The following is a 144,179-nucleotide window of genomic DNA, read 5'->3' on the forward strand; positions in this document are numbered from 1 at the left end:
GCGAGAGTTTGTTGGCACACCCACACGAAACGGTGATAATAATAAAGCCCTTGGCCATTCCTAACAGGAGGGCCTTTACCACACTATATATCAACTCAATTAGTGTGTTCTGTGATTTCGATTGCATCCAATACACTGTCATCTTGGATAATTATGGAAAAATATATAGTAAAAATTAACTAAGAATAAACAAACTATGGAGCAGCTAGGGAATTTGCCTGCAAGTTGACCACAGTGTAAAATACAGGCCTTAATCCTTTAACCAAATCATAATGCGTGCCTCGATAAACTTGTGTTCTTTCAGCTGCAACGGCTAAGCTATCAACCTTAATGCTGGAAGGTCTGAATTGTGCCTGCAATTCTAACATTGATCAAACATATTTCCTTCTTAAAGTCGTCTCTTAAAACGCAATGCATTTAGTGAAAGTGATTTGTAGACACTCCCTAAATCTGCTAGTTTTCTGTGGTTTCTGTATCAGACACATTGTAGAGTTGATGTCAGGGGAAGTGTAGAACATGGAATTTCTGAATCCTTGAAGAAAATGATGTCTGTGCAGATGGTTTTACTCCTGGATCTACTCATTATGACAAACGTATACAAAGGTAAGGACAAAAGGGAAAGCATTGTTCTGGTGATGTGACGAAGCTCCTTTTCATACACTATAGCACACACAAGGGCAGACTTGTAAGCACACTACAGGAAGTCGCGAGAAGAATAATAAGCATTTCCGAGAAAGATGATTAACAGCAGATGTGCTCAGAAAAGCGCATACCTGTATTTTGTTGTTGTCGTCAATAATAATAATAATAATAATAATAATAATAATAATAATAATAATAATTCGATGTTCACTCCATTATTATGCTAAGCATTTTTAAATCTCGCTGATCGAGGGACACTAGGTACAAATGAGAGACATCCGGAGTTTCAAAATTGAAAATTTATTTGACTTTGTTTCTTGTACCTTTTACTTTACGGTAGAATAAATTACACCAATGAAAGTACAGCTTGAAACAAACGCCACTGACGTATTGACTTTTATTACATTTTATTACTCTTCACAATTGTTGTTCATAACAGAATCTTTCTCACATATTATTTGAGGAAATGTGTTTTTACAGATGTTTTTATGACGTTGGAGCGAATAAGAATACACACAACCTATGTTGTTATCTGATTAGTATATTTGACTATCAGTAATTTTTATATAGCACATCAAAGCTCAACAGTAACAACAATTCCAACTTTTCAAAACTACAGGTTTAGATTAAACAGAAAACCACTCTTAATGTAAAGAAAACCTTGGAAATCTTGCTTTCATGTTAAACATGGTTCCCATCAGAAGTAAGAGTTAAATACAGAAAGTAGTTATTTGGGAAGTTCTGTGGTGGTGAGCCAAAAGCTTATTCTAATTCTCTGGGCTCTATTCTCAGGACTCGATGCACCTTTCATTTTCCCCACATTCAGCTACAGTACAAATGTCATAAATTACATATCTGGAGAAATATACCAATCAAATATATTTATCTTACATGATAATCCACTTTGACATGTGTTACTATAGTGTTACACATCTGGGTGACTGCTTACTGTGTGTAGTATTTAAAGCATTAGTGCAAATTCAAAGCACCAAAAAAAAAAACTAGATTTTTAGAGCACTTGTTTTAAGAATCCAACACTATGTTTAGAGGACCAGTGCAATATGTATCTTATCCTTATTTTTTAGTAACAGGAGAGCTGCCATTTCCACAGAACATAAGAGTCAAGGCTGTGAACACTCAGTACATCTTGGAATGGGACTGGGACCCACAACAATATGACGAGAGTGTCAGGTTTACTGCGGAGTATATTTAGTAAGGCATTTTGCTTTCTTTGTTTTTACTGAGAAGCTGGTTTACTTTCTGCTGATGTTCTGAATGTTTTTCTCTCTCTTTTTTTACAGTGAATATAATAGACATTCAAAAGAGTATTCCTTTAATCGTGTGTGCTACAGGATCCCACAGACCCAGTGTGACTTCACTTACCAGGATATTCATTATTTTGGAGGTCAATACCTGCGCCTGAGAGCGGAAAGCAAAAATATAACTTCCAAGTGGAAAGAGTTAAAGTTCTGTCCTGAGGAACATTGTAAGAGTTACCTTTAAACTTTTATATGGTAATCAGAGTCATAACCAGAGCTGACATTCTACCCAGGTCAAACTTAGGTTTCAAGCTGTAGCTGGCAGTATTTATATGACTGCTTGGTGTTTACTATTCAACCTCCAAATCTATGTTACAACCAACAGAGAAAATTAAGGAGTCTTTTGTACTTTACCAAAGCTTTTACATGAGCATCAGCATTGATGAGGCAAAAAAACAACCGAGGACACGACCTCGGTGTCCTCATAGCTAGTTACGGCCATATTGTTATTTAAAGATAAGGACTGTTTTAGGAAAATAACACATGCTGTAGCAGACATGTATGTGTTAAAGAAAGTTCTAATTTAGATGCCTTTTTTTTGTGAAGTATGTTATACTTGCACTTCCTTGGTATTTTATTCTGGTTCTTAGCATGTCAGTCAATCAATCGGGAAAGCAGCTGATAGGTTATTGACAGAAAAAAAGCCATTGGTGGGGTGGGGACAAAGCAAGTGCAACGCTATCTGAAATATTTCTTAAATCAATTCCATATAATGAATGAAAGTGCACAGCAGCTACAATCACTTTAACCAAAGAACAATAGTCCATAATAATAATTCCTTAAAACATTTTTGTGAAGAGAGCCCACGGTAATCAAATATTACTGGAAACTACACATGCAAACGAAACTCCAGTCTTCACACATATCAAACAGGGTGTTTGTTCTGCTGTTGGGAGAACCCCTAATGAACTACTGTACCCTTACCAAATGGTCTTCGTTTCGCATGCTAAAATATTAGTCATTGTTCCACAGTAGGAACTAAGGGAAGAAAGAAATCTGAAATAGACACTGTAAATTTAACCCAAGTTACTAAAATGTGACACAGTGAGTCAGCCTAGGTGGGAGAAATGGAAGCACAGTATTTTTTAGATTAATAGATGCATACAGTAGAATAGTTTACTGTAGATGTATTAGATCAAACTGTAAAATTACAATGGGGCAAAAGGTTTGCTTACAGGTCTTGGTAGGCCATACTGTATGAGCACTTATACCTAAAATGGCTACTATTAGATGTTGGGCAGCACAGTAGTTCAGAGCAATTTGTGTGGGTTGCAGGTTAAAATGCAGAGATTAGACACAAACAACAGCTCTTATGCTTCCAAAGCCATCATCTTTACAACTGTCCAATACCCAGATGGATGAGTGCTTTTAAACTTATATCCCAGGGGTCAGCATGAACTGTAATGGGGGTGCATCCCACAACACAACCCATTACCCTGGATGGGACCTTGAAATGCCTTTATACCGCTTGGTGGGCATTGAGGAACATTACAATAGGTTATGGAGATAAAACAATAATACAATTAGGAGCGTTCATGAGGAAATTATGTGGAGTATGATTATAACATATGTGTGTGTTAAATGTGTTACAAACAGATGCTTTGTTTATTTGAAATGGAATAATGCTGTATGTTCATACATAAATATATTTTAATTATTGACAGTTATCAATATAGATTAAACAATACATTGAAATATGTATTATTATTATTATTATTATTATTATTATTATTATTATTATTATTATTATTATTAACTTTTTACATTTCAGCTGCCTTGGGGCCTCCTTCTAAAGTCAATGTTGAATCCAGGAATGGCCTTCTGAAAGTGAACATAACTGATCCATTGACCCATAAGAATGAGTCGATGCAAACTCTAATTAAAATTTCCTTCTTGATAGTTTACTGGAAAAACACATCCACGGCTGAGGTAGGTCCTAATAGTGCATTGCTGTTTAGCCATCGCTTCTTGTAATTCTCTTTTGCTTTGTGCAGTCTACTGTGCTTTTCTCATAATTCTACCAGCTTGCCATGGTTTACTTTTATACGTGCTATACATGTATATTTTTAAAATGGATGGACTCTGTCTCTCAGTGCTTTATTTGTACAGAAGAGGTGTCATGGTGCAAGCAGTGACAATAATACCATTCTCAGCACATTCAAAATCATAACAAGTTTATTTGAAGGAGTACTGTATTAGTGATCCAAGTTTACAATCACCTATTCCAGATCATATATTATGCCTGACTTAAAATACTAAATTCTGAGACAGCATGCATTAGAGAGCAAAACATAGTATGATGTGTTTAACTTAATAATGTAAGAGGTGCCCTGCTGTACTGCCAAGATTTGCCACCTTGCCAGAAATTGCCACCCTTGTATGTTTTTTATAGGAAAGAAAGGTAGTAAATGATGGTAAATCATACTGTAGTGTCATAAAATACCACCCTTCTATATTCTGTCGGAAAAAATAGGTATTCAATTGTGGCAAGTTGTATTTTGGGGTTAGAAAATGCCAATATTGTATATTCTGTAGGATAAAGAAGGTAGTTAATTGTGGCGTTGTATTTTTATTTTCATTATGTGATAGTTAATTATGGCAAGTAACCAGCGTACTGCTAGATCAAACACCTTCATTTTACAATAACCTAAATGGTTATTCAAAAAGGATGTGTATAAGCCTGCCTACTTTTTATTATCCTGTTATGAAATAAGTTTAGTTATGAACTATATTAAACAATTTCTTCTATCTAAAGAACAGACACAAAGAAGTTGTAAAACTTAAAATTTATTGACGTAACTCTTGACAATAGCAATTTTAATAAGTGGAGTCTTACAGGGTTCGGTATTGGTGTCATTATCTAATATACACAAACATAAAATATATGGCCTGTTCTCATTTTTAATTTCTAATGTTCTAATAGGATCATAAAACAATGTTGAGGCTACATTTAGCACACTTCGCACATATAAACACATCAGTGTTTTTAAGGTCCTTGGCTGACACAGCTGACATGGGCCCATCTTGCAACCTGAAACACTGCACCTGAAAAATACAAAAAAGTAAACTTTTATATAAGTTTTATATACTTTATATAAGTGCCATGTAAGTGAGTCCCACTACAAAATTACAAATGTTTGTGAAGAGGTGAAGACAATTATGGTAGCATTCCTAATTGAAAAAAAAAGCTGTTTAAATATTATATGTATTTAAGGTACCAAATCGCTCTAGAACTACTACTTCAGACCCACAGCGCACCACAAAGCAGATTAAAATTACTATTTAGACTGTCATGGAAGAAAACGATCCCAAGTAAACTTTAAAAATAAGATACCAATTTAGAACAATACTGCCCAGCACCCGGTGTTGGGTAGCTATTTGTGGCACCGTAAATGTGTTGAGCATGCGCAATGTGCAAAGGTAGCAAAGAAGGTAGCAAAGGTATCAAAGAGCAAAGAGCATGCGCAGTTCCCGAAGGAACCAAAAAAGAGGTAGTATTGAATTTATGTAATGTGTATTACTGCTATGTACTGTACAATCACATGGCTGTGTTAATCAAAACACAATAGGAACTTAATTAAAAAGGCTAACTTGGTTGGTGATACTTCAAAGATAAAATAATTAAAATTAAAATAACCTAGCCATGTTCCAGGTAGTTAAACAGAATATTAATTATTAAACACATAAACAGAACTACTATTAAGAACTATTGAACTATTAAGTAATCCATAAGTTTATTTATTTTATTTTTGATAAACTGTGCTGTCAACTTGTTGAGCACACAACTACAGTTTTGAACTTCTATAAAATGTGAATACAAACTAGCAAAACTGGGACAATTTACAATTTTAATGTTTCTGACTAAGACAAAAAATGAAGGGTGAAAACTGGGAAGATGCCAGCTTTCCCAGAATGGCTGGTAAACCTGCTCAGGGTATGCTACCCCAAATAACTATTGTCAAGCAATACAGTGAAGTGAAATCCACCTAATGTCAGTCCTGTTAATGTCAATAATCAGTGAATAGGGACAAGTTCCTGTTAATACCACTTCTGTTATTATCACTCTGCTTCATAACAATCACATTTATCAGTCATTATATTCACTGTTAAGGATTTTTGAAACTTTTTTGTGACCTTTTTTTTTTTTACAAATAAAAACAAAAACTGCGAGAAATGAAACAGGAAGATTGGACAGTTTAAAAATCAAACATCGGTATTGAGGGTTTGACTGTATTATCACTGCCATTAATGGGCCATTGACAGTATATTTAAGTCTGTCTTTATGCATAAAGTACAGTTTGCAATTCAGTATTTTTATTTTTATTTTTTTTTACAGAATCTGACCCTTGCAATCAACAATGCAGAAACGGCCTTGCTTAACGGCCTTGAACCCTGGACTCTGTACTGTTTGCGGGTCCAGGCCTTCAATATACAATTTAGAAAGAGAAGTCAATTCACTGAACCTGTGTGCCAGCTAACAACCTGCAAAGACAATGGTAGGAATTCTGTCAAGATGTTCGGAGAGAGAGAGAGAGAGAATGAGAGAGAGAGAGAGAGAGACTTTGACTTTTAAGATTCTTTATTTAACATTCCAAATAAAATCCATTAAAACTCAATAAAGGTAAAACATAACAAAATTAAGATTTAGCAATATTAAAAAATCCTAAAATACATCATGTTCTCCTTAAAAATAGATTTTACCAAAATAAAAGGATCATAAAAAATCAATTAAAAAAACACAGTGTTTTCTTTCTGTTAAAAACAGATTAAAGCCAAAATTAATAAAAACACTGTAAAACAATAAAAAATAAAATTAAAACTAGAACAAAAACTGGAGCTCCCCCTCCTCACTCACAGCACACAAGGTGTCTCCCACACACCACCTCTCCTGGAAGTCCTCCGGGTTATTATTTAGTTTAAAAAATTCAAAATCCACTCTTATCCGGCTGACCACCAAAACCCTGAAATGCAACACAACATCAGTCAGCCCGGCGCCAGAGATACTGTTCTTTCTGGATTTTAAAATGGCCAATTTTGCCTGACCCATTATAAAATTAATTAAAACACACCTGTTTCTCTTTTTAAAACTGTAGGGAACCCCAAAGATAAAAAGCTCTTTTGTGAACTCCTCGCCTAGGCCCTGCAGGAGCTCCTGTAGGAGATGGAAGAGTGGTCCTAGCCTGACACACTCACTATACATGTGAAACACTGTTTCCTCTGCAGAGCAGAAACAGCACTCTGAGCTAATGCTAGCATCAACTCTGTGGAGAAACCTGCCGGTGGACACAATACAGTGCAGGATCCTCCACTGCAGGTCCCCCGCTCTCTTGGTGAGGGGCAGTTTATACAGCACCCTCCATACTGGCCTGCACCCCTCCTTTACCTCCAGACATGCCCTCCATCTTGAATCCACCAACCCCCTCAACTGGTGGGAATGTGATGCCTTCACACAAATTTGGTAGATCTTCTTACCCTCTGCTGTATGAAGAGTTAGATCTTTAACTGTGTCTAGGTTTAATAACATTCCCTCGTTTCCTACACCCTCCTCTCCTTCACCTACTGCTGGACACACTAGCAGCCCTGGAAAGATGAAGTCTTGTCTCTGCCCTGTGCCGCTGGACATCTCCTCTCTCACAGCCTCCCTGAGCTCGGGGGAAAGACAACTTCTCAGTTCACTGACCATTTTCTCTGCCAGTCTCTCAGAGTGCCAGCCCAGCCGCCCAGCCAGCTGTGTAGCAGTCAGCCAGCAGGAGAGCTCAAAGTTGATAAGATGTCTCAGCCTGGTCACTCCTGCCCTCACAAAGCTGGCACAGAGCGTCATTGACTGAAAGAAACGTACAGGGAAGAGCGGATTGAAAAATAGGGGCTCCTCCAACAGGACCCTGCCTGTCAGGGACCCCTCATCTCTTGCCACACTCACTGCCCTCCAGGCATCTAAAACACTCAAGTAAAAAGAAGAGAGACCTACTTTAGCTAGTCTGGCACTCTCAATTAAAAACAGGTGTTTGTCTATCCCCAGCCCCCCTACTCTGCTGAGGAAAAAACAAGCTAGCCTTTTCCAATGAGCCTCCTCCCCAGCGTACAGGAGCCTCTGAACCGCCTGCAGTCTGAAGGCTGCCACCCTGCTGGCAATGCAGACCAACCCCTGCCCCCCTTCATCAGTGGGGAGATACAGGACCGCTGGCCTCAGCCAATGTCTCCCTCTCCAGAAAAACTCCAGCAGTATTCTTTGGATCTCCTGCACCATGCCCCGGGGAGGGTCCAGACACACCAGCCTGTGCCACAGCATGGAGGCCACCAGATTATTAATCACCAGGACCCTTCCCCTAAAGGACAGCTGGGCCAGCAGTCCCCTCCATCTCTGCAGCCGCCCCCTCACCCTGTCCACTAGGCCCTCCCAATTTTTCTGCATATATATCTCCACTCCAAAAAACACCCCCAGCACTTTTATACCTGTCCTATCCCATCTCAGCGCCTCAGGCAGGACAGGGGGGGTACAATCATGCCAACTGCCTGACAGGAAGGTGTCACACTTTGCCCAGTTAACTCTTGCTGTAGAGGCTCCTTGGAATGTGTGCAGGCTCTGCTGTAGTGCCTTGATGTCTCCGTCACTGCACACAAACACGTTCACATCGTCTGCATAAGCGGACACCTTCACTGTGACAGAGGAGGGTGAGGAGGGCACTGCCCAGCCAACCAGCCGGCCCCTCAGCAGGTGCAGCAGGGGCTCTATGGCCAGTGAATAAAGCATTCCAGACAGGGAGCAGCCCTGCCTAATACCCCTGCACACTGGGAAGGGCTGACTCAGCCCATTGTTAATCTTTAAAATGCTAAAAACATTCCAATATAAAAGCTGGATATAAGAAATAAAAACAGGGCCAAACCCGAAGGCTTCCAGGGTTTTAAAAAGGTATGTGTGGTCGACCCTGTCAAACGCTTTCTCCTGATCTAAAGAAACCAGCCCAACATTCAAATCACATGTCTTAGCCATTGATAAAAAGTCTCGAATTAAAAACAAATTATCAAAAATGGAACGTCCCGGTATGCAGTAAGTTTGGTCCGTGTGTATTACAGCTCCTATACACATTTTTAGTCTATTGGCCAGACATTTTGAAATAATTTTAAAATCAGAACATAAAAGCGAAACAGGTCTCCAGTTTTTGAGTAAACACAGGTCTCCTTTCTTGGGCAGTAGTGTGATTACTGCCCTCCTGCAGCTGAGGGGCAGTTCTTTATCTCGGAGGCTCTCTCCCAGCACCTGCAAAAAGTCCTCACCAATCACAGTCCAGAAATTTTTAAAAAATTCAGTGGGCAGTCCATCAATGCCAGGAGCTTTTCCATTTGAAAGCTGTGTAACAGCAGTGGTCAGCTCCTGATATGTTAGTGGCTTGTCTAATTGGTTCTGTTCTTCCTCGCTCAGGGTGGGCAAATCCTGGAGCAGCAGGTCTGTATCCTTCTGCTCACAAGGCTCTTTGCTGTATAGTTCAGAATAGAATTTTACTGCCTCCCTGCTGATCTCCTCCCGGCTGAACAGCTCCCTGCCGCAAGGCGTCCGGACGCAGTGCATCTTCCGGCTGTCTGCTCTCCTCCTCTCCAAGCCAAAAAAGAAACTGGAGGGGGTGTCCATGTCTTTAAGCTCCATGAAGCGAGAGCGCACCAGCGCCCACTTCACTTTTTCCTTCAGCAGGCTGCCCAGCATGTGTTTCTGCTCCCTCAGCGTTTGCAGGGTCTGCTCCTGGTGGTCTGTGTCCAGGCTGCTCTCTAACTGGAGAATTTTCAACTCCAGCTCTCTCACTGCTGCTTTCAGTGACCCGGTTGAATTGAGTGTGTACTGCTGGCAAAAGATTTTAATCTGCGTTTTGCCAATGTCCCACCACTGCCTAATATTTTTATAATTTGTTTTTTCTTTTTTCCAAATGTTCCAAAAATCATTAAATTGTTTTACAAAAAGTGTGTCCTGTAATAGCTTTAAATTAAAATGCCAGTAGGAGGTGCTGTGAGAGTCAGTGGTGAGTATTACTGTAACTAACAGGCAGTGGTGGTCAGAGAGGCTACTGGGGGATGATATTGGCTTTAATGAATTTATTCAAATGTGTGTGTGATGTGTAGAAGCGGTCTAACCTGGCTCTATATATTTGTTGTGCGCGACAATGAGACCAGGTGTACTGTCTTGCATTGGGGTGCAGACACCTCCAGACATCAACCAGGCCACTGAACTGAAAAACTGCAGCTAATTCACTTGAGGATTGGGGATTGGGTTCCTCATTATTTCTATCCATTGTAAAATCAATAGTGCAGTTAAAATCTCCTCCCACCACCACCACATCATCATTATCAATATTTAAAAGAGCTTGCTTTAATTTATTAAAAATTAAAATGCGTTCCCTTCCTTTATTTGGTGCATAAATATTAATAAAAACAAATACAGTACCACCCAACCTTGCTCTCACTTTTAATAACCTCCCCTTTTCAATTTCTTCAATATCTAAAATTGTTGCTCCTAGGCTGGGCTTAAATAAAATTGCCACTCCTGCACTGGTGCTTGAGCCGTGGCTCAGCACACACGGCCCCCTCCACTCTGCCAGCCATGCCGCCTCATTCTCCCTGTCTGAGTGCGTCTCCTGCAGCAGCGCGACCCCCGCCCGCTTCTGCTCTAAAAACTCACACAGCTGCGCTCTTTTAAAAGACCTGCAGCCATTCACGTTAAAAGAAATAAAAACGCACTTTTCCATAGCGGCTAAAAAAAATAAAACTGACAGAGTAAAACAAGCAACAATAAAAAAATTCTTAAAAGAAGTATCCATTTTTAAAATTATTGTTTGGCAACATTAGCGATCTTTTTCTTAATTATTTGAACATATTTTTTAAGACGGTACCTTTTTTGCTGGTCAAACTCCTCTAATGTTGCCTTTCGTGTGACGATGTGTGCTGAGTGGAGGAATAATCTCAGATCTTTCCCTTTTGTACTCTCCATAAACTGTTTAAATTCATCTAGGGTATAGATTTTTTCCCCCCTGTTAACGGGTTGGCTATCGGGGATGTCAGAGATAAGCGAGGAGTCAGAGAGCTCCCCCTCCATTTCCTCTGCTCCGTCCTCGCTGTCTGCTCCGCCGTCCACGGCTGCCAGCTCCCCCGCGGCTCTCTCCACCTCTACAGCGCCGCTCTCCTCTCCTCCTCCCAGCACAGCCACAGCCGTCACCGCTGCCTCTGCCTCCGCTTGCTGGGGTTCAGAGAGAGAAGAGCGCTGCACCGCGCCGGGTTGTAAGCCCGTCGCCGTGCCGCTCCCCTCTCCCTCCATATCAGGAGGGACAGACCCCCCTGCCTGAGACTGCAGGCTCCCCTCCAGCACAGGCTCGGGGCTCTGCTCCGTCCCCCGCTCGCTGTTAGGCAGATCTGCAACTTCTTTGTTTTTTTGTTTTTTAAGTCTTTTTTTAGCTACCATCACAAAACCCTCATCATTTTCGGTAGTTTTATTTTGTGCCGGACCGTGGCTGAGTCTCTTCAGCCTCGGCTGTGGTGTGGGCGGCTTCATCCCGATCGGCGGCTCTCTGGTCTCTGCAGACTCCGGCTGGCGCTGCGATGGGGGAACAGCCTCATCCTCCCGCTCACCCCCAACATCCCCAGCCTCCTCCCTGCCATCAGTACCCTGCTCCTGCCTTTCCTCATTTTTGTTTTTTCTCGGGCAGGCTCTCCTCTGGTGTCCCTGTTCCCCACAGTTAAAGCACCGCATTGTATCCGAGCTGACAAACACTACGCAGCCCGTCCCTTCCACACTGAAGCTCCAAGCAACATCAATCACCTCCCCCGGGTTATTCAGCAGCAAAAACGCCTGTCTCCGAAAAGACAGGACGTGCTTAACACTTGTATTTCTGCACCCTAATGGTATATTTTTAATTGGGGACACCAGTTTGCCATATCGGGCAAGTTCATTTGCCAAGGTCTCGTTTTTTAAAAATGGCGGCACATTAGACATGATTACCTTGGTAACAGGGGTTACTAAGGGGGATACTTGAATAAAATCTCCTTTCACTGAAAAACCTTCCTCCACTAGTTGATTGACCAGCGATACCTCTTTTAAAAACACGACAAACCTTTTATTCATACGGGATGCCGATATTATATTGTCACACCCGACCACCTCTCCCACTGCCAGCAGGCACTCCTCCACCGACACGCCGGCATCGGGCAAGCAGCTGACCCCGTGTCGGCGGCTGAGAGCCCCCAGCCCTCCAGAGTGAGATCCCATAACGGGACCTACACACACACACACACACTACTCTATAAACGGGAAAGTACAAACAAAGCAACGAAACAAAGATATATAAACGAACTAAACAATTAACAATTAAATATATAAATTTGCAAAAAAAATAGTAGCGAAAACACTCTCCTAGCACCAGCGTTCAAACGCTACCGCCTCTCCGCAAGCTCCTCCCACAATCCCACAATCCTCCGCGAGAGAGAGAGAGAGAGAGAGAGAGAGAATGAGAGAGAGAGAGAGAGAGAGAATGAGAGAGAGAGAGAGAGAATGAGAGAGAGAATGAGAGAGTGAGAGAGAGAATGAGAGAGAGAGAGAGAGAGAGAGAGAGAGAGAGAGAGAGAGAGAGAGAGGCCTTATTTTTGTTCTGTATGCAGGAAAATCCCAGAGCGACAGGGCCACATTTGTGGCATGATGAAAGTGATATAAAGTACACTACAGTAGTTGAAGTTTAAGCCTTTTTGTATCGTGAAATGTAGTTGTCAATGTGCTTTACTGTTTGTACTAATAGAGGATTTTTTTCCAATAACAGGCCTAACTCCAGTCAGGATGGCCCTGCTTATCTTCTTCTCTTCAGTAGGACTGCTTCTCTTCTGTTCCTATGGTGTATATGTGATCTACAAAGTCAACAAATATTGCTTCTTCTCACAGCTTCCAGACAGCATGCAGGTATATCCTCCAACATACAGTAGCACCGCTCCACACAACTGCTGCTGTTTTTTTGTTTGTTTGTTTGGTTTTCAGAAGTCAGTATTTCCCCAAAATCATCCTGTTTACTGGCCTCAGTTCACAGTTGCTAACAAGCCTGTTCTTAGAAACATATAGACAGAATGTTACAGAAGGAACATTGGGCTATTTGTTTAATAAACTCAGCTAGACTGGTTTATTTCTGCAATTCTTTAATTAAAAAACACAAGGAAACAATTATTGTGGAAAGCCTAAAAAAGATTTCTGAAAATGAGAAAGAGAAAAAACACAGTTCATTGTATCTTTTTAGATGACAGTGGATAGGCTACCTGGGCGAAGCATACAGAGCCTTGGCTTAATTATTTAAAATCAAAATGCAAATGTAGAAATGTAAAACACGAATCCACCAATACTTCAACAGTTTGCAAAAAATGAAGAAATAGAAGAAATACAATTAGGTAATGTACAATACAGAAGAATAAAGGAAAATAAATGTATAAATTGACTCCATGCTATGAAGCCCAAATAGAAAGGAATAATAGATTGTTACATCATTAACTATGTAGTACATTATATTACAAACACATTAATAGATTTAAATAGAAATAAGTGAGTGTAGCTACCATTGCACCAAAAACCTATAAGTACCTGGTCCTCTGCTATTTGTTTTCAAATACACTTTCCCTTGACAAAGGTATGTTAAACACCAAAACGTTGGGAAGTTGACTCTTTTGAGCAAAAACTGTTTTACATGTATGCAATAAGGCCCGACAGGGTGTCCATATACAGACCTTCGGGGCATTGTGCAACCCCCGAGAAATCTGTGTATTCAACATATACGGACACCCTGAAGGGCCCTATTGCATTTATAATCCAGGTCAAACAGTGGATCTGAAAAAAACAACATAATTTTTAGGGCAAAAAATGTAGTCTTTTATTAAATATCCTTACTTTAAGGTCTGTGTTGGAGAGGGGTGGATAATGTGCAGAAGTGTCTTTTTGTGTTTTTCTGTAGCATTTACAAACTGCTAAAAATACATTATTTGAAGTGAGAAATTATTATTATTTGTTTATTTATTTTTTGTATTCTTTTCTGTTTTGGATGAATTGTTCTTCATCCAAATCTGCATGTGTACTTACTACTTTAGGGATTTTTTTTGCTGGTAATTGGTCACTCAGTTTTATAGTTAATATAAATCTGTAACTGTAAACAAGATGGCTACATTAAATTATGTGAGGCAGCGCAGTGATTTTGAATATGTGACAAGTCTCCAACTGTCTGTATTCATCCAATATACGGACAGCTGGAACCTTGCTCAACCAATCACATTACTTGTTTCACATTCCATTGCCTGCCCTGGATTATATATATATATATATATATATATATATATATATATATATATATATATATATATATATATATATATACTGTATATACAATACAGAAAAATATAAGCTTGGTGCTAAAGGTCAAAAACACTGCAGTCCTAGCACAGCACTGACAGCATGGAACAAAACAATGATATTGTATCCCAAGCTACACCACTGGTTTCTACTGTAGGCATTAAAAATGCTGCTGTTCTGGTAATGGTTTTTTTTACATTTATTTTCCCTCTTCTCGTTCCAGCTGTATGAGTACAATCTCCAGTACACTGAGCTGCTCTTGAAGGAGGTCGAGAGAGAGCTGTGCTGTGAGATGGTGAATGTCGAGCTCATTGAACCTTCACCCCCTATCGAGCCAGCATCAGCCAGTGTCAAGCACGACCGCCAAAATAGTGCGGACTCAGGGGTCTACTCAAGTGAGGAGGCCTCCGGGGGAGCTCAGGCTACAGAGTCACCACCTGAAGCAACTGCAGAAAACTGGATTTTAGCAGGTCAGCTGCTACAGGAGGCATTGGAGAAGGAGACCCTTCTTCAGGACAACATACTTGTACCATGCTGCCTGCAGACAACCACACATTGGTATGATAGTTAGCAAAGTTAGTTACAATGCATCGACTGCTACTTATTCAACAAATAATCACTTAGTAACTGCTATGTAATAATGACCAAACAGTGTCTTTTTCCTTATGTGTTTTTTTTTTGGTTTTGTTTTTTTTAATCAAACTGTTATACTTAATATAAGTGTGGTACCACCCCTGTAGAAAAGGGTATAACTTACTGTAAACAGAAGGAGCAACTAAACCTGTTATTTTGTGCATCAGAAAGTCTACCTGAACTAACATCTGCATACTTATTAATGAACTTTTGTTAAGGACTTTTTTAAAGAACAAACTGTTTGGACAATTAATATCTACTTTACAAACCCTGAACAAAAAATGCCCATATACGTATGATCTTAAGGTACAGTGTAAAGATACAACCTAATTTCTGGGTGGATATGCACAATCTGAGATGGTCAAGCATATGGTACGCAATGAGTGGCCATGGAATGACCCTATGATATTACATTCCAGATGTTGCCCTGGCATTTACCATGTGCCTAGTACTTACATAATAAAAGGCTCAATCACTTTATAAAAATTACTGAGACTCTGACATAAGTTTTCAACTGAGGCCAGTGTAGTTGGATAAGACAGGTGGCACCAGCCGTGTAAGCCTATAGAGATGGCCATGTAGCTCTGATCTGGGAATACAGTCAAAGTGTAGTTCAGCTGTCAAGCAGAGACTGGAATAGTAAATGCAGGAATCAGTGACTTTATGTGTGGAGCGTACTCACATAAACCAAACAGAAAGTACTGGCTCTTTAACTGTGTCAGGAGTTCACTAGCTTTGCCTAAGCAGACAGTTGTCACAGTACCCATGCCAGATAACATAGCCGCCTACTTTCCTTGATTCCTAAGATGACCTGAGGAACTGTCTCATTTATACATGTGGCCAGGCTAAATTGGAAATCTGTTACCCAATTTAGCATGATCACATTCTCACCTGTTTTGTATAAGGAAAGGAAGATTTTTTGATAGGTGTTTGTTTCTAATAAAGTTTGAACTAGCTTGTTAATGGTTATACTGTGAGAGATTACTTTCAGTTGTATGAGTAAACCAGCGCCATCTACTGGATGCATGTAGCCAGGAGATTTAACATGGACATCACAGTGAACTTTCAGTGTTGTTATACACTTTTTTTATTTTTTTAAGTTAATTTGTCAAAGAATTGTACTCGTTTCATTTTACTTCTTCAAGACATGGGTGGACAGGTGTTCCTATCTTGTACTTAAAAAAATTCTTAAGGAAGCTGTGATTTCCTGCTTCCCTATTTCATGTGCAAAAAGTGCAGCTGTGAATTTTTAGTGTTTTTGTCAGCTGGTTTCAGTTCCAAAATCTGATCTTTGTATGGGATGTCTATCTATTACAGTTCAGTTTTAGATACATATAAAAAGACACTCTTCAAGACATATTGCATTGTATGTAGTCCGTACAAAGTGATGCCCAAAATAATTAATCAAACTGTTGCTTGGTAGTACAGATTTATAGCTGGTAATCAATGAATGTAATGAACCCATATCAGTCTTTGGGCTGATAAACAAAATCATATTTAAGCAGCATTGGAGGAATGAGAATCTTTACTACAGTGTGGACTAGTGTACACATCCCTATACTCTCTAATCAAGTCATTATTAGTGTACTGCCAGTGCAAGTAGTCCATTAGAATTAGTTGAATTTGTTTAAACATCTAATCCCCTTTCTTTGTTTAAACTTTTGAGTAAAGGTTCTCGAACTCCCAGAGGTCTATCTGGATTTGCCCTAAAACCCACTATAGCTTTCTGGCTTAATAAATAATAAAATAAATAAAAATGAGGAACAAGCTTAAGAAATACCCAAGTAGAATTCCCATCCCTACTTGAGCTAGCAGAAGACTTGCATCATAGTGACTTTATCAGGATTAAGAAAAATATATATTTCAACTACCCTCATTAACACGTTAACAAATGCTGTTCATGATTTATTAATTAGCAGTTACTTATTTATCACTATCATGCATAATAAACTTTTAAAATATCCTCCATTGCAAAATATTATCACAGCAAATCAGCAAAATACCTTTTTAGTTTTTATTAGTTTATAAATAGGTTGCTATTTATGAAATAACCAGTTAATTACTTCATATTACGCTCCAGAATGGTTAAATATTTTTTGCGCTTTTGTTAAAACTGAACAATTTGTATGTACTACTGTTTGAAGTAGTGCATTAGGAGGCTGTGTAGTCCAGTGGTTAAAGAAAAGGGCTTGTAACTACGAAGTCCCTAGTTCAAATCCCACCTCAGCCACTGACCCATTGTGTGACCCTGAGCAAGTCACTTAACCTCCTTGTGCTCTGTCTTTCGGGTGAGACGTAGTTGTAAGTGACTCTGCAGTTGATGCATAGTTCACACATCCTAGTCTGTAAGTCGCCTGCTAAATAAACAATAATACCTTTTCAATAATATCTTTCCTGTTGAAACATACAGCACTCTAATGAACTATTTTAACCACAGAAAATACTGAATACTACACACAGTATTAACAGCACAGAACTGCAGTAAAATGTTTTCTAACTGGGGTGTTTGCATTATTATGACAGCGATCTGTACAAACACATACTCTATTCTGTGTATTGATGTCAGCAGTTCCAAGAACTCACCTGTGGTCACATGCCCTGTGTGTAGGTTTGTAGGTTATGTAACTTTCACTGTCTTCCCGGTAACCACACCTCATTTCAGATCGTAACAAGCCCAGACATATCTGGTTAATTAAATGTGTTCTAAGCTCTTGTGAGTAGGTAGTTACTGTAAACTGAAGTCGTGAAAAGTCTGTTAAATATGCCTCCGAGAGGGGGAATGGTGGCATGATTCATGTTGTGGTTATGTATGCATGGAGTCTGCCTATGTCACGCTAACATTATTTTCCTTTATTCGAAGAATGAAATCTGCCAAGGACATTCTTTAGCACAGGTCATGTAGTGTACATCTGAATGTCACGCTTACATTTTTACATGAGCAAACATAAGATGTAGGTCATGGTGTTACTGATAGCTCTGATTTTGTCACAGATATGCTTGATTAAGCTGCAGTGTGTAACACCCAGATAACCAGATTTGCATGTATAGTTTACTCTTACACAGTTTGGCATTCTGTGCACTCTACATTCAGAAAGCATAGGAGTAGTTGATTTACATTCCTGTGTAAATGTGTTGATAATGAAATTACCTGGCTGTACAGACACATGGCTCCCCCCCTTTGAAACCAGCTTTCCATTATGTCAATTCTGAGCCAAGTCAGGTATGTTTCTCCAGCTACAGACTGTATGAGGATATAAACAGAAACATGCTGGTGTTTCATATAATAATACTACAACCGTTCTATATATTAACCTACCTGTATGTCCCGCTCCCTTGTGCTGCATGCCTCTCCTCACCTCCCAGCCTCTCATGGAGCTTTCTCTTCTCCTTTCCTTCGAGGGCAGGAGGCTGGAGCCTAATCGTTAGCTGACAGCTACAGAGACGCGGGAACGAATTTCAAACCGGGGGTGCTGAAAATGAAAGGGGGGGGGGTCACCTTCGGGCAATATTTAAATATATCTAAAATCGTCATTTTGTGTGCATTTCATCATCAAAATATGCACAGACCAAGTGAGTTTCATAAGGAAAAAGATACAGTGGCACAAAGTCTACAGATATTTATGTAAGATTCAAAGCAACAACACAATGTATTAACTGCGTTGCAAATCACATGTACTGTCCTTAGATGTCTTTTTAAAATAAATGCAAATAAAATACATTAATCTTCGGCACTAAAATGCTTTCATTCTATTCGACACGTTTAATAGGCCTATTCACACATTATAAATTGTGCTGGTCTCTAACGTAACACAGATCAGATTTGAAAACATGTTACAGACACTCATGATAATTCGTTTTGTAGACGCATTGGGAAACAAAGTTTTAAAGGCAGCTGTAAGACCGAGTGTTTAACTTTAAAACACTTATTTGTAACACTTTTCAAACACGTCACTGCGTTTATAATTCTACCTTCTGGTGTTTATTTTGTAAACTCTTGGACGTGTTTATGATTTGTAACACTTTTTAAACATTTGTACGCTTTTATAACAGGGCTGGTGTTTAAAATCTAAACATTAAACTTAGAAAAAACGGAACACATTAAACACAAAACATTAATGACATATAAACACTGCTGTTTAGGAATAGAACGTTTCTATTTTACTACACAAACATGCCATATAAATATTAAACGCGTCACACGTTCTTTGGTTTTACAGTGAGTGCACTACTGCTTGGCATTTGGTAGCAACTGTTACTTATTAATATAGGGTTGGCAGATTTTTACATTTATTTATGTTTGTGCACAGTCACAGCGCTGCATGGTACACGGTGCACATAGTGCTCTCGGTACTCGTGGTGCTTGGTACGCACACCGTGCTTGATACCCACTGCTAAAACTCTAGTGCGGGAACGCATGGTGCTCCACGGTACTCGGTGCACAAAGTGCCACGGTACTCGGTGTGCACGAGGCTCAGCATGCATGGTGGACATGGTGCAAGAGGACACATTCTCCATAGCGGCGTCTGGGGAGGGGGCTTCCTTCTTCTCTGACATGCAAGTAGGTAAGACCCCTGCTGAAGAAGAACCTGGCTTCGAGGTAGCCTCAGAAGCCAGTGCCCCCCTGTTTTCCAGCTCAGTTTCGGCATTTATGGGATGTGCTGCAGCTTTCTTGCAGGTCCCCTGAACACCAGCGGCGGAACCATGCCGGTCCGTGTTCCGGACGCAGGCGATGGCTCCTCGTCATCAGAAGTTCTGTGACTGTGGCTGTCACAAGCCAGAGTTCCTGATGCGGATAAGGCCAAGCTGCTTGATGCGCCTATATCCCGGCAGGTGGCCGCGTTGCTCCCTCCCCGTGCCTCCCCCTGGGGTAGGTTGAGCCACTGGTAAGTCCTCAGACGCGGACTGTCACACACCAGCGTCACAGGAGGCATTTTCAGGGCCAGCGCCCTAAACAGCCATCCCAAACTGCCCCACCTCAGCCTTGGCAGCCCGAGCAGGGCCCCTGAAGGCTGGCAGCCTCAGACCCCCTTTTCAGCACAACAGCTACAGTACTGGCGTGCTTGCACCTCAGACTCCTGGGTGCTCGCCACCGTGCAAAATGGGTACATGCTTCAGTTCCGCTTTGGACCTCCTCCCTTTTAAGCTTCCGTGACAGACCCTCTCCAAGCCTCAGTACTTCAGAAGGAAGTGGCCGTCTTGCTGTGCAAGTGAGCCATTTGTCTCGTAGACCCACCTAACACAGAGAGGGGTACTACTCGAGGTATTTTCTGGTACCCAAAAAGGACGTCTGCTTTCGCCCCATCTTAGACCTGTGTGTAGGTTTGTAGGTTATGTAACTTTCACTGTCTTCCCGGTAACCACACCTCATTTCAGATCGTAACAAGCCCAGACATATCTGGTTAATTAAATGTGTTCTAAGCTCTTGTGAGTAGGTAGTTACTGTAAACTGAAGTCGTGAAAAGTCTGTTAAATATGCCTCCGAGAGGGGGAATGGTGGCATGATTCATGTTGTGGTTATGTATGCATGGAGTCTGCCTATGTCACGCTAACATTATTTTCCTTTATTCGAAGAATGAAATCTGCCAAGGACATTCTTTAGCACAGGTCATGTAGTGTACATCTGAATGTCACGCTTACATTTTTACATGTGCAAACATAAGATGTAAGTCATGGTGTTACTGATAGCTCTGATTTTGTCACAGATATGCTTGATTAAGCTGCAGTGTGTAACACCCAAATAACCAGATTTGCATGTATAGTTTACTCTTACACAGTTTGGCATTCTGTGCACTCTACATTCAGAAAGCATAGGAGTAGTTGATTTACATTCCTGTGTAAATTTGTTGATAATGAAATTACCTGGCTGTACAGACACATGGCTCCCCCCCTTTGAAACCAGCTTTCCATTATGTCAACTCTGAGCCAAGTCAGGTATGTTTCTCCAGCTACAGACTGTATGAGGATATAAACAGAAACATGCTGGTGTTTCATATAATAATACTACAACCGTTCTATATATTAACCTACCTGTATGTCCCGCTCCCTTGTGCTGCATGCCTCTCCTCACCTCCCAGCCTCTCATGGAGCTTTCTCTTCTCCTTTCCTTCGAGGGCAGGAGGCTGGAGCCTAATCGTTAGCTGACAGCTACAGAGACGCGGGAACGAATTTCAAACCGGGGGTGCTGAAAATGAAAGGGGGGGGGGGGGGGGGGGGGGGTCACCTTCGGGCAATATTTAAATATATCTAAAATCGTCATTTTGTGTGCATTTCATCATCAAAATATGCACAGACCAAGTGAGTTTCATAAGGAATAAGATACAGTGGCACAAAGTCTACAGATATTTATGTAAGATTCAAAGCAACAACACAATGTATTAACTGCGTTGCAAATCACATGTACTGTCCTTAGATGTCTTTTTAAAATAAATGCAAATAAAATACATTAATCTTCGGCACTAAAATGCTTTCATTCTATTCGACACGTTTAATAGGCCTATTCACACATTATAAATTGTGCTGGTCTCTAACGTAACACAGATCAGACTTGAAAACATGTTACAGACACCCATGATAATTGGGAAACACTCATGATAATTCGTTTTGTAGACGCATTGGGAAACAAAGTTACAGTTTTAAAGGCAGCTGTAAGACCGAGTGTTTAACTTTAAAACACTTATTTGTAACACTTTTCAAACACGTCACTGCGTTTATAATTCTACCTTCTGGTGTTTATTTTGTAAACTCTTGGACGTGTTTATGATTTGTAACACTTTTTAAACATTTGTACGCTTTTATAACAGGGCTGGTGTTTAAAATCTAAACATTAAACTTAGCAAAAACTGAACACATTAAACACAAAACATTAATGACATATAAACACTGCTGTTTAGGAATAGAACGTTTCTATTTTACTACACAAACATGCCATATAAATATTAAACGCGTCACACGTTCTTTGGTTTTACAGTGAGTGCACTACTGCTTGGCATTTGGTAGCAACTGTTACTTATTAATATAGGGTTGGCAGATTTTTACATTTATTTATGTTCGTGCACATTCACAGCGCTGCATGGTACACGTTGCACATATTGCTCTCAGTACTCGTGGTGCTTGGTACGCACACCGTGCTTGATACCCACTGCTAAAACTCTAGTGTGGGAACGCATGGTGCTCCACGGTACTCGGTGCACAAAGTGCCACGGTACTCGGTGTGCACGAGGCTCAGCATGCATGGTGGACATGGTGCAAGAGGACACATTCTCCATAGCGGCGTCTGGGGAGGGGGCTTCCTTCTTCTCTGACATGCAAGTAGGTAAGACCCCTGCTGAAGAAGAACCTGGCTTCGAGGTAGCCTCAGAAGCCAGTGCCCCCCTGTTTTCCAGCTCAGTTTCGGCATTTATGGGATGTGCTGCAGCTTTCTTGCAGGTCCCCTGAACACCAGCGGCGGAACCATGCCGGTCCGTGTTCCGGACGCAGGCGATGGCTCCTTGTCCTCAGAAGTTCTGTGGCTGTGGCTGTCACAAGCCAGAGTTCCTGATGCGGATAAGGCCACGCTGCTTCCCGGCAGGTGGCCGCGTTGCTCCCTCCCCGTGCCTCCCCCTGGGGTAGGTTGAGCCACTGGTAAGTCCTCAGACGCGGACTGTCACTAGAAGAGTTCCAGTCCACACACCAGCGTCACAGGAGGCATTTTCAGGGCCAGCGCCCTAAACAGCCATCCCAAACTGCCCCACCTCAGCCTTGGCAGCCCGAGCAGGGCCCCTGAAGGCTGGCGGCCTCAGACCCCCTTTTCAGCACAGTACTGGCGTGCTTGCACCTCAGACTCCTGGGTGCTCGCCACCGTGCAAAATGGGTACATGCTTCAGTTCCGCTTTGGACCTCCTCCCTTTTAAGCTTCCGTGACAGACCCTCTCCAAGCCTCAGTACTTCAGAAGGAAGTGGCCGTCTTGCTGTGCAAGTGAGCCATTTGTCTCGTAGACCCACCTAACACAGAGAGGGGTACTACTCGAGGTATTTTCTGGTACCCAAAAAGGACGTCTGCTTTCGCCCCATCTGTCGGACGACAGAGTTGCAGCTATCCAGGGTTGCCTCTCCCTGTTTCAACAGGGATCGCAGGTCACCCTCCTATTGTGCCAGAAACTATTGGGTCTGATGGCCACAGCCATATTGGCCATTCAGCAAAGGTCTGCTTCGCATGCGCCCACTACAAGCGTGGCTCAGTGTGTTCCACCTCAATGCCAAACATGACAGACACCGTCAGCTGACTGTGTCTCATGTGTGCTCGGCAGCCCTACGCTCTCACCTGCGCAAAGGTGTACGAATGGGAGTAGTGTTGAACTGCCAAGTGATGATGACAGACGCCTCCAACATGGGTTGGGGAGTGGTCTGGGAAGGCAGAGGAGTACGCAGATCCTGGCCAGACCGCTGGACATCCCTGCACATAAATATGCTGGAGTTGCAAGTGGTATCCCTTGCTCTCCACTACTTTCTCTCAGTGCTGAGCGATACGCATGTGATGATCCGGACGGACAACACGACAGTGGTGGTGGATGTCAACCACCAGGGTGGCCTACGGTCCCTGGGGTTGCTTCGCATGGCCTACAGGCTATTGACATGAGCTCAGAGGAACTTACTGTCCCTACGGGCGACGCACATTCTCAGAGTGGTGAACTAGGCAGCAGACCAGCGACTTGGTCCGCATCCGTCAGAGTGGCGACTCCAACCTCAGATAGTGGAGCGCAATTGGGAATGGTTCTGGAAGGCGCAGGTCGATCACTTCGCCTCGGCAGAGATGACGCATTGCCCCCTATGGTACTCCCTCCACCACTTAGGCGGTCCACTTGGTGTAGACGCCCTAATGCACGAATGGCCCAAAGCGTTTTTGTATGCTTTTTTCGAAAAAGTCCGGTTAGAGAAAGTGTCAGTTCTCCTAATGGCGACCAAGTGGCCCAGGAGATTCTGGTTTTTGACCCTGTGCCAGCTGTTGCACGGTCAGCGCTGGGAGATTCCACTTCGCATGGATCTCCTCAGTCAGACAAAAGGCTCTCTTTGGCACCCGGAACCGGATAGGTTCCAGCTATGGGTCTGGCCCCTGAAAGGGACCGCTGGTTAGCCCTAGGGCTATCAGATGTGGTTGTGGGTACGTTGCAGAGCGCAAGGGCAGACTTCACTAGGTTTTTCTATATCTATAAGCTAGAAGCCATGACCCCATATCTTGCCCTATGCCAGTCATCTTACAGTTTCTGCAAGAACTGTTTGATGCTGGTAGGTCACCTTCCACCTTGAAGGTGTATTTAGCAGCTCTCTCTGCTTGCCATGCCCCAGTAGATTCAATGTCTCTGGGTGCGCATTTTTGGCTACCCATTTTCTTAAAGACGCATGGCTATTACGCCCTCCTAGGAGGACTATTCTCCCTGAATGGAGCCAATAATGTTGTACTGGAGGCTCTCACGAAGGCCCCGTTTGAGCCCATACACTCCATATAGCTGAAGTGCCTGTCTATGAAGACAGCCTTCCTCTTGGCTATCACCTCCACTAAGCGGGTCAGTGAGCTGCAGGCGCTGTCGGTGTACAGCTCCTGTATGCGTATTTGGGATGATGGCAGCAGGGTATCACCAACCCTGCTTTCCTCCCCCAAGGTGATCACAGCCTTCCACGTTAATCAGTGGAACTGGAGTCCTTCCATCCACCTCCGTTTGCTTCAACAGAGGATGAGAGATGATTTCCTCTGCCCAGTGTGAGCATTGAGATGCTACGTGCATCGGACAAGAGCTCTGCGTCAATCTGACCAGCTCTTCGTCTATCACGGGACACAGACTCTAGGACAGCCCCTCTCTAAGCAGCATCTGTCACATTGGATTGTGCATACTGTCTCGACTGCATATAATAGTACTGGCTTGCCCCAACCTGGTAGGGTAACCCGCACATCTTGGCTACATCTTGGGCTCTCTTCAGAGGTGCCTCAATGTCTGATATTTGTACTGCAGCTAGCTGGGCTACGCCGTATACTTTCTCCAGGTTCTACCGTCTTAATGTGGTAGACCCTGCCCTGCCTTCTGTAGGCACAAGGGTCCTTGAGGGTGTAAGCTCACACCACTAACCCTGGGGTTATGCGGTCCTGATGCGTCCCTCATATGCTGCCGTTCCTTCTCCCTCGCGACGGCTCTGGTATACAGTATCCCATGCGTAATGTCATTGATGGTCATCTTCGAATTGAAAGGGAACATTAGGTTACTTACCGTAACCCTGGTTCCCTGAAAAAGAAGACGACCACCAACCACGAGGTTGCATCGGTCACCCTCACGGGTTCGATGGAAAAAGAGAAATGGCTTCCTTTGGATGAGAGTTTTATCCCCTCGGTGGGTGGGACCGAGTGCATCATCCCAGGAAGGGGCCTACGGTCAGCTCTGGTATAGAGAGCTCAGCGATACTTACCCAATGGGCAAGCATATCCCATATGTAATGTCATTGGTGGTCGTCTTCTCTTTCAGGGAACCAGGGTTATGGTAAGTAACCTAACGTTTGTCATGCCGTGGTAAGAAACGCAGTTATACATCCATTAAAACAGACGCTTACCTTGTTAATCTACCTTCCTTAACGATTGAATGGCTCTTCTGAGTTCTTACTGAAAACATAAAATGTCACTTTCTACTTGAATCCATACTAAAAAAATCTCAAATTCCAAATACAGTACTAGTATGAGCCTACTAATGGAAATTATTGTGCCTCACTGGCCTTGGCTGTTGCAGTAACAGTTATAAAAGGGCATAGCGAATAAAAAAACAGAACACGACAGAGAAGACGGCACCACTAAAAAGACAGTTTAGAGTACGATTTCTTTGGTTTAATTAAATTAAAATAAGTGTCATACAGAATGTGGACTGGTTCTTACCACTAGAAAAAAGAAACACAGAAAGGTTAGGATTTGTTTATTGAGAAATATATTGACACATGTTAACAGTTAAATATCCTTTATTCTCGACTGTTTAAATGTGGTTCTGTAAGTTACAGAGATTCATTTTTAATGTTTTGCACACAGTTATCATAGCGAAACCAGCTGCTAGGTCAGGACACATTTGTAAATAAACGCTGTCTCTCGCATGACCGTTCTTGGTGCTGATACTATCAGTGATAGGCTGGAACAATGAACCATGCCCTCACATAGCAATGCTTAGTGCTAATTTGTTGAAACACTAAATGACAGCACATACACAGCAATACTAATTTCTTGCAGGCAGTGCAAATTGCTCATTCATAAACTAAAGTTAACGAGAAAAGTTGCCAGTGCGGCCGCACCGCCATCACACCCCTCCCTTGGCATGTGGGGGTGCAGCCGCACTTCCACTTCCCGCGTCCTTGGACAGCTATGCTATCAGGTGTACGTGATAGTCTAACAGTCTCACAGGCATTAGCTGCTGAGACTTCACTTCAAACCCCAGAGAGATGAACCTGCTTTAGATAGACTGCTTGATGCATTATACTTTATTGAGTTCTTTACTACAGGCCTAACTGTTTTCTATTACGTGTTGCTTACTTGCTAAATGTTTATTTACATTTAAAAGAGAGGTATTTGTTTAAAATGTGTTGCCCGGACACTGCCATGTCTGTATTTCAGACAAATGAATACACCACTGTGGCAAAGTGGCTAGTAAGGGGAACAGGTGTAGCGGTGATGCGATGCAGGAGTGACAGGCAGACAACGGTAATCCAGTGAAATGAAGTGCTTTATTTATAATCCCGGTCTGGTGACCGTAAAATAATAAATCCCCGGCTATAAACAACAATGTGTAAAGCGCGGGGATAACAAAACAGGGGACAGTCCCGAACCAAATGCAAAACACAGTCACCAGTCCGGGGTGAGTGCAGACGTGCAGGTGCTTGGTGCAGACACAGTGGGGTGGTGTGTAGTGGTGCTCCGGATAGTGCTGACCCGATTTCGACAGCTCCGGAGGTGCTTTAACTGTCTAAGTGAAAAACACAGAACGTTAACACACAAACACAACATGTAATCTCTTTTTCAATACGAGAGTTCCTCTCTCGCTCCTTCTCTCTCCAGCGTTTACCCAAACGAAGGAAAAGATCAGCATTACCCTGGCCCCTATATGTAATCCTGCATGATATCTAGGTAAACGGTTGCAGCTGCTTTATTACTTGCAGCTGCCCCTCGTTTACCTTTCAAGTCAATACGGTCTTACAACAGAGTCTCGCTTCTTTCCAGGCTGACCCACTTCCCGGTCCCGGAAACGAACTGTCAGGCCAGCCCTTCCAGATACTTCTCCTCCCGTTCTTTAGCGCCCTCACAGGTCGGGAGGAAGATTTATCACCAGAACTCATTGTATTTCTGTCACAACCACAAATAAAAGTTCATTAACAAGTGCTATTTTCATGATCTCTATAGACATCAAAAATGGATTTCAACAAAATAATATCTGTTGGTTCATATATAAATGTAACAGGCAGTGCTGTGTGATGCACTGCTGTTATGGATGCTGTCCCCTATCAGGGAGGGGAGATACATACATATAAACACTAATGCAGATGCGTGCCAGTTTGTGCCTCCCCACCCTCCCTTTCTTTAAATAGGACGGTTTTTCATTAATGCACATTTTACCACATTTTTTCTTTGTGGGAGGATGTTACATCTCCTAGTTAACAAGAAACGAACAAAATAGACATATTTAGAAAACCAGCTGCTGTGCACAGTACACTGTTCTCTCTCAAGCACACGGTGTCTGAAACACTTTCATGGAGAAAACAACCCTGTTTCATTATAATAAAACCACACCTCATACAGCTTGTAGCGCCTACACTTTCTCACGTACTTATTACTCACCCAGCACCACAAACCAATGTGTCATGTAGTGGCCAACCAGCATGTGACCTGAAAGTAGGCTACAGGGGAGAAGAAAAAAAAAACAATCCAACTGACTGAAATTACTCACTTCCTTTTTTCTTTGTTTGTTTGTTTTTGGCTGCTGAATGAAGACTGAAGAATACAACTCAAATCAAAAACTTCATTTCTTTATTTATTCTTTTGTATATGTTTTTCATGAAAATATTTTCTGTCTTTATGCCTCAGCTGTTTTTCAACCCTGACATGTAAGCTGCAATACTTGCATTTTTCGTTTGCATGTATATTGTGAAGTTACAAATGTGCAAAGTCTATTGTAAACCTTCTGTATCGTATTCGTAAATCACAGTAAGAAAATTAGCTCAAAATTTCAAGCTATTTGGCTTTTAAAACTGGGGCAAAACAAACTGGTCTGCTGGGTGGAGTTTTTTTCTTAGTCTTGTGTCTGTAGTATTGAAAAAAAGTTAAAAGTTAATAATCTCTGACACCACACAATCCTTTGCTGGTGATGTGCAGACCCACTTCATACTATGAACACAAGGTAGATATATAGAACATACCAATGTCTAAAACACTGTTGTTAACTATTTTAATATGGTGCACTATACTGTAGTTTTACAAACATGAAATTGCATTTGCTATAAAAGCTTTTATTTTTCAATATAGAATGGTGGATGGCTAACCATGTACAACAGGGGGGTGTTTCCAGCACGAGATTCTGATGATAACAGTTTCCTGTTAAGTCAAGTTGTTACATGTTGCTGCTCTTTTATTTTATTAGATGGCTATAATTTGCTCAAAACAACGTGGTGCAGCAGTTTGTTAGAAAAATTGTATTGTGTAAAATAAATAAAGTACTTCATCTGGTGGTAAACACACTTAGAGAATGATCGGTTATATTGCTTAAAATACAAATATATTTACCAATACAGGCTATTAGTTAAGAGCAGAGATGAGTGTTTTAATTTTGGCACGGGATAAATGAAAGAGTTTATAGCAACACCATTATGTAGTTTATGCTAAAAACGTATGTTATTTGATGTTAAGTAAGCTTCCGATTAGTGACTTACACGTGGAGTTTGTACAAAAAAAAAATTTATTCACTTACCTAAAAAGCAAGAGTGGCAGCGGGACATACCGATTTTTCCCCGGGGCCCATGAAGGCTCTCGGCGGCCCTGTTGATGTGAGAAGATAAGGCTAAGCAGTCTGGCAGCCAGAACTGCTAACCCAGTGATATGCACACTTTATATATAGTAGTGCAGGCTATAGTGGACCTTTTTACATCTACAGGACAGGCTATCCAGGTAACACACCAGACATTGTTTTGCACACATTTTTGAGAGTATCAGAATCTGGGGATATAAAAAGCACCTATCAATTCATCTGAAAACAAGTATGTCCCACTTTTGCATACTATGAAGAGAAGGCCTTGGTGATCTGTTTTTCATGATAGTGAAATAATGCATAAGAATGCTTATGCATAATCAAGCTCATTTTGCAATCTAAACGGCTTAAAATGTATAATTGAACTGAGCTTAATGATCTTCATTCAAGTTTTCTAGTTTACTTTTAAACACAATTTTACCAAACAGACGAAAAACTAACAACACCACTGAGTTGCCTTGGTAAACCAAGAAAGTAGGTTAAAGTGTGCTAAGCTTACAGGAACACTGCTGTTTGATCATACAGATTATTAATATAGGTCAGCTTCTCTCTGTACCTCACAGTCACTTGATGTACTTTCATTTGCATTGCATTGACACGCAAGCAAAGACATTATTTTAAAACAAGACTAGGATGAAGCTGTGCTGGTCCCCACACAAAAATTAAGCTGAAAGCAAATTTTTTAGCCCATTAAATATATGGTGTGAATATACTTTTTTTTTAAATTAAAAACACTTTCTCTCTCTCTGTTTTCTACTCTGTTGTCTCGTTCTCACACTTTCTCCACTGAGAAAGCCACTAACACATTGGCTACGAGACGCCCACAATGTGAACTGATTTTGTTTAGAGTCAAATCAAGACATGCAATGTTTGTTGCTACAACATTAAACAAATCCTGATACTGTATCACCAGGATAGCCCTGTTTTACACCAAGTTATTGAATAACACCCTTGCTTGTAAAGACAGAGGTCTAAGAAATTGATTTTTAAAATGGTGTCATTTAAATTATGACGGAAACCACATGCAATTACTGGCAGGTCCTTGCCTTTTTTGACAGCTATGGATAGATATTTTATTCAGGATTATAATACTTAAAAAAAAAAAAAAAAAAGATTCTTTTTACTGTACTGTGAAAAATCCCCGAATGCTAAAACTACAAGTGTGAGTAAAGATAAGATGTGTGACGGGTGTACGCCCCCACACTTACTTCACTTTTAATCTGATAGGGATTTCCGCATGAGGCAATACAGACTTTAGCTCAGACATAAATATATAACACTAGTTCTGTTACATGAACACCACAGTTCCTGAAGCTGTGGGTAAAGAATACCCAGACGGGCTGGTGTTGATTTGCTGTTGGGTGTCCTGGCTTGAGACACTGGTTAAAGCAGGTGTCAGATTTCATATGAGAAGGCGTACTGGCAAGGTGGGTAGGATGTTACTGTTAGTAGTATTGCAATGGTTAGACTGCCCCACATGGGAAACTGAAGCGGTTATGATCCAGTTTGAAATGGTCTAAACTGTGATCAGACACATTCATTTAACACAGATTTGAATTATACTACAGGGGTTATCGAAATGTAGCATGCTGATATAGCTTCCACTTCATTCTCGATTTGATGGGATAATGATTATTTACAGTACATGGCTGCTTTTTGCTTGTAGAATATGGTGGCAGATACTGTGTACTGTACTTCACCACTAATGCGGCTACATGTATCACACTTTACAGTATCAGTGGCAATATACATTGTCAGATAACATTTTCTGATACCGAATAATCCCTGCTTTAAACTATGTATTGACGAATTCACTCAACTTGCTGTCAAGTAATCTGCCTTTCTTCTAAAACTGGTTGGTCAAAGTTGGCAATTGCAGGGTTTTTATGCTGGAAGCTGGTTCAAAAGATAGATTCAAGGAAAAAAAAATCTTATTTTGACTATAAACATACTCTCTGATGATTAGTTTGAGATTAAATAAAAAATACAGAAAAACAGTTTTGGTAACTGCTGTAATAATTTATAATTGTGTGTTCCTATGTCCAGTATTACTGGTCAGAAACAAACCAAAGATGCTTTTAACATGTATTTTTTTATTTATTTTTTAAAGCTGGTGATTTTGATTTCACACTATAACCTTATATTCACCTTAATGGTATCTGCATAACATTTCAAATTACATTAATTACCTTTTTATGCAGAAAAAACGGGGGGGGGTCTAACTTTAAAATGTCTTTCTAAGATCTAGCCCATGCACCTCAATTTCAATAACTAGGTATGAGCTGTGCCAAACACATGTCATTAGCAAAAAAAAAAAAAAAGATTCTAGCCAGTCCTCCAATAAGTCACAAAATAGAAAAAAATCCTTCCATCTGCCTGGATCTTTAACCATATTTTACCAAACACGTACTGTAGCCTACTGTATGCAGACATCGCGTGTTTCACATGCTACATTAAAAAAAAAAAAAAAAAAAAAAAAAGTGTCTTTAGTCTTTGTTTAAAAGCATCAACCTTCTCTGCACACTCCATATAATGTCTGATAGATTTCACTTTAAAATGAAATATGATACTTTACTGGTAAAGATATAAGACCTGGAGTGATAAGGTGAAATGCTGTTTTGTTTTAACTGAAGCCTATTCATGCACCCTGACTGGAAGACAATTTGGACTAATATTTATGTTTTGTAGTATTATTTTGATTTTCATATCACAGAAACAGGTGCAGATTGCGTTTTAGTGTTAAAATATTATAGGATCCATTGCCTCCTGTATATATTTCGTACTTTTATATTTTTTGTAAATAAATACAAAATTGGTCACACACATAAAAAGTGTTTATCTGCTCAAAATAAATGTGATTTTTAAAGAAGAAATATATTTTGAGTAAACTACCGTATAGCACTACTAAGACTATATACACTACAACAAATGAAATATGGGAGTTAATAATTGGAAGCTGCCTTTTCGCGATTTCTTTTTCCCAGTAAAGATTCTACACACGCGCGCGCGTTGGGCAATGTACAATGCTTTAGTGTTTGAATAATCATTTTAAATAATAATAATAATTAAGATTTATAATGTACAAGCCACTGTTTTAACACTATCATTGTTCGTTTATTTGCCTTAAACAGGGTTCAAAGAAACAGGCCTGGCAAGCTACCAGTGGAAAATCCTGAACTGAGGTGTCAATTGACTGGAAAATAGGAGGAGACAGATCTGGTTGGGACTGCCAAAACAAGATGGAGAACGAAGCAGCAAAGGGAGGCAACTGACAGAACCAAGAATGACTTTAAACATAATTTGCACCTTGGTGTTGATATTAACAGCAACAACACGAGGTAAGGGAATTGTCATGTTTCTATTTTGACGTTTTCTGCTAGTGTCCGGATCGGAAAAAGTCGTTCACAGTCTTTATAGTGCGTACAGTGCTGGTCTGGTTCAAGTCCTTGTAATTTTATGTCATGTCGACTTCCTGTTTTTCTGAAATCACACTTGGTGTACTTGTTGCTAACTATGTATTTACGTAATGGTTTATTATGGACTTAGATACATGGCCAGATATAAATGCCTTTGCAACGTTGAATAGTCAACCACCGTTGTGGTTTGTGGTGCTAGGTGTAGGACATGATTTACATTTTCCAAGAGAGTCAAAATGATATCCCCTGAGGCTCGGCCATTTACAGCACAAGGCGTTCTTACCAGACGATAAAGCCTTCCTCTTTCCATCTCTTGATTAATTATTAAAAGCCATTTGTTATCGCATTCTCTGTCTAATATTAATCTCTGGCTAATATGTGTGCTATTTAATTGTTGTCAGTGGTGTAATGAGTACATTACAGCTGATTGAGATTAGACAAAGTTATGAGGATAAATCCTATACCCTTACAAAAATAATAATGTTTGCCAGAACACACAACTGTTTGCCGTATGATTGCCAGAACATCACACGTTTTCAGTAAACTTGCCACAACAGATTGTTTGCCAGAACGATATACTGTGTATGTTGGTTATGGTATCTAAAACGGGAAAGGAATATTTTAATGTTCAGGTAAATAAATAAATTAAATACTTATTTTAAAAGATGACCATTATTATCCATTAGATCAGTGTCAAACCATTTGGATTAGTATACCACTGAACAAAGTTATTTAGAGCTTGGGCCTCAGAGGAGTGGGGCTTAATGCATGTTCATGGGTGACTAGAATGTGTGTGGGAGTAAAGAGTTTGCAATTGGTTGCCGATATTTCCTGGAAAATAAATGTTTATGATTAAATTTCTTCTACATGGATCATTCATGTTGTACTTTATTTGGCTGATTGGTTGGTGGGATCTGAAACAAAATAACCAAACTGGAAACAAAGGATAAATCGGTCCAGGCACTTAGTAGACCTACTGTAACAAACAATAGTCATTTTAATTTCATACAATATGTATTACTGTGATTTAACCATGTAAATGCATAATGTGACCTAAAGTAGACCACAGTGTGATTTTAGTTTATTATATAAAAGAAAGATTTACTCAGGAAATGTGGGTAAAGGTGTGAAAATGAGATCACTCAATAGGGCAATCTCGATGCAGTAACTGCCCGTCCCTCAGAAGAACAAAATAAAACGTACTGCTATGTGCTAGGCTTCAGAGTCATGTAACAACCACATCACCGCAATGCCCTATAAAGAAACATTTTAAATAAACAATATGTATTTGATGTTTTATAGGGGAAACCAACACCTCTATGTACAGTACTGGCAATTTCTAACACCTACTCAGTTGAATAGAGTAATCATAAGCATGTCTGCAATCAAATGTTTCAATTAAATCAAATCATTTCTAATTACATGGGTCACTAATTCATTTGGATGAATATGTAATCACTGTTGATACTCTCTAAATCTACATTTAGATGTATCAAAGTATAATGCTCCATTGTGTGTGGTTGTTTTGGCTTCGGCAGCCTTTATGTAAAGTTTATTCATAACTATAAAACACTTAATGGTGATACTGTAAGTGTAGTACTACTGAGAGAAAGTTATAGAGTTCAGTGGACGACATTTTGACAAGTCTGTCGACACGTAGTACTTCTGTAAAGTTACTGTGTTCCAAAAGTGTTGCAGGGTGTCTCTGCTTGAAAAAACACATGGATGACGTGGCATTCATTTAATACCAGTACTGTACATACATATTTTCACCTGACACACTTGAAGAAGAACAACTGAAGGATAGTACAGTAACTAAGATCTTCTCACTCTGCTGATTTGTTAGTTTTGCTGAATCAGACAAGTGAAGTGATATAAGAACATTAGAAAGTTTACAAACGAGAGGAGGCCATTCAGCCCATCGTGCTCGTTTGGTTGTTAGTAGCTTATTAATCTCAGAATCTCATCAAGCAGCTTCTTGAAGGATCCCAGGGTGTCAGCTTCAACAACATTACCTCCATAAGTTTACATATCATAGAAGTCAGGCTTATTGGTCTGTAGTTACCTGGTTCAGTATTGTCTCCCTTTTTGTGGATCGATATTACGTTTGCAATTTTCCAGTCTGTCGGTACAACCCCTGTGTCAAGAGACTGTTGCATGATCTTGGTTAGCGGTTTGTAAATAACTTCTTTAATTTCTTTTAGTACTATTGGGATGATCTGATCTGGCCCAGGGGATTTGTTTATTTTAAGAACTCCTAGTCCCTTTAACACTTCTGCCTCTGTTATGCTAAAGTTATTTAAACCTGGATAGGAACAGGTGGAATGTACTGGCCTTTTTTTAACCTTTTTTTTTTTTTTTTTGCACATGCAGGTATTGCGGGGTTGCCAAAACCTCAGAATGTGAAAATTAATTCGATGAATTTGAGAAGTGTGCTGCTTTGGGATCCTGTTAGCAGCAAAGCTACATCTTATGATGTGGAATACAAAGAGTAAGTTTATCAGTATGTGTTGTTTATTAGTCAGTGTAAATGTCACACCCAATCAACCTCTTTATATGTCCAGGGAATCTAAATATATCCTATATAAATATAGTAAAAATTAGGTGCTTGAATCACGAAGCGACTTTCAGGCAACGGTATTGGAAATGGAACATTTAGATTTGAGCAACTTGATAGTAATTGCTTGAAATAGCCAGTGAAGTTTGAAATCTTTTGATATCATTGCTGAACTCTTCACATGTGGCAAAATGCTGGGAATGCCCCTACAACTAAGTGGTTGAAAAGTTTAAGCATCGATCCATCAATACATTGTATCATTTGAACACTATTGATAGTCAAGTCTGTGCATTGTTTATGTGTAAAGGTTTTAAGCAAAGGGATTTTTTGTTTATTATTATTTTCTTTTAATTTGGAATCAGCAATCATTTATTGGTCTACCAAATGTGTTGCCGAAATACTAGTTTCAACTTTTACTAGCAATGTTGCACAGTAATCCACAGCTTCACATTGTATTACTTCTGTTTATTTTTTTGCCGTTTGATAGCGTTGATTTAATTTGCTTTTTTATAGCCTTAGAAAAGTTGTCTGAAAAAAGTTGCATGAAAGTTGCTAGGTGTTTCACTGTTTTTTGGCTGTACAAAAAAGAAATATAATACTGACTTGCTCAAAAACATACAATTTGTGCTGCAGGTTTTGTTCCTCTAGCTCAAAATATTGTAAAAAGGCATCTTTTGTGTATGTTTCTGATATGATTTCTGCACTGTTAATGACAATGTGAGAACTTGATAAAATGTCACCATATGCGTTTGAACAGTGATACCAGGAATAAGGAAGAACCACTACTTAACTTAACTGCTGAAAATACTAATGTACAAAACATGAAGCGAATATATTGTGTTTGTGGACAAAACGTTCACCATATAACAGTATACTCAACATACTACAGATATGGATCAAATTGAACAGGGTTTTTTCATTTGACAATTTTTGCTAATTCAGGTGAAGACAAAATTTAAAGGGTAAATAAAAGGAAGGTCAGGATACTCCCTAAAGTAGGATGCTCAAAACAAGCATGCCCTTTAGAACCTGACACCCCATTCTGAGATGTAACGAAACTCCTGTCATCCATTCTAATACCACTTTCTTTCTAGCATCAGTGTGGATCAGTGGAGCATCATTAAAGAATGTGAATCCACTGACAAGACAGAGTGTGACTTCACTGACAGTATCCGTCACTACGATAGAGTGACCCTGCGAGTGAGAGCACGGAGTGGGAGCAACACCTCTGCATGGGTGGAGACTAAACAATTTTATCCCCTAAGAGATAGTATGAAGCTTTTATATTATTTGCTCACAATAGCTACATCTTTCCACTAGAAACTGGGCTGAGACAGTAAGGTCCATATTGTCCAAAGTGCAATTTGTACCGTTCCTTGTTAAAGGAAAATAAAACAAAAAATTGGTTCAGAACTAGGCCCATTGTCTATTTAGTGCCTTCAATATTAGGTGTCTACTGTACAGTATATTAGAATTTCATGAGGATTCCAAATATTATTTTACTTTTGGCTGAAAATCCTCATAGTCCAGTGCAATGTGCTTTTGTGTTAGTCTTTGCTAATTAAGCACTGCTAATTGTAATTTTGGATGGTTGCAAGGTGCAAAGGTCAATCTTACTGTCTTACAATCTTACTGTGGTGAAGACATATTTGTATTAAGTATGACCCAACCCAACATATAACAACCAGGTTGATTTCAACAGTTTCAACAAATTTGAAAAATTCTCATCAAGATCAATTCACTATTCATTTGTAACAATGCATCACGTACTATGTCTGAGATGACAGCTGTCTTGCCTGTTGACAAAGGTCATGTGAACAAATAAAGAAGGATCTGATTCAACTCTCTTGTGTTTATTTTGTCTGTCAGCTGACTTAGGACCACCAATCGTGAAGTTGGAAGTAGAGGCCGGTGTGCTGTATGTTTCCATCTCTGACCCCCTGGAAAACAGCACAAACCAATCACTGAAGTTCTACTATAGACAGCTCAAGTACCAGGTTACCTACTGGAAGAAACATGAAAAAGTAAACTTTCAGAGTGTATTTATTTAATTACATTTATTTTATTTTGACCATTTGCTGTAGGTTTCTTGCCAAACTGAGTTATTAAAACAAACACCTCAATTACAACTAGGGATGCTAATAGTTTAGAGTTTAAACATTGAAACGATTTCCAGATGTTTAACCATTGTCTTTTGCATGTCCGATATAGAGACCAGCTCTAATGTGTATTGAGTAGATGTGAACAGTGTAAGGTTATTTATTCACATAGCTTTTTTTTCTAGGTACGCATAAATGTTGTGCGCATGTAGTCCCTCACACAGTGATGTTGCAGTGCTCGAATGGAGGGCTTTCAGTTAAAATGTTTAGTAATTAAACACAATCTAACTTCCCTAATCAGAAATTACAGCATTAGCAACTTTAACTACTCTATCATGAGATGAGACTAGTACTAGAAAGGAAACTTGATTTTAGTCAAACAAAGCAAACAGAAAAATCTTTGACTGTTGTGTTACAATGTCTCTCTGTTCCTTTGTTTTATTTTGATGACAGAGGACAGAGTTGGATCCTAGTCCAAATACATCAGTCAAACTGGAAGAGCTAGAACCCGGTGCGATGTACTGCGTGGAGGTGAAAACTGTTGAGGACTATTACCATAACAATAAAAAAGTCGGCAAACCAAGCAAAGTTGACTGCAAATACATTTATGATAATGGTATGAATTTAGACATATCTCTGTATCTATTGTTTTAGGTAAAACTTAATGTAAATATTTACCGGTACCTTGTTAAAGAGCAAGTAGCGGGGTTCCAAAATATATAGCGTTATACATCCCCATGTGTTGCTACAACTGTTTAAATAATGTACCTGTCATTTTTTCTTTTCATTAACATTGTGACAACTTTTTACACAGTATGTTTTCAAAGCTCTTTTGAGACTGTCCACTCTAGTGCACTGATAGTGTAAGGGTTATTGCCTACATTGTCAAAACAGGTAACACAGCAATAACGATCCATGATGAGGTACGAAAGAGAAATGCCGTAGCATTTTTTTGTGTGTGTGTGTGTTGTGGCTTGTTAACAACAAAAATAAAAATTACAGGTGTGTTATTTAAACAGCTATAGCAACATGTGGGAGGTGTAACGCTATATTTTTCAGAACCCCGCTACTTACTCTTTATGCTAAGGGAAGCTTGTACTGCATACATTTGCAAATCCACCACAGCCAGTACAACAGGTACTATCTCATAAACCATTAAACAGCAATATTTTCAAAATCTAACTGCACCCTTAACTTTGAACTGCGACAATATTAGGGGTCACTTTTTGGTTTCCACATAATATAGACTTGGTACACAACTGTATTCTGTGATTCTATTGGTCATTGTGGTCACATGTTTTTTTAATACCGATAGCTGGGGCATGTATAATAACACTGTATCCACCTGGCAGCTGATGGCTTAGGAATCATTTGTCTGTCAATTGTGCTTCTTTTTTCTCTCTAGATCCAACAAAAGTGGTTGTCTTTGTGGTGCTGAGTGCAGTCGTTATCTCTCTTTTTGTAATTGGATGCTTCTTCCTCGTGCGCTACACCCCTGGATACATCAAGGATTTGCTGCATCCAGCCTGGAATGTCCCCGAACACATAGCAGAGGTAAAGGACACTGTTTTATTAATATTTATGTGTTTATTTTCCCTCTGGGGAGGCTGTTTGACAGTCTGTCCATAAAATTGTGCATTTCTAGAGCGCATGCAAATATGATAAAACTTGTTTAGGAAATTCTGTTACACCCATTTTAGACCAGTAACTTTTCTGATATAGTAAACACGTTATCATGAATGCATATATTTTGAGCAAGCCACCTAATACTGTGCATTATTAACTCGTCCTCAAGGAGGTGTAGTGAAAATTACAACTCGAAACGACAGACTGCTAGTGCAGTCTAGGAGAAATAATGCAACTCAGTACAACATCCTTGGGTATGCCCCTATAGAGTTTTTACATAACTTATTTCTGTATTATACAATGAAACTAAGGTAAGAAATGAGCTATAGTAAGGTTGTGTTTTTGCGGAGTTGCTTAATGCTGAAAAATAAACTGCATGAACTACTGCATGAAGTAAAATTAAAGGAGACTGAAATAGTCTGTCATTCTGAGGCTGGAAAGCCCCTATGGAAACACAGTCTTGGCTTTTGACAGGGGAATCCCTTCTGGTCTGTTTTTTTTTTTTTTGTAAATTATTATAGTCCAGAATAATGTAGGACTGAAGCATTGTACATGGGTTAAAAAAAAAAAAAACACCACTCACTGTGCATGTTTTATGTTAATTACATGTTATTGCATAGGACATGAAATGGCGATGTTTCGGTTATTTTAAAAGCCAATCGAACCCACCGAGGATGCCTCTTTATTGTGTATGCTGTGCAACTGTCACAAAATAAAACCTGATCAACACACTATTTGTAGTAAATCTACTGCTAATAATAATCTATATTCCATGTGTTTAAACTAGCCTGAAAGGTGGTGTTGATATAGATGGATACTCAGTAATACAGTGCAGTCCGTTTAAGATTCACACCTGTCCCAGGTGTTTTGATTCTTATAAGCGGATGATTCTTAAAAGCAGACCGATATGATTACTGTAGTGCAGAATCAAACTTGGTATGAGAATGATAAGAGCTTGTTCCCTGGCTGCAGTGTAATGGGTTGAACACTAGATGTTATGAGTTCCCGCATGTATGCACGCCCACGAAAAATCCACAGCTGCTTTCCATAACGAATTATGGATAATAGTCAATTGGTTAACTGCTTGTTAAAGTTAATGACACGTCGATTAGAAATGGCTTAGCCGATAGCTTTGTGATGGGGGAACAGAGGCGTAAGAAAGCAGAAGCAACAAAAAGAAACGAAAACTCGAGTAAAAGATCTAGTGCTTGTTCCACACAAAGTACTGTTAGTTAGTGCTCCAGCTGAGAGCTAAGTTTATTTTGTGTGTTTTATTAGCGGTTGTTTCGCCACTGCAGGGTAAGAAAAATAAAACCAACACCGGTTTAAAACTGTAAATCAAGACTCCAGCCTGCCACTCTGTCGCATTACAATTAGCAAAAGCATGCCATCAGCAGTTTAAATACAGTATACAGATGTCAATGGTGCTCAGTCATTGAGAACAATACATCAAAACAAGTCCTCGTGGGTAAGCAGCTTATTCTATGACCACGGTTATGTTTACTCAAGACTGCAGAATCCTATTTTACAACAGTATGCTTGAGAAGCGATCGTCTCGTGATGGTACCTAGTTTAACTGCCGTACAGTGTTACGTGTAATGGCCTTTTAATTAAAATGACATCACAGTACAGTATTTTACTGTCAGGACTACCCCTGCATTTAAGCATCTATGGCTTACTTATTTTCTGTTGCAATGCAAATCTTAGTTTTTCATTAAGCAGAGATGCAAAGCTCTGCATCCAAATTAAGGTTTTGGTAGTTTCAAATGTGTCATCATAACAACGATGTCCCAAGTTCCATATGCAAGTTCATAACCCCTCAGCTCCAAGCTAGTGCCATTGGAAGCCAACATTGTTACTTTTTCCTTTAGATCAATCCTCAGAGAATGCACAATTGAAGAAATAGCCAGTTTGAATAGAACTATCTGGCACTTTAGCCTCACCAAAGTGACCATAAGCAATGCTTGAATGCATGACAAATCCAAAATCCCCGGATACCATAATATTTTGCTTGATGCTTGTAGATCTCATCAACATCTATCCAAACATATCTTTGGGTGATTTTTTGGAGTCCCCCACGCAAGTTATTACAGCCTAAACTTGGTACAAATAGCAAAAATTCAAATTTCAAGGGGGTTTAATAAGTGGTGGGACTTGAAACCAAATGTTTTTCACAGAATTTGGAAGACTGGTACCTAAGGGTCTTATAGCTATACTTACACTGTAGGACCCACATCCCCTACATGGTAAAGGGTTAGGCTGAAGTTCGAATAAAACTCGTCAGTTACCTCTCGTCTGGCAATTTGCCAGAAGTAAGTAGGGTGCTCCTAGTATTTTTTTTCTGAAAAGCCCTATTCAATATGAGTAGAACGAGGTGCTACACATGATGGTAGCATCTAAATTGCACCCAGGGTGATTTTTCTGGTCAAGGTCCCTTTCTCACTTTAGGTCAAAGGGGACATTTAAAAAAAATAATGGCTATCATTTCTGAACTCCGCGTGTTTGAAAACCCCAGGTGAATTTTTCTAAGACGGACAGGCAACGGCACTGGTTAAGTTGGCATGGAATGACCCATTGGTTGGTATAGGAATTATTTTGTCCCAGTGGATCACTATATGCGGTTGATTCTTATAAACTGACTGCACTGTATCTGGTTGATTTTTAAAATATAGAAACCTGTTTATCTTAAGATGCAGAAAGAATCTGCTTGAAACTCTTCTATATTAACACATTTAGATTACCCTCAACCTCACTGACTTTAACTTTTATTTTTTTCCCCATCCTAGTTCCTCAGCAGATCCTCTGAGGGGCTGAATGTCAGATGTATCTCTGAAGAAAAGTTTGACACTGTGTCTGTCCTTTTGGATGACAGCAGCAGAAATACATCTTCAGTCCAAAGTTATGAACAAAGCAACATTAATGATCTAAATAGCCTCAGATGCTGAAGAAACTGACATTTGGGTCACCACAATAACTGGGGGGGGGGAGGTCTTTTAAGTCTGGTGGTGTTTTGATATCAGCCATGTTCGTTTCCATTGGCCACAGGCTGACGTCAACCCGATTTCAATGGAGAGTTCCTTCAGCTAATTAGGATTACAGGCTGCCAGAAATCCTTCCAACTTCCTCTGAAGGAGAGGAAAGGCCTTCAGAATCAGACCCAGGCCTCTCTAAGAGTTTTTTTTATATATATTTTTACCCCAAATAATGCACTAAAATGTTGGGTTTTTTTTGTTAATTTCTTTATGGCTATTGAAAATGCGTCTTGCATGAGTTGTGTGCGGATGGATTTGAGAATGTCTAACGCTGCACATTAAGAACAGTTTTACTTGCACCTCATCCTACTTTTAAAAGACTTGGTATTGGCTGGGTTGGACTTGGTGCTGGGCCTAATGGTATTGGCTGGGTTGGACTTGGTGCTGGGCCTAATGGTATTGGCTGGGTTGGACATGCTACTGGACCTAATGGTATTGGTTGGGTTGCCTTAAAATCTGTAGAAAAGAACAGGATCTCACAGCAACCTACTGTCAAGCAAAATCATGACATAACTTGTTCTTGGAAAATCTATATTGAAAATGACTTGTTCCATCAGAATAGGCATGTAAGCTGCGAAAAGAAAAGTCACCACCAGATGTGTGTCAATAAAGCGCCCAAAATACTGAATATTGCCAAGAGAGACTACTTGTGGATTTCACAACTATTCATACGCCTTTTAAAAAAATTGAGATACATATATTTTTTAAGTTGTACTATTTCTATTTAGGAATCCACACACACAATTTTTATTACTCCATTCATTCACCCTCTATATGACATGCATGACAAAGCCACCCGACTGTTTTCCAGCATGACCGGCTTAGTAAGGACCTCTTTGTCAAACTAGTTAGATTTTCCCACTCGAGAATAATTGAGACTTGATTTCGGGTTTTTTTTCTTACTGCAGCAGACGATTGTAATTCCATTGCCAGAAAGGGCTTGAAGGCTGTGTTTGCCTTTGTTCCCCTTTGTTTACCACTTATTTTCAAGTTAACAAATGGCTTACCTAGGTTAAATGTCTTCACCATACATTGAGCTGTGGCCTTTCGGTAATCTTAGTTTATAGAAATTAAATAGCTCTATATCCAATGTATGCTGATTGTCCTTTGGTTTTCATTTTCACACTACTGTCAGTTGTCTACCAGATGTTCAGACTAATTTACGATTTAGACTGTTAACTCAATCTACCAATTTAGCATATCGTAGCACATGTAAGGGATGCTTTTTGCTGTAGGGACTATCCTCTTATTACAGTAGAACTTGTCCTATCCGATTTAACTGATTCCAGGGTCCATAAAAATAACCTCTCTCAGAGGGAGTCATTATACTACATTGTTGTGGCGTTATTGACAGCAGGGCATTCTAAATTAACAATGTCAGGTACATCAGTGTATCTAAAACACCAAAGTATAGTTCTGCACTAATACTATACAAAGAAAATCAATGAAAATGAATGCAAAACCAAGCACTGTAATACAGTAGTTGGCAGTTCACAAAACAACACTCTTGCTGTGCTTTCTCCGCCCATATCAAGCTGATCTGACAGGTTTGTTTTTTGCATCGTGCTTGTTAATCCGAGACAGAAACAACAACTTGAAAGCATGCATACAAACACAAACTGGCTTTGGAGGTTGGCAAAATAGATCTTGTTTACGAGTTTTAACTCTACAGTAACTATATTAATCCCTGGGCAGCTGCGTGAAGTGACAGCAAGTAAAAAGTGAAACTAAATTCCCAAACGTAAGTCTTTTCTTTATCTGCAGCTGTCCAATCTTTCCTGCTAAACTGCACTCCATTGATTAATAAGGAGGCTGTGTGGTCCAGTGGTTAAAGAAAAGGGCTTGTAACCAGGAGGTCCCCGGTTTCAAATCCCACCTCAGCCACTGACTCATTGTGTGACCCTGAGCAAGTCACTTAACCTCCTTGTGCTCCGTCTTTCGGGTAAGACGTAATTGTAAGTGACTCTGCAGCTGATGCATAGTTCACACACCCTAGTCTCTAAGTCGCCTTGGATAAAGGCGTCTGCTAAATAAACAAATAATAATAATAAGGGTATCATATCTTAAAGGACTGGATATGACAGGTTCTACTGTATTACGTTTGTAAGATTTGTTATGTTCTGTATATAGCTACATTTGTACAATCATTACTATTAAATGTATTAAACCATTTTATACTTTATACGTATTCCTTGTGTTGTGGAAAAAATATGTAAAAACTGCTACCACCTTTGACACATTTACTTTGTTTTCAACACGATAACCAACAAAGGTTTCTTGGTTGGTAGAGGTTTAAATCATCTGTTTAAAAAGCATTTGTGCTGTTGTCTTTCATTGGAAGGATATCATTGAGCCTTTAAACTAAAATCAGAACTTCATGCACAACACCTCGAGACCACAAGACATGTATTGTACATAAGTCTTGAAAATTGGCCATAGGAGAAAATTCCCTTTACTGTGTTTTTAGGTAAAGTAACAAGAAGCTTAGCCCCAACCCTTGTTTGATTACCTACTACCAATATGATCTCTCTGACCCTAACTTTTTCAGCATGTCTTTCACAATACAATTCTCTTGCGTCGTAACAACCCAAACTTACTTTATTTTATTTATTCTCTTTAATCTACACAGGAGTACAATATATTTGTTAATAAATGTACACAATAATCACAAACCCTTTTTTTCCCCCTGTTCATGGCGTCCTATTTACAGCTGATCCTTGTGGTGCAATTCAACATAAAGGATGATAGATGATACATATTTCAGATATTTAAAAAAAAAAAAGCAGCTGAAGGGAGGTGGTAACTTTAACTACAGTGTCAAAAACAATACTACATAAGTCAAGACAATATGGCAATTTGTTCCCTCTTAAAAATAAAAAAGAAAAAAAAAATACAACCTGTAAAATGATCTGTTGGCCGAATATAAAACACTGGCTAAGGGATTGAGCTGTACAAGATAATATTATTCTCAGTTTGACAGTATTAATATTAGCTGCCTTTCTTCAGTGTTCTCACCAGGGCTCTGAAGCACGGGGGTCATTACCTTTAATACCTCTATCCAAACTACAGTACAGCGCTGTCACCAAGATCCTAAAAGCACAGGGAGGTCCCAATAATTTTACCTGTTCACTGCTATATTTTGCTATAATCTTGTACCCCTGCATCCACTAAATTAGAAAGAAAACATTGTTTCTAACCTCTCAGTGTCTCTGTTGCTTTCAAATGGCACCATCAATAATCTGATGGTATCACGCCACAGTGGAGTGGTTCAGTGCACAAAAGGGTAAATAAAACAGGTCTTGCAGCAATGCTAACTGCTGTTATTATTTTGTTCATTGAATGGCCCTCTAAGGATGGTGAAAAACGTGCTCACGGGCTTGCTTTCAATTAGTTCCATTTTGCTTTCTGCAAGGGATTGCAGGACCTGGTAGCATTTTGCTGGGAGTAATTCAGTAAGTCATTACATTGAATCTGGTTACCCTCTAGAGTTTTTTTTAGGATCTTGGTGAGAACAGTGAAGGAAGGATATCTTGGTGCTGACAGATATGGAGGGGCTATCCCCACAGATCTTCTGTTCTTCCAAACTTGTAGATCAGTGTACTGTAAAACAGACAAAACACAATGTAAACAGGTTTCATTATTTTCATACAGCCAACCCTTAAAAAAAATTATAAAAAGGGAGCTGAAGATGTGAACAGACCCGTAGAGACACAACACAATAAGAAGGGAACAGTGACACCTCTGATGATGTACAGGAGATAATGCAGGTTCTGATTCTGTGAGCAAATTCCAAACCATAAAATAAAGGTGTAGCTTTTGTGACTAATGGACTATAACAATGTATGTGCTCTTGAATGTATTTTACAAGAGTACATGTTGTCTCACTGTAAGTAGTCTACAAAGCAAGTGTATGTATATAATATATATATATATATATATACAGTGCCTTGCGAAAGTATTCGGCCCCCTTGAACTTTGCGACCTTTTGCCACATTTCAGGCTTCAAACATAAAGATATGAAACTGTAATTTTTTGTGAAGAATCAACAACAAGTGGGACACAATCATGAAGTGGAACGAAATTTATTGGATATTTCAAACTTTTTTAACAAATAAAAAACTGAAAAATTGGGCGTGCAAAATTATTCAGCCCCTTTACTTTCAGTGCAGCAAACTCTCTCCAGAAGTTCAGTGAGGATCTCTGAATGATCCAATGTTGACCTAAATGACTAATGATGATAAATAGAATCCACCTGTGTGTAATCAAGTCTCCGTATAAATGCACCTGCACTGTGATAGTCTCAGAGGTCCGTTTAAAGCGCAGAGAGCATCATGAAGAACAAGGAACACACCAGGCAGGTCCGAGATACTGTTGTGGAGAAGTTTAAAGCCGGATTTGGATACAAAAAGATTTCCCAAGCTTTAAACATCCCAAGGAGCACTGTGCAAGCGATAATGTTGAAATGGAAGGAGTATCAGACCACTGCAAATCTACCAAGACCTGGCCGTCCCTCTAAACTTTCAGCTCATACAAGGAGAAGACTGATCAGAGATGCAGCCAAGAGGCCCATGATCACTCTGGATGAACTGCAGAGATCTACAGCTGAGGTGGGAGACTCTGTCCATAGGACAACAATCAGTCGTATACTGCACAAATCTGGCCTTTATGGAAGAGTGGCAAGAAGAAAGCCATTTCTTAAAGATATCCATAAAAAGTGTCGTTTACAGTTTGCCACAAGCCACCTGGGAGACACACCAAACATGTGGAAGAAGGTGCTCTGGTCAGATGAAACCAAAATCAAACTTTTTGGCAACAATGCAAAACGTTATGTTTGGCGTAAAAGCAACACAGCTCATCACCCTGAACACACCATCCCCACTGTCAAACATGGTGGTGGCAGCATCATGGTTTGGGCCTGCTTTTCTTCAGCAGGGACAGGGAAGATGGTTAAAATTGATGGGAAGATGGATGGAGCCAAATACAGGACCATTCTGGAAGAAAACCTGATGGAGTCTGCAAAAGACCTGAGACTGGGACAGAGATTTGTCTTCCAACAAGACAATGATCCAAAACATAAAGCAAAATCTACAATGGAATGGTTCACAAATAAACATATCCAGGTGTTAGAATGGCCAAGTCAAAGTCCAGACCTGAATCCAATCGAGAATCTGTGGAAAGAACTGAAAACTGCTGTTCACAAATGCTCTCCATCCAACCTCACTGAGCTCGAGCTGTTTTGCAAGGAGGAATGGGCAAAAATTCTCGATGTGCAAAACTGATAGAGACATACCCCAAGCGACTTACAGCTGTAATCGCAGCAAAAGGTGGCGCTACAAAGTATTAACTTAAGGGGGCTGAATAATTTTGCACGCCCAATTTTTCAGTTTTTTATTTGTTAAAAAAGTTTGAAATATCCAATAAATTTCGTTCCACTTCATGATTGTGTCCCACTTGTTGTTGATTCTTCACAAAAAATTACAGTTTCATATCTTTATGTTTGAAGCCTGAAATGTGGCAAAAGGTCGCAAAGTTCAAGGGGGCCGAATACTTTCGCAAGGCACTGTATATATATATATATATATATATATATATATATATATATATATATATATATACACACACACACACACACATTCTAATTTGAGTAAATCTCTGCTCCCTCAGTGTTGAGACCAAACCCAAAGGGGGTACTATATGCAGATTAACACTGAGAAGTGTTATACTGATGTGAGGTGGAAGAAAGTGTAAACCAAATCAACAAGCTACTTACCTAAAAAATATTAATGCATTTTGGAAAAACACAGCAAGCCCAGGGTACACATCCTTCTCTGCAATAAAGATCAAATCATTATTCTTAACAGGCATCTAACCCAACTACAACCACAAGAACAAGTCCTGGATCATTACCTTCATGATTTAAATCTGGGGTCAAAAGAAACAACAGCTTGATTTTGTTTTTATTTTACCAGCAGTAACTTATAAACAGGAGGCTCAAGATAATATAGTATTAGAAATCTAGGAATCTATTTTATGATACAAACAGAGATGCAACTGTTAATTTCTAACTAATGCTGCTACTGCTTTCCCCCCAGGGGTAATGTATAGACTTGCTTATTAAAATAATTCAATTACATTTAAAACAAAGTGGAAAGGGGTTTGTAAAACAGCAGGTTTATACATATTAGGGTGCCGGTATCAACATCATTATGTGAATTAGAGCCTTGCGAAAGAAAATAATGCATTCGTAACTACAGTATAAAACACTCTATGGTTGTATATGTAGTAGTAACAAAATAAAATCAATTGGCAAACATTTTGAACATGTATTCAACATTAGTATCTGTTTTGGGGCCAAAACAAACATAGGAATTTAAGAATGTGAACAAAAACTAATTTTAAAATGAATACTTGTAGTCTAAACGTTTGTCCTTTTAGTGTTACTAAACATAAAAAATTACAGAAACAACAACTACGATGAACACCTACTTGGAACAACATAGGCTCCGAACAGAATCCACATGGAAGCAATGAGGGATCCGAACATTATCATAAAGCCAACAAACAGCCAGATTCTTGCACCTGTGGACAAACAGCAAATATTAGTAATTGCTGCATGGGGTGGGGTCTCCAGTAATAGCTAATTTTAAATGACTACAATCATCTCCACTCATACAAATCAGCAACAGCCCGGATTATGCACCCACAGCGGGGATAATAATGCTTTTCAACCACACCCTGAGGCAGTGTTTTTTTTTTTTTTTTTCTCTCAACTGTTTTTCCACTGTTTGGCATTACAAGAATTTAAGGAGTGACGTTACAGACTGAAAGCACGTCAGTTAATTGAGGAGTGGAAAAAACCCTAGGTGAAATGACCACGGAAATGAAACACTATCTGAAAGCATGTGCTGCACACTGATGTCTTAACCTGATGTACTACTAGATTTAAAATAATCATAGTAAATACAAAAAGCTGTAACAGGTGTTTCTTTCACAACAGCACATTTCATACCTATATAACAAATAGGAGTGCACAACAGGTAACAGTATTCACTACTTTGTCAGCTACTTTAATGTATGTGTTTTGATAGTCTGTTGAGGACAACAGAAGGGAACAGCAACATAATTCTGTACACCTCATTACTGGTGGTGGAAATAGACAGAACCGTAGTAGAGTGGAGGAGTATCCAACAAAGTTTTGACACCAGTATTGACAAGTCCTGACACTTTTTGGATCCGAGGCATAAGTGCATTCTTACCTATCCTTCCAAAGCAGCCTTCCCCGTAAATGTCCCCTCTCACCTGGCCGTTAGACACGGCATTTATCCTGAAACACAGAATACACAGTGATCTGAAATGTAGAACACTGCATATCAAGTAGTAGGACCATAAACTCGTTACTGTATATTGTGCACGAACACAACTACATTTAGTAAAACAAAAAGGGGAATATGTATACAGGGGTGCCGATTGTATGTGCATCCAGGTTTTCCTGTACTTCATCCTGTGACCTCGTGGTCTATATACTGTAGAAACCAGTACCAGCAATGATTCTAGCAAACCTGTATCTCTGGTAGTTTCTCTGAAAATAGGCACCCCATCCTATCCAGTTTCCTCGTCACACAACACCATTTATACAGAGGGAATGGAAAAAGCAGTATGTAGCAATTTTGGTATTGGGGAGTTTCAAATAAGACACAGATCCAAAGTACTCCCTCCCCTCCAGAATCCCCTATAAATAGCTGTTATGCTACAGTGTGAAAGCATGCAAGAAAAGACTCACATGAAGAAGGCGATTGTGGAAAAGACACCACAGGTGTGGAAGGCATGATTCAGCTGCTCCTGGCTCGGGTAAACCACAGCAGCATCGATCATTATCCACCAGCCAGTGAAGAACTGCAGGGGGCACAAAGACAATGCACGGGTTGCAACACGGTTTGGAAAATGTTACGGTTCATCACTTTCAATTGTTATCAGCACTTCATGAGCAGCTAAGCCGCTTCTGGCAGGACAGCACTGTGGCCCAAGATGTTACTGGCAGTAAAGGGGACTCAATCAGGGAAGCTGCAGTGAAGCGCTGTTTGTGCACGTTTATTAAACAAAAACTAATAAACAAAAGGCACAAGGGCCAAAATAAAAGGTTAAAACAAAACAAAACAAATACATACATTTCAAAATAAATGTTTGCTATTGTCCAGGCTGGGCAGAGTCTTCACTGCACTTTTTCAAAACACAGGTCAAATACTCACCCCAAAATCCCTCAAACATAGGGGTTTTCTCTCCTTTTATGTATAATGTGGCCATTCCCCAATTAGCACTCAGTTAAGAACATAAGAAAGTTTACAAACGAGAGGAGGCCATTCGGCCCATCTTGCTCGTTTGGTTGTTAGTAGCTTATTGATCCTAGAATCTCATCAAGCTGCTTCTTGAAGGATCCCAGGGTGTCAGTTGGTTCCAGACCCTCACAATTCTCTGTGTTTAAAAGTGTCTCCTATTTTCTGTTCTGAATGCCCCTTTATCTAATCTCCATTTGTGACCCCTGGGCTTCCACCCTGCCACACCATTATTTACCAATTTAGTTAAATGATCTGATGAGATGGCGACAATAATGGGGACCAAAATACAAAAAAAATGCCATATTTAGCACCTAAATCCAGCAGTACAGAATGTGGAATAAAAGTGACGTGATTTGCAATCACAGTGCAAGTGATAAATTAATGTAACAAATCAAATGTCCCAGTTTTATCAAATACAACAATTCACAGGATATTGCCTTTATAAACTGTTCAATGAATGTATTATTTTACTTTGCAGATGAAATGTACATCTTTTAAAAAATGGTAAGTTAATAATTTAGGGGTCCGTTCAAAGCAGTCTAAAAAGTGGCAGATATAAATACAAACAGCGTTAAAATACTAAATTAAGACCTAAACCTTTCATTTCACAAAATACACTTTCAAACTCACACACACCGTTAGATATGCTGACGCAAATCCCCTTCTCTAATGATTTTAACAACAGTTGTATTTAGATCTGGCACTGTTTCGATCCACTGAACAGACCTCTTAGTGTTTTAATTGTTGTAATGTTAGTGCTCTCGGACAGACAATGAAACCTCTTCATCGAGTCGCTGGCTTTCTGTTTTACTCTTGGCGAACGCTGCATCCTTCAGCAACAGAACTTGGTGCCAATGGAAAAGGAGAAATCACCTTCTTTTTAGATTGTTTGTTAGAATAATAGCCTGTCAACATTTTAATTAAATGATAACATTTAAATTGTATCTAAATAGATCACTGGTTGCTGCCGTCTGTCATTTTCGTGTCATGAATTGAAGCAACTGAGGCTAGTAAATCTGGATCTTCATTTCTCCATAAACGTAAAAATTATGAAAGCAAAAACAGGATGCATTTGGTGTCAAGATAAGAATTATTTGCTTTAACTATTGTGCATCAGCCTCAGTTACTGTAACTTTGCATTGCCAAATAAAAACACCCAACTTCCTCTTTCATTTGAATTTGCAGCACTGCTGTCATGCAAGTATGATTCAGAAAAAGATAGCATTAGCAGGAAGTCTGTATGAATACCTTGGATTCCCATCCAGCCCATATCTGCTTCAAGATAAAAGCCTTATACTACTTTTCAGTGCAGACAGATAATAAAAATAAATTGTATGGAAGGTAGATGAAGACTAATAAACCTTCAGCAGCAAACCTGTGTACATGGTTATCTGTATTATAAACAGTAGAATTGCCATTTTTGTGTATTGAGTCTCATTTCTCAATAAAATAGTTTCAAAGTCTTATACTGTTGGGACTAACAGATGGTCTAAGTTTGACCCACGTAGAAAATTGCGATCCAACTTCTTTTCAATAGGATTCTTGACCTAGGTTCTAACAGACTTTACACCAAGATTATTAATGTACTCCAATATTGACTGAAGAATATCCGGTATGTGCTATTTAAATAGAAATATTATTTTTAAAAAGAACATTAAGCTTGCACACCCTAGTTCCCAGAACTCTGGATAGCATCTATGTAACTCCACAGGTTAATTCCCTTTATGAATTTGTCCCAGATTACAGTGTCTTTTGAGAGAGGGATGATGAAGCTATGGTCTTAGCCCTAGCAAGACTAAATGATCTTCCAGGCTTTAACTGGCTGCGCAGCAAATAAGACATATACTTTTTGTTGTTCCCCACACTTTCCAGAACAAAGTACGACAATACTGAGTGAAGGAGCAGACTTACCAAGACTCCAGCCACTATGGAAGCACCAGCATTCCTCCTCTCTCCCCAGTCAATGCATTCACACTCGGACCAGCGAAAGTTATCCAGGAACCCGGCCATCCCGAATTCAGGGTGTGATCTCCTTGCTCTTTACCCGTAAGTTTTCATGCACTCATCCACTGCTGAAAATGGCTCTGTATTTCTGATCCAGACAAATGAAAAAATATATATATATTTTGTATTATTATTTTGGTTCAGACATATTGTCAATCCTGGCAGATGGATTTTACAGATTCCTAAACTATAGTGAAATACAAAACACATCAGCACGGGTGATTTCAAATGGCCAGAAAATGTAAATAAATAAATAAATAAAATAAAAAATAATTGTATTATATCATCTATGGACAAACGGTTTGTATCACCTTATAAAATTAAATAATTTTGCTTCATAAATTCAAATTAAAACTGTTGAATAATGTTATGTTAACATATTGATTTTACTGTAAAGCTACGTCTTAGTTGGTGCTTATCTTGGCAAGAGCCGAGTTCAAATCAGCATGAAGTTTCAACATCTACTCTCGTGTAATGGAAATCTTGCATACCACTTTGCAGTTTCACACACGCAACAGAAAACTGACAAAAATCAAAAAATGTGATATTCAGAAATTAACATGAAATAATGTACTACTATTTATGGCTTCTGGTAGACTTTTGATATATCATTTTGTAGTTTCTTTGATTACATGATGTAAAATTAAAGATCTACATTTTGTTCATATAATTTTTATCTTATTTTGTCAATCCGAAAATTCCACGTGATGCTAAACTTTTGTCCATAGATGTACAAAAGCCTAAAACGGGTATTTTTATTTGTATTCAATGCTTATCATTCATAAAAAGCATGTACAGCACTGACTTCTAATACTGTTCAGTCAAGGTTTGTTTTTAATGTCTGCTAATGTTTTCTCCATCATGAAAGTGAAACTGTTTCCTTTTAACAGGTTTAATTATGATGTAACAATGCACTTTAATTCCCATTAGAAGTGCATTTGCCTTCCTGGAAATGCAGGTACAGCAGGCCTGCAGATTCAGGAGTCAGACTCTGTCCAGTAGAGTATCAGGTGTTTACCATTGAGCGATCAGACGAATTCTCACAGTGACATCTGAGCACCACCTCGCTGTTTGTTTGCCTATTTAAACTAAAAGTAAAATATGCAATTTGAAAATTCTGGAATGCATCTGAATATGATGAGCTTCAATACTTTAAATATTCTTTTTCAACATTCATCAAAAACAGTCTTGGCCTCCAAATTATATATATATATATATATATATATATAATATATATATATATATATATATATATATATATATATATATTGCAAAAGCCTGTTAGATGTAAACATAGGCCTCTACAGTAAGTCTGGAAAAACAATTTTAAAAATGTAATTTTGAGTAAATGTGTGTGTGTGTATATATATATATATTATATATATATATATATATATATATATATATACACATCGCGACTACTGGAGAAGCAGACACAGGCAGAAACAAGGCACATGTTTTAGCTCATGCATCATTCATACTCAAATATGATCATACATGTCAGTGTGTGCTTGTCTCGTTGTCTAGTAGTAGTAGAAATGTTTTAGCAATCCCCTTTTAATGGCCGTAGTACTGTACTTAACCAACTGAAAATTAACAAAATAAGAAATGTATTTATTTATACAGAAAATGTACCCATGGAGACCGAGGCCTCGTTTGCAACGGGGTCCTGTTTACAAAACAATTACAATATAAGCAACACAATAAATACTTCCGCAAACTTAGGCTGGGCCGCCAAATCAAAACTTTGACAACCCGCTATAATCGCACTTAACAAAACTGTATTTAATAGTGTTTTCTTTTACGAGTAGAAGAAATATGATACAAAAAAAGAAAAGGAAACGCTATTAAATGCAGTTTTGTTAAGTGCGATTACAGCGGGTTGTCAAAGTTTTGATTTGGTCCCAGCCTTAGTAGTAGTAAGCAGCCTACAGAAAAGAACAACATAAAGACACATCTATATGTTAATGTGGACTAAGCGGAAAACAATGGCAAGAGGCTCTAAGCAATTCCCAAATACAATCTTTATAGCCAGAAAAGCAGACTGTCAAATTCCATCGTCATATTACTATAAGTCTACGTTAAAATAACAAAAGCTTTAGGTAGTTTCACTCACGATTTGCAAAACAAAGAAAAGCTACCCGTTTCTCAACCTTGGAGCAAAGGGCAGTTAATTATTTATGTATGTGTTTAATTTAAATACTAATACTACTAATAAGAATAATAATACATAATGAATGAATAAATAAATAAATAAATAAATAAAAAGGAATAATGTATACTGCCATTCTTATTGCAATAAAGGTGTTCGCCCGCACCAAAAACCTTGTATATTACTGTTTATTAAATGTTTACTCAAAAGTGAGTAGCGATAGAAATATTTTGAACATACTGTATATTTATGTGTGCATGTACTTCCCATTGTGCACCATCGTTACTTCCTTCAATTAACTGTTTTTATTTCAATACATGTAAATTAGACGCACGATGGTATCTTCAGGTTAATGTTAACAACACTGGTCAGCCCTATTTTAGATAAGATCTTTAAAAAATATCCGAGTTTTGTCGCAGAATGTGTTTTCCTTACCTCTAGATGTGTTGCCCTTTAAGTTCCTGTAGCAGATCCAGTGAGGTTGGGCTTTGAACGACGTAATTCTATCCAATCATATTGCGTCGTGCCCAGTCGCAGGAAAAAACAGAAATGGGGCTTCGGCGAGAAGCAGTAGCAGTAAAGAAGATTGATTTTATTGCTCTCTGAAATGTTCACAGTGACATCTGGTGTTTTGGATGTCATGATTACATTTTTTATTTTATTTTATTTTTTTAATGATTTATTAAATAATGTTATCAACTGTGAGATCAACGTGTGGAGTAGGAAAGATATAGAGCTTGAACCAACCAGAGTTTGGTTCCACTTTTCTGGGGGTGAACTGGAACCAACCATGTAACTTAGTATTACAGTATGCATATTAAAATGAAACATTTGAAAACTACGAACTATGTGAACAAGAATAAAAAGGGAAGCGTCATTTCTAAGGCAAATTCATGCTGGCAGACGCACAGTTTCTTGGCTCAGTTCTACCAGCACCTCAAGTCTGAACAAGCTGCAAATCCTGCAAATCACCAGCTGTGACCAACAGGAGAGCAGGTCATTGCTTACTTACACATGTGAATGCAGACAGAGCCCTGGGGTTTAATCTCTCTTCTAATTGTATTTATAAAAGCTGTATTTGAGTTTTTGTTGTGGTGGTAACTTAATAAAAGACATTGCATGTCTAAGGGCGCAGCTATCTGTTTTGTTCAGCTAACAGCAACCTGACATTTTTCAATATAAAAAAATCAAGACAACTGTTGCTGGCAATGACTGCCCTAAAAAGTGTGTCATGGTCTTGAGGCATACACTCTAAAGTTCAGATTCTGTCGGTTTTGACACTTAGTGATTGCCTGTTACATAATATACACAAAATAAAATGGAAATAAAACGTTTTCTTTGTTTAGAATGACTTGGTGACATTTGTCCCATGAGTGAAACATATTGCTTTGGTAAACTATGGTTATTTTCCTGCAATATTATGCTTGTGTTTGTAAATCAACCTGTTTTGTTTTGAAATGTTTTGTTCGATTGTATTTTCTCTCTCGGGGAATTACAAAGGGCTGGAACTGTTAGGCAGGCTGGTATGTTTTGTTCCATGTCTTGAATGTTCTTAAAATATTGATACAAGGAATACTTCCTGATATTTGACAGGGAGGAAAATAAGTTGGACTAATTTGGTTGCTCCCAGTTTCAAACGTGGGCGGCGCCAGTGCTCGTCATTCTTAGCTGGAGCTTCAGTTACCAATAGACCTGTTGCCATAGATACAGCGCAGAAAGGATATTTTGCAGCAAGTTAACAAATGTTCCTACAATGCCCCCTTGTGGTGTTTTAGTTACTACAGAACAGTTTTTAAGTGAAATACAATGAAAACATTACGTTCCGTAAACCTGGTTCCCTAAAAGAAAGGATGACCAACAACATACTTATGAGATATGCTTGCCTATTGGTAGGTATTACTGAGATCTTTATATCAGAGCTGCTGATAGGCCCCTTCCTTGGGTGACGTTCTCGGTCCTACCTACCGAGAGATCAAAACAGTCAGGGTTCCTAGCCGGCACTATCATATGCATTTGAGACTGTGTCCACAATCCAGTGCGATAGTCGCTGCTTCAAGAGGGACTGTCATAGGGTCTGTATACCGTGACAGACAAAGAGCTGGTCAGAATGATGCAGAGCTCTTGTCCTATCCACGTAACACCCCAATGCCCGTACCAGGCAGAGGAAGTTCAATCTCCTTTCCTCCTCCGAAGAAAATGGAGGTGGATGTAAAGACTCCAGTTCCACAGACTGATTCATGTGGAAGGCTGTGATCACCTTATGGAGGAAAACAGGGTTTGTACGTAGTGATACCCTGTAGACATCTTCCCAAATACGCATGCAGGAGCTGTGTACCGACAGCGCCTATAACTCATTGACCCGCTTACTGGAGGTGATAGCCAAGAGGAAGGCTGTAGTCAAAGACAGATACTTCAACTCTATGGAATGTATGGGCTCAAACAGGGCCTTCGTGAGAGCCTCCAGTACAATATCAAGACTCCATTCAGGGAGAAGGACCCTCCTTGGAGGGCGTAATCACCGAATACCGTTAAAAAAAAGGGGTTGCCAAGAAATGCGCGCCTGGAGATACTGAATCAATGGGGCCATGGCACGCAGAAATGGCCGCCAGTGTAGAAGGTGACCTACCAGCATCGAGCAGTTCTTGCAGAAACTGCAAGATAACTGGCATGTACAAGAGACTGGGTCATGACCCTTAGTCAGACACCAGTTCTGAAAATATCTCCATTTGTAGGCATATAACGACCTAGTGGAGCCTGACCTAGCGTTCTGCAACGTACCCACTACTGTGTCAGTTAGCCCTAAGGCTGACCAGCGGTCCCGTTCAGGGGCCAGACCCATAATTGGAACCTGCCCGGTTCCGGATGCCTGAGAGTGCCTTTCACCTGACTGAGGAGATCCATGCGAAGCTGGCACAGGGTCGAAAACCAGATTCTCCTGGGCCACCGGGGCGCCACAGGAGAACTGTCGCTTTCTTTAACTAGACCTTCTCTGCGAAGGCCGGGAGCAATGGTATCGGTAGGAACACATAAAGGAGCATCCTGGGCCACTCATGGGCTAGGGCGTCAACGTCAAGTGAACCGCCTAAGCGGTGGAGGGAGTACCACAGGGGGCAGTGTGTCATCTCCGCCAAGGCGTAGAGATCAACCTGTGCCTTCCCAAACCGTTCCCAAATGTGCGCCTTCGTGCAGATGAGAGGCACACCTCCACCAGCGCAGGGCTGTCGAACATGAGCTCGACACTGTCAGCCGACGGTGTCTGTCATGCTTTGGATACAAGTTGAATGCATTGAGCCACGCTTGAAGCGGACGCATGCAAAGTAAGCCCAGCTCGATAGCTGATACGGCTGTGTCCATCAGAACCAACATTTTCTGACACCTGTCGAAACCGGGAGAGGCAACTTTGAATAGCTGCTACCCTGTCATCCAACAGGTATACACGCATCGTACTGGAGTCCAGTCGGAGCTCCGAGTATGTTGTGCACTGTAGTGGTGTAAACCGACTGTTTGCATCGTTGATGGTGAGGCCCAGCCACACTAGATGCTCTGTCACAATCGCCGTGTGGGCCACTGCTCCCTCTCGCGACTGGGAACAAATCAACCAGTCGTCAAGGTAGTTTAATACTTTGATCCCCTGCAACCACAAGGGGTCCAGGATAGCGTCTACGCACTTTGAAAACGTGCCACTTGCCGAGACGCCCTGCAAGATCTCCTCCACAGCTGGCCCAAAGGTATGCCCCGGGGATATCGGCGCATCTAGTAGCGCCACTTTGTCTGCATCTGGGATCCTCACTTGTGGCAGCCATAGCTGTCTGTGAGCTACCACGAGGCTTGCCAGGCTCCGGCCTAGGGTTTGCCCTTGAGATCCGGAGATCTGGAGTAGCAGATGCCATCCATGTAGGTCGTTAGTATGCCCGCTGTGTTAGCCAAGCGGGTTACCTGTGCCTCCGCTGCATATGCCCTCCTCACGTGTGTCTCTGTAACCCTGCACTGCTGGTTCAGGCACACAGGGTCCTTGGGCAAACCACCCACCGGCAGGGCCTTGACTAAGGCCGCAATGGTGGAGTCGACCGGGGGAAACCCTGCCAAGCTTGCTTCAGCATGCTTGGCGCCGAGGCCGGATGATCCCAAGAGAAGTGTACCTCCTCCAGGAAATCGCTTAACCCATCTCGCTTGTGGAGATGGGGAACGGCTACGCAGGGGCGATGCACCAAGCACCGTGCGCATGTAGTGTATTGTTACCGTGTGCACCGAGTACCGTGCGCACCGATCACCGAGTACAGCGAGCACCGCACCGGGTGTACCTGCACCTAGGTACTAAACAGTGATTGCACCGAGCACCATACACACCGAGTGCACCAAGCACCGTGTGCACCGCGTACCACATGCACCGAGGCGCTACGTGCACCGAAGCACCGTGTGCACTGAGCACCGTGGGCACCAGGCACTGTATGCACCATGTGCACCGAGGACCATGCGCACCGAGGCACCAAAGTACCAAGGGCTGAGCATGCACCCAAATACCGAAGCACCGGGGGGGGGCAGCTAAAGCAGCAGTGCCTGCCCTGACCAGATGTGTAGTCACACACCTGGTCAGCGCACAGCATAAACCAGGGAGATACACAGGCTAAAGCCGCGATGGGCGAATTTAAAAACAACAGAGCCCGACACACCAGGGTGGGTGGGCCGAGGCAGCTGGCAAGGTCTACTCTACAGGAGGGCAGATAACAACGCAGCCCTGATGGAGGAAAAACACAACTGACTAGCTGTTTTTTTTTTTGAAGGCCCGTCAACCCAGGAAGGGGCCTATCGGCAGCTCTGATATAAAGAGCTCAGTAATACCTACCAACAGTCAGGCATCTCTCATAAGTATGTTGTTGGTCATCTTCTAATTGAAATGGAACTGATTAGAATCATTGGTTATTGAAGTAAAACATTGCTTTACCACAAACATTGCACAGATACTGACCTATTCCAAATGCAGCCTTGGTAATCAATCAATCTACAAAATGGCTCACTGAATGATAAAGTGCATCTACTGAAACAAAAGGATAATTTGGCAACAATATTCACAAACCATAAAAATAATCAATGTTAAAGGGTACATAAGGACCTTTTTATTTTATTGTGTTACATGTTCCCATGTGTTGCTACAACTGTTTAAGTAAGGTGGGTGTATTGTTTTAATTTAGTTTTTTTACATTTTGACCACTTTTTTAAACTTTTAAATTGCATTCCCTGCCTCAAGATGGCTTCCCATGTATCCGCATGGACCTCTCAGAACTACATTTCCCATCACCCCCCTGCTCACTGGTAAATCCATCTCAGTTACATATCTGAGCAGGAGGATGATGGGAAATTTAGTTCTGAGAGGTCCATGTAGGACACACAGCTATTTAATACATACTGTAAGAAGACTTTGGGTCCACTTGATTTTCTCTGCAGGTATTTGCAGTAAGCTGCTGCCATATCTGGCATCACAATGCTGTTACACTGTAGGGCAGAGGTGGCCACGGTTGACCCTTCCAACCCTGTTCTAAATAGTTTAATTGAACTGTGGCAAAGTGGTTAACAGTGTGCAGGTGCAGGAATGCTGCAGTGATCAATGAACAGACAGACAGCAATAATCCAGGTGCAATGATTTTTTTATTTGGGAATCCAAAGTCTGATGACAAACGGCAGTAAACAATATCAATGAGAACAAGCAATACAGCAGCATGTACTGCTCTGTTGTTGGTCCCATAATAATAACAATCCCGTTCCTACCCACACGTAACACAAAACACAAAGTCCACAGTGAGTGCTAAAGTGCTTGTGGTGTAAATAGTTATTCATGAAACAATGTGCAGTGATGTTTGCTGCAGCAAACCACAACTCAACTGCAACTCTCGCTAAGATGGCTCTCTTCATTAACATATTTTTTCTTAGTACATACGACAAAATGTGCACTTTGTGAACTGTCATAAAGAAAATGCAAATTGTGGTATGTTTGCACTGCGACTGGTCCATCTTAGTACATCTACCCCTTATTTAAGAGAAAATATGTTTCATTGTCACATGCATCTAATAAAAAGTCCTTATATAGGCAAATATTAGAACTTAAGTACTATATGGTAGTCAATATACATTGATTATTTGCACATTTTAAACACAGCTGTTGTCAGTCTGACTTCTGTTTCTATCTTAGAATAATACCCAACAAATGACGTATTAATATAAAACACGGTATCATCAGCAGTCTTAGCAGAATAAAATCAAGTGCACTTTCACTAATGCAGGTCCCAAAAGCCCATTTGAACTTACATATCTCATACAAAATCAAACCACACCTCTTCTCTCTCTCCCAAATTAAACTCCAGTGTTATTATTGCTAATCTTGGTGCCAGTGTTTGTAACAGCTGCAGGTTGTGAATCAGCCAAACCTGAGACAAAACATTCCAGTAAGCCTTCCAATAAGAAAACCAAGTGAAGATGGTCTTACTTATCATTAACGGTAAGCTCCTTTTGTCTAGCTATAACTTAGCAGAATGTTAGTATTTCTGTCTGTAGTCAATCAAAGCATTAAAGAGTTTTCAAAGAGAATACTTCCTCTGCAGTTAGATTGTCAGAGAATGCGAGAATGTTCAATAAAAGAAAACAACTGGGAATCATCTCGTATACAACTTTGTAGTTGGGAAGTGATTAAATGAAACACATTGCTTGCAATGAGACTCTAAGCTAAGGCAGACTGAGATTCCAAAAAGTTTGGAATTCATGAAATTGTTATAACCTGTTGCTTTGGAGACCAGCAGAATTCTGCATTGATTTAGTTAATAATATAAGGCAGTCCTCAAATAAGTAGGTTGAAGCTCTGAGTCTACTGTTGCTGAATCATTTGTGTTGAGTTTTAGGAAATTGTTGTAAATGAAAAAAAACATACATATAGGAATTGAAATAAACATTAATTTTTTTATTGCTGTCAACCCCTTTGTAAGATTCTAAAATTAGCTTGAAACTTGAATAGAATGTTTTATCAACAATAGTACAATAAATCATAACAAAATATACAAAGGGGTGGGGCACTCAGCCACAGGAATACATTTGTTACAGTATCTCTAGGCTTGTAGATTTCCTGTATTGCTGAAAACATTATTGTGCATTTTTCTTTTCTTAACCTGGATTATACTACGATTGAGAAAAAATGTTGCATCATTCTCGGTATCACATGAAACTACAGAATTACTTTAATTCGTTTCATCATAACATTCCGATTTACAATAAACCGTTTGTCTATGTGAAGCATCATTGTTGGGATCATTTCTGGTCACCACGATGATTCAGTAAATAACCTCTATTTAACCAATTTAACAATATTTGTCATACATTTATTTATATTGATAAAGATGATATCAAAACACCATAAACAAGTTAAATGCCATGATATCAGAAATTAAAATACTATTTCCACAGCAAAGGTAAATGTTTTTTTTTCTTTTTTTTGGAATGGGACACAGGGGACATATGTCAGATTAAGAACCTGCATGTTTTCCTCAATGTCTTTTAAATAACTATTATATTATTTTCAGTGTGCACGTATGCAGGGGGTAGGTATGCAAGGGTAGATCTTTAGAATAACCTTTTTATCTCTCCTATTCCCCTCCCACAGCCTGCAGCTATGTGGTGAGGAAGATCAGAGCTGCCCTCACCAGTGCTGACCAGCCAGTGAAGCCTTCCAAAGCATCATGTAGCCAGGCCAAAGGTGAGCGATTGATAACTGGCAGCTTTGGCTACATTTATTAAGAGGTTATGTCTGTCCAGCAAGAGACCAAACACTTGGTTTATTAACCCAAATACAGTCAGCACTCACATATCCGAACCTATAAAATGTTGACTTCAGTGACGGTTAAATGCGTGTGATGCATATCTGATTATTTCATTTTGCCCCGTTCCAACCCTTGTCTGTTTTTCAGGGAACACAAAAAAGATACAATATCAAAAATATGTATCTGAAAAGATTGTGTTTTAAAATAAGTAGGCTTCCATTTAGATGTACTGGATTGGTTTAGTTGGTACACTACAGAAGAAGTATTTTAATTCTGAACGACATGATAATGAAAATACCACTTGCCAAAAGATTGTACGTGGATTGTAATACAGTACATACTTTTAAATCTGATACGTATTATAGCAGTTTGTACAATTCACCATTAACGACCCAACAGCAAAATTAAATCAAAATGTTAGCCATGCACATAACTCCATACAACATAAAAGGTAATGTAATTTAGCAAAAGATTTTAAAAAATAGCCTAAAACAAACAAACAAACAAACAAAAACACGCAGTCTCCAGAAATGAAACAGGATCCAAAGTAAGTACCGTATTCAAAACTGCAGAATATAGTGCTCGATAAGGCCCTAATGTCACAGTTCACTTTGAAATGAAAATGCACAAAAACAACTAAATATCACAGATTGGAAAAAAAAAAAAAACAGTATCTAAAACTGTTTAATGATTTACTGTTACATTACCGTAGCTTGTCTCTCCCATTTGTTTTGGCTGCATTTTTGTCAGGTGAAACAGGAGGAAGCGCTGTGTTACTGCACAGGGGTCTCACTATTTACCGCAAAAAAACGCACAAAAAAACCCAAAAAACAGTAAAATATAAAGCAAAATACAGTAAAATACAACAGATATATAATTCAAGATCAATATAAAATATAAAGAAATTGCCACTGTCATGAGCAGTCAAGACTGGGTCGTGGTTTGATAGAGGGTAGATTTATTGTCTGTACCTATTAATTAATAGCAGCTGTTTCAGACTGATTTGGCATGCAGATATATATATATATATGTGTATACATGTGCAGTAAACTTCCATTGAGACTGTATTAATAATTCAAAGAGTAGCTACATTTCCATTCTCTTTTGCCTTAATGGATTTTGTCGCTCCAGCTGAGGTGTCATTTTATTTCAAATGCCAGTTAAATTCACTCTAATGAATGTCTTATTTTCAACAATGTAATAAAATATGATAATGCAGAGTACAGTTAGTCTCATATGACTTTTTGGAATGAGCAACTGTTTTGTGTGAGTGGGGGGTGGGGAGGGCTATAGTGTTTAATAATACAAATGAACTAATTCCTAATTTCTTTACGTCCCACAGAGCGAAAGGCAGTCGTGGAGCAGTATAAACAAGAGCCAGTCCTGAGCAGCAAACCTCCCTGTGAGAGAGCTGTTCAGAAATGCGGCTTCTGAGGTTAAAGGTCACATTGTCCATGGAGGAAGGAGGGACAATGATACCAGAAAATGAGTCATGTCAGCAAGCTCAGCAAATTCATCCCGCCAATTAAAAAAAAAAAAAAGTTAATTATATCATAGCTTTGTCACCTTTACATAATATAGATTTACAAAATCTGCATTTTATTTATAGAAATATACCAGCCAGACCCCCTTTCCCCTCTCCTCAACCAATGCCTCCTTCCCTTCCTCTCTCCTGCTTAGTGTAAAACCTCTTAATTAAAAAGCTGACTATCTCTGCCCAGCAAGTGAATGAAGACTTGGTCATAAACTCTATGCATATGGGAGGTGACCAGGTCTGAAGAAATTGTTTTTGCTGTTTGTATACCTTTCAATAAAGTCTATCCCAGAAACTGTTTTGTGTCACCTGGTATTTGTACATCATCAGCCACTATAGGAAGTGATTAGCATTAATGAGAGTGTGGTCTTTTGTATCCAGGAAGTAAAAGAAACAAAGAAAATGTGTAAATTGTTCATCCCTAATGAGCAAGCGAGTTTCACCCAGAATACCTGAAGCACAATGTGATCAGAACTTTCTAAAGGGGCACGCAGTGACTGGTGGATATTTTTATAGACTGAAATAAACTAATGAGACAAATATACAGCAATTGATTTTTATTAGATTCATATGGCCCTTTATACATTATTTAAACAGAGAAAGTATTTATATCAATCGAATAAACTTCACTGTGTCTGTTAGAACTGTAATTCAAATTGTCCTTCAAAAAAAAAAAAAAAAAAAAAAAAAATATATACAGGTTTTGCCAGGAAGGCTTAAGGAGCCATGCATTCAGGAAGAATATATAATATTGCTATGCCTAGTGTAATGTTGTTCACTAGCAACAGTTTATGCACACCTTTAATTAATCATAAAATATATTTTTAAAAAATGTGGATTCGATCATTTAAGGCATAAAATTCACATGCTCTAAATTGGCCATATAAAGGGGTTGCAGGGTAGCGGGGACGGGACAGTGGCATCCTTCTATCGCAATTGTAAATCTGCTTTTCTAGTGTTGTTTGCACACAAATTGTGTTTTCTATTTAATGTTGATACTGTTTAGCTTTGTTATTTTTTTAAAAAACTTTTATTTGAACTTGTTTGGGATACTTTGGTTGCCTGGATCATCAATATGACATCTGACACTCATTCATCATTTTTCTATTTAATTTAAAAAAACAAAAAACATATGAACATTAAAGAAAACAATTGCATTCATGATTTGTTAATTGGAAGGTTTCTGTAAATTGGAAGGTTTCGTAATTGCATTGTTTTCATTAAATGCGGCGATCATGACTTATTTTTTAAGTTGTATGCACAACTCTTTGCATTAGGGTTACATGGATAGACCTCAGTGTTGTTTCTAGTCTGCATCAATGGTATGTAGCTTTATGGAGAACATTTTTCAAAAATACATGTATCATTTTCTAGATGCTGAAAAAAAACCTGGAAATGTACTTATGTTATGCCACCAGGTGGCAGTATTAAGCAATGATTTTTTTTTTCTTTTATACGGTGTCATTTTGTATTGCAGGCTAAAATTCTTGACAACCAAGGAGGACGGTTATTATAGAAATAGGTGGACACTAATCTTCACAGTTAGATGTCAAAAAAATTCCAAATATATTTTTGTATTTGCATACATTATCTGTTCTTTACAAAGATAATTTTTTTCATTATTACATTCACTATGTTATACATTATTTTAAAAAGAGAGGATATATCTTAACACACAGATGTGGCACACACATATTACATACTTTGTATGTAATTTATACATACTGTATGTCAACTGCTGGTAAACAAGCAGCAATGACATGGCTCACTAAAACCATGCCTAAAGACAATCACCCCAGGCCAAGCGAAACATGAAGAACACATTATTCACACTGTGTCCCATGTGCAATTGCAATTATTTTCTTTAACATTCTAGCAAATAAAAATCAATAACATTCTCAACCAAGGGCTAATTTGCCACACAAGCTATCCAAACTCTGCTTTATTAATAAACTACAAAGGGATCTCTCTCTCTTGATTAATCAATAATTCATGCTGCTGGTGCTGAAGGCAGTATAAAATAATGTTTCATGTGCAGAGAAACTTTTTTTTTTTTTTAAGAAAGAAAATGACAGGCGTTTTTATTGTTTACATAACATATCAAGCAAAACAACAACAACAACAACAACAACAACAACAACAACAACAAAAACAACAACAAAAACATCGACACAGATAAAAGGTAAACCATTTTGATACAGATTCACCCAGGAACAATTTATAAAGAAAATAGCCTACTGACATAAAAAAAAAGCCAAATTAAGCAATTGAGAAAAAAACAATAATGAATCCCAATACACGTGTTAAAAAAATAAAATAATTGTAAATAGATTGTAGCCATTCTTGTATCAAGAAGCCTTATATCAAATATCAAATTAAAATTCTTCAATGTGAATTGAGTCCAGCATAATATAGTAGCTGTACTGGGTCTGGTTGGAAAGATAATTTCATTCCTGAGGCAGCAGTGTACTGCTTCATCTTAGTTCTAGAATTTCAACATTCAATCAGGGTTCTTTTCAAATCGCTGGGTAGTGCCTGGTTCATGCCACCAATATTAAATGTGAGATTTCTGTCTGCTTTCCACTTTTAGTTCACTCACTGCCATAGAAAACACAAGTTACCCTGTACAGAATAACTTGATTTTCTGTTTGTTATGTATAGAACAGGTCGTCATTTGACAAGGACGTTCAGTCTGAAATGTATAGATAAGACACATTTTCATGCAAAAATGTACAACCATGGATTTTAGGATTGAGACATAATTATATATATATGAACATAACTTATATATTTTATATAACATCATGTAATCAAAGAAACTACAAAATGATATCGCAAAAGTCTATCGGAAGCCATAAAAGTAGTACCGTATTTCATTTTAGATATCGAAATGTCCAATGCCACATATTTAAATTTGTGTCAGTTTTTCGTTAAGTACATAGACAACTACAAAGCAGTATGCAATTCAATATGTTAATGTAACATTATTCAGCATGTTTCATTCAACTTTCTGAAGCAAAATGAGTTAATTCTATAGTTTGATGCAAAACTTGGCCATAACTGTATTAATTGTACATGAAACGGTTTCCCGTTATTGATGTAAACAGTAAAGAATTTGCAGGTAATAAAGCTGTTCATCATTCTATATTACGGTATGCAGAATTCCAGAATACGGGTTAAGTCTGGTTGTGTAAATGTCATTATTATAGAGTACTTGACTGTGTTTACTTTACACATCTGTTCTTAGGAACAAATAAATAAACAAAGACCACACCCAGCAGAGGGCTGTGCATAGTGATTAAGTAAGAAAAAGTGCATGTCATTAGATTTTATTTTCCAAAGCATTAATACTGTAAATAAAAACGTAACTTATAATTGAATATAATTTATTATAATAAATAACTTGACAAATAAACCAATCTCTGTAATTCTGAATTTGTGTGATTCAGATTTACAGGGATTAAGTTATTACCTTGTTTGGAAGATGTCTCTTATTAAACAGAAATTAGTTCGCAGTCCTCTCGCTCAACCTGTGTACACGATGACAATAAAAAAACACCCTACAGATAACATAATAACCCATAATATTGTATTTGTTATTCGCATTACCAATTACAAATGCAAAGTGAGTACGAAACTCATATGCACCTGTGGCAGGGTACACCCGCCACTGTGCATATTTTAGCTACAGCTGTGCAAGGACTCGATTGCTAATTAAGTATTCACTTAAATCCCGGCACAGTCTGCACGTGAACTAATTCACAACAAATACATGATTTCCATTACATGAGAGTAGATGTTAAAACTTCATGCTGATTTGAACTCGGCTCTCGCCAAGATAATTACCAACTAAGACGTAGCTTTACAATAAACTAATGTGATCCATATGTGTTTCCATCCATTTGCGCTTCCTTCCATATGATGATGTAGATATCCTTCTGTCTGGTGTTAATGGCTGAAGTGTAATGCTGGCTCCAGGGATCAGTTTATTTTGCCTCCCTGGCGCATCAGCACACACAACAGTTGCGATGCTGGCTCCGGGGATCAACCACAGTGCGGCCTCCCCAGAGCATCAGCATGACAACCGTCTGAATTGAGCTAAGTAGGGTACATCTCTGGGGTCTTCAAGTGGGCACCTTCCATCCTCAGTGTTTCGTCGACTAGCCCACGACACCTCAAGAGGGATCGACAGTGATTCTGGCGTCCCAGCATCACCCCCCTCCGTCCCCCACTCAACACTTACTCTGCACGTGTGCAATCCCCGTGCCTAAATACAATTATACATTTATACAATTATACATTTTTAAATCACCCGTGCTACATGAACCACACTCCGTGCACCAATACATACATACATATAACAGAAAATACACACGGGCGGGGTGTATCCCGCCACAGCACCTTACTTTATTTGGTAAATGCATTCCTTACATTTTTTTAAAAGAACAAAAGTGCCTGTGTATATGTCACCTGGATACTAATTAAAATGATATGTGTTATCTCAATGAACTCAATCATAACTTGAATACATTCTTAGCATTCCAGCATTTTATTACAGCATTGATGAAAAACAACAAACAAACAAAAAACACTCACATTTGCATTGTATAAATATATTACAGAAAACAGTAGTTTTTAGTATTCTAACAGACAAAAAAACATAACTGCTTTGAATACTGCTCCACCTAATTTAAAGAACTGTCTGAAAGTGACCATTCAAGAGCATGTAGTTTCAAATTACTTTTTCAAAATGTTATTTACTTTCCTCTGATTTTTAGTACCTGTTCACTATATGTCATTGCATCTTTTACATATGTCTTCCACAGGTAAGTAGAACTGAAAACACTGCAATTGAGTATTTGCTGCAAGAACTGCTGAAGGTTATTACAAACATCATAAACTTAATCTTTCCTCTTTCACAAAACTATTTACAAAAATCGCATACTCCCTCAAACATTAACCAATTATGTGCAAGCCAATTGGATCAACTATCTTAGGCTATATCAGTTTCTGTCCTTCAGTCGCATGCCACTGCAGTCTGAATTCAATTTATCCTTAGAACATTCTCAAAAGATTGTGTACCACAGTTGATCTTGTGAATAAAATATGATGAACATGGATTGTGTTCCATCATGAGAGCTTTTGTAGTTTGTAAAGTTCGATTTCTTCTTTAAAATAATAAGCCAGTCTTTTTCAGGTAGTTTCAATCAAGAGAGTTTATTCAGGAACAAAGAAAATCAACAAAGCAATATCACATACATACACATACACATACATGATACATACACATACATGACACATACACAAGGCGTCAGCTGATGGTATTCTGAGCTGCCCTGACATCGAGATGTCTGAGCTGGCAAGCAGTGTAGATGTAGTTTTCTAAGCCCTGAAATGACTTCATACAGCACAGATATATAGCCAGCTTATGTAATTTCCTTGACCAAATTTGGTCTTCTTTGCCTAGCGTGATTATTATTATTTGTTTATTTAGCAGACGCCTTTATCCAAGGCAACTTACAGAGACTAGGGTGTGGGAACTACAACTATGTCTCACCCGAAAGACGGAGGACAAGGAGGTTAAGTGACTTGCTCAGGGTCACACAATGAGTCAGTGGCTGAGGTGGGATTTGAACCGGGGACCTCCTGGTTACAAACCCTTTTCTTTAACCACTGGACCACACAGCCTCCTGTGTGATGCATAGTGCGAGACAAAGCACATTAACAGTTAACATCTGTGTTTCTTCATGTCACCAAGGTCAGCAGAAATCCAGATAACAAGAAGCTACACTTAAGAACAACTTGATATTATATGAGTTTTGCTCAATTCTCACAGATGGCAAAGCGCCATATCGACACATCACAGGGTTGAATGATAAAGCTGGTGATTGCAAACTGCTGATGTACACCAGCTATGCACAGCTTGATTTTAAGTTAATTGACCCTGCATTGATTCAGAGTTTACATTAAACACAGGAAAATCACAGAATGTTCAGAGACAGACTACTGCTGTACCCTTGAGCAAGGTACTTTACCTAGATTGCTCCAGTAAAAATCCAACTGTATAAATGGGTAATTGTATGTAAAAATAATGTGTAAAAAAATAATGTAATTGTATGTAAAAATAATGTGTAAAAAAATAATGTAATTGTATGTAAAAATAATGTGATATCTTGTAACAATTGTAAGTCGCCCTGGATAAGGGCGTCTGCTAAGAAATAAATAATAATAATAATACTGTAAACAAGAGAATGGATGTCTCTAAAAATGTGTCTGCAGCAGATCACGTAAAGCAGTATCCAGCAGGAATTTTACACAGCAATGGAGGGAAGCTCTTCTGTATGTCCTGACATTACTGTAAATCACTACCGAAAATCATCTAATGACAAGCATTTAGATTCAAGTATTCACCGAAAGAGAAAGGCAGAAATCTTGAGTAGTACCGCGATTCCTTAAAAATCCACTGAAAACCGTGTAGCACGAAACACATTACATTTTGACCTGACAGAGGCATTTGTTTGCTCAAATATCCCTCTTGAAAAATTGGGCAACTAAAAAGTAAATTTAATTCTTCAGACTGAGTGTAGCAAATGGTGGAGTGATTCCTTCAACAGCCCAGCTGAGACATGAATACTTACCTAAAGTTGCCGAGTATCACAAGCAGAAGATTACGGAATTGGTAAATCGGTTGCTTGTCAGTGGTCACTGACGAGTCGACTGATGCGCAAGATCAGTATGTGTTATTATTTATTTCTTAGCCGACACCTTTATCCAGGGCAACTTACAATTGTTAAATCACATTATTTTTACATATAATTACCCATTTATAGAGTTGGGTTTTTACTGGAGCAATCTAGGTAAAGTACCTTGCTCAAGGGTACAGCAGCAGTGTCCCCTACCAGGGATTGAACCCACAACCCTCTGGTCAAGAGTCCAGAGCCCTAACCACTACTCCACACTGCTGCAAAATAAATACGCTGTTACACATTGTATTTATTTTGCAAGGTCTAAATGGTGACCATGCATCTGTAGAACTAAAAGCTTTCCTTGCAGATACATTTTACCTACAGTCTGTTAATTACAACACCGTTTCACAAGTTATTGTGCATAGGGCCCCCAAAATATGGGTTTGCGTAGGGCCCCCTCGCCCTTTAATCTGGCCCTGACTTTAGGTTGCCAGTTTCACTCAAAACTTCACAGATGAGTCTCCTCCAGAACTGAATAACAAGACAATAAATGCTTATAAAGAAACAAACATAAAAATCAAAGAATTGTTGCAGCTTCATTAGGAATCTGCATAACAGAAACAAAAAGCTATACTTGTTCTTCTGATTTGTTTGGGTCCATTCTTCTCACAGGCACAACCTGTGTGGATTTGCAGCATCCAGAACAAATATATTTCAGAAAACACAGGTAGGCACTACCTGATACAATGACAGTTATAATTATTATCACAGCTGCCCCAAATGCAGGTGACACAGTGTTCTCCAGAATGGAATGCAGTCCTCTATTTGTTGATAGAGCTGGTGGATTGGTGCTTTGACCTTTGAAAAAAAAAAGTAAAATAAATATATTTAATATTTTATTTTAATATTCAGTTTTAGTACAAAAGATAAACAGAGTGTACACCATGGAACACCATAGGGGTAGAATAACTCCATGGAAGTAGAACAACAAGTAGAATGTACAGTAAAAGAAAGTGGCCCCTGTTCAAATTATCTTATTTACGTCAGTGTTAAGACAGTATTATTAACACTGGGATGAGAATGCTTTAACATGCTCTCTTTATACGGTATGCAATGCTTTTTGTGATGTTCATAATGCTGGTGTTGATGCACCTCCATTTCACTGTATTCAATTGTTTTAGTGATGTTAATAAAGATTATTACAACAGAATGTTATTACACTGTGGCAATACAATTCACGGTCGTTTAGCTTCAATAAGGGCCAGTGTGTTTAAACCTAAATTAAAAGAGCCATATTCAGATTGTTACTTTTCTCGATTTCTGAAAATGCTAAGCAACACAGCTTTTTTTTAAAAAAGTACAATCCGTCAGTCATTCTGTTGTTCGATTTCATAGATTCCAAAAAAAAAAAATATTGAGTACTGTATATGAAAAAAGTATTCAATGCTAGATCTCTCAAACCTTATTGGGTAACACTTTGCATGAAGTGTCTCTAATTACTCTGTATTTACATAGTAGTTACTTAGCATATACATGTGCACTTACACATAATTACAATGTTATAATGCATAGTTAAAATGTAATTAATGTGTATGTATAATAATAAACACATGTTAAAATAAAAAATACCAAACAACTCTAAACAACATGCTCCACAACCCTGCCATCTCAAATAAGAAACAGATTGATCAATCAATATCGATGCTAATAAAGACCATCTCTAGTACAAGTTAACAATCAAACTGAGGGAGTGGATGTTCCCAGTTGTTGGCCTGTAAAAGGCTCAAACTGTGGACCTCCCCTGCCAGCAGTTTAATAATTTACTTAAAAAAAACATGTATGTCATTTACATAATTAGCACATTTGAAGTGATTATTCATATTAGTAGTAAAGTAAATCATTATTATTGTATTTATATTAGCTGTGCATAAAAGTGGCTGAAAGAGCTGAAGATCAAGACTTAAACTAGTTTTGCCCTTGTTTAACAAATTCTATTGCATTTTGCTTAGCAGCATCTACAATTTAAAATACTTAGACACCTGTATGAAACAAAATAAAATTCAGTGTGTGGCAGGACAGAAAAGCCCTGTGTAAATAGGGGGCAGGGCAAAGCCTTGCTGATGAATGTGTTGTATTGTGGTGTAGTGTTTGGTGTTTATTGGGAACTGGAGAATGAATTGGCATGATTTAAAATGTATTGTTTATTTTTATTTAAATGGGTGATGTGATTGGTGTTGTGTTTAAATGCATTTTGTGTTTATTTAAAATACAATGTTTTTGTTTGTCATTGTTTGGCAGCGTGGATGGGGTTAAAGCCCGATCCCACTAAATGCAGAATGTGGGATCTCCGAACCGATTAATTGGTTGTTAATTCGGAGATGGCCACATGTATATAAACATGGCTGTTTGTGTGTTTGAGGTGGGGGTTCAGAAGGAGGAACGAGAGTGGGTGTTTGAGAGAAAACAAAAACAAAAACGAAAATGAAAAAGTAAACGTAAAACAGAAAGTAAAAATAATCATTGCTGCTCGTGCTGGAAGGACCAGCATTGCACTTCTTTTTGATGGAGGTATTTGTGTTTGTGACCTGTTTTTGTATGCACTTTTATTTTGCTTGGTGACCGTTTTTTTTTTTTGTCCAAACCTTTTATTTAAAATAAAAACACACAGGCAGCGCTTTCACTCGCAGTACCTGTCTGTCTCTGTCAGCTTTCTGGTCTCGGGACGTCACCGCTCAGCCGTCCTGCCACACAGTAGCAGTCGAATGACAAGTGTCAACGTTTCTGTAATATCATTCTAAAATCTTACAAAGTTGTTGTAAACACACGTTTTAAAGCATTGCATGTTTAAGTCATTGTATGGTTATGATGTGTGACATCCAAAATATTTGCATAGTCTCTCCCAATTACCATAACATGACACCAACCGGCACAGCACTTAGACACTCGTCACAAACCCATGTCATAATACAAAAAGGACAGGGTCAGTGGAATGTTTTTCAGGAATAACAGTGCTACTATCATAGAGTGCTGCCTCTGTTTCTGTTGTAAACACAGCCATTCTTAAGCGCAATTTAGCAAACACAATTGTGGTTTTGGGTTATTATAACACCCCTTTTATTATGTCCATTTAATCGCTAACGCTACTTATTATGCCATGTACAGTTTTAATATGCAATTCAACAGCTATATTGTATGCCCTTCATTGGTAAAAAAAAAAAACAGACACCAAACAAAGGGTTAACAGTATATTGTGCTCAAAATAGCCCCCCTTTGTAACCCTAATCACCACCTGGCAGTACCTTGTTAAATGGAACAATCTGACAGTCCGAAGGTGGTTTCAATGTGTCTAATGATTGGAATAAATGTAATAGCCCATGCTGTGAGTTCAATGCTCTTCACAATAAGTAATGGGAACACATTGTAAAAGCCACAAAGGTAAAAAATAAAAATAAAAAAAATAAAAGATACTTTCAGATGTAATCTTCAAGAGATTCAGGGACAAATCCCGATGTCACACTTGCTGAGGAGTACTCCCCGCTGAGTTTCAGTGTGCAAAGGGCCTTTGCTTTTTCTCACCAAGCAGGAGATGCTCGACAGAGTTGCAAACATTGCTTGCCATTGATTTCCCTTAAAATTAGAATTGATTTCTACCTATGAAGAGGTGGACTCCTGCCACAGTGCTTTGAGCTGTTTTCTTCTTCCATTCACAAACCTGCCCTAACAGGCTTAGAGGTATGGATTTACAAATTTAAAAAAATTCAGCAAATGTTATGTAATTTTACTATATCTTCTGTAGATAGAAATTATAAGGTGGCACTATTAAAAAAAAAATCCTGTCATTATAATTTCAATATAAAGAAATAATTAACCAATAATTAAATAAATACATAATAATAACACTATGTAACACAATTTTTGTTCCTGGGTAGTAAGTGTTATTTCCTAATTGCTTATGCCTCAAAAGTATAGAAAATGGCTATTATTCCTCACAAACTTTGCTTTTGTGACCAGGACAGTGATATTTTGAAACGTACCTATTTCCAATGAGAAAACGGGCGAGAGCCCCGTTCTGTGACCTGCGCTGCCTCGGCCGGAGAGCCCCGTTCTGTGACCTGCGCTGCCTCGGCCGGAGAGCCCCGTTCTGTGACCTGCGCTGCCTCGGTCGGAGAGCCCCGTTCTGTGACCTGCGCTGCCTCGGTCGGAGAGCCCCGTTCTGTGACCTGCGCTGCCTCGGTCGGAGAGCCCCGTTCTGTGACCTGCGCTGCCTTCACCGGAGAGCCCCGTTCTGTGACCTGCGCTGCCTTCACCGGAGAGCCCCGTTCTGTGACCTGCGCTGCCTCGGTCGGAGAGCCCCGTTCTGTGACCTGCGCTGCCTCGGCCGGAGAGCCCCGTTCTGTGACCTGCGCTGCCTCGGCCGGAGAGCCCCATTCCGTGACCTGCGCTGCCTCGGCCGGAGAGCCCCGTTCTGTGACCTGCGCTGCCTCGGCCGGAGAGCCCCGTTCTGTGACCTGCGCTGCCTCGGTCGGAGAGCCCCGTTCTGTGACCTGCGCTGCCTCGGTCGGAGAGCCCCGTTCTGTGACCTGCGCTGCCTCGGCCTTTGAGCCCCATTCCGTGACCTGCGCTGCCTCGGCCGGAGAGCCCCGTTCCGTGACCTGCCCTGCCTCGGCCGGAGAGCCCCGTTCCGCGACCTGCCCTGCCTTGGTCAGAGAGCCCCGTTCAGTGACCTGCCCTGCCTCGGTCAGAGAGCCCCGTTCCGTGACCTGCCCTGCCTCGGCCGGAGAGCCCCGTTCCGCGACCTGCCCTGCCTTGGTCAGAGAGCCCCGTTCAGTGACCTGCCCTGCCTCGGTCAGAGAGCCCCGTTCTGTGACCTGACCTGCCTCGGCCGGAGAGCCCCGTTCCGCGACCTGCCCTGCCTCGGTCAGAGAGCCCCGTTCTGTGACCTGCCCTGCCTCGGCTGGAGAGCCCCGTTCCGCGACCTGCCCTGCCTTGTTCGGAGAGCCCCGTTCTGTGACCTGCCCTGCCTCAGTCGGAGAGCCCCGTTCTGTGACCTGCCCTGCCTCGGTCGGAGAGCCCCGTTCTGTGATCTGCGCTGCCTCGGATGGAGAGCCCCGTTCTGTGATCTGCGAATGGTACTGCGAATGGAAATAATGGTACTAGATTGCATTAACATCAGCTAAAAAGGTCTATATTTAAATTCAGATTTCAGAACCATATCAATCCCTTGCTTATTTTGTCAACAAAATAAGCTGCATAGTTCTTCCACCTCTGATGCAATTAGTTACCAGACAAATAACTACCCCTATCAAAAAATACAACAACTTATTATTCTTACATTACTAAGCAGTCATTTTGAGTGTTACATTTTTTTTGTTACAGCATATTTAAAAACAGACTAGCTTTTCCTGTTCATTCCAGCTAGATCCTTTGTGTAACAGATGTCACAATTTACAGAAAGGGGTTGCACACAAACATCTTACTAATAGTGTGTGGAAACAGATACAAAGCTGGATTTAAAATGTTGTTGCAATAGCGCAGTGTCTATTTTACTTTACAATTCTGAACTCAGAGCATCCATAAAAATGGGCACATTTGTAAAAAAAAAAAGTGTGATGGGGCTTAAAATGTTTTTTTTTTTTTTTATCAAAACTTTGATAACAAAATGAGACAGGGGGCAGTTTCAGGTAAGAATAAAAAACATGTGTTCATTAAGAAATGTTAAAAAACATTAGGGGCTCCTGAGTGGTGCTCCACGTGGCGTGCAGGATGCGCTCTATAGTCTGGATGTCGCGAGTTCGAGTCCAGGCTATTCCTTTGCCGACCGAGGACAGGAGCTTCCAGGGGGCAGCGCTCAATTGGCCGAGCGCCACCCGGGGCCAGGGTGTTCTCGGCTCACCGCGCACCAGCGACCCCTGTAGTCTGGCTGGGCGCCTACGGGCTTGCCTGTAAGCTGCCCAAGAGCTGCGTTGTCCTCCGACGCTGTAGCTCTTGGGTGGCTGCATGGTGAGTCCACAGTGTGAAAAAAAGCGGTCAGCTGACGGCACACGCTTCGGAGAACAGCGTGTGTTCGTCTTCACCCTCCCGAGTCAGCGCAGGGGTGATAGTGGTGAGCTGAGCCTAAAAATAATTGGCCATTTCAAATTGGGGAGAAAATAATAAAAATAATTGGCAACGACTAAATTTATATTAAAAAAAAAAAAACAACATTAAACATTGGTTTGGCACTTTCTACACATATATCAACTGTGCTTGTTTAGTAGGCTACTATTCAGTCTGTATAGTAACTTTGGTGCTGTAAGTCTTTGTTGAAACCATATTAAAATGTCATCTTCTTTTGTAATAGAAATAATGGTGGGGCATTTTGTTCCATTAGTGTAATTGCATACAGCAGAGCACAGCAAACATCACACACTAGACATTAACAATAGGGACCGGTCCCAACACTGATCAGCAGCACTTTTTCCAGGCACTGTACTGTTTGCTATTATGCTAATTTTGGGTTAAATTATCCCAATAGTATACATAGTTCAGTTAGATAATGACAGTAAGAGTGAAAAGATAAACTCCTGGTGCCCATTTATAAAGATGGCTAGCTAATTAAGTCTAACACTGTCTGTGGAGTATATTGAATAAAAAAAAATGCACTTAAGTTATTTCACCTTCAATGGTGCAATACATCAACCTTCCAGACACATGAACACACCACATCAGTACATATGTTTTATAAGTGGCATAAGCCTATAAAACACATGTAATGTATTGTCATTCTGAAGATCATTATGTTTTAAGGTGAGCTATAGCTACAAGCTGTTGAGCACAGTTGAACTGTTTTAGTAAATTAAATGTTCTTGAGAGTAAGGGGTCATTTTTAGTGCTGGAAGTGGTTGCAGTAAACTCTCACTAGTATAGTCAGAACCATTCTATCATGCTCCTTTGTTACATTTTGATAAAATGTAAGTAACACAAAACAAACACTACACAAGGCATTTGTTATGGCACACATTAAGACTGCAATCAGTAATCCTATCAGATTGCTAACATAAACAGAGATGAACAAGTAAGTGAGGAATTGAAGGCTGTATAGAATTATTACATTTTTAAAAGAAAATACATTGAAAACACGCAGAGTGAACTCTATGGGCACTGAATGGTCACATTGTGTATAAATAGTTCAAATAAAATGATACGAAAAAGATGTGTCTTGTACCTACAAAGCATGTTTTCTTTCTTTTCTTTTCTTTTCTCAACAGAACGCCTAAGTGTGGTCTCTGGTTGACATTGTGCGCCTTAGCAGTGATCATGTAAAACTTGTTATTTTACAATAGGGGAGACCGGGGCTGGTTGTCACACGGGTTGGTTGTCACAGTGCACATAACTATGACACTAGATGGTGCAGGCAGGTGATACTAACACTGAAATGTGTGTTCTATTGTCTGGAACTCAACCATCTTGTAATTTGAGGTCAATTCCATCTAACATAAAGGTTAGCACATATTTCATTTTTTCTTCATACCCAAAGTAAAAAATGTATATCTTGTTATTTATGTTATATCTCTTAGTAGTATTGGAGTTTGTTTGAACTGATGGCCATGTTAATAGAACCAGATACTGGCTATCTTTTGGAGTAAAAACGAAACCAGTAAGTTCTCCCAGTAGTACTGAGAGAATTAAATTGTCATGTAAAGTCGGGTTGGGGCAGGTTGTCACAGTTTTGGGGTTGGTTGTCACATGTAAAACCTATAGGAAGAAGTCTTATATTTTTTCTTTCTACTTTTTTTTACACCAATATGTGTGATATGTCACCATATAATGCCTATTTAAGTTATTTACTGTTTGTCCTCCGGTTCTGTGGAGGCTGTGGTATTATTTTGTAGCATGGGTCAACATTTAAAATATATATAGGTCTATATTTTTTATGTTAACATAAAAAGTAAAAATACAACTTTTACACAGTAGAAACTTTATGTTATTTAAAAAAACAAAAAATGTTGCATTACTGTCTACTGTAAAACCAAGAAAATACTTTGTGACAACCAACCCCAGTATGGGGCAGGTTATCACAGGTGACCAGCGCATTTTCAACCGTCTAAATATCATATTTGGAATAAAGTTACGCTGAAATAAAAAAACAGAACCTCGCAGAATGTCACCAGATTGAGGAAAATAATAAAGATTAAAAAGTGTGACAACCAACCCCGGTCTCCCCTACTGTTTAACTGCAAAACATTGCAATGTAGAGTATAGGATGTCTGAAATAGTGCAGATACTGTTTGAAACCAGTTGTCCAAATGCTCTTTAAATGAACTGTTCCTGTACCGACGCACATTTTTGATAATATAAACACATCAACGGTGTTTGTAAATTGGAAAGTATCTTACCTTTAACACAAGCCAAAGTCACAAAGACTAGAAGAATATCTGCAGTAACACTGAAGCTGTTTCCTGGCATCGTTGTTGAAAAAGACCCTATAATAATAATAATAATAATAATAATAATAATAATAATAATAATAATAATAATAATAATATCGTTGTGTAGTTTCAGTAAACCATTTTTATTGTAATCAAATACATATCCCTATATACAGTTTATATTTCTTCCTTTTAGTTTTTTTTCAGGTACAGTTATCTGCTACCCTACATCATTACATTCATTTTTCTTGTTAAATGCAGAAACATATCTTACCTGGCGGTCGTGCAGGTACGTTAGCTTACAGGTATTCCATACACATTTCGTCGAAAGTTAATGGCATTGACTGCGAACTAGAGCTACAGATATCCTTTCGATGTATTTATTTATTTGGTTGTTTTTTTTGTTTTGTTTTGTTTTTTCTGTGAAATTGCATGAGTGGGAGTGAATAATTACAATCAAAGCAGAGCAAACTGCAGCAAGCGCCCGCTCACACAGCAGGATTCCTTCAAAACACTTCCAGAATAAAACACGCCACATTCGACACTCAACTCTTTTTTGCCGAGCCAATCATTTCCATTGATTTATTCTTAATGTATTTTTCTTCTATAATAGAAAGCGAGAGAATGCCAAATTCGATTTCAAGGCATTGTGAAGAGAACTGTTTACACTATTATTTGTATTTGGCTGCAGTGAAACGTTTATTAAATGTATTTATGTTCACCTTACTGTAAAGCTTAGACCCTTTAACAATATCATACGTAATCAGTACCGTACACACAGACAGTATATCTCTTTTATAGTTGACCAGTAATGATAGTGTAACACGTGTATTTTCTCTATATATATTTTCTCTTATTTTGTATGTACCGACTAGCGTTAGTACTGCAGACGGGCGGGGCTGCGGCATGCATCGAAGTCTATTGAAAGAATATGAGAGCATTGATTCTGGTTGTTTTGTGAGCCGTATAGACACGGGATTGTTTGTAGTGAAACAATCTGTTTGAATGCTATTTTGCACAAGAGACGACTGGAAGACTGGAAGTTGTCTTATTGCTGGTTGTGTTTCTTTGTTAAGATTCATTTTAACCAATCCACTGCAAGGCGGCCGACCTGTTTGTGTGTGGTCTGTGTAATTGCTTTTTGAAGCCCGCTGCCGCTGCCCTTGCGATTCTCTCACTCTCGGTCCTTTTCTTTATTGATTAATTGTGTATTTGTTGCTGTATTTTATTATAACATGTGCTTTTAACTATCTTGCCTATTTTTTCTTTTTGTTCATTAACGTTGTATACTGTTTTAATTAGAATAAATATAACTTCTAAAACGACAGTTTTTCAAGTATAAATCTAATTTACTACAGCTGTGTCAGATCCTTTCCAGGCTGTTCCACCTGTGGCTTGGGTTGGTACTGCACCCTTGACAACTTCACAGTACACTTTATTTATTAGTAATAGTATTTTGTGTTTCCTTTGTTATTATTGTGATTATCTGGTTGAGTTTGGGTGGTTTATTTTATTGGTTTATTTGATTATTTTATGTTACACATGATTTAAAGCTTTATTTATTTGAGTGATTTCTGTGGCACTAGAATTATTCCTCGTTTGCTCTTTTCCTGTGGGTTGGACAGAGCTGCGTCTCCAGCCACCCACCCCTTCTGGTACAGCTGCGACTGCAATAAAACCAAGGTTTACCTGAATACCCATAAACCCTGTGTCTTGGAATTCACTGAAGGGAAATTGTGACAATCAACCTAATTTCCAACAGAGTCTGTGATGGTGTGTGTATAATACATATAGATAACTTGTGCATGGTGCGCAGTGGGCATGGTGCTTGATACGCACAATGTACACGGTGCTCGGTGTCGACCGCTACAGTGCTAGTGCACGAACGCATGGTGGTACACGGTGCACAGTGCTGTCGGTACTCGATGCACGCTGTGCTCAGTATTCACGGTGCACATGGTGCTCGTTGTGTCCTCTGCTACAGCGTCAGCACATAAACGCACGGTACACGGTGCACATAGTGCTCACGGTACTCTGTACGCGCAGTGACGGTACACGGTACACGGTATGGCCAGTGCAAGCGGTGTTTGGTGCACGCTGTGTTCAGTCGATGCAGAACACTGAACTGATGTCGGTCAAGTCGGGGTTCCACCCCTTTACGGTCTGCAAGGCTAAGATCCCGCAGGAGGACAGGCATACCCTCTGCGTGCGGTGCTTGGGCATCCAGCATGCCACCTTGGCCCTTGAGAGAGAGGTGGACTGCAGCATCTGTGCGGCTTTTCAGCCCCAGGTGAGGGAGAACAGGTTGGAGAGGGCCACGTGGGTGAGTTCCGTGTCCTCGGTGGCCGGACCGTCGGCAGCTCTTGGAGCCCTAGAGCCCGTGCTCCATGATATGTTCCAGGACCCCCTACTGGACATCCCCAGTGCACAGGCCACCTCGTAGTCACTCCCCATCTCTGCAGATGAGAAGGGTGAAGCATTCCAAGCAGGCGATGGACATTATGGACCTGAAAGCCCAGATGGCCCAGGTCCTGGAGCTCTTATCTAAACAGACCCCTGCAGCTCCTACCACAGTCCCAGCTCCTCCACAGCCCCAAGTACCAAACCCCTCTGTAGGAACAATTCAATAATTGATAATTTAATGTTTATCTGGGTTGATTAGTTCTCTTACTAACAATATTTAATTGACGTGTTACAAAGATCAAGGATTTACTATGAACACACATTCACGTGCAGACACAAGAAATGTTTAATCAATAGTAGCATTTTATTAAGTACACAAATAATAAACTGAAATCAGAAAAGTTAAATCTCTTAGTCTCTAAGCACCAAACCAATTCAAAAACTGTCACTGCACTCATCCTTGACTAGTAGGCAATTAAAGTATGACACCACCTGTCTCCTGACACACAAGAAGCACTCGAGCAAGCTGTGATGTAGTAGCTTGCTCACACACACACACCAACATATAATCACAGCCTCAGACTGAAACGATGCAGACAATCTTAGAATATATCACATTAAGCTTATTAATGGTATATAGATTAAGGATATGGCAAGTTTACTTTTAAAGAAATTCTTCATACAACAATATGAGGTAGATTACTTATAGTTACTTCATCAAGTTTCACTAAAAGTTATTTCACACGCAAAGTGTGCAAACTAAATAATTAACAGTTCAATTCTATGTGAATGTGTTACAATTAATTAATTTAGTTCCATGAAAGGAAAATGCAACTGGAATTATACTCAACGGTTCCTTGAAGCTTAGACTTTTGGTCCGCTGGTTTGGAAACTCAATCTGTTGAAGTGTCTAGTACAAAAACTCTCCTCTCCGCACAACAAAGTCTTCAATCCCACATTGGATCAAACTCGGCAACAAAGCTTTCAATTCTCAATAGAATCAACAAACAGCTGCCACAAAGTCTTCAGTCCTCGGTATAGGATCCACAACAGTGCCCGTCCACTCTGTCCTCTTCGCTGAATCTTTTAGCTACACAGGTAGCAGGGCACAGTTTATTTTGGATACTGTTTTTTTAGGTGTACAGCAGACCCGACTGGTTTGTCTGATAACAGTCGCTGCAAGCCGGGCCTCAGTCTCTTTGCTTGTAGTCGTTGACTCGCTTGCAGCTTGCTTCCTCCTCTTGGGTCCGTTTTCAGGCAGAGTCCCGTCTTGATTCCGTTTTAGGCAGTCCTGGAGTTGCAGCTTTGCTTAGTAAAGTGACAGCACCTTGTTCAGCATTCGATGTGGAGCGCAAAATGTTCAGTTTTGCTTGGATATGTATAGTCTTTTTCACTCTGCTAAATAGCCACTTTCATGAGATCATTTGTGTTTCTTGCCTTTTTTTGATTAAACTTTGATGTTTTTAATGTCCTTTTCCACGGGACATCGCTAGTTTATGTCTTCCTTGCGTCAAAACGATTGTTGTTGCACGTGTGAATTAGTTGTATATAATTCAACTGTCGACTTAGCCTAATCCAGTTCAGGCGCCTATAATCAGTAGGTCACATAGTTCAGTATGTCTGCCAGGAGCCAAGGGGCCCTTTTTCATAAGACACAGCAGTTTGTTCTTTTTCCTAAGACACAGCAGTTTTCTTTTTTCCTAAGACACAGCAGTTTCATTAATTAGTCCAATTATATCATTAATACACGTTCATGTATTATCATATTCAGGGAATATGTCCCACACCCCCCTCCCCAGGGGAGATCAGGGTGGATGGGAAAAGGCGTCCCAGCCGGCACAAGAGGACATGCTTTCTGTAGCGGCCTCCGGGGACGGGGCCTCCTTCTCCTCTGACATGCAGGTAGGAGGGGAGCCCGAAACCCCTGCCGAGAAAGAACCCAGCTTCGAAGTGGCCTCGGAAGCCAGCGTTCCTCCGCTGTCGGACTCAATGTCGGCACTGATGGGGCGCACTGCAGTGATCCTGCAGGTCCCCTGGACGTCAGCAGCAGAACCACGCCGGTCTGTTTTCCGGACGCAGGCAATGGCTTCTCACCCTCAACGGTTCCCGGCATTCCCGGACTTCATGGAGTAGGTACGCTCCTCCTGGGATCGTCCGGCCTCAGCCCCAAGCATGCTGAAGTGGCCCGTACAGCTTGCCTCTTTGGAAGGTGCAGAAAAGCTGGGCCTAGCAGGGTTCCCCCCAGTAGACTCCACCATTGTGGCCTTGGTTAAGGCTCTGCTGGTGGGAGGTTTGGCCAGAGACCTGGCATGCCCGAACCTGCAGAGCAGGGTGATGGAAACGCATCTCAAGCGGGTGTATGCAGTGGAGGCACAGGTAGCCCGCCTGGCAAACACGGCGAGTGTAGTGATGGCCTATATGGACAGAGTACTACGCAAGGCCCCGCTCCCTGAACCGATGGCCACCGAACTACGCCTCATGTCCAGCACGCTGCTAGAAATCTCCGGTTTCCAAGGGCAAGCTCTTGACTGGAGCCTGGCTAGCTTAATTGTGGCTCACAGACAGCTGTGGTTGTCGCCTATATCCCCGGGTCATACCTTTGGGCCAGCCGTGGAGGAGATCCTACAGCGATCCCACCAGGAACGTGAGGCGTCCCAGCAGGTGGCTGCGTTGCTCCCTCCACGTGTTCCCATGTGGGGCAGGTCGACCCACTGGCGAGCTTCTCTGACACGGACTGTCACCAGGACAGTTCCGGTCCGCGCGGCTCTGCTGGGAACAACCGGCCCCACCCAGAAGGCAGAAGGAATGCAGGACGTGGCCAGCCCACACACCAGCATCCCAGGAAGCGTTTCCAGGGCCACCGCCCTAGACAGCCACCCCAAACTGCCCTGCTACAACCTCAGAAAAAGAGAAATGGCTTCCTCAGGATGATGGTTTTAACCCCTCAGTGGGCGGGACCGAGTGCGTCATCCCAGGAAGGGGCCTATCGCCAGCTCCAATATAGAGAACTCAGAATACCTACCCAATGGGCAGGGATATCCCACAGTCATGTTGGTGGTCGTCTTCTCTTTCAGAGAACCAATGTTACGATAGGTAACCTAACATTTTGTCATTTCACAGTGCATCTTCAATACTGACTTACACCCTCCGAAACAAGTCTCACTCTTGATATCATTCCAGACATTCTACATTAAGTAACAGTCACATTTGAAATGTCGTTATTACACCCCTAACCACAGGTATCACTTAATCACTGTTTAAACCAATAATTAAGCTTCTTCAGCCTTCAAAAAAGTACGGAAGCTCATGAAATGAATTTTGCTCCCCACCTGATTGTTTACGTGACTAACCTGCAAATTGTAATGCGACTGATTAGCGGCTAATAAAATGAAGCTGCCACAGCTGAACGGGGAGTTTTTGCTGTGGGCTGATTGCTGCAGGCTGGTCGCTGCAGTCTGGCTGCTGCAGGACAGCGAGAGTTTGGACTAACCCTGTTTTGAGGCTGATTGTGGTCAAGCTTAAGAACTGTATGTTTTGGGGGGAGGGGGGGGGGGGGGGGGGGTTGCTGGTGACGCATCAAGATTTTTGCACATGGCTGATAGCTATGCCACTGACTTAGACTTAAGGGCTATGCACACCGGGTGCGAAGCAAACCACACGAAAACAGCATGAGTACATAAAAAAAAAAAACACAACTGTAGTTAGTCATGAAAACAAAATACTGTCTGCTTTTGCTCCTTTTGTGGAGACGAAATAAAATAAATAAAACAAATAAATAGTCTGGGTACACAACACACTAAAAAAATTACATTTAACAGTAAATATTTACATGTGATCTTGTTTAACATGTAAATCATTCAAAAATAATACATCTAACATATTTCTTTGTAAATAACTGAGAACATTAGTTTAATATACTTCATTTTTAAATTGATTTTCAGTTTATATATATATAGTATTAATAAAACAGTAATTAAATGTATGATTGATCCATATTATTCTTTGCTGAAACTCTGCTTTTAACATATCAAGAGGCATGCATTCTACTTCAGAATGTGAAAATCAAGTGTAAGCCATAAATAGCCCAATTAAGTGATAACAACAGGGTACTTCGAGTGTACAAGGATACACCTGTACACCTAATGCTGTAATTTCTCGCATGTGCAAATCAGCCTGTCTTTATTGTGCAGTTACACAGCACTACCTCCAGTTTCACCTAATGAAAATGCAGCAACAACAAAGCAAGTCCAGCTACTGTAATGTAAAACAGTTCATCATTAAACAATTTTAAAAAACAGTTTTTTTTAAATCTGTGATCTTTAGTTGCTTTTGTGCATTTTTCATTTTCAAATGAACTGTGACATACTGACTTTGGATACTGTTTTAATTCTGGAAACTGTGTTGCTGTTTTTTAATATTTTGCTAAATTGCAAGGTTCTTTACAAAATCATATGAGAAACACTCAATAGCAGATGTTCATAAAAAAACAGAGGCACTTGAGCCAGTTCAAGTTTACCACGTTGTATTTTCCTAGGACTGTCCCAAATAGACAGGGGATGTCAGAGCGCTGCCGGCCCCTGGAGATCAAAGGCCAGCCCTGCAGGTGTCCACTTGAGACCACCGGGTGCCAGGCCACTGGGGGCAATTGTACCTGGGAGGAATTCCCAGTGAAGAACTTCATAGTCCCCCGACTGTATGACACCCTCCACACTGTTCACTAAAATATAGTCCCAATCTGTAGCAGGAAATTAGTTTTTCATTTAAAGAGAAGATCTTTAGCGATTCTAGTGCAATTTCACAGTATGTAGATAGCATTTCAAACTAAAGGAAGATGTAATTATTGAGTCTATTTGAAGCACATAATTGCCGAAAGAAATGTTTTATGTGCTGTGGGCCTAGCTAGCTTTTGACAGTGCTGTCATTCTCTCTCAGAACATCAGACAAGCAATCATTTTCACAGTGACATAACTGACATGTTCATTCTACAAGCACACAATTATATATCTATTCAATCCTTTCAATTTGGGGGTTGTTGAATTGATTGGCGGGATCATAGAAAATAGCGCAGAATAGATTTATATTCTTTCTTTAAGTACAGTACATTATTTGTGCATGAGCAGATATTATTTTCAAGGTAATTATTACACTCTGCAGGTTTTTTCATTTGAAAGGTACAACAGTTCAAAAATCTAATATTTTCAGTTGGGCCATGTCACATGTACAGAATGTTTGCATTCTGAGTGAAAATGTAATTTTAAAAGTCAGAGGGAACAACATCTGAACACAGTAGAAAAATACTAGGAAGGAACATGACATCCCAGCAGCCTATTTGTGAGAGATTGCCTTATCTTTTACAGTAGTTTGGACTGCCTGTAAGTTTTAAGATGTGTGATCCTTCTACAGTTTGTATGAACGATGAAAGTGGCAAGTGCTGCTTTGTAATTAGTTGGGATTCATAACTGTCTACTAATGTTGCTGATTTCACAATCAAAAATAACATAGTTTATCTAGCAAAATGTATACTAACATGCATTTGCTTAATTTCTACATGTTTACAAACCCACATCCCCTCCTTTGTTTAATTGAGGAATTGTTTGTGGGGGATAATTATGCTGTGGCCATGTCTTGTGATTTACTATTCTGTACACGCAGTGGATGCAGTGTGCTAGTTAATGGTACGTGTCCTGATGCCCCTAATTTTATCATGTTGTAAAAAGTCATACTAATAGCACAATTTATACATTTTTTATTGATAAAGTTTGAGGTACTGATCAATATCACCTAAACACAGTATAATGTATGTAATACTGTAGTTCAAAAGCAGATTAAGTTCCATTGTGTTCCAAACAGAGATCCATGTGTTTAAATACAGTGGTACTCTTTGCATGCCTTTATTGCCAAATGGCCTTTTTTTCTACTGTAGTATGCATATGTTTGGATGAACGAACGTTTGTTAAAGATAATGAACTTTAATGTTATACTTAGGGCTTCTGATTTTCAGTGCTTACCCCGACTTTTCTACTCTACTTTAAGAATTCAATTGATACCTGTTCAGCTATTTGTGTATCTCAATCACAATTGAGAAATGCGTTAATTGTGAAATGTATTTAATTAATTAATTTTTTTTTCTTTCTGTGAAACAACTAAATTGGCTTTTACATTGGCCAGGCCTTAATTTTTAATTAATAAGTAGAACGTACAAATGAGATCGCAACATGTTAATAAGCGAGTAATATTTATTAAAGCTATACACAATTTATTACAATTGTTCTGCGTGACTGTATTTACATTCATAAAGAGTCTGCTTTGAAATGAAAAAGTAAGACTTATGATTTAAAAGACCATTTAGTTGTTTAATAGAAAAACCACGTAATTATAAACACGTTTCTAAGTTGTGATTGAGATACACGAAAGGCTTAACAGGTAACAATTGAATTTTTAAAGGAGAGTGGAAAAGTTGCAAGAAAACACTGAAAATTAGAAGTCCTAGTTAGACTGCATACAAAGTCTTTATATACAGTATATATTGTAACGACCAAGCCTGTAGAAGGACTTTGTTACTGTTGTTGCAGGAGATGCTCAACAAACTGTTAAATTCACCGGTGCGTCACCGCTGAAGCAGCGGATTCACCGGGGCTGAAAGTCGGTGAACTGCAGCAAAACCAAAATGGCCACTCCCACTGTGGAAGTTTGTCTTGTACGGAGATGCTATTATCAATGTAATTGTAGAGATGCCATTTTTTTTGAAAATGGGTATGGTTTTGTGTATTTTTAATAAATATATAATAGCGCTAATAAACATATTGATAAACAACATCACATTTGCCAACTTATCCAGAGTAGCCGACTGAGCTGACGTAGATGAATTCGATATGACAGAGAGAACAGATTATTATTATTTTTTTAATCGTGTATGTTATTTGTCCTTTTATACTTCAAACAAATATGTTACAAAGTTGCGAAAAGTGGGCGAACTGTATTTGAAAGTGTATCCATTAATATATTCATATTTATAAATATTTACAGTTGCAGACTAGCTGCTTTCTACATTTTAATGTAACAACAAGCTAGCTCCTAATTAGTTGGTTATAGATAACTAAACCTTCGTCGGAATAAGCTTTCAGCTCGCACAGGTCAACTACAGCTTGCCACATGTGGTACCTCGTTGCAACCATCAGGAGAGCTAGAGCAGGAAGTCGTATCTGCTTGGGATTGGTGGCTGGTGCACTGGGGTCATGCTGTGGATGCAGGAATAAGAAACGGTCTGCTGCTGCTGGAGTAAGAAGAGATAGACAGAGAAGAGCCGAAGAAACAGCCAAGGAGAGGCAATGAGAAGCGATGATAAAAAAAGAACCAGAGACTGCACTTCGTTGGCTGTAGCACACGGCAAAAACAGTGTACTATGGACTTTCTTTTCTTTTCTTTTCTTTTATTATTTGTCACAGTCTGAGTAGCACTGCACTGCTCAGCTGTAAGTGTACCACTGGCTGGTAAAGCATGATTTTACCCTGCTTAATAAAACGTGAATTTGAGAACCTGCAAGTACTGAGTGAGCCTCCTTAATTTCCACGCAATGCTACAATATGTTAATAACTTATTGAAACTATGCCAAAAATGTACATAATAAGGAATTGCACCTTGTTGATCTGTTCTTTGTATCTGCTGCATAAAAGGTCTCCAGGTCATTGTACTTGATATCTACAGAAGTACATTTCAAACAATGAAAATGATATTCAGGCATACATTATAATCATACAATAAAAACATAATAATATTTATTCAGGTAGTTTCAATCAAGAGAGTTTATTCAGGAACAAAGAAAATCAACAAAGCAATAACACATACATACACATACACATACACAAGGCGTCAGCTGATGGTATTCTGAGCTGCCCTGACACAGAGCTGTCTGAGCTGGCAGCAGTGTAGATGTAGTTTTCTAAGCCCTGAAATGACTTCATATAGCACAGATATATAGCCAGCTTATGTAATTTCCTTGACCAAATTTGGTCTTCTTTGCCTAGCGTGATTATTATTATTTGTTTATTTAGCAGACGCCTTTATCCAAGGCGACTTACAAAGACTAGGGTGTGGGAACAATGCATCAGCTGCAGAGTCACTTACGACTACGTCTCACCCAAAAGACGGAGCACAAGGAGGTTAAGTGACTTGCTCAGGGTCACACAATGAGTCAGTGGCTGAGGTGGGATTTGAACCGGGGACCTCCTGGTTACAAGCCCTTTTCTTTAACCACTGGACCACACAGCCTCCTATAATATTCCCCTAAGTAAAATATTTTTGCAGATACAGATGTTAAATTATTGTGGTTTTTATATATTTTTATGATTTATCTGTAAGGCTGTACAGGTAAGAATAACTGGTTGTTTATATATTTTTATGATTTATCTGTAAGGATGTACAGGTAAGAATAACTGGGATTTGAAATAGACTGTTTTTCTTTCAGGTTCAGAAACAAATTGACAGATGAGCTACAGAGGCTGTTGCCATGACATTCAGAAAAGGCTTACTGACTGAAGTGTTCTAAAAATATACAATATGCAGAGCCTTAGCCCTGCCATAAGATCATTCATGACTTTAATGCAACTGTGACACAGGGTACAGGGAATTGATTAGAGCGACAAGAAGTACATGGCTGGTTGTGGTAGTTCCATTGTTTGAATAGTGCGTTCTGATCGAATCATTAGTGAATCAGGCACACCTGGTGCCATTAAGATGGGCAGTCTATATAACAATGAAAGAATGGCCCTGAAGAGGCTCATTCTAACTTACTCTCTGGCATATCCTGGGTTCTTTTGTTAAACCCTGCAGAACAGAAGCGTGAATGTGTAAAGGTTAAAGGTTATTGTATACAGAGAGAGAGAACACTTATATTGTCTTTACATTAGCAGGCTAGTTCACTTTGACACCTTTATTTTCTTTAGTCTTTTTATTTCATTTTTTTCCCCTGTATTTTGGTAATCAGTATAGTAGAATAGTTTGGATCAGCTGGCTTATAATAGTTGACATTCACAGCTGGGGAATTTGTACACTGTAACCTGTGTTCCTGTGTGCACCACCCTTCATTCCTATATTTATAAATACGCGCAGAAGTATACGTCTGTTGACTCCATCTTTTAAGACCTCTCTGTCTGTGACAGTAACCTATAGACAGTGAGATATGCTTGCTTCACAGTTCTTCGGTATTGATATTCCTCAGGCCATTTTTAATTGTGGCTCCTTTCCATATCTGCTACCCGATTCTTCTTCTCACATTCTAAAGGTGGATCTACACTGGAAGTGAGCAAATAATTTAGAAGTGACTAGAATGTATGGGTGTGTCTACACCGACTGCAAGTGATGCGAGTGGCCGGTCTGGGTGAAGCAAGTGACTCCAATGTGAGTAAAACAGACCAATCAGAAGTTAGTTCCCAACCCACTCACAAAACCAGGATCAGCTTCAGCTCTATTTCCACGCACAGCCCCAATCCCTGCCCCAACCTCTGCCCCAACCCCAGTTCCAAGATAAGCCCCACCTGCAACAGCTTTAATGTAGTATGGACTGTTGGGACTGTGGGAGAGGGTGAACGAGAAGAGGACATTATTTAAATAGTTGTTTGTGTACTGTTTGAAGGCACGAGGGTGTATTGTGTTGCATTACTGCGAGCATGATTGTGTGTGTTTTACCTCTTCCCCCTATCAGCTGGACCTCTCTCTCTACTGGGTGTGTGGTGACTTCACTCCCTCTTTGGTGTGTGTTGGCTTCGCTTGCTTGTTCTGTAGTCTTATGTACTGCGTGAGTGGTGTTGAGAATGGGCCGTCTCTGTCTTGTGTAGGATTGGGTGGGAGAATAGCGGGAGGGATAAGGACAGGGTCACATGACAGTTTCTCCTAAAATATGTAGATACACAATTCGCTCACATCACATGTGTCACTCGCGTCACTCGCTTCCATGTAGCTCCACCTTAAGGCAGACTCTTGGTTAGCTGTTCTGGAAGAAAATACATTTCCCTTGATGACCCCAAAGCTTCCAATCTCCCAAAGAAAATAACCCAGCATTTTTCCCAATTTCCTTGAAGATAAATCAATGATTCATCAGGTCATCGACCTCTTGAGATCACTTTTGTTGCTTGATGAATGTTCATTACTCACAGCAGAAAAATGTCCATCAGATCAAATGCCATTCATTTATACTGGTAGGTTCTTCTGCTGATATTTACTATAATACGTGCTGTTTTTAAAGATAACCTTGTTTAGGGTCATTACCCACAGAGGGTAACTAGCATACTGTACTATAGAACAAAAAGAAGGCTTAAAATGACATTCTACTATGTAGTGAACAGTACTATAATGTTAAACATTCTTGACTGATCATAAACATACTCATGAGGACTTAAAGATATTAGACACTTTTTACTTTCTACAATATTTATGCTACCCTTCAACAGGAGACCTTGTGCCCCATATTTTGTTCCAATGATTGTTGGAAGTTATTGTTTATGAAATTTCCAGGGTTAGTTTTGTGTTCGTATTTCCTGGTGTTTCCACATGATAACCCTCGGAGGGAAGAGGAGTGGTAATCGGTCACAGACGCCAAATTGGATTACATTAAAGGGAGTCAGAAAATATCCAATTATTTAAATAAAATTATGAAAATAAAAATAAGTTTATCGTTGTTTGGTGTACTATTGCATAGTGTAAAGAGACCGTTTAAAGTGTTACGCTACTGTTTTTTTTTTAAACGTGAGTCTTCAAGCATGCTCTATAGAAGCAATATCAAAGCTGTCTTTTTTTAAAAAAAGCCATATGTTACAGCAATTAATGCAGGTCACGTAACATTTGAATAATGTGCTTTTATACCATGTTAAATGACACACTCTCTAGAAGGTTTGAGTCTCTTCATTAGAAAGTATCATAGATACGTTAGGATCAAATATGCGATGAGCCATTGCCTTTTTGAACATACACCCATGTCATGTTAGATAAGGAACTGTGGTAGTCTATTTAGAATAAGAACAGAAAAACTATACAGTGTAATGAAACAGTGGCTCGAGGCTCCTGCCTCCCTGCAGAGATAATTCATTTTTTTTCTTTTTAAACAAAGACTTCTACATCTCTTTTCTGTTTGCAACATCTCCCTATTCAATCTAATATTTTAATGATTAATAAACCTTTCAGAACATATGAAGATATATATATGGTCAGAGTACTCAATCTGCAAAAGGTAAAATGAAAATGAACTGTCCTAGGCATTGTGTAGTTAGCAGACCAGTTTTATCTGTTTATTAAAAAGTTTGCCAATCAACCATGCATTTAGATTTCATGTTAGTCTTTTGGTTTGGGTTGGAGGTGGGGGTTTATGGAAGTTTACGAATCCTGTCACATATCAACCAAATGTGATTGGATAACAGATGATTTATCTGAGCAGTGGAGTTCTTATACCACTAACACAAATGTAATGTTTCTTTTCAAATATTTTGTTACGAAATTAGTTGCCAACCTATGTATTATGCAAATTGTGTGCATTACACAATTGCTTTAGGGGCCAAAAAACTAAAAAAAAAAAAAAAAAAATCAAGCCATATTTCTGTTACACTAATTACTGTACTGTGTATGCATGATACAGATATTTTCCAGCCTCTTCAGTCCTTTGGTGATTCTGTGCGCTACAATTGTTCATTTTGCTCCCCCTGTTCCCCTTACTTTGTCTGAATCTGGGATGCAGGATGATTCAAATGTTAATCCTCCTTTAGGAATGAGTAAAAATTCCCTCATGAGGCCCAGGATCAGAAAACTGTTGGCTTTATATTATCAGAAATCCTTGTGGATGAAGTCTGTCCTTATTCATTTTAACATCAGAAACTGACTGAAATGAAAAGTCTTGATATTACAATATACAGTACTGGAAAGGCTAAATTATAGTACCTGGTGACAAACATATTTTTAAACAAATGTGTGTATAAAAAAAAGGGCACAATACCGATTTGACTTCAGAAGTAAACACAAGGATAATTATTTTGAGACCAGATTATTTTTCATAATAACAGTAATTACTATAATCTATTTTCAATTGTTTTTATTGGTTTGTTTTAATAATGAGGATATCCCAAAACAATGGATGTGATATATTTTGTTAAAAAAAACACAATTTATAGCACCAATGATTAACAAAGGTATATAATGATGTCATTATTATTATCATAGTGCAACAAATCATCCAAATAAATCTCAAAAACATTTAGTTACTTAAATAAAAAAAAAAAGTTTGAACTCACTTTATAAATATCCATTACAAAAAAAAACAAATAACAAAAAATGACCACTCCCGGTTTGGAAAGATGGAGAAACACTGAAGGCAAATGTGATTTATTTGTCCAGTGAGTGTCAAACTGACCCTTTTTGCTCTATGTTATATATATATACAAATTATACTAAGATGTATTATACTAAAATTGTGTTTGAAAAATTTGGAATTTGAAAAATCTTGCACTACATGTTTTGATTTACTGTAGAATTTGCCATTGTTACACATTGACCATTTTGAAAACAAGCTCCCATATCTAAATGAAGTGAATTACCCAAGATATCGCTTGTCAAAATGTTTAATCTCTACCAGTAATTTGAGAAATGAAGAAGATAATCAGTATTTTCTTTCTTAAAAAAGAATCCCCTGCAGTTATTACTTGAGTTGAAAATTGAACATAGCACAAACAGGTAGTAATTGCTGTCTGTCTCCTAGTTGAGATAATTTCAGGTATTGTTGTCACTGGTTGGAACAATGCTTGTGTTGTACTGTTGCTTCACTGATGGTATTGGCCATCTCCTGTCTGCTCCAGATGTCTGTTTATAAACATTATAATTATATTATTCTCTGATCCAGGTTTTGACAGAATTCGAAATATGGTGGAGGTACATACAAAAACCACAACAGCAAAAAAGACCATGGGAAACAGTAATGTAGTTAACACTCAAGACTGTTATGTACTGTATTAGGTTAAACTGCATTGGGTTGGCTTTTCTCCAATTCTCAAATATTACTGTTTTTTACATTATATACAAAGCTTTTTAATCCCATTGTATAATGACCTGTGACAGAATAGCGTCGTGGGCCCAAGTGTTATTAGCAGGGACACAGACTCAGAGGCAAGGAAGGCTGCTGTTTAAAGCACTAATGCACATTTTAATAAACAAAAATCAAAAACTGAAATCAAACGCCTTCACTACCAACAAACCCACACGCTACAGAGACCAACTCCCTCTCAAACACCACCACCAAACAAAGCATTTCTTCCCCTTTATATCCCATCTGGCTGGAGCCTAATTAATCATCAATTATTCAATAAAGGCTCCAGCCACATTCTCACATTTTTGGCAGGGATAGGAAACTAACACCATCCCTGCCAACCACCAACAAAGCACCACAAAACACTATTTACAGGCATGGCCCTGCCCTGCCGCATTACCTTATTCATATTTCCCTGCTGTTTGTTTTACACAAATTGCAATGCATTTTTGGATCATGCAACATGTTTCATGCAAAAATAATTTTGGTGCTTTATCTCAAAATAGGTCTTCAGGAATGAGTCATAATACTGATTACATCTTTCATTGTGGCAAAACCAAAGGAGTGTCTATGGGAACAAAAAAGTGGCTAAGTGGCAGGCAAAATGAAGCATGCAGATAGATGAGAATGATCTAGCTTAGATGACAGCAATGGTGATTATTTATTCCTGGGTCTAAAAATGTAAGCCTTAATTATCGTAATACCCTAAGACTAATACGCCTGTGCTACTGTGGCTCTCAAACAGACAGGAATGATATAGTTATACAGAGTGCTAGTCAGATATGTCATTGTTTAGCTGATTTTAGTAGAACCCACCATGTCAAATAATGTTGGGCTTGAAAAAAGCTCAAGAGACCAAGATAGCCTGCTGGTGTGAGAAACTGAAATGTCGGAACACAAGGATAATTACAGGTCCTGGTTTATACTTTATTTTTTTTAAAAAATGCCATTTTACTTTTCTGTATTCACAAATAAGTTATTTGTAAGCGGGGCATGCGTTAGTGGCCACCCTACCTTCAGTGTTTGGAGAATAAGCTTTAATGATGATATATCGACCTGCATGCTTTGAAATGGAAATGAGCTGCACAGTAAGGCATACAGCCTCTCTGTTTATGACACTGAAGATTTGTATATCTAGCTGGCAATTCACACAAAAAGTGTACAGTCCTGGTGATTCAGAACTTTAGGCCAGAATTTTTCCCTTTGATAGTCATATTCTGAGAGTGTAACACTACAGAACAATACAATGCAATTTATTTCTTTAAATATTTATTCAAATACATAAAAAAATGACATTAAAAGCAGTCAGTATTTTACGACAACCTTCTGTCCCCCACTCAGTTAAGTCCAGCTTACTTACCTTCCTATATATTGATGTTGCTTTCTTTCTACTGTGCTTGAGATCCCCAACCAGAATCTTTTCGTCTCAACCAGAGCCAGTTGCTGACCCTCTCTGCTGCTTCAGATAAGTTCTTCACTATGCATCACAATTCTTGACCACTAAAACCAATGTCTCTGAGAAACCAGGTTGTGACGTGTGCCACAAATCCTTGACAACCCTCCTGCACTGGGTAAACCTGGACTCTCTATCCTCACTGTTCCGCTTTAGCAGCGAGTTGAGCGTACCGAAGTTTCTTCCTTTCATACGCCTCATCCACAGCATCCTCCCATGGCACTATTAACTCTACCAGGTGAACAAGGCGTGCTGATCCAGACCATAAGACAATATCATGTTCAAGGTTAGTGGTGGCAATCTCAGGTGGGAAAATAAGCCGTTTTCCAACATCTGCCAGCATTTTCTAGTCTCTAGCAGCTTCCAGTTGTCCTAGTCGAGTTTTGGTTTTAATACTTTTTCTTGGTGGTTGCTTCCCTGGACGGAGAAATGTTCTTCATGTGTCATATATTTCTGGAATTGGTGGCAACCTGTTGGTCATGCTGCACTTGTCTTCCAATGCTAAGGCCAAACATCGCAGCACCTGGTCATGACACCAAGTAAACCACCCTTGTCTAAGACCCACCTTTATCCTGTCAAAATGTGTCTTAATGTAGCTGGAGATGAACACAAAGGACACCATGCATCCTCTCCTACCCATAAATTATGGTTCTGTGGTGTTGGGAGAACATCATATGTTGACCTGATGAGGAAACTGATCCTGCTCTGTTCCATTGTCCATAGGTCTTGCCAGCCGATCTGGCATTGTTCCACACTCTACCATCTCGTCCATTCTCCCTGCTTGGCCTGGGAAACTGCCTTTACGCACCTCATCCTCTCCTCCTGCTTTTGCACCTCATTGACAACCAGCTTTCTCTGTTGAGCTGGGGCTGCTTTGTGCCATGTAGGAGGAGCTGAACTGAGACCAAGGCCTCCTCTTCCGCCATGTAGTGGTGAATTCTGAAGTTGAAAAACAAAATTGCAAATCTCTTAAGTAGGCTTTCACTAAGTTTGTTATTGTCCTCAGTACACTGAACACATCAAATGCTGCCCAAAGAAGCTCATGTGGTACTGAACCGTATACATTAGCTAAATCCAGGAATGTAACATGGAGATCTCCTTTTTAGCTGTTTGAACTTGCGGACAGATCACACTGATGTGCTCTAAGCATCCTGGGAAATCTGGAATACCGGCTTTCTGTACTGAAGTGTCAATGAAGCAGTTCTTCAATAGGTAAGCTGACAATCTCTGAGCAACAATGCTGACGAAAATCCTGCCTTCCACGTTTAACAAAGAAATAGGACAAAACTGACTGATATAGAATCTTTTTCTTTGGGTATAAAGACCCCACCTGCTGGGCGCCATGCTCTTGGTACAACCTGTTTTTCCCAATTTCATCAATTTCCACAGGATTCGTAGAACACCAGGGACACTCTTGTACACTTTGTACAGAACTCCATTAGGCCCAGGAGATGATGACGCCCTTGCCTTTTTCACAGCTTGCTCTACTTCTTTCCACTTAGGTGCGCAGTCCTCCATTTGGTATTCTGGTGGATTGATAGGTGGGATGTCTGAAGGAATCGACATAAGCTCCTACCTTTTTTAATCTGTGTGAGTTTCTCCAGCTCAGACTTAGTTGCTTTTAGTGTGCCATTATTCTCCCTGGTGAATAACTTATTTGCAAATTTGAATGGGTCTTTATAAGTTAGTTCTCACACGCTCCTTCTTTTTGCAACGTTTCTGCAGGAGCTCAGCTCTGCGCAATGTTGCAAGCTTATCTTTAATGTCCCTTTATAATAGATTGAGTGCCTCCTAACTTTGTTCTGCTCTCCTCCACAGCTGCCTCCTTTCTCTAACTAAGTGCTCAATCTCTTGCTGTCGTCTAGACTTTACAGGAATAATTTGTACTTTCTCCTTTCTTTTTTCAACTTCAAACCTCTCGCTTCCATATGCGTACATGGTATCCCCAAATTTATCCAGCTTCTTCTCAACTGTTCCACCTAACCTTTCCAAAGCAAAACAGAGATCCATGTCTACTGTGTCCCACGCTGTTTTCTCAGAAGCTCTTGGCCATTTAGAAAACACTGAGACTAAATAAAGGTATCCCGCAGATCAAACAAATCAGTAATATATAAGATAACATTAGGAATATCTAAAATGAACTAAACGCTCTTATCCGCTTGCTGTGTTTCATACCAAAAGAAAGGTACATTTGGAACATATAAATAAGGGCTGATATAAACTAGGAGTAATGTGGCAAACTTTATTTCCTTAAAGGATCAAAGCTGGCTCTTCCTCTTTTGGTAGTTGTGCCAAACCTATTCTAAATTGTCTAATTGAACCAAGTAACCCTTTAAGGACCGGGATCTTGTTAACATGATTATACTGAAGTGGGCTTCTAGAACTGTAAACCTTGGATGCATGGAACTACTGTAGACTAGATTTTTAGATTGATCTTGTCCTAACCCCCGTTCTATTCACACCACCAAAATAATGCAAACATTTTTCAACATGTGTTATGTGGTTTTAAAGAGCTGCTTTCTCACTTGTAGGAAAATTGCACTAGTTCCAGCACCAATTTAACACACCTAACTGACATGCCTTATCACTGTTTTATTACAAACATTTATATTTGTTTTGCTCAGAATACAGTGCAAATATAATTCCATTTTTTTTTAAGAAAAGGCATTTGAAATATTGTAAGGGGCCCTTGAGTAAACACAATGACACATGACTTGATGAGGGCAGCAACATAACAAGGATCAACATGACAGAAAGGAGCCTGGCTGTTTCTAAAATCTTGGTCACCACACTTATCTTTTCTGGCTTTGGTTTTGAGGTAATTCAGTGTGATTCAGCAAGCAGGAAATGTGTTTTAAACACTGAGAATTGTAAAGCCCAATCACTAGTACCATGGTGCAAGACAAAACAGAACATAAAGCTGTATCTATCACAAAACACTTTTGATAAATTAGTATTTAAAGTTTTGATATCAAGACACAAATCAACCATCAGAAATGCTCTTTCATTTCAAATCCAATTATGAATAGATGTGAGCAGGGTTTTATCATTGGAAATAATGAGAAATTATTGCCATAGATATTGCTTCAGAATGAATGTCTATAGCTTCCTTTAAGCTCCTTCTTAATCCTCACTCCTTATTTTATTAGCAACACCACAATTCTAGTTTCTTTAGTGACTATAGATAGCACCAAGCATGCAAAAGCATGTCAAAATGTTTCTGAGTGATCAGGAATTTGTTCAATGAAAAAAGAAAAGAAGATGAAAAAAGGAACATAGAAATGCAGATATGCAGACATAATTTAATAATGACATTTAACATTTTTTTTTACAACTATTTTTCTGAAGCCAGAAGATCACTCAGAAAAGCAATTATGAAAGAAAAATCAGCCTAAATATTGGATGGTGCTTCACAAAGAAAGCCAGAGTCAATTAACCAATCTGAGCTGTATTTCACAGCGTATAGTTCTGAAAAAGAAATATTATAGAACAAGATTGAACTTTAATATTAATGTGAAAATCATTTGGAACAAAATGAATAACTAGAGCTCCCTGAAATAATTCTCCATGACATTGCAAGAGATAGCTAGCCTGGGCAGCTCTGGAATTTCCCTTAAGGTACTTGCTATATGTTGTAAGTACTTTAGGAGCAGTTTATGAACTATATATATATATATATATATATATATGTATATATGTATATATATATATATATATATATATATATTGTGACAAAGCACAACTCACTCGGGTTCGTTGCCCCTTTAAAAAACGACCCAGAACAATGAAATGGATTTTTAAGCGCTGGTGCGCTATTTTTAATAAACACAAAAATCAAACACACAAAACCAAATAAACACCTAGCTCTTATCGAGCACTAACTACACACACAGGAACCTAACTAACACAGGACGGCTAAGCCGTTTCCCTGCCCCAAAACTTAATTAAACCACACAGGTTTGACACAGCACTTACTTCTGTCTGACTGCTTGGAGACAGAGCACACTATCTGCCTCCTTCTATACAACAGCCTAGAACAGACTGGCTGCTCTCTTTAAATACCCTGCACCTGGCTCTGATTTACAATGATCACCAGGTGCAGGGGATAATTAAATAATAAAACAAAACAATTAAATCAACCAATGTGCATTTGCACATGTTTTCTGCAGGGAGGATTTAACCCCCTCCCTGCTGTCTCACACATCCCCCCCCATGTCTTTTCAAGACACCGGCCATACCACGGCCACCTCCCTCCACCCTTAAAAGACCACCCAGCCTCAAGTCCAGCAATGTCCATTGCCGCCCTCTTCCACGGGCGGGCTTGAGGATGGGTCGGTCCTTCCGGCGCTGCCAGGAAGGGACCGCAAACCGGCGACACGGGACCCCACCGGGCTAACAGGGCCGACCGAAGCGTAGGCCGGGGCACTGGAGGATGCCGCAGTGGACTCAGGTCTTCCCCTGGGAACTGGCGCAGTGATGTCCGATCACCCAGGGGGAGCGAAGCAGCTAACAGGGGGAGCAACAGCGACGTCTGGCAGCAGCCCAGCGACGTCTGGGTGCTCGGGGAGAGCGGAGCAGGTAACCAGGGGCAGAGCTGTGGCCAGTGCTGCAGACTCCTGGGCTCCAGGTCCAGCACAGGGAGGTCCAGGAAGACCGGCAGGGTGTCCAGGAGCAAGGGGTGAGGGACTGGACGCAGCGGCGCCGAACTGGACTGTAGGGGTGGTGGTCGGGGCTGTGGTGGAGGTATGCTTTTCACCTCCTCCCCTCTGGGCCCCTCCCCTCTGGGCTCCGGAAGCGGCGGCTCCTCCCCTCTGGGCTCCGGAAGCGGCGGCTCCTCCCCTCTGGGCTCTGGAAGCGACGGCTCCTCCCCTCTGGGCTCCGGAAGCGGCGGCTCCTCCCCTCTGGGCTCCGGAAGCGGCGGCTCCTCCCCTCTGGGCTCCGGAAGCGCAGGCTCCTCCCCTCTGGGCTCCGGAAGCGCAGGCTCCTCCCCTCTGGGCTCCGGAAGCGCAGGCTCCTCCCCTCTGGGCTCCGGAAGCGACGGCTCCTCCCCTCTGGGCTCTGGAGCTGGAGTCAGCGGGGTACCTCTTGCTTGCTCCCACTTTTGGAGTAGCAGGTCTAGCTCTGTCGGCTCCGGATCCGGTAGCCCCCACTCCTGTCTCCACTTCTTTGTCTGCTCTTTCTGAGCAGCGGTGTTACGATTGATCATTGCGATCAATTCTTTAAAATCCATTTTCTGGGTCGTAGGGGTGCCCACACACTCTGCCCGCATTCTCCACCATATGTGACAAAGCACAACTCACTCGGGTTCGTTGCCCCTTTAAAAAACGACCCAGAACAATGAAATGGATTTTTAAGCGCTGGTGCGCTATTTTTAATAAACACAAAAATCAAACACACAAAACCAAATAAACACCTAGCTCTTATCGAGCACTAACTACACACACAGGAACCTAACTAACACAGGACGGCTAAGCCGTTTCCCTGCCCCAAAACTTAATTAAACCACACAGGTTTGACACAGCACTTACTTCTGTCTGACTGCTTGGAGACAGAGCACACTATCTGCCTCCTTCTATACAACAGCCTAGAACAGACTGGCTGCTCTCTTTAAATACCCTGCACCTGGCTCTGATTTACAATGATCACCAGGTGCAGGGGATAATTAAATAATAAAACAAAACAATTAAATCAACCAATGTGCATTTGCACATGTTTTCTGCAGGGAGGATTTAACCCCCTCCCTGCTGTCTCACAATATATATATATAATAATTATTATTATTATTTGTTTATTAGCAGACGCCTTTATCCAAGGCGACTTACAGAGACTCGGGTGTGTGAACTATGCATCAGCTGCAGAGTCACTTACAATTACATCTCATCCGAAAGACGGAGCACATGGAGGTTAAGTGACTTGCTCAGGGTCAAACAATGAGTCAGTGGCTGAGATGGGATTTGAACCGGGGACCTCCTGGTTATAAGCCCTTTTCTTTAACCACTGAACCACACAGCCTCCTATATATATATATATATATATATATATATATATATATATATATATATATATATATATATATATATATATATATATATATATATATATATATATATATATATATATATATATATATATATATATATATATATATATATATATATATATATATATACAGACGTGCTCAAATTTGTTGGTACCCCTCCACAAAAAACGAAGAATGCACAATTTTCTCTGAAATAACTTGAAACTGACAAAAGTAATTGGCATCCACCATTGTTTATTCCATATTTAATAGAAATCAGACTTTGCTTTTGATTTTTTATTCAACATAATATTGTAAATAATAAAACAAATGAAAATGGCATGGACAAAAATGATGGGACCGCTAACCTTATATTTTGTTGCACAACCTTTAGAGGCAATCACTGCAATCAAACGTTTTCTGTAGCTCTCAATGAGACTTCTGCACCTGTTAACAGGTAGTTTGACCCACTCTTCCTGAGCAAACTGCTCCAGCTGTTTTAGGTTTGATGGGTGCCTCCTCCAGACTGCAAGTTTCAGCTCTTTCCATAGATGTTCGATAGGATTCAGATCAGGACTCATAGAAGGCCACTTCAGAATAGTCCAATGTTTTGTTCTTATCCATTCTTGGGTGCTTTTAGCTGTGTGTTTTGGGTCATTATCCTGTTGGAGGACCCATGACCTGCGACTGAGACAGAGCTTTCTGACACTGGGCAGTACGTTTCACTCCAGAATGCCTTGATTGTCTTGAGATTTCATTGTGCCCTGCACAGATTCAAGGCACCCTGTGCCAGGCGCAGCAAAGCAGCCCCAAAACATAACCGAGCCTCCTCCATGTTTCACTGTAGGTATGGTGTTCTTTTCTTTGAAAGCTTCATTTTTTCGTCTGTGAACATAGAGCTGATGTGACTTGCCAAAAAGCTCCAGTTTTGACTCATCTGTCCAAAGGACATTCTCCCAGAAGGATTGTAGCTTGTCAATATGCATTTTAGCAAATTCCAGTCTGGCTTTTTTATGTTTTTCTTTCAAAAGTGGAGTCCTCCTGGGTCTTCTTCCATGGAGCCCACTTTTGCTCAAAAAGCGACGGATGGTGCGATCAGAAACTGACGTACCTTCACCTTGGAGTTCAGCTTGTATCTCTTTGGCAGTTATCCTTGGTTCTTTTTCTACCATTTACACTATCCTTCTGTTCAATCTGGGGTCGATTTTCCTCTTGCGGCCGCGCCCAGGGAGGTTGGCTACAGTTCCATGGACCTTAAACTTCTTAATCATATTTGCAACTGTTGTCACAGGAACATCAAGCTGCTTGGAGGTGGTCTTGTAGCCTTTACCTTTACCATGCTTGTCTATTATTTTCTTTCTGATCTCCTCAGACAACTCTCTCCTTTGCTTTCTCTGGTCCATGTTCAGTGTGGTGCACACAATGATACCAAACAGCACAGTGACTACTTTTCTCCATTTAAATAGGCTGAATTACTGATTACAAGATTGGAGACATGTGTGATACTAATTAAAGAAACTAATTAGTTTGAAATATCACTATAATCCAATTATTTATTATCTTTTCTAAGGGGTACCAACAAATGTGTCCAGGCCATTTTAGAATATCTTTGTAGAATAAGCAATAATTCATCTCTTTTCACAACTTCTTTGCTTTATTCTATGACATACCAAAGGCATGCAAGTATACATGATAAAATAGCTTTTAATTTCATCACTTTTCAGGAGGAATGAAGCATTATTTCAATGAGCTGTAAGGGTACCAACAAATTTGAGCACGTCTGTATATATATATATATATATATATATATATATATATATATATATATATATATATATATATATATATATATAAAAAAATTGAAAATATATTATCATTCTGTCCAGTTTACAAAGGAATCATCAACATGGGAGTTTTCTATAGAAATGAGTCAGCCAAAATCTATCAGAGGATACTGTTAATGATTAGATATCCACAGGGAAGCCGCTTATAGACAAAGCAGCTACAACCAAGAAAATGCAAATTATACACAGGACAAAAAGCATATTCATTGAGGATCAGCATTATACACAGGACAAAAAGCATATTCATTGAGGATCAGCATTAAGTAGATTCATTTTTTCTTTGAGACGCAACATCCCTCTCAATGAGTCAGGATTACACAGCGGTAGTTACCGTTTCAAAGTTGCATTCATTATTATGGCAGGGCAGGGATCTTTTGACTGTTGTGTTTCTGGAGTGCCAATCCATACCCCTGTTTTCAAAAGGACCTGGCGCAACAGGCATATGGAAAAATGAAGTAATAAGGGTGTAAAGAGGCTCAAGCTTGCCCTGTTCTGACAGGGACTGTAAGGGGTAGTTATCAGGGCTGAAACGAGGACTGGAGGGAGGCCTACGGATTGAATCATTTTTGTAAAGATCCCTGCACTGATTACCTGTCTGGCATCCATTTAAAGCTTGGCTTCTGGAGTGCCTGTATTGCAACCAAATATTATTTTTGTGTGTATCGCCATGATGAAGCTCAAAGATTAAGTGCAGTCAACTCTCATTAATACGAATTTCAAGGGACCACAAAAAAGTCTTATCAGTATTTCATATTCTCAAGAGTCTAAGCCAAATGCATACTGTCAGTTTTTATTCAAGATACAGTAACACTGAAATCTAATTCAATTACAGTACAATGAAAACTGTTAGAAATGGAAAAGTACTGTGCATTTTATTGAAAATACGGTTGTAAGTGAACTTTGAAAAAAATATACATTGCAAATGAACTGCACTTCCCATTCTAAACCAGGACCATATAGAAAATTCATAGTATCAGGAAATGTGTTTAATCTGAGTTTGTTTAAATGAGAATTGACTGTATATCCAAGTTACACCGCTTAATGTCTGTATGGTAGTAAGTGCCTACAGCTACTGTGAATCAAGATAATTGTACTGCTGTCAATACACAGTAGCTACTCACTAAATGCTGCTGTATTTTACTGCTAAAAAAACACTTTGCTGATCTATCCTGTGTTATATATGTCTACGCGGAAAGTAAATCTGGCAAATAGAACTGAAGAGCTTCTTCTCCAAGCACCTTAACTATCTAAGGGTAACAGAATACAAGTGGATTTAAAATAAATAAATCGTTTACTAACATATGAAGAAATTATGTTCATTTTTGTTAATTGTTTGTTAATATATACAGTATGTAACATATGTAAACTAATAATAATTATCTAATAATAATTGTAAAAAAAAAAAAAACAGCTGGAAATGTTCAAACATCAGATCCCTATTTCTATCCCAATTTAAATTGTCTGCACAAAAGATGGACTACTACACTTTCTGTTGGGGGTGTTCGCTTTAAAATGAGCTATTCTGTTAATGTCAGTTTATACCATCAATAAACATAATCACATGATTTCCCTGTAAATTGCGTTTGTGATCTAATCACCATAAGTGCCGGTAACTAACCATTTGGTTTAATTAGTTTAATTAGTAATTATTCATTTAGCAGATGCTTTTATCCAAAGTGACTTACAGAGACTAGGGAGTGCCCTATGCATCAACAACTGCTGCAGAGTAACTTACAATAGGACCTTGGTTTTACGTCTCATCCAAAGGATGGATTGCTCTCAGAGGACCATTGCAAAAAGTCTCTAATAATTACCTCATATCACCGTGGGAACACATTAAGTGCTTCTGCGCGACGGACAATTTAACTGGAGACGGATTGCTTTGGGATTTTCAACTCTAAGGTGCACATTTGCAATTATTTTAACTGAAAAGTGTAACTTGCTCTATTTTTCAAATTACAAAGTGAATCAAAAAAGGTGTTTTTCTCCTTTTGATAAAAGTTGCGTAATTAACTTTTTGTGGGTAAAAGACCCCACAAAAGTAAATTGAACCTTAAGTCGTTCAAATCATGGGGTTCGATTAGTTTTAAAGCACTTTTAAAGGTCATACTGTAGCAATGACTTGCAAATGGGATTGGGTTTTTATACCTTTTTATTCATTTACAAGCATGTCACTGTATATTTACTTTGAACTCAAAATGAACATTTGATGACGTTTTTCAAAGCTGCTTGGTAACAGGTAATAAAAAAACACCCTTAACATGAAGCATGAACCTTCAAGTCCTCTAATGGAGTGAGATGTTTAATGGAATTAGATCTACAGTACAATTGGAGAAAAATAAACTTCCCTGTAACAATTCTAATGTTCCAAAGAATGTGTATTATTATATTGTAACGACCCTGGCGATGACAGCATCCTGGACATTGTGTTTGTCTTGTTTGTTACGTCCTGTTTAAGGTTCCATGTATTGTGAGGGTACGGGGCACGCCGTTGGTGTGTGTCTGCGTGAGTGCATGCGTGTGTGTGCAGTGGGCGGTTCCCCCAGAGGCTATAAGTAGGAGGGGGGGGAAGCCGCGAGCGGGAGAATGCGTGTGAATGTCTGACTGGAGAGCGATTACGAGAGAGAGAGTACCGGCTGAGAGAGTGCTTGTCGGTGAGTCTGCGGTGTAAAAGAGAGAGAGACAGCTATTTGTTATTTTGGCGTGAACCCCGGCCCAAACAGGGTTTCGTTGTGTTATTAAAGAAATTAAAAAAATAAAAGTACGTGGAACCTCATCTGGTCTCTCCCGAGTCTGTCTCATCCCCATAGCACAGAACGCTACATTGGTGTTTCAGAAGTGGGATTTGTACAGCGCCTGTCACGAGGGGTGAAACAGAAGCAAGAGGGAGAAGATGGCGGACGCGAGAGAGATGAGAGAAGACGAGCTGCGAGCCAGACTGGAGGAGCTGGTCGCTGAGCTGAGGGTCAGGAGCTACCCGAGAATGGGCGCTGCATGGGGAGGAGAGAACATGGAGCGAGGGAGGAGCAAGAACCCTTGGGCGAAAGAGGAAAGAGGGATCAAGATGGCGGAGCTGGGAGACAGACAGACTGCTCCGCAGGCTGAGGGGCACTGCGCCATCGTCATCGAGAGAGAAGGAGATTCTTCGGCCGCCGCAAGGACGTCATCGGCCACAGAGATAGGAGGAGCGCAAGTGCGCGTCAAGGAGGAGGCAGCGTCACCATCGGACACGCCCGCCCTGCAGCAGAATGTCAACAAGGGGGTTTATTACAGCCGTTTGCAGTACAACGGTAAGGCCGATTGGCGAGACTTTGTAAAGCAGTTTGAAATGATGGCAATGGTAAACAACTGGACAGACAGAGAGAAAGCCAGTAATTTAATTGCTTGTTTAGAAGAAGAGGCTTTACATTGTTTAACCACCGTCGATCTAAATGGCTGTAGTAGCTATGGGACATTGGTTGCTGAACTGAGCGTGTGTCTGACAAGAGAGCGTGACGTTAAGCCCCGACATGGGCCCCGTGCCGATCACGGGAGAGAGAATATGCGGTGTGGGGGGAACATGTTGCCAGGGGCGAGCCGGCAGCCAGTGAAAGCAGGCCGATATGACGGTAGATCGCCGTGGGAGGCGTACCACGTCAAATTCAGGATGGCAGCGCTCACTAATGACTGGGGGCCGACGGAGAAAGCAGGACAGTTGGCGGCTGCATTAGAGGGAGAAGCGCTGCAGGTTCTGCTGGACTTGGGCCCAGACGAGGTGGCCCAATACGAGGTGTTAACCGCAGCTCTCGAACGCCGTTTTGGGAGAGTTGAGCCCGCAGTCGGGTTGCGCCTGCAGCTGGCCAACCGCACTAGAGCTCCCGGAGAGAAACTGGGCGTACTGGCTGCTGATGTCCGGTACCTGGCCCGGAGGGGGTACCCAATGTTCCCGCCAGCCACCCAGGAGGACCTGGCTGTCGAGGCCTTTGTTCGCGGACTGACCCCGACCGCTCTACGTCAGCAGGTCCGGTTTGCTGCCCCAACCAACCTAGAGCTTGCCGTGGCTCACGCCGAACGAGTCGAGGCGGTGCTCGAGGAGGGGGAGCGGGACCATGCCCCTGGGAGCGAGAGTGGTCAGCAGAAGAGGCGGCCTGACCACACACCACCTAGAGCTCGCATGGCCCAAGCAGAAGAAGAGGAGGCCCCGTACCGCACCATTGACCCCACCTGGCCCCCGGAGCTTACCACCCTCATCAGGGCGGCGGTCACCCAGCCAGCTCGGACTCCTGAGACCCCCCCACAGCTGTGCTGGGGCTGTGGACAGCCTGGCCACCTACGGCGCCACTGCCCAGCAGCAGCTGCTGCACCACCACCACACCTGACACAGCAACCGCAGGGAAACGCCAAGGGGCCCGCATAGACGGGACGACGCGTGCCCCCAGTCCAGTCCCATTAATCGCGGACCACCCAGCTGCAGCGGCCGCCACCAGTACTAACCCGTGTAGCCGACAGAGCAGGGCGTCACCCCTCACGGAAACAGCCGACCACAGACAGTGCCAGCCAGCTATAGCGGTAGGAAGGACCACTGCCGGGGACTTCTGCCATGTCCCCGTCCGCATTGAGGGGGTCCCGTGCACTGCTCTCGTAGACACTGGCTCCACGGTGACTCTCATCCGCCCCGATGTGCTCCCTGCAGGGGTCCGGCTGGAGCCCACCACCGTGCAGTTGCGCACTGTGACTGGAGAGCTAGCCCCCATGCAAGGAAAGGGCAACCTTGCTATTGAAGTGGCTGGACGGACAGTACACCACCCTGTCTGGGTAGCAGCTGTACAGGACCCCTGCATACTGGGCCTGGACTTCCTGCGCTACACAGGCGGACAGCTAAACCTCCGGACCGGGACACTGCACATACAGGGGAGCCCGGCTTTAGCTTTAGCCTCACCCCTTGGACCGCTGGGTCGGAGTCGGGACCCCTTCGCACGACAGTTTCGGGATCTGCCGAGGACACAACGGACCGCCGCCATGAGACGGGAGACCTCAGCACACCCCCGGGCTCCATCATGCGCCAGTCTCATCAGGGACAATACAGCGTCTCGACGGCCCCCACTCCGGAAGGAGCTACTGCTTGCACAGCCGCCTTCAGGTGCCAGCGCTCGCCAGCCAACATGGCCACCCTCAGGCCGCAACGCTCGCCAGCCAACACGGCCACTCTCAGGCCGCAATGCTCGCCAGCATGTACAGCCGCCCTCCTGCAGTTCTAGCGTGGCCCAGGGGAATGCAGCTCTCCCCCAGGCAGCCCCGCCACCCTGCCCGGCGCCGCCAACCGCTACCCAAGGGCTGCGGGAGGATACCGCCATGCCACGCCCTACTGTCAGGAGTAATTCAGCGTCCCCAGCAATCTCCCCTCCGCCACCAGTCTCCCCTGAAGACCCAGCTCTCAGCGCAGTGCATGCAGTTTGGCTCAGGAGCTGCGAAGGGCTTTGCACAGAAGAGCGTCGCCAGCTGTGGGAACTGGTGTATGAGTATCGCCACAGTTTCGCTACCGCCTCGGATGACGTGGGGCGGACACACCTGGTGCAGCACCAGATCGAGACGGGAGCCGCCCGCCCCATTAAGCAGCGCCCTCGCCGCCAACCACTCGCCCTCCAGGGAGCCACAGAGCAGGTGCTGGAGGAGATGAAGGCAGCGGGGATCATTGAGCCGTCCGACAGCCCCTGGACCTCGCCGGTAGTCATGGTGCGGAAGAAGGACGGCAAGTGGCGCTTCTGCGTCGATTACCGGCGAGTGAACGATGTGACGGAGAAGGACTCCTACCCCCTTCCCCGCATCGATGAGTCCCTGGACTTGGTGGCCGGCTCTAGATGGTTCTCTTCGCTGGACCTCCGCAGCGGCTACTGGCAGGTTGCGCTGGATCCCTCTGCACGGCCGAAGACTGCCTTCTCCACTGGACGGGGTCTGTGGCAGTTTACTGTGATGCCGTTCGGACTTTGCAACGCCCCCGCAACGTTCGAGCGGCTCATGGAAAAGGTGCTGGCCGGAGTACCCCCCTCGGAGTGCCTGGTCTACCTGGATGACCTGCTAGTCCACGGAGGGACCTTCCAGGACGCCCTGGCCTCCCTGCATGAGGTGCTCCGGCGAGTGAGGAAAGCGGGGCTAAAACTGCACTCTGAAAAGTGCCAGCTGATGCGCCAGGAGGTCTCGTTCCTCGGGCACCGAGTGGGAGCAGAGGGGATCCAGACAGAGGTGGACAAGGTCACCGCAGTGAGGGACTGGCCTATTCCCGTCAACCCCCGGCAGGTTAGAAGCTTCCTAGGGCTTGCGTCCTACTACCGCAGGTTTGTGCAGGGCTTTGCCACCATCGCTGCCCCCCTGCACCGCCTCCTGAGGAAAGACGAGCCCTTTGAGTGGACCCCGGCGTGCCAGGAGGCGTTCGCCTCCCTGCAACATGCGCTGTGCCAGTCCCCGGTGCTGGCTCCCCCGGATGTCCGTTCTCCCTTCCTGCTGGACACGGATGCAAGCAACGAGGGGATCGGGGCTGTCTTATCCCAGCCGGGTCCAGAAGGGGAGCATGTGGTGGCGTATTTTAGCCGGTCGCTCAGCAAGGCAGAGCGCCGGTATTGCGTCACCCGACGGGAGCTGCTTGCGGTGGTGGAGGGGGTCCGCCACTTCCGCCACTATCTCTGCGGGCTCCCCTTCACCATTCGCACAGACCACGCTGCCCTGCAGTGGCTCCTGACGTTCCGGGAGCCGGAGGGACAGGTCGCCCGTTGGATCGAGCAGCTCCAGGCGTTTCAGTACCGGATCCAACACCGGGCTGGTGAGAAGCACGCCAATGCGGACGCGCTGTCCCGTCGTCCCTGTGCCCGGGAGGGATGCGCCCATTGCAGCAGAAAGGAGGAGAGGGAAGCAGAGCTGTCCCGCCGGGGGGAAGAGCAATGCCGGGTGGCAGTATCGGCTGAGAGGGTGGATTGGAGAGCCCATCAGGACCGAGACCCGGACCTCCGCCCCATACTACATTGGCTAGTGGAGCAGCGAAGGCCTCCCTGGGAGGAGGTGGCCCCTTTTTCCACCGCCACTCGGGGGCTGTGGGCTCAGTGGAGCGGGTTGGCCTTGCGTGACAGAGTCCTTCAGCGGCAGTGGAAGGTGCCCGCCACGGGGGAGGTGAGGTGGCTGGTGGTTGTCCCGGGGGCGATGCGCCAGGAGGTGCTAGAGGCCCATCATGGGACCCCAGGCACTGGTCATTTTGGAGTGACGAAGACCCTGAGGCGGCTCCGCCAGTCGTTCTACTGGGGGCAGTGCAGGCGAGACGTGGAGGACCACTGCCGACGCTGTGACATCTGCACTGCCCGGAAAGGACCCCAGGGCCGGTCGCACGCCCCACTCCAGCAGTACCAGGTCGGGGGGCCTATGGAGAGGGTTGCCGTGGACGTACTAGGCCCCTTTCCACGCTCAGAGAGGGGGAACCGGTTCGTTCTGGTGGCCCTCGATTACTTCACTAAGTGGCCAGAGGCGTACGCTTTGCCAGACCAGGAGGCAGAGACGGTCGCTGAAGCACTGCTGGAGGGGTTCTTCAGCCGGTTCGGGGTCCCTCAAGAGTTGCATTCCGACCAAGGGCGCAACTTTGAGTCCCGGGTCTTTGCCGGGATGTGCCGGCGCCTGGGCATCAAGAAGACGCGGACCACCCCTCTGCACCCTCAGAGTGACGGACTGGTGGAGAGGTTCAACCGCACGCTGGCCGTACAGCTGGCTGTCACCACCGCCACCCACCAGCGGGACTGGGACACCCACCTGCCTGTCGTGCTGTTGGCCTGCCGCTCTGCTGTCCAGGATTCCACCGCCTGCACCCCTGCCCTGCTCATGCTGGGGCGTGAGCTGCGCACTCCTGCGGAGCTAGCGTTTGGTCGTCCCCCAGATGCCCCCAGTGTACCCCCGGGCCCTGAGTATGCCAGGAGACTACAGGACCGACTGGAATCAGCCCACAGCTTCGCCAGGGACCAGTTGCAGGCTGCTGGGGTACGGCAGAAGCGGAACTATGACCTCCGAGTACGGGGGCGCCACTTCACCGCCGGGGAGCTCGTGTGGGTCTTCAGCCCCAAGAGACAGCGGGGCCGTTGCCCCAAATTGGACAGCCACTGGCTTGGTCCTTGCCATGTCCTGGAGAGGATCGGGGACGTGGCCTACCGGGTGCAGCTACCTCACAGAGGACGCAAGGTAGTGCTACACCGGGATCGGCTGGCCCACTACCTGGGACAACACCCAGCACCATCCGACCCAGCAGCTCCTGACAGTCCTCTCCTGCCCCCTCCTGATCCACCCCGCCCTAACAGTCCCCCCACCCCCAGGGCTGAGGGTTCCTCCCCCGACGGTTCAGTTTCCCTGTCCCCTGTGGCTGACAGGAGCCCGTCCTCCACGCAGGGCTCCCGCCCGCAAAGACAGCATCGCCTCCCGGGTCGTTTTCGAGACTTTGTTCTTCCCTCGGGGACGAGGGACTAAGGGGGGGGCTGTGTAACGACCCTGGCGATGGCAGCATCCTGGACATTGTGTTTGTCTTGTTTGTTACGTCCTGTTTAAGGTTCCATGTATTGTGAGGGTACGGGGCACGCCGTTGGTGTGTGTCTGCGTGAGTGCATGCGTGTGTGTGCAGTGGGCGGTTCCCCCAGAGGCTATAAGTAGGAGGGGGGGGAAGCCGCGAGCGGGAGAATGCGTGTGAATGTCTGACTGGAGAGCGATTACGAGAGAGAGAGTACCGGCTGAGAGAGTGCTTGTCGGTGAGTCTGCGGTGTAAAAGAGAGAGAGACAGCTATTTGTTATTTTGGCGTGAACCCCGGCCCAAACAGGGTTTCGTTGTGTTATTAAAGAAATTAAAAAAATAAAAGTACGTGGAACCTCATCTGGTCTCTCCCGAGTCTGTCTCATCCCCATAGCACAGAACGCTACAATATGTACCTTACTACCCACACATCAATTCATCACTTTTAATTTTATCTTGAATGAAAATATGTTGAAGGAACATTTGTAAAAAGGGATGCCCATCTTCACACCTACATACAAAAAACATATCCTGTACAAAAAAAAAAAAAAAAAAAAAAAAAAAAAAAACCGCATCCACCTTGAACAAGGAAATTGATTTACTACAACTGAATTACTATGCTTTTAAATGTGAGGCTGGAAAGTACCACATTCTCTCTTTTCATTTCATCATGTGTTTATTTCATTGTGTGGGCTACGGGATCCAGTCAGTGCTACTGATATTACTTGTACAGCTGATGACTGTTGCTCTTACGGAAAGGACATGGCATTTTGAATAGTTTCCACTGCAGAGAAGCAGTACAAAGGGACACGAGTTTTCAGAGGCAGTGGCCTCTCATTTAGTTTCAGGAGCACGTGGCATTACGGTGCTGCAGGAGAGATGCTTTAGGAAATCAGAGTGGGTGCCATTTGTTATGTGGTAGGTTTTTTTTTTGCATTTAGTCTTAAGAGTACAACAGTCATGTAAAATGAATGTCATTTGTTTGTTGGTTTTCTAAAACTAAAATCTAAATTAGCAATTGCGTAAACCAATATATATATATATATATATATATATATATATATATATATATATATATATATATATATATATATACACACACACACACACACACACACACACACAAATGTATAGATTTCGGCTGGAGAAACTCCAGAAAATAGGTTGTAAATCACAAGTGTTACAAATATTGTTGTCCTACAGCGCACCCTTATAGGTTTTCACTGGTATAAGCTGTAAGTTGTAACTGATTATTATGCCCCACAGGGGATGGAGTTCTTGACGACAGATATACAGTACTGATTTACATACATGTGTCATACAGACCTATATAATGAATGGATGTGAATGGCAGACAACATTTATGATATTATTGTGTTAGCTACAATTACTTTAATGTTGGAGCAAATTTCCCTGGGGAGTGCTATGACTCATACAGCAAGAACAGAGACCATCATTGTTTTCTGGAACCAGAGTGGCTTTTTGCAATCATGTTGCTTTTATAAAGATTATATAAAGCATTTATCTTCTGTCGCATTGCATATTAATTCAAAATATAGTGTATGTTTAAGTGAAATTGAATGTTTTTGAAATTATTCCTATCAAATATAGTCACCTCCAGAATTATTGGCATCCTTGATAAAGATGAGCAAAAAAGACTGTATAAAATAAATAATACCAGTACTGAGCTATATTGTAATTTTCCAACATGTGGAATATATTTGATTTTATTAATGATTCAATGGAATCAACCAAAATTGCACATTTCTCAAATTATAAATTTATTTCCCAAAAAAATGAAGTGTCACAATAATTGGCACCCTTGTTTTCAGTACTTTGTGCACCCTCCCCTTGCAAGAATTCTTTTTCTATAATGTTTAATGAGATTGGAGAACACATTGGGAGGGATCCTTCGGTCTGCGCTTATGGACTGCCCTCTTCAATTGAAGCCACAGATTTTCAATGGGGTTCAAGTCCGGAGACTGATATGGTCATTGCAAAATGTTGATTTTGTGGTCAATTAACCATTTCTTTGTGGATTTTGATGTGTGCTTGGGGTCATTGTCTTGCTGGAAGATCCACTTGCGGCCAAGTTTCAGTCTCCTGGCAGAAGCAACCAGGTTTTTGGCTAAAATGTCCTGGTACTGGGTAGAGTTCATGATGCCCTTGACCTTAACAAGGGCCCCAGGACCAGTGGAAGCAAAACAGCCCCATAGCATCAAAGAACCACCATCATATTTTACTATAGGTATGAGGTTCTTTTCTGTACACGCATTCTTCTTTCGACGCCAAACCCACCGCTGGTGTGCATGGCCAAAGTGCTCTATTTTTGTCTCATCTGACCATAGCACCCGGTTCCAATCGAAGTGCCAATGCCGTTTAGCAAACTCCAGGTGCTTACGTTTGTTGGTTGCTCTCAATAAAGGCTTTTCTGGCAACCCTTCCAAATAGCCTATTGGCATGGAGGTGGCGTCTAATTGTAGATTTGGAGACTTGGTGACCCCAAGATGCAACCAAGTTCTGTAATTCTCCAACTGTGGCCCTTGGATTTCCCTTTGCCTCCTGAACCATCTGCCTCATTGTGCGTGGGGGCAAGATACACTTGTGTCCTCTACCAGGCAAGTTTACCACTGCTCCAGTTATTTTGAAATTTTTAATTATTGCCCTAATAGTGGTAAGTGGTATATTTGATTTTTTAGCTATTGTTTTGTACCCATTGCCTGATTTATGAAGGTCAACAACCATTTGTCTCTTTTCATTTGTGAGTTCTTTGTCTTTCCCCATGGTGATGGATGACAAATGGATTTCATATGCGTGTTACCTCATTTTTATACCCCAGTGAAACAGGAAGCCATGGAAGGCCACAATACAGTTCCTTAAGACTGAGATGAATTTAAAGAAGTAGAATGTTAATGCAGATTTAATTTTGTTTGATTGTATTTATAAGAATCTTTAGGGGTGCCAATAATTCTGACACCTATTTTTTTTAAAGAAATGTATTACTACTATTATATGTTAATAAAAAAACTTTTTATTTGAGCAGTTGTATTAGAATAAAAGAATATGGTTTTCCCATATATTTGAGCATAAAATATAGCTAATTACCTGTGTTGTTTATTTTATACAGACTTTGTTACTCATCTTTATCAAGAGTGCCAATAATTTTGAAGGTGACTGTATTTGAATACCACTCCATTCACCCATCCACATGTGTTTCCCCTATTTTTTTCAATTATTAATAGACAGGAATTCCTAAAGGGGGATTTCCAATTTCAATTCAAGGATGTCATGAACATTTTTTGTAAATGTCATGAACGTTGGTTAACAAACCAAAACCATGAAACATTTGAAACTGACAGAAGGACTGTATTTCTCAATGAGTGGAATGTTTCCCTGCAATTCAGGGTACATGAATCTATTAAAAGGCACTGTGTGCATCATCTGTTTAAATACCACAAAGCATACTGTACAGTGGGGTTTTTTGTTTTTGTAATGCAAAAGAGTTGCAGCCAGGGAGGCACTAATTGGACTTGTTGAGACAGAAAGTTTTTTTAAATTGGTCCGGAGGGATCTGTGACTATTCCTAAATGATTACTTCCTGTAATTCCCTTGGGAGGTAGTGAGTAAATAAAGTCTTATGTATTCTCTATTTGAGACTGTCCACTGTGAAGCATCAGCAATTTGTGTAGTCTTTGATAAAGAAGAAACTGACAAGCAAGCCCCCTAAATTCATCCACATCTGCTGTCAAGCTCATGTGGAAACTTCTTACACCAGGCAGAGGCAGCTTTCTTTTATTATATGTCAGGGACACCAGGTTGTACATAACTGAATAAACATTTGTGAGGTACAATCCATTCACACAAGCTTACTTTGATATAGATGGAAGGAAAATTCATATATAAATAAACCGATGAATATTTCATTTTCTGTATACATTGTTTTCAAAATGTATTGTCGGTATGAAAATTGACTGTGGCGGAGATGTTAGTTTTGGGTTTGTGCTGACTCACTGGATCCCCGCCACAAAAAGAATACTCTACCTTTGGCTGGACGGCATTCTAAAATGTTTCATAAGTGATATGGAATTACAGTTTCATGTATTTCCCATAGCCCGATATTCTTTATTATAACATTGTTTAAAGATTCAGCACTCTAATTGTCCGATAAGAGGTCTGAGCCATGGGTAAGGATCCAGTAGATTGCATCACCTCTAAAGATCAAAGCATTTTGAACCAAGATACGGATGGTGATGTGTACAGTCCTATCAAGAATAAACAGCAATTCCTTTTAGAGGAGTGCTGCAAATTGAAATTGTTTCCCTGAGAAATCGATAAAGAAATATGATCTTAATGTGATTCAATTTCCATATAATAATAATAAAAAAACTGTATCTTATCTAACCACCCAAACTTCCAGTAAACATTATTTGACTGTGCATGACTGAAAATGTCCCACATTTTTCCCCAGTACAGAAAGCAATGATATAATAAAAAAACAGGGTGAGTACGAGAACAAATGTGGCTTCTCTTTCTATTTCTGCCATAACGTCAGTTTAGTGTCAACTGATCACTTTATTCTAATTTTGGTTTTGCTCCTGTTGCCATTACGTACAAATCTTATTTTCACTCCTGAAAGGGGTTAGTTAGCATAGCTTTGTGTATGGAGCCATATACAATATTGTCCTTTGAGTAAAACTAAAACACAAGGGGTTTTAATTGTAAAAGACAATTCAACTTAAAATGTATCCTCTGGTTTTAGGTGGTTCACAACAGTTGTTACTACACATCTTTTTAAAGAGAAAAAAGGATCCACACACCGAAGCAGACAAGGTACAAGTTCATAAGGCTGAAGCCATCATAAATCAGTATTCATAAAATCATATCACCAACATTTCAACACAGAAGTGCCTTTGTCAGGGTGTAAAAAGAATCATCTTCATCCTACATTAATAGTATGGCATGAATCTCCAAAAGTAGCTTGGGTTACCCAATGTTTATATTATATTTTTGAAATTTGCCATTTACCCATAATCAAACAACAAGCGTGGCACCCTGTTAATTCTGCTGTTTTTTTTTTTTTTAAGAGATGTACAAAATATTATAACAACAAGATTAAGACATTTCCACTGTTATCAGAGTAATGAGACACCTAATGTAAAGTCTTACCCAATTTAGTATAAAATAGAGTATGATTCTATACATTCATGACAATTAAAATTAGCACCCCAGCAAGGTTATTTTGGATGTCCTGTAAATCCCTTCATCGTAACTGTAGCGGAAACATGAAAAAAAAAAAAAAAAACAGTTTATGCAAATATACTGATGCAAAGGTTTTCCCGTTAAAAATTATAGCTGTGCACGTGACATAGCCTGGCAAATCTCCAATGAATTAAAAAAAGGGAAGGACCAGTCGTCTACTAGTTTATTCAAACAGCAAGTAGCAGAGGTTAGTGCAGCGATCCAGGAGTCTTTAAAACATTACTACATAAATGCATTTACTGCAACAAGTTTGGAACATTAAGGTATGAGTAAATCTTCATTTGTTTATATCTTCAACTACTGGGTACAACATGTAGATGTATCTATGAATGTATGTACATTATGTATGTATTATATGAATGTATGCATGTATGTACAGTATGTTTGTATGTATTTAGGAACTAAACTATAGCCCAAAAAATGTAAGTCTCATTATTAGAAAATGTACCGTTGATCTCAACCAGAATGTCAAGTTCCATACAGTAATTGGGTTTGGCACAAGCCACTTTACTATCATTTTTCAGTGGTACAGTATTAAGGCCTACAGACCAGAAAAAAAGGAAATTAATTTTTTTTTTTCATTGCTGCTACAGTATAATTTGATGTTATATTAATGAGCTAACCTCCTAAACTCATAACAACACTCTATTTTGGACTAATTTCCAATGTAGTTTTTATTTGAGTTTAGTGATAAATAAATGGCCCACTAAATATCCTTTAGGGCAGACACAAATGAGGTACAAGTATTACTCATTAAATCTCCTGGTGTGATTAAATAATCTACTTGTCAACACGGAGATGACCACTGTTAGACCCCCTTTAATCCATGCAGATTGGAACCACTTTGAGCCTGAATTAGTGAAAAACATGGATTAGCCGAAATTGAGTTTACTGTTTGGGAAATCCCTGTGCTATTAATTAAACTCGAAAAATGCAATAATACAAATAAAATATAATGTCCCAACAGCGGTCAAAATATATACTGTACATAATCAGCGTTGTTCAGAGGCAGAGCGAGCGGATTTAAAAAAGTCACTGATCTTGCTTGTCAAGTCTGCTTTCTGCTCGCTTGTCACTGGTTTCAGTAACTACAATAAGCAGGCCTGCTGTCTGTTGGCTTGCACTGTGCTGTACTCAATTTGATTGAATTAAATTAAGTAATGACTGTCCACTTCCGCACAGATATGTTGATTTCCACACATATAAAGCACGCAAATGCCTGCTTCTGCATAGATCAGATGATTTCTACACTAACATTTTGACAATGTACTGTATTAAACTGCACAGATTATCGGAACACAGATTATTGAAACACGGATTAACCAGAGTCTACTGTGTGTGTGTGTGTCTATTATATATATATATATATATATATATATATATATATATATATATATATATATATATATCGTGCGCCCTGTTGTAACAAATGAAAAGCTTATGGAAAGTAACACGGCTGTGTTCATCCTCTGGGTATCTACTGCAGTTCTAAATAATAGTTCATCAGCCAAATATCTTTATTTAATCATTAGACCGACTGAATCGTTTATATTTATATTTATTTTTATTTATTTATTTTAATGAAATGCTGAGGCAAATATCTAATTGTCTGAGATCTGATGTCAACTAATGTTAGACATGAAATAATATTGTTTGAATCTGTAAAAAATATTTTCTACAGAACGAAAACTAAACTTTTTATAAGAAAACATTTTCTTCTGAGTCAAATTGTTGTTCATATGAGAAAAATACAAACTATGCTGTTGATTAATGATTAATTAATATTGCTATGATAAATTAGTTCCGGCACTGCGTTCTTCCTGAGTTTCAGTTAATTATATTTAACTGGGTGGCTTTGACACGTTTAAACTTAACTGTGATTATTAGTCTCTTGCTGATATTGAATGATCTCTCATTCAAACAACACAACTCTGCTCAGAAATTTGTATTGTATTACTGCAATAAGAATAAAATGAAACATTGTTGCATTTCATTCTGGACTAGTCCCCACCCCCCCCACCCCACTTACTCTAACCTCTTTATCTAACCCATGATGAAAACAAACTGTGCATTGATATTTTGTTTAGTTCCGTTGCTATAGCGTTGTCAGAAAGTATTTAAGTTATTGAAATAAACATTGCAATGGGTGGCTTGGCGGCGGTGCACTTTTGCATTTAAATGGCAACAAAGGTAATTCACTCTATTTGTATTGTACAGGGCTTCTGTTTTTCGGGTTTTATTAATTGTATTTTTCGGTGCTTATTTTTAGCTATTTTCGAGTTTTTTATATACTGTATGAAATTAGTGTTTTCGGTTACTTTTCAAAATGCCTGAGCGTTTTTTTTAATTTTCTATCAAAATATGTATAGTAACTCAACAGTAATTGCACACTTAAGTTGTACCTTCTTTCCTTTGCTGTCTTCCACAAAGAAATCCCTATGGTCACAGGCACATTCTTCTGGGGTTTTTGTGCGTAGACATTTTTGTACATTTTGCCACAATTCTGTTTTATACCCTCCCTATCTTAACTGTAATACAGCTTGAAATCCCACTACCAAGCCTCCATCCTGATTGTAATCTCGTTTTAAATCTTGCAAGCAGAGTCTCCAATAGAAATGTAGGAATGTGCTGTCATTCAGTAGTTGGGGCGGATTTAAAGAAATGAGAAGGAATCAATGATAGATGCAAGTCAGGAAGGCGGGACATTGCCCAGCAGCACTGGGAAATGTATTTGTTATTATTTTTGTAGTACGTTTTATTTTTTAATGGGAATAGAGTAAAGTCAACGTGAATTGACTAACCATTTCCACAGCTTTTCCGGTGTTTTCCGGTGTTTATTGGCTATCCACCGATTTCATTTTTTTTTTGTATCGGGGGTGTTTTATTAGTTTTCTTCGGTTAAAACTGAAAATCAGAAGCCCTAATTATACTGTATCTGTTAAAAATCCCAGGCAAGTTTCCCACCTTGGAAGACAGCCATCCGACTGGCTGCAGAGGTGCTCTTTTAAAGGGTCTTGATTATCCAGGAATGGGACTATTACAGGCTACAGGTGTGGCCAATTGAGGCTAATTAGTCCTAACAGGTTGCTAACATTTCTCCCCTACCTAACCACACCTGCCGCCTGTTAGCCCGTTAACTTCTTGATGTCATGGCAGGCAGGTATGCTCTCCACAGGTCTATCTGGGTATTATCTGAAACACCTGTGGGCTTGTTCCTGGCTCCTGGTGTTGACCCTGTGAGCTGGCTCGCAATATATATAACGTAGCCTCTCCGTACTTTGCTCGTTTGCACCCTAAAGAAGCAGACCCAGACACAGATCTTGCATTTACGCACTTTCGTGCAATTTTAGTTTTACACAAAATAAACAAAACAAAACCTAGCTCCCTCAGAGCACTAACTAAATTTGTATGAACACTACTTATGTCACTGGACAGCTAAGCTGTTTACCAGTCACAAACACTTTACCTCGACACAGGTCTCCACAGTACCTTCTTTTCTCCCGAACATACGGCTTCACACAGCATGGACTGCAGGGCCCCATTCATTGAATTAAATAAAACAATTACACCTGTGGCTGTGCAAACACAGCCACACACCCACATTTAACTGGCAGGGACAGAAATTAACCCTATCCCTGCCAACCACCAACACATTTTTTACAGGCAGGGATATATATATATATATTGTCACAAAGACGGCCGGAGTGGGTGGTGTCAGACCAGAAGCAGGAAATAAACAGACAGAGAGGTGTGGTTTGGTGAAGCTGAGCGAATGCTTTCGCTCAGCATTTAATAAACAGAACAGAAAATAAAAGGTTTGAACAGACAAAACACAGGGCACGGCACTTGAGGCCAAAATAAATAGACGAACAAAACGGACTAGGCAGACAAACAAACACGGTGAGCAGATACTCTAACTATTTACTTTTACAATTCACAATTACCTCCGTCTCCAATCCCGTTCTCCACTCACCGAACACCCAACCCCGAATGAATGCTACGTGTCTCTATATATACTGTTGTGCTGGGATTCAATTACTAATTAATTATTCACTTGAATCCCAGCACGTGAATTAATTCTGTGCAACCCCGTGCTCACATATTACATTTAACCAGCACGTGAAGTGATTTGTGCCCTCCTCGTGCCTAAATACAAATCTACCTTTTTAAATCACACGTGAAACACAGACCCGTTTATATCCTGTGTACCAATCTATACACCAACATTAACACACGCACGCAACATACAACACATAATATGCACACAGGGGCGGGGCACATTGCCACAATATATATATCCCTGCCTGTGTATGATAAGATAAAAGTTTGTTGGTGGGTGGGGAGGGTTGACTCAGGACATTGGCGAAATAACAAGCAATATTATTGTAATATATTTAACATTAACTAAGCACTGAAGCCTCCACTGTGCATTAAATTCCATAGATTAAGCACTAAACACTGAAGCCTCCACTGTACAAACACTGAAGCCTCCGCAAATAACGATCTAAGCAAAAAAAAAAAAATAATAATAATAGCAGAGTTTTGGAAGAAGAGGTGTGTGGCAACGTGGTTTGTAGTGCACAGGTGTAGTGGTGATGTGGTGCTCAGGAATGATAGACATGAGACAGTTCACTGTGAAAAAGCAGCTGTTTATTTGCTGACAAATAATAATACCTGGCTCTGCACAACGATGTGTATCACTCAGGCAAACCACGGTGTTCAGTCCCGAAATAATAATACACTAAACAAAACACACACAACCACAACACGATCACAAGTCCAGAGTGAGTGCTCTTAGTGAAAGTGGTGAGTTACAGGTTTATTCGTGTACAATGGCGAAGTGTAGTCCGGGTTTAATTACTGGCGGTTTAGCTACAGCTCCCAGAGGTTAGCCTTCTATAATGACAAGCACAGACAGTTAGCAACAAACAAGACACTTAACACTCATGATATGCTTATCACAGTCCTTTTCCTTTGTCGGTCATTCTCATAACACATCAAAGAACCAGATTACATCGTCACATCCCCAATTATACCCTTAGTCACGCCCCCTGCGATAGCTAGAGTCACAGCTCCTCCAATCCATGACTGACACATCTGTACCGCTTTAGGACGATGATGTTGGGCATTGTGACTCCGCCCCTTTCCTGGCTGGCTGGCTTCCGACTGACCCTGGAATTAACTGCCAGACCAACCAGTATGAGGCACTCTGTTCCTGTTATACAGTGTTGACTAGGATTCATTCGCTCTCTGTCACAAGGTGACATGCTGAAGGTGTGTTGCAGGGCAACTGTTTTGCAAGGAGGTAATCATTAAGTTTGTATTTTATTTGTTTTATTAGTATTTGTCCAAGTCAGCCATAAAAATGTGCGGCTGTGCTAAAATCTATCATTCATTTTAGTCTTTACTATTTTGACCTATCTGACCATCAGCTGTCCTGTCCTAAGATCTTTCATTGGTTCCTAAGACACCTCCTGATTTTGGGGGTGAAGGCCAACACAAGGTCATACAATGTTGTCAATGTTACAGATATAGTACTTGCTGTGGTTTGAAACAAGAAGTAACCACTCTCTCACACTGTGTATGGACGGAGGTCTGTCACGAATGCTGTGATTACTGGCAAATCAGCAGTTTACAGAAAACAGGAAGCATGACAGAAATGGAAGATTTGGACTTTGTTGAAACAATAAGGACATACACAATTGTTAATACTAAAATCCATAACTAAAAACAAATACTGTATTTACACAGCTAGCTAAATAAACTTTCCCTGCTTAGATACAATGGTGTTTCATAGGGAACATAGCACTGTATTCAAGGTAACTGTGTGTAACTTTATTCTTTACAATGATTCTGACATGTACTCCAGTTTATAAATCTATGGGGATTTCCACTTAATTCCTGTACAGGGCAAATAAAATTGAGGATGTGTAATGATATTCAAGTGCTTCTGCGTCATTAAATAATTTAAAAGGAACCATCTTCTGTAATTTCCTCATTAAGATGCTCATGAACGTGACCAAGAAATAGTAAACATAGCAAGTGTTCCTTCTTTGCTTCTAAAATCATATATTTACATATTTGTTTGAGTTGACGAATGAACAGACAAGTAACCAATTTTAGACGCTTAATTTAGCAACGCAACAGCTGGGTTTATCTTTTATACCAATTATGCTGTCATTCTTCTTTTATTACTATTGGAATAAATTGTAGTTTCATGAACAAACTCATTTAAAAAAATCAGAAATGATTCTCTTTAGCGCCCTAGTTAACTTTGCAAGTTGGGTCAGTTACCTCTACCTTCGACCTTTCACGTATCTATAGTAAAGGGATGCTAGATTAGCTGCTGCATTTCTAGATGCACCTGGTTTTAGCTTACTAACCTAATGGTATAACTATGGTGTGTGTCCTATTTAAAATAATATAATATAATAGTAATATAAATGATTTCCAATGGATTGGCTTGATATTAGAATACGGGGTAAAGTCTGTCTCAAGAGAAAACGATCGAAATTATGTTCATATATATATTTTTTTATTTTTTATTACGTCTCAATCCTAAAATTCCAGGTGACGCTAAACTTTTGGCCATAGCTGTTGGAGGTATTTCCAAGCAGTGCACAAGGGTACACAGATTGTCTGAATGGAACTCCCCAAACATGTGTTGCACCTTTAGTCATCATGTAATCATATTGCCTTATACAGAAACAGAAATATTTAGAATGCAATTGAATGAGAAATGACCCCTTTTAAATAATCTTTCCTAGACCATATATCCATGGGAAGCTATGGATCTCATGTGGAACAGATATATTTGTGAATAATGCACAATAAGATAATTTTCCCCACCCTTCAAACCCTTAATATGATACTTGAAAACCAAGAGTTGGGAAACACATGTCAAGGGAGATCGGAAGTGACTGCACTTAGCTGGAAAAAATGGTAAAGTCACAAGCACTACTGTACTGGCTCACTGGTTTGTGAGAAATTCAGAATGGAAAGCATAAGCTTGCAGAAAAGGGGATTGTTAAAATAAAGTATGTTTTTTTTTTTTTAACTTACACACATTCTACTTATAGCCTCAGAAACTCAAAGAAAATATATTTACACGTGCTAGAGACTCTGGTTGAATAATAGTACATTTAATGAGAAAGCCATTATCCACAAACTAGGTTCCAGAAACAACGTATTCACTTTATGTTTGGTTCTTTTTAATTACTTCAGATTAGATTAAATTATTAACAACAAATATACTGTCATTATGATTTTACAGGCAGATTAATTTACTGTAAAAAAAATCTTCAGGAAACTCCCTAACACTACCATATTAAACATGACTGTATACACCTAATGCCCAACCACAGGCATCTTTTGAAACAGGGAGTTAACATTTTTGTCTAAAAAGAATACATTCTGCCACCCACTTGCTGATAGACATCACGCACGCTGAGTTTCTCTTTTGTGCAGGTATTTATCTTTTTCCTGTCTGTCTCTTCAAATTTCAAATACTATATACATTCCTATCACACTTACCTCCTCTCTGTTTTGCTTATCAGATGTATGTATGTATGTATTTATTTATTTATTTATTCATTCTATGATATGCTACATATTTAGTATGATTGTTATTTGCATTAGTCATTTTCTACTGCTTGCCTGTTCTGCATATACAGAACTAGGCCTTCTGTATGTCTTTGGAAGATGTGTTCAACAAAATCTCCTTTTCCTACCACAGATTTACACCATACCATTTAAACAGTAACAGACTGGTGTATTGGATAACAGTGCTTTATAGATCATTGTATTTATTTGAAATTAATACTAAATGTGTTTCAATTTTGTTACATACTGTGACTGGGCAGAAGCCCTGCACATGTAAATAGTGTTTATGATTTATTGTGTTGGCCTAGTTTGTACTTATTTTCCTTCATTCCCATATTCTGCAGTGTAAATGTGTGTGTGTTGACTGGACCCAGTAAAGGTTTACATCTGGTCTTGATGTGTAACACTTAATTTCCATGTGAGAATGTGGTGGGAATTGAAAGAAACTGTGGACCTTGATTGGTTGTCCAAGTAAATAATTACTTTTTACTAAATATGTTTTAATGATGCTGGGGCTTAAGAAAGAGTGTCAGTGGGTTGCTGCCTAAAACATCTAAAAGCAGTGTTTTATATTGTTATAATTTGTTTAAAAAATCATTTGTTTTCATGTATTTTTGTAAATAAATCTTGCATGCCTACGTGGAGTGTCGACCATAACCTCCAGCCTCTCTTCTATATATCAGCAGATACTCGAGCACCTATTACACATATATTTTGAATAGGGATGTACTTAAGGTTTCAGAAACCACAGTTAGCACTAATCTTGGACTACCTAATGTTACCTTGGGAAAGGTAGTCTGGCATTAGGGCTAACCAGGCTCTGTGAAACAACCTCTTATAGTTTGCAGCATGCAGCAATGTCACAGGGTAATGTTAAATTGTTTGTTGGTTATGTACAGAATGCAATTCCCTAATCAATCACAAATCAGTATAATGAAGCACAGTCACCTACAACAACCTGTTTTGTGAATTGATTTTGTATTGTAAGAAAAAGCCCTTTCATTAGTGTGCAAACAATTCAAGTGGCAATAGTCTATTATAGTAATAACAAACATAGTGTATTATGGTACTCCTCGTCTCTCCTTAATCAAACATTTATGATTTATTTCCCAGCTACAATATGAAGTTTGTTGTGGTCGTCATATATGTACTAATTACAGGTAAGATCATTTTACCAATTTTATGAAACACTGCAAAACGAAATGTTTAAGAAGTAAACTGAAAATGTATGCAACAGATTTGAAACACATATTATAATTTATTTAAATTGTTTGAAAATGCAAAAACAAATACTGTACTAGCAAGTACAAAATCATTTTTTTGTTTCTGAATAATAGATTAAATGGATATAATTTACAGCATATTTAATGTCTCTTAATTATACTAATTACTATGTAATAATCAGGTAATTACTGTATAGATAGTGGGTAATTATATATATATTGTGTAGTTGCAATGTTACTAAATGTTTAATTACAAAATGAAAATAAATATTAGGTACAGGTAGTTGCTAAAGACTTGATAAAGATTACAATGTAATTCCACACATGGCAATGTATTTGCAATGTAAGTATCCATATAAGCACAGTGTAATTAAAGATCAAGCATTTGCAGATAATATTCAGTGATAGAGTGTTGCAACACATTGTACCGTGCTGACATCCTCCCAGTGAGTTCTCCCATTATACCTCCGCTTTTTAAACACTTCAATTAGATGGTTAAAGTAATTGAATCATCCACCAATTCAACATGCTGGACAGTTATTAGTTTGCATAAATTATGCATAAATATTTTCTTTTTGTTTGATTTTTTTTTTATTCACAGGTGTTTCAGAAAGTATATTTACAAAGTCTTCAATCAGAGGTTATTTATATGTTTTAGTTTAATTGGATTATTTTGACTGCACTTAAGAGTAGTAGTGTATTGTACAATAAATTACATTGTTTGCTTTTCTTAACCTAATACATACTGTCATAATATGGTAACATATCAACTTTCATTCATCAACTGTGGTGGATGAATTCGAAGTACTGCGGACATGAAACAATCAACCTTCAATGCCTTCATTGTGTCCTATTTCTGGAACTGCTTGTAATGATTTCAGTGAATTTTAGCATATGAAAATGTTTTTAAGGCTTGGCTTGAATACAGCAGTTATTAATATGGTTAATGTTATATCACCACCTAGTGGCCATACATGTTTTAATGTGAAGGTAATTCTCCCCCATTTACTGTTGTATATTCTCCTAACATGGGACCAATTTTAAAAGGGGTGTAAGTGCAAAGGAGAGGATAAAACAACATATATAAAACAAGCAAAAAACATCTCGGTAGGAACAGTTCAAATATTGTTTGGGTTGTTTCTTGCTAGTTTACTATTAATAATTTTATTCCTATATGAAAAACGACTTTTACACTTGTTTAAAATATGGCCCTTGAGGTTTCTTAAATAATAACCCCACATTAACTGGCTGGCTATTTCAGCCTTGGTGTGTTTGTTCGGTCTTTGTTGTTTGCCACGGCATTGGCCTTTTGTGTTTAATCTAAAACCCTGAGCGCTGGTTTAGGTTATGCTTTGCTGTAATGATGTTTCAGTTTTATTAAATCAGCCTCCATGACGCTGTGCTGTTGACTTGCACAGAGATGGAACTTAGAGAGACAGGGCAGAGGGTTGTATGTTGCTGGCGCTAGTCTGTCAGGAAGAAAATCAGGAAGTCCCATTACAGTAATAATTATATGCTTACCTTCTGTAACACATAGCTCACAATTCTGTCCTGTAATTTGCAGTAGTGATCAGAACAGCGAATTACAATTGTTTCTTATTATATTGATCTAACCATAATAATATGAATAGTACAATTAGTGTGTTCGGACAACCAGAACTTACTCGAGCTTATCTCCTGGTCTGTAATGTCATTGGAACCTGTGTCGATGTGACCATAAACACACAGTTCACAGTCTGGTGTTACTTATTCAAAATACCGCATCTGGGTGCATTGTTTGAATGCTTGGGTCAAACATAACAGAACTTAAAACTGATTTATTGATGGTCAATTCTTAGCTATGCTTTCATTCAATGTGGTTTATTAATGAATCTGAACTGGCTTCGAAATAGTACAAGACTAACCGTAAAAGTTTTTGAACTGCACAATGCCAGACTTCTAATCTCTTGTTGATTTCTTTCAACAGCAAGGAACATTCTGTCAGACACGTTGCACCTGCAAGCGAGTGTCCGAGGGGAGGCAGAGCTACCGTGCACGCTCCCCAATCAACAAAATGTTTCAAGTGAAGACTACGTGATGTATATACAAAAAATGAACTCTGTGGTGTTTGAACTGTATAAAGGGAAAGAGAAATCAGAGCATCAAGACAAACAGTTTACCAACCGTACCTGGCTGGATGCAGCAGGAGGATCTGTCTGGCTCAAAGATATCAGGACAGCAGATGAAGGAGTGTACGATTGCTTCATTCTAAGATCAGGACCTGTTCTGAGCTCACAAATTGAGTTAAGTGTTGTTGGTAAGTTACTGGTTGATCATATACCAGTTCACTTCAATGTTCTATTCTGATTACTCTTTTTAGACCGGGTACACAACAATGGTAAGGAATAGTGCATGTGGGCCTCTGTCATGCATTGTTGTTAAATTGGTTATAGGATGATTTTCAAAATATATAGCATACAGTTTAACAAATATAAGTTATGTACAGGTTGCTATAAACGAGGAGCAAGGATCTTATTCTATATAGTATACTTTGGTGTTTTAGATGAGGTGCATGTTATACAAAGGTGCCGATTCTGTAAGGGGGTTCAACTGTAGGCAGTTCAGTCATGCATGTTATACACAGGGTGCATGTTATATTAGAAAAGTATGATCAATCCTATTTTAAACGATTTCAATTTAGAAATATTAGCTTGACTGCAGTTAGATCAATTTTAGACCCCAGTATGAAACAATACATGTTGAAGGCAAGTGCATACTTTATCGTATGTATGTATGTATGTATATATGTAGTAATTGATTGATTTTTCTTTCCAGCTGACTTCAGTGTTCCAGTTATATCTCTGTCACCCACGGGCCCTGTTAACTATGGAGATGTAGTGAACTTAACCTGCACATCCAACAACGGTTATCCAAATGCATCGTTACATTGGATTGTGAATATCGAAAACCTCATTGTGCAAGATGATTATTTCAGTGTTACATCTGATTGGATCCAAGACCCTGAAACAAAACTGTTCAATCTTACCAGTGTTTTAAATATCAACGTCACAACCGATGTAATGATACTCTGTTCTCTATACAACAGCACTCTGAACAGCAGTTTAATATCTTTAGAATTAAGTAAGTGGCATTTTTTAATTGTACATATTTTATATAGTAGGGGTACATTTTATGTTAGTCTTTATATTTGAATAAAGGCTAAACAACTGGTCTTGATATTTGTTATTAGCAAAACACATGGGTAATACAACTTGTTTACTAAACATCTGGGGTTAGTTTGCACAAAGTGGGTCAAGCCAAAATCCAAAATATGGTTCAACATTGATAGTATGCAGGACCTCTGACCTGATAAGGCTGGTTTGGGTCTGTAGGGTTAGGATTTGGGTCTGTAGGGTTAGGGTTTTGCTTAGGGTTGCGAGTAAAGGCTGGTTCACACTGGGCATACGATTCAGACGGATGCTACGAACGCACAACCTTGTGTTCAAATCGTAGACGCTGCGGACAAGTTGGTAGATTTCAGCTTCTCAGCGTCAAGTTGGTGACGTCACTCGCGTTCAACCAATCACATGCCTTTCTCTTTCCTTTAGAATTTTACAAGTAAAATACAATTTACCGTTTATTATTTTAAATACATTATACTTGTATAGATGTAGCTGAAATGTTTAAATAACTAATAAGTAAGAATGTACGGTACCATAAATAAACAGATAAATAATCAGAATGAAAACTAACACAGGAATTGAAATCGTGTTTGATGTGTGTCTCTCAGCAGCCTACGTACAGTGTTTACTGAAAGCGGGATGGTTAAATTGAGCGGGTCAGCTCAACAAAGTCTGAGCAAATATCCGTGATTTTACCATGAAACTGAATGGTGCCATTTGCTATCAATCAGACAATAATTATTTATTATTTTTTTTTGCATCAGCTGTTTATAAAAAAAAGAGGCGCTGCGGTTATACAATGTACAAGTTAAATGCGGCTGTGTGCACGACTCACCGAACCTCCAGAACAGCGTTGTCTTTTTTTAAACCAATCACAATGAACTAACGCAGGGAGAAGATCGCTCAGTGTGAACTACAGCCTGCATCCGTTCGTAGCGTCCGTCTGAATCATATGCCCAGTCTGAAACAGCCTAGGATGTAGGGTTTTGAGTTAGGGTTACGGTATGTGTAAGGATTGGTCCAAAAAACATCACAAAAAGGCAGATCTTGACTTTGACCAAATACATAGTAAACAAAACATACTGTTAATTCTAATTCTAATAGGACGTTGTACTGCATACTAATCTCGCTGTTCTCTTTGTCAAGGGGATATTGAACACACTTCCTCTCATGTTTTCGGAGTTGTTGCAGTGATGACTGTGATTGTGCTTGTTATTGTGGTGGTGCTCATAAAGACGAAATGTCCATAGAAAGGTAATTTTATTAAACTCGACCAACATGCATATACAAATGAGAAGGGTTTTCATGGCAAACCAACAGCAACTTACCAAACCAAACCCCCAAATGCAACCAGTCACACTCTAAAGGGGTAGTTTATGGTGATCTTTAATAAATCTGGCATAAATCACACACCACGGGTATTAGCATCAGCCAAAATGAACAGTATTAAGAATTATTAGCTTTGTGTCCATTACACAGATTGTGATATTTTAGATTAATTGTGTTCACTTGTGTTTCAGCAGTTGTTTAATTTATGAAGAATAATGGCATGTTTTTAATACATCAGATTTTTTTTGAAGATGCTGTTCTTTAAAGAAAAGAAATATAATATAATTAAAACTTACAGTAATGTGAAAACATTGTGTCTTTCAGGAGTGAAAAGAAATGAAGATTGTGACTGTTTGCCTTATTACTGGGTATCAAGTCCCTGCACAACAAGAGGATTAAATGCATCAGAACTAGATGGCATGAATAAAACACAGGATCATTCAGAAAGTTCGAGGGGACTACGGATAGATGTTTGTATTGAGCATTCAAACACTGGGGACATTTCCAAAAGCTACTTTAAGCTAAGCAGCGTTGTGAGCTTATCGTAAGAACAATGTGTACAAACTACAGTGTTTTCCTCTTCATGTTTCCAAATGTAACTGACCATCAGGAGAACATGCAATATGTGCTTTACAAAGAATAGCTGCTTTGAATCGTCAGCAACACTGCACTTTAATAGATGAGACTTCACCTACCCAGGAGACAAGGGATACCTGGAAAACAAATATTTCTTAATATAACTAAAGCAACTACACCACACTGAATAGAATAACCAGAAAAGCACTACTGAAAATGCTACGGTGCTTAAGATCAATTTAACTGTCAAAGTACTGTAAATCCTGTAAAGCAGTTTTAGTGCTACCAGTATCTTTTTACTTGCAAGTGTACATTTTTGTAATATTATGTCTATATAGCTTTAATATATTGTTCTGCTTTTTATTTATTTAAAACCCAAAGTGATATTTTTAAGATTTTAATATATCTTGTGTGAAGCATTGCCCACTGTGAAGTAGCAATTAACCCCCAAGTAATATTTGACAGCAACGCTGTAGCATCCCACAGTGAAAGCGCATGATGAAGGGCACAGGCCTTAGAATGGTATACTGTTGCTAGCTGTCAGTTTAATTCTTTCTGGTGCATATCTGTGAACTGATCAAAGGTTTTATTATAATTGAGCTTTTCCATGTCTCTTAACCTGTTTGTGTCATTGTCTAGGTTTGTGTAATGTTTTTATTATTATTATTTTCAAGTGATTTTGAAACCTTGTATAACCAAACTAACACTTTTAAGCCCTTTTGTGTTGGGGGTTTTGATGTGAAAAATCATATTGTGCCATCTACCAAATACCAGTATTAGTAAACACAAGCCATCCCAGTTTAATTTATTGCCAAGGTTACCAGGTGATGTAGGGAATGTGGTTATACCAAATATCATAAGCCTTATTGTGGTAGAGTGGCCAGGTGTCTATGGTGGTCAGAAGACAGAAAGGAGACTCAGGACTGAAGAACTGCAAGTTAATTTGATTTAGTAAAAATAATCAACAAAAACACAGCTTACATAGCCAAAATAAAAAGGTTAAACATAACAAGCCGTGAACACAAAATGTAAAATCCCTCAACCCATGTCTTGCACTATCACGGCGAGTTTTAAAATACAAATATAGGCACATTTGACTCTCTCCATGAAGTAGCAAACCACCCTGTTCATCTCCCTAATGGAGCTTTGCGCTCTCTTTTTAAAGGATGTGGATGTTCCTAATTAACACCAATTATTCCACTAGGAACAGCCACATGTTTTTGGCAAGGACAGGAATTAACCCCATCACTGCCAACCACCACCAAAACACAAACAAACACACACAGTATTTACAGGCAGGGCTCTTGCATCAATTAATAGTTATTTAAGATGAATTATTCATATTCAATAAGAAGTTTTGAACAATGATAAATGTTAATAATCAAATGACATTTTATTAAATGTTAATATCCATTAGTTATTGATAACACATGAATAAACAGTTATTGCAACATATATTTCTAGGTGAAATATAAGTCAACTAGTTTTAAACAGCATACAAAGTAATTAGCTATATTTACCAGAAGCTGGGAGCACCTCTTACAGGCAGGACAGGAGGATGTAGACGGTACGAGGAACTGAAATGCATTGTACAGACTTCTTTGTTCATATATGTATCTGTCAGTTTTATGTCCTTATATGGTATACAGCAACTGAGTTATGCTACATCAGAGATTATTTGCTCTACCCCTTGTGGCCAAGCCATTGAACACACAGTTTTATAACAGTCTAGTTCAGTGATACTCAGTCCTCACTTGCTCAGGAGCAATAACAGTGTCAGCTAAATATTAGTGAAATGCACAGTCCAACTGGGTAAAATATTTTAAATTAACCCTAACTAACTGGTGGTTCTCCTAACTAACTGCAAGTACATATACACATTACTACTTTATGTTATTAAACACACGTATGCTTTATAAAAAATATGAAAGCTCTCATTCTTACCTGTATGGCTGTCAGTTAGATACAAGGCCCTCCTTCTTGGAAGCAAGCGCTGAGGTCGGGTTCTATTGGTGGTCACTGCAATTCAAAGGCATTCTTTTGTGTGCTGAAAACTGAGTCGATTCTGCTGATTATTTTTAATCTAAGCGACTGCAGAGAAAGATGCTTCACATCTGTAAGTTGATGGAAACATCAAAATAAACCAGCTTGCCAATTTTGAGATATGCGGAAGATGGCTCACTAATTTCCATAAGTAGTCTCCGTTGTTTTGCCGAAATCCTTGTTGCAATTCATCAGAGCTTTTCAACTCTACAAACTCCATCAGCAGGTCAGCTGAATCAGGCATTTCTGATTCATTCTTGAAGTTTGCAAGAAAAAAATTGACAGCAGAGTGTAACTCGTACAGTTTTATTCTTACCTTGCAACTTCAGGTTTAACTCGTTTAAGTACAATGTAATGTCGCACAGAAACACAAGCCACAGCAACCAGTCAGTGTCATCCATGAATTGAAAGCAGGAAGTTTTACCACATCCAAAAATGAAAGAGCTTGAGTGGTTCAAACAAATCCAAAACATGGGCGAGCATGCGTCTGCGAGAAAGCCACTACTTCAGTGTGCAGAACTAAATCACTGTAATTCTTCACACAGAATCTTGAACTGCTGATGGTTCCTAGCTTTGGCCCTGATAAAATTAACCAATTCAATAACGTCTTTCATTACATCACAAAGAAAAGTGAACTTTGCAAACAATGCTTGTTGGTGAAAACGCATTTTCAGTGTTCTCTGAAATAGAACTGCGGTAGAATCAGAAAGTTGAATTTTTCTTACTTCCGTTTCTAGATCCTTTTTATACGCGAACAGTGTTGAACATGCAATTATTATGCAATCTTTAATCATCTTGCCTTCTACATATGGTTTCTTTCATTTTATAAATTTCATATGTAATTTTGTAAGACGCAAGTGTAACTTGTTGGCTTACATTACAAACCTTGCAAAACATGCATTGTTGATTCACCCTTTGTTGTTTGAGTTTTTTTATGTTTCTGTTCTCTCAGGGCACTACTATATGGGAGAGCTCTGTCAAATGTAGGGTGAGTTGTGCGGTAGTGTCTCTCCAAGTTCGATGTTTTGAATCGAGCCAGTGTGGCATCCCATATTAAACAGGCACCAGCCTCGACGAAGAAAAACTCCATTCCACATTCTTCACGAAAACATCTACACTTCTCCTCATGTCGTCGTTTAACAGTCAGCATTCTTTCACTTCACAGCTCTCGGAAGCTCCTCAGGAAAAACTTAAAGTGAAGAATCATGATTGGTCAATATTGCAAATAGTGTGGAAATTTGTATTAGTTACTGGGAAATGTAGTTTTATAAATAGCTCAATATAATCTATCGGTTACATTTTGAGCTATTTATAAAACTACATTTCCCAATAACCAATGCAAATGGGGCAGATAGATTCATCAGAAACTTGAATACACATATGGGAGTTTAAAAAAAAAAGAATCTGCTGAAGAGCCACAGGTGCTAAGTTAAAGACCCACTTGCGGCCCGCGAGCCACGGTCTGAGTATCACTGGTCTAGTTCCTTATATGGTGACACCTGATTCCAGCATGTGATTAGTTAAATAACACTTTATGTAATGTTCCAAAGAACAGAGTGTTTTCATTTTATCTTAAACCTCAACTGTGCACCAGAGAACAGGAAGTTCTTATCCATATTCCCACAATCGTTCCATGACAACGGGACAGAGGACTCGCTGCCTTTTACACAGACTCTGATACTACTTGTTCTGTGCTCTGTTAACAGCAGTTGAGCATAAGTTATAGTTCATAGTATAAAGACAATCTCATATACAGTTGGTTTGCACAGTCACATTCATATTTTCATGCATTTTTTCCCTCACTCTTTTTACACAAACCTTACTATATTTCCAACCTCACACGCAGCCTGAATGAATGAACATTTAAAAAATGTGAGAAAAGGAAATAGACATAATCACCATCATATGGTTATTTATTAATTTATTGCTGGTGCTACTACTCAAGTCCACCACTAAGTGCCACACTAGCACTGAGCCCCAAAAGCCTATCTATAATGCACAAGCCATATTGTCACCTTTAATGAAGTGATAACCAAGGCTTTCAAATCACATTCCAGTGACAAGGTTACTAATTCTACAAAGATGAATCTTATTACAATTGGTAACCTTATCTCTTGTCCCCTAAGTGTAATCACCATAATTTTGTTATTTGCCTGTGTAACGCTATAAGTGGGTGTGATACATTGTAATTTCACATCCCAAGCAATAGGGGGCGCAAAAGATTCATCTGACTACGGAACTTCTGATTTGGAAGCAGAATTCCTCACACAAGTTATTTAATTTGATATAACGAGTCTGTGTTTATATTCCCCAGGAGACAGCAATAGTTCAGTACTTACAGAAAAATAAATCTATCTATCTATCTATCTATCTATCTATCTATCTATCTATATATATATATATATATATATATATATATATATATATATATATATATATATACACATACATACATACACACACACATACATTTATTACATTTTACTATTGGCAAATATTGTTAAGTATTCGTGCATTATTTTCCACTTATAGGTGTGTTCACAAGTTCAGACGTAGAGTAATTTAAAATGTCATTAAAAAATACCTTCTTTATTAAAACAATTGGGAATACATATTGGAAAACGTTTCTTTAATGAGGGAAGCTTCAATAAATGCTTTATTAAATACAGGAAAAGCTCTGAAAACAGAGATGTTAAAAAATAAAGCTCAATTAATATTGTATGAGCATGCATGCATTTTTTGTTAGAATAGCAAGTAAAACTTTGCAAGTTTAAGCAAATTTGTACAGAACCAAAGTGTCTGATGTAAATCGGTCATTCTTGAGTCAAAATTATTATTATTATTTATTTCTTAGCAGACACCCTTATCCAGGGCGACTTATAATTGTTACAACATATCACATTATACATTATTTCACATTATACAGATATCACATTATTTTTACATACAATTACCCATTTATACAGTTGGGTTTTTACAGGAGCAATCTAGGTAAAGTACCTTGCTCAAGGGTGCAACAGCAGTGTCCCCCACTGGGGATTGAACCCACAACCCTCCGGTCAAGAGTCCAGAGCCCTAACCACTACTCCACACTGCTGCCCTGCTACTCCACACCGCCTCCAATTAAAACTTTTATAAACTGCAAAAAATCACGATTTTTCATTGGATGAATCACAACTTTTTTTTTTTTTTTATCAAGGGAGACATATCTAGGGACATGCTTCCAGCCTTGTTCATTTCAATATCATTATTACGTTACCCAATGTTCTATTGCGCATGCGCTGTTGGAGTTAGTGGAGAGAGTATGTTGAAAGTTGATAGTAGACATCTTTGCCTGTATTAAAGCGGTTTAGTTTAATAATATTCTGTATGTGAGGTGAATATTATTCCATTTAATTTTGGGCAAAGGTAGGAAACACGATTTCATTTTCGTATATATTAAAATTAATAAGAAAAGTACTACTAGATCATTGGTTGACAGGCAGTACGACTACAAACCACCTGTATTGTTGGCCTTGTTTACTTTTCTATATTTCTGCTAGTGGGACAAAATACGGATATAATGATATAAAACATTTGGATCGAGCAGTAAAATGACATTCCAAAGCAAAAGACCACATCAATGCCAAAGTGAAACTAACGCTGTTAGAACAAATTCACATTAAGCATGTTATAGATGAAGGTGCAAGGATTCAAGTAGCAAAACACATCAAAACCGTGAGAAGGAACAGGGCTGTTTTAAAACGTCTATAACGGCGAGCAGTCCTGTACATTGTTTTGTTTATTTTAGTTTAGAACGGAGTCCCCTCCGCCCCTGTGCAGATTGTTTTGTGTTTGTTTATTTTTATATTGTGGCCGAGGGGTAATAGGATGATTTACTAATTAGTTAAACCCCTCGGCCATGATATAAAAAGCCTGCAGCTCTCGGCACTCGAGGTGGCGTTGGAAGGAGAGAGTGAACGAGAACGGAGAGAGAGAAACTTTATTTAAAAAACAACAGGAACAGTGACGTTGACTGCCCAGCCTGACCTGAGTTTTATTATTACTTGTGTGCAAGATTTGTTTTTGTCAACCCTTTTATTTTGCTCTGTGAGCGCAGTTTATTTTTGTTAAAAATGTTTATTTTATTTTTGTTATTTAAAAATAAAAAGACGAGTCTTTCTTACTTTAACTGCAGTCCCTGGTGTCAGTATTTTGTTCCTGCTTCTCCCTGACGTCAGACCACTCGTCTACCCTGCCACAGTATGTATGTAGTAATTGATTGATTTCTTTCCAGCTAACTTCAGCGTTCCAGTTATATCTGTCACCCACGGGCCCTGTTAACTATGGAGATGTAGTGAACTTAACCTGCACATCCAATAATGGTTATCCAAATGCATCGTTACATTGGATTGTGAATATTGAAAACCTCATTGTGCAAGAAGATTATTTCAGTGTTACATCTGATTGGATCCAAGACCCTGAAACAAAACTGTTCAATCTTACCAGTGTTTTAAATATCAACATCACAACTGATTTAATGATACTCTGTTCTCTATACAACAGCACTCTGAACAACAGTTTAATATCTTTAGAATTAAGTAAGTGGCATTTTTTTAATTGTACATATTTTATATAGTAGGGGTACATTTTATGTTAGTCTTTATATTTGAATAAAGGCTAAACAACTGGTCTTGATATTTGTTATTAGCAAAACACATGGGAAATACAACTTGTTTACTAAACATCTGGGGTTAGTTTGCACAAAGTGGGTCAAGCCAAAATCCAAAATCTGGTTCAGCATTGATAGTATGCAGGACCTCTGACCTGATATGGCTGGTTAGGGTTATTAGGGTTACGGTTTGGGTCCGTAGGGTTAGGATTAGGGTCTGTAGGGTTAGGGTTAGGGTTTTGAGTTAGGGTTATGGTATGTGATAAGTTTTATGTATGTGGAAGAATTGGAAAATATACAAGAGCGTTTCCTGTTTTTTTTTTTTTTTAACGTAACCAATTGGCGAGATGCGCAGTCAGTTTTCAACCTCGTTAGCACAACAATGGCAGAGTGATTTTGAAGAGAAACTGGTTGCACAAACGTATGACGGAGCTGCAGTGATGGCTTCTGAATTAAACGGGCTACAAGCCAAAGTGGCTCCAAGTGCTGTCTTTATACACTGCTACACGCATCATCTAGACCTTGTGTTAAGCCAAGGAGCAAAATACATTACACAGGCCAGGGTATTCTTTGCAGCACTAGTGGGATTCATATTGTTTTTTTCCAAATGGAAGAAACGGGTTGTCCTCAACTGCCAAAAATGCTCCAACTTGCTGGAACTTCAGTTCAAGGATCATCAGCATGATCACCAATAATCGTGACAAGTTGGTTGAGACTTTCTAGCGCATTGTCAACTCAGAGGGACAGGATGATGATGCCATCAGAGGTGCAAGTGGGTTCATTTGAACTCTCGAAGATTTCGTATTCACGTTCCTGCCTTTCACGTTCAACCAGGTTTTTTCTGTTACGGATACAGTATTTGATATCGTTCAGCAAAAGGCTATGGAGGTTGTGTTCTGCAAAAACAGAATCTGCTTCATTCTACAGAGGAGAAAAGTACTGAAGAAGCATTTAATTCATTGTATGAAAAAGCAGCCAACTTGACAGAAGAACCATCTGACACACACAGGAGAAAGAGTCGTCGACGGCAGGGTGAGTTCCAAAATGTAAGCAGCAATACCGCACACTGTATTTTTCCATTTTAGGATATTTAATACTCCAGATTCGTCATCGATATGGAAGCCCGGTTAAGCTGCAATTCCTTGAGCTATTGAATCACGAGAAAGTTGCAGCAATGAAGAACGTATTCCTAGATGAAGCATTTAACTACTTAACTGGGATATGGCCGATTTTTTTGACGCGAAACATTTGAAAACAGAAACTGAGCTGAAAGTTTTCTGTTCGGACACTGAGCTGCAAGGTGACAGAGGCAACATTTCTGATTTGCTGCGGTACTTCAAGTGCAGTGGTCTTGACAAAGCGATGCACCAACTGTACAAGCAACAATCGGGGCAACTTCTGCCGGTGTGGAAAGAAGCTTCTCCTGTCTCAAAAGGTTAGAGCTATGCAAGAAACACAATGGCACAAGAACACCTTAAAAACCTGGCAATTCTATCCATTGAAATTCAACATTATACATATTTTTATTACATTCTTTGGCCATGGGCAGGGGGGCAGGAATGAGATACTAGCTATTAGGAGGTGCCTAATATGCTTATGTTTATGATTTTAATCTAGTTTAAAAGTGAGTTCCCTGCCTGAACTACTGCTTTGCTGAATTTCTTGGTATCAGATAGATTAGGGTTTGCCACCCCTGTGGTAAAAAAACAATACCTCCAAACAGAAGGGGAGTTGTTTAAACTCTCTTTAGAAATCTGATATTCGTCCAATAGGAAACATTGATAATATTACTACTACAGTACTGACAACTAATTGATACTGTGCGTCTTATTGCAGTAATATTGTGTGAATTTATTTAATTTGCGCTCAATTTATCGGATTGGCATATAGTGTCCTGGGAAGGCATGTTGAATTCCTGGGACAACCTCCTCAAAACCATGACAATACAAGCATAACAGGGACAGGTGGCAACCCAACCATAGGGATGTTTTCCCTTCAAGTCATTGGATGTGTGTCAAACTGAATATAGTACGTGTGTCATTGAAATGTAAATGCTATAGTACTGCTGGTGTTACTGACATTACTACTGTAGGCTTAAAAGTTACTATTTATTACGGAAGACGTTATGGGTGGTTATCAATACACTTGGGAAACTCCATGGAACAAATATAAAGGTATCGTAACTAAGTTTGTAATGTACAGTTACTGAGAAAATGATGAAATGTCGAGATCCTGAGATACATTTTCATGTCATCTTGTCATAACACTATGAAATGTCGTTATCCTAAAATAGTTTATCCTGTCATCTTGACATAACACATTCAGATTTCTTTATTTTTTCCTGATACTTATTAAGCCACCTATGATGGGCTACATTTTGTATTATTATTATTTAAAATGTATGGTTTGGTTTTAAAAACACGTTATTTTATTGTTAATTATTTTACAGCATGGATGGGGTTAAAATCCCCCATCCATGCTAAACTCATGCAGAATGTGACCATCTCCAGTTTGATTAATTTATTACTAAACTGGATACAGTCACATGCATAAAAACCTGCAGCTTTGGCTGAACGGGGTTACTGTGTTCAGAGGCGGAACGAGAAACGCGAGTCGTGAGATAAAGAGCATATACAGAAAACAATTGCTACCTATGCTTGTCTGTTTTGGCCACCGTGCCATTTACTTTCTGTTTAAACCTTTCATTTCTAATAAATGCACGGATCAGCCTGCCTGTTGTGTATTTCTGGTTCTGACGTCACCCACAGGCCACCCAGGTCACACCACCTTATTCTGCAGAGGAAGAAGTTATACCACAAATTTGTGCTGCAAATTACAGTATTTTACCAAGCAGAGAATTTCATTTTTGTTATAATGTGTTTAATGATGTCAGTAAATTCACAAATTGATATTTACATTTTAAGTAATTCATGTTACAGCCTCCTACACCTGCAATGACATATGGTTGATACTAAAACATACATTAAATCTTGCAAGGCAATGAATGGTAATGTCGCAAAAAATCATTTTATAAAATAACGTTAAATAGGTAATTAGGTAAACACTTACACAACACCCCTTTATCATCCCAAAACAGATTATTCCACTAAATATTTAATAATAGTGTGACTAATGATAGTAACAAAAGCTTAATAACTTGACAAAAAATACATTAATAAAAAATTCTTGAAAATGTTTGTAATTTTTTTATGTATTAGTCACCAGCTCTAAATGTTTCCACAGAGGTTACATTGGGGCTATCCCAGAGTATCGCCCTCGCTTAACTGGTGCATGTTGCAATTACATGGAGGTGTAGATGACTTCGGAAATCAACCAATATATAAACCAGAGGTGTTACTTTTAGCCTAAATATGATAGCAGGCATTTCCTGCCTTTGCCCGGCATTGCTTTCATGTTTGTTGTATCATTTGTGTGCAATGGTCTCCAGATGCAAGCAGAAAATGATTGAAACTACTCAGCAAAATAATATACAGTATGACAAAACAATATTAATGCTGATTGCCTTATAAAGGCAATTCCACATTGGGACTGTTAATGATTGCGTGCTGCCATGCGTTTAGTAAAAGAATGAAACCGCACCTTGTCTGCACCATCTTGGCTCCAACTGATTGAACTACTCATGGAGAAGCTTTGCAGAGTAGATGAACTGAGCCGATTGGGTCTCAAGCCAATCCTGCGATATAATAAGAGAATCAACGTTTGACGATAATAATAAATGAAAAGGCCTTTTATGAAGGAATATTGATGGTTTGTACTAATTTAAGTTAACTATTGTACCGGAGATTGAAATATTGAAATAAGATACACTGCTAAATTCAGAATACAAACCTTGTAAATGTAAAGTGTTACTAAACAAACTTTTCTAGAGACTGTTGCTGACTTCTTTTCAGAAGGCTAGAAGAGTTGCATGAATATTAAACACTGATTTAGTTAATACTCACCTTGATACTAGGCTGAAGTCTTACAATCACACATTCATAACACAATTTTGCTGTAAAGATTAAGGGCCTCATTTTCCAAAGTGGGCAACTTGCCCACATATTTATAATTAGACCACAGTGGAACATATTGGCCTAATATACTTATGTGTAGGTATTATGAGGGTTTTAACTCAACCCATAGTGTGTTTAAAATAAAATAAAAATCTCTCTCGCTCTCTCTCTCTCTCTCTCTCTCTCTCTCTCTCTCGGGGGTTTCCAATATCTACAAAGAAGTGTGCTGACATACAAGTTGCCAAAAAGGTACATGAAAAGATGTGGTTTCTTCAGCATCAAAACTCACCAAGGGAGTTATTTTCAAAGCATGGTGACTTTTATTAATCTAATAAATTCAGTTTTAATATGATTTTTAGTTGAAATACAAACTGATTTAAACTTGATAAATGATGAAAGTAATTACATTTACTCTGTCTATATACCAGGTTTTGAAAATATATTTTTTGGCGAGTCAAGATTTACCAACCGCTCTTTCCTGTCAGCTCATTCTCTCTGTACCTGACTCTGAAAAGCATGTATTTGTTTCATCCAGAATAGATGATTGTAATGCTCTGTTTACTGGTATTCCTAAACTGCGAGACTGTGTGGTCCAGTGGTTAAAGAAAAGGGCTTGTAACCAGGAGATCCCCAGTTCAAATCCCACCTCAGCCACTGACTCATTGTGTGACCCTAAGCAAGTCACTTAACCTCCTGTGCTCCGTCTTTCGGGTGAGACGTAGTTGTAAGTGACTCTGCAGCTGATGCATAGTTCACACACCCTAGCCTCTGTAAGTCGCCTTGGATAAAGGTGTCTGCTAAATAAACAAATAATAATAAACGTGAGGTGTCTCGTTTACAGCTAGTTCAAAACACTGCTGCCAGAATTCTAACTAAAACCAAAAAAATGAGCATATTATTCCTGTCTTAGCTTCTTTGCACTGGCTCCCTGTGCATTTTAGAATTGATTATAATATTTTGCTTTTAACTTATAAAGCCCTAAATAGATTGGCACCAAGTTGTTTACAAGAGTTGTTGACCCCTTACAATCCAAGTCGTATTTTTAGATCGCAGGATGTGAGGCTGTTGGTTGTTCTGAGAGTGAATAAAGATGGTGCGAGAGGGAGGGCCTTCTCTTGTAAAGCCCCAATACTGTGCTCTGCCATCAGTCAAAAAAGCAGGGAATCTTTCTACTTTTTAAACAGCATTGAAAACTAATTTTTATAAAATGGCTTTTTTTACCATAATTTTATCGCTGACTGTATATTGTTTTTGTCTTTTTAACTGTTTTATAGGAATTATCTTTGCCTTTTAAATGTTGTATTATATTGTACAATGTTGTAAAGCCCCATTGAAGTCCTATATAAATGTCAATAAATAAATAAAAATAAATAAATAATTACAATTTTATATAATTGAGACAGTTGTAAACATTCACAAGCTGAAAGCATTTCCCCAAATGTCCCACCAGATTAACTTAAAAATAGACTTTTTATTGTTTATAAACAAATACAAAAAGGAACAGGACTGACTGCTGCGCTTGATATTATTGGTAATCGCAAGTTCAAATACCTTTCATCAGTCTTCAAAAGTGGTTTCCTTCTTTTCATCTGCTGTATGGGCATCCCCTTTGAGATAAAAACAAAAACAAAAAAAAACATAAAAACATCAGTTAGGATTTACTACTGTAGAACTTGCAACATCACCTTTTTTTCTCAGTTTCAAATGTTTATTTCACTTAGGGTTTCCCTCAAAACTATGCAAATCCTGCCCAGATGAGACAGAGTAAGATAAATAAAAATAACTACTGTACCGTAAAACAGATTGTTTTCTGATAGTGATGTTGGTATGGATGTCAATGAACAATGCTGTGAGTACATGAACATGTGGTCTCTTTCTATTTCTTGTAGATAAAGGAATTAGTAAGTTTAACTAACTGCTCTCTGACTGCTGTGGGGGGGGGGGGGGGGGGCGGGATGTAGTCTAACTGGGAACTTTGTCATTGCCTGGTTGTGTTTTCCAAAGATCAAATTGTATAAATCCCATGCAGGGTCAGCTCAGATACAAACATGTTAATCACTGCAAAAAGTAAAAAAAAAACTAAACAAATACGTACATCTCTATTTGACAGATGAAGAATATCCTTGATAAATGATTGTGGCGGAGTGTCCCGCCCCTATTTATTATTATTTGTATTTTTGTTTGCGGCGCGGGTAAAAGCGCCGCGTCTTTTATTATTATTTAAAAACCCCGTGAGGATGCATGGCTGATCAGCTACTGATTATTTAAATAGCTGACAGTCATGCATCCTTACCAAACGCGTGCAGACTCTGGCCGGGGGATAATAAGATAATTACCAACTAGTTAAATCCCTCGGCCAGAGTATATAAACCTGCAGCTCTCTGCACTTGATGTTGGGGTGTTGGAGTAGAGAGTACGGGGAGCGGAGAGAAG

At 39.9% G+C, this 144,179-nt stretch overlaps 3 protein-coding genes and 1 long non-coding RNA gene across 6 annotated transcripts; 3 read left to right on the forward strand and 1 right to left on the reverse strand.

Annotated features, from left to right (window-relative positions):
* Positions 1-459: 459 nt before the first annotated feature.
* Positions 460-43,870, forward strand: LOC117405271 (interferon alpha/beta receptor 1b-like). Of its 2 annotated transcripts, none has more exons than XM_034923182.2 (8): positions 460-603; positions 1,728-1,854; positions 1,944-2,128; positions 3,733-3,890; positions 6,298-6,457; positions 12,752-12,888; positions 14,537-14,871; positions 32,090-32,290. In XM_034923182.2, exons 1-8 carry the CDS (start codon positions 543-545, stop codon positions 32,160-32,162), a joined length of 1,236 nt encoding a protein of 411 aa, XP_034779073.2. In that variant the 5' UTR covers positions 460-542; the 3' UTR covers positions 32,163-32,290. The 2 variants fall into 2 exon arrangements, with proteins under 2 accessions (XP_034779073.2, XP_058885922.1); XM_059029939.1 differs by lacking the exons at positions 460-603; positions 1,728-1,854; positions 1,944-2,128; ... (2 more) ...; positions 12,752-12,888; positions 14,537-14,871 and adding exons at positions 30,235-30,385; positions 34,748-34,865; positions 36,026-36,201; ... (2 more) ...; positions 38,436-38,584; positions 41,443-43,870 and having other exon boundaries at positions 32,090-32,296.
* A 406-nt stretch (positions 43,871-44,276) lies between these two features.
* LOC117405256 (transmembrane protein 50B-like) lies at positions 44,277-54,733 on the reverse strand. Of its 2 annotated transcripts, none has more exons than XM_034008180.3 (7): positions 54,613-54,733; positions 51,933-52,113; positions 49,469-49,581; positions 48,945-49,012; positions 48,175-48,267; positions 47,459-47,516; positions 44,277-45,288 (listed from the first exon to the last, which is right to left on the reverse strand). In XM_034008180.3, exons 2-7 carry the CDS (start codon positions 52,029-52,031, stop codon positions 45,243-45,245), a joined length of 477 nt encoding a protein of 158 aa, XP_033864071.1. In that variant the 5' UTR covers positions 52,032-52,113; positions 54,613-54,733; the 3' UTR covers positions 44,277-45,242. The 2 variants fall into 2 exon arrangements, with proteins under 2 accessions (XP_033864071.1, XP_033864072.1); XM_034008181.2 differs by lacking the exon at positions 54,613-54,733 and adding an exon at positions 53,044-53,063.
* A 4,795-nt stretch (positions 54,734-59,528) lies between these two features.
* LOC117405162 (uncharacterized) lies at positions 59,529-63,808 on the forward strand. Its single transcript, XR_004544826.3, has 3 exons — positions 59,529-60,667; positions 61,820-61,912; positions 63,319-63,808. It is a non-coding gene; the product is annotated as an uncharacterized LOC117405162 (long non-coding RNA).
* A 62,063-nt stretch (positions 63,809-125,871) lies between these two features.
* Positions 125,872-130,858, forward strand: LOC117405133 (T-lymphocyte activation antigen CD86-like). Its single transcript, XM_034007948.3, has 5 exons — positions 125,872-125,910; positions 127,940-128,269; positions 128,788-129,093; positions 130,281-130,388; positions 130,788-130,858. The coding sequence occupies exons 2-4, from the start codon at positions 128,050-128,052 to the stop codon at positions 130,382-130,384; spliced, it is 630 nt and encodes a 209-aa protein (XP_033863839.2). The 5' UTR covers positions 125,872-125,910; positions 127,940-128,049; the 3' UTR covers positions 130,385-130,388; positions 130,788-130,858.
* Positions 130,859-144,179: the final 13,321 nt, after the last annotated feature.

The sequence above is a fragment of the Acipenser ruthenus genome, chromosome 9, assembly GCF_902713425.1.
Source record: "Acipenser ruthenus chromosome 9, fAciRut3.2 maternal haplotype, whole genome shotgun sequence".
Classification (NCBI taxonomy): Eukaryota; Metazoa; Chordata; class Actinopteri; order Acipenseriformes; family Acipenseridae; genus Acipenser; species Acipenser ruthenus.

Coding starts and splice junctions, on each gene's coding strand:
- LOC117405271 (XM_034923182.2), top strand. CDS start 543: ATGATGTCTGTGCAGATGGTTTTACTCCTGGATCTACTCATTATGACA. Junction 604..1,727: donor TATGACAAACGTATACAAAG/GTAAGGACAAAA, acceptor CTTATTTTTTAG/TAACAGGAGAGCTGCCATTT. Junction 6,458..12,751: donor AACAACCTGCAAAGACAATG/GTAGGAATTCTG, acceptor TTCCAATAACAG/GCCTAACTCCAGTCAGGATG.
- LOC117405256 (XM_034008180.3), bottom strand. CDS start 52,031: ATGGCCGGGTTCCTGGATAACTTTCGCTGGTCCGAGTGTGAATGCATT. Junction 49,582..51,932: donor CCATAGTGGCTGGAGTCTTG/GTAAGTCTGCTC, acceptor TGCCCCCTGCAG/TTCTTCACTGGCTGGTGGAT. Junction 49,013..49,468: donor TCCACAATCGCCTTCTTCAT/GTGAGTCTTTTC, acceptor TCTGTGTTTCAG/GATAAATGCCGTGTCTAACG.
- LOC117405133 (XM_034007948.3), top strand. CDS start 128,050: ATGTATATACAAAAAATGAACTCTGTGGTGTTTGAACTGTATAAAGGG. Junction 128,270..128,787: donor AATTGAGTTAAGTGTTGTTG/GTAAGTTACTGG, acceptor TTTTCTTTCCAG/CTGACTTCAGTGTTCCAGTT. Junction 129,094..130,280: donor TTTAATATCTTTAGAATTAA/GTAAGTGGCATT, acceptor CTCTTTGTCAAG/GGGATATTGAACACACTTCC.